At 60.8% G+C, this 121,031-nt stretch overlaps 1 protein-coding gene across 1 annotated transcript; it reads left to right on the forward strand.

Moving 5' to 3' along the window:
- The first annotated feature begins 9,671 nt into the window (after positions 1–9,671).
- SMARCA4 (SWI/SNF related BAF chromatin remodeling complex subunit ATPase 4) lies at positions 9,672–104,922 on the forward strand. Its single transcript, XM_058290303.2, is given in 38 exon segments — positions 9,672–9,808; positions 27,604–27,856; positions 29,537–29,669; positions 30,392–30,772; positions 30,860–30,958; positions 31,348–31,606; positions 33,435–33,561; positions 34,671–34,844; positions 36,032–36,205; positions 37,465–37,632; positions 37,718–37,768; positions 41,210–41,340; positions 41,449–41,506; positions 54,814–54,935; positions 56,078–56,129; positions 56,131–56,245; positions 59,740–59,795; positions 59,797–59,826; positions 59,828–59,901; positions 67,632–67,698; positions 68,508–68,618; positions 70,417–70,659; positions 72,653–72,766; positions 73,070–73,177; positions 73,810–73,896; positions 74,596–74,642; positions 76,265–76,431; positions 81,351–81,514; positions 83,041–83,268; positions 83,587–83,685; positions 83,904–83,981; positions 84,778–84,996; positions 87,699–87,952; positions 101,477–101,585; positions 101,676–101,777; positions 102,627–102,759; positions 102,848–102,990; positions 104,632–104,922. Coding segments are annotated over 37 exon segments (4,932 nt in total). The 5' UTR covers positions 9,672–9,808; positions 27,604–27,634; the 3' UTR covers positions 104,665–104,922.
- Positions 104,923–121,031: the final 16,109 nt, after the last annotated feature.

Below are 121,031 nucleotides of genomic sequence, written 5' to 3' on the forward strand. Positions count from 1 at the left end.
CTACCGCCATGACATTGCACACAGCGTTGTTTCTGATCAAGGAACCCATTTCACAGCAAATGATGTGCGGGAATGGGCACATGCCCAAGGAATTCACTGGTCTTACCATGGCCCCGTCACCCTGAAGCAGCTGGATTGATAAACGGTGGAATGGCCTTTTGAAGACTCAATTACAGCACCAACTAGCTGGCAATGCCTTGCAGGGCTGGGGCAAGCCTCCAGGAGACTGTGTGTGCTCTAAATCAGCATCCACTCTATGGAGCTGTTTCTCCCAAAACCAGAACATATGGGTCCAGGAATCAAGGGGTGGAAATGGGCGTGGCACCCCTCACTATTACCCCTAGTGACCCATTAAGAAGATTTTTGCCTCCTGTCCCTCCAATCTTAAACTCTGCTGCTCTACAGGTCTTAGTTCCAAAAGGAGGAGAGCTCTCACCAGGGAACACAACAATGATTCCACTGAACTGGAAGTTAAGACTGACACCTGCCTCTTTGGGCTCCTCTTACCTCTGAATCAACAATCAAAGAAGGGAATTACTGTACCGGCTGGTGTGACTGATCCTGACTATCAAGGGGAAATAGGACTGCAGCCACATAATGGGGGTAAAGAAGAGTTTGCCTGGAACACAGGAGATCCTCTGGGGCATCTCCTGGTACTGCCATGTTCTAGGATTAAAGTCAATGGAAAACTGTAGCAACCCAATCCAAGCTGGACTAACAATGGCCCAGAATCTTCAGGAATGAGAGTTTGGGTCACCCCACCAGGCAGAGAACCATGGCCAGCTGAGGTGCTTACTGAGGGTGATGGAAGCATGGAATGGGTAGTGGAAGAAGGCAGTGATAAATATGAACTTGGAACACGGGACCAGTTACGGAAACGAGGACTGTAACGGCCATGACTCTTTCTTCCTGGTTTTGTCATTCGTGTAATTATTTATGTACATAAAACAATGGTCTTTGTTTTCTTCCCTAACCTTTTCCCTTACCATGTGACAAGTTGTATAAGTTTCATGTCATAATATTTAAGGATGTCAAGTTTAAGCGTGACTATTATCCAAGAACTTGTACCCTATTCTGTAGGGAATTTATGCGTTTCCAGCTGTACGCAGGACAGTTGAATATTCTTAGGTGGAAATATATATGTGTGTGTCTGTTATTGTTTTTCTTGAGAGAGTAAGTCTGGTTGAAGGTGATGTGCATGGTTGCCAAGGTGACAAGGGGTGGACTGTGATGGTCATAGGCTAATGTGTCACCTTGGCCAGGTAATGGTGCCCAGTTGTTTGGTCAAGCGAGCACTGGGCTGTGATACAAGGGCATTGATGGACTTTAGTCACCAGTGAGTTTATTGCACAGACAGCTGATGACATCCACAATCAACCAAGGAGATTGCCACCAGCAATGAGTGATGTTTGATCCAGTGAGTGATGTTTGATCCAATCAGTTGACTGCCCTAAAAGGGGAAGTGATTCCAGCATTTGGAGAGAATTTCCCAGCTCGTCTTTGGATATCCAATGTCTCCTGGGAATTCACCAGGGACCTTAACCTGAACTTCACCTGAGCCCCTGGTTTGCAGCCTGCCTGCAGAATCTGGACTTGTGCATCCCCGTGGGCATGTGAGAGAATTTTATAAAATCTGTTGATTCTGTTTCCCTAGAGAACCCTGATTAACAATGGCTTAGCGGATGTGGCTCAACTGATAGAGCGTCCGTCTACCATATGGAGGGTCCAGGGTTCAAACCCCGGGCCTCCTGACCCGTGTGGAGCTGGCCCATGCGCAGTGCTGATGCGCGCAAGGAGTGCCCTGCCACGCAGGGGTGTCCCTCGCGTAGGGGAGCCCCACGTGCAAGGAGTGCGCCCCATAAGGAGAGCTGCCCAGGAATGGCGCTGCACATGGAGAGCTGACGCAGCAAGATGACGCAACCAAAAAGAGACACAGTTTCCCGGTGCCGCTGGATAATGCAAGCGGACACAGATGTACACCGAGCAAACGGACAGAGAGAGCAAACGGGGGGAAAGGGAGAGAGAGAAAAAAAGAATAGTGCCTCGCACCTCACCCCTTCTATACAAATGTCCCTATTTCTCACAACAGAGAAGGGGTCTCTAAGCCAGTCTGGAGCAGGAGGTGGAAGTTCAATTTAAACTGAGCCCTCGGCAGAAGCTACCTGCCCAAGCTTCCCTCCCCGCCAGGGAGAAAACCTTCATGTGGTGGAATCATTTGCAAATGCTGGGAGACCAGGAAAGGACAAAGGGGCCCTGCAGAGCCTTCCAGCAGGGAAAGCCAGAAACGACAGAGAAGGGCGGTGGACTTGGCCCAGTGGTTAGGGCGTCCGCCTACCACATGGGAGGTCCGCGGTTCAAACCCCAGGCCTCCTCGACCCGTGTGGAGCTGGCCCATGTGCAGTGCTGATGCACGCAAGGAGTGCCTTGCCACGCAGGGGTGTCCCCCGCGTAGGGGAGCCCCACGCGCAAGGAGTGCGCCCCGTAAGGAGAGCCGCCCAGCTTGAAAGAAAGTGCAGCCTGCCCAGGAGTGGCACCGCACACATGGAGAGCTGACACAACAAGATGACGCAGCAAAAAGAGACACAGATTCCCGTGCTGCTGACAACAACAGAAGCGGACAAAGAAGAACATACAGCAAATAGACACAGAGAACAGACAACCAGGATGGGGGGGGGGAAATAAATAAATAAATTTCAAAAGAAAAAGAAATGACAGAGAAGAGACTGGAGCAGACATCGGGGGGGGGGGATAAATAAAAAAATAAATTAGACAGCAGTACATGCATCCTACCCAAGGGGGTGTGCAAATCTCCAGGCCCCTCTGCTTCCCCCAGCCACAAGAACGGTGCTGTGCCTCGTTAGGGCCTGCTAGCCCCTAGCCGTGCGGTCAAGGACAGGGTCTAAAGCTCTGGGCTCAGTTGTCGCACCCACACACAGGACGCCATGATGACAAGAGCCTGGACCACATTGGGCTGCCGTGACGACAGCACTGCCTCATCCGGGGGTCCCGGGCGGCAGGGACGGCATCGCCCAGGAGCTGCTAGCACTGCTGATTCTCAGCCTCTGTCCCAGGTCTGCGGGATCACACGTTCTGCTGGGGGTCCCAAGCCATCTGTGCATACAAGTAGCATAAAACCAGACTCAAGTGTCCTCAACAAAGAGGCATCTATTTTTCTTGCCAACCAGAGCATCGAGGTGGGTGGTTTTTTTTTTTTTTGAAGACTTATTTACTTTATTCCCCCCACCCTGCTGTTTTTGCTGTCTGTGTCCATTTGCTGTGGGATCTTCTGTATCTATTTCTTTTTCTGGTCTTCTCATTTTTTCTCCTCTAGGATTCACCGGGATTCGATTCTGGGGACCTTGACGTGGAGAGAGGTTCCCTGTCAATTGGGCCACCTCGGTTCCTGGTCTCTGCTGCACGTCACCTTGACTCTCCCACTCGTCTCTCTTTTGTTGTGTCGTCATGTTGCTGCGTGACTCGCTTGCTTGGGCACTGGCTCACTCCGTGGTCGCTCTCGCCACGCAGGCACTCAGCTCACCAAATATGTTACACAATATATTTGTTTCGTAGTAATGTAATCATATAGTATTTGTCCTTTTGCGTCTGGCTTGCTTCGCTTGACATAATGTCCTCTAGGTTCATCCATGTCACATGCTGTAGCAGTTTGATATGAATTCCAAAAATAGATATTGGACTATGTTTGTGATCTGGTCTGTACCTGAGTGTGATTAAGTTATGATTAGGGCTTTGATTGGGCCACATCATTAGGGCGTGAGTCCCCGCCCCTGCAGAAGTTATGAGTCTCCTCAAAGGAGACTGAGAAGGAGCAGCCAGTGAGGTGGGAAGAAACCCAGTAGAGCGTGGGGTCCTGAAAGTCAAGAGAGGATATTGTTCTAAGGAGGAAATGTGTCGAGTGTTGCTAAGAGGCTGAGGAAGGTGGAGGTGACACATGACTACCACTGGGCTCAGCAACGGGAGGTCCCCGTGACCTTGACAAGAGTTATCTCAGTGGAGCAGGAAAGGTCTGAAGGGAGCACGTTTATGGGAAATTAAGGACCTAATTAAATGGAGCTGTATACCATGTTCATGGACTGGGGGGCTTAATATGGTTAAGACGGAGAGTCTCCCCAAACTGATCTCCAGATTCGATGCAATCCCAATCAAAATCCCTTCGGTTTTTTATTACTTTTTTTTAAAAGATTTATTTCTCTCCCCTTGCTCCCCACCCCTTGTCTGCTCTCTGTGTCAACTCGCTGTGTGTTCTTCTGTGCCTGCTTGCACCCTCAGTGGCACCGGGAAACTGAGTCTTTTTTTTATTACGTCATCTTGCTGCGTCAGCTCTCATGTGTGCAGCACCACTCCTGGGCGGGCTGCGCTTTCTTCATGTGGGGTGGCTCTCCTTGCGGGGCGCACTCCTTGCATGTGGAGCGCCCCTGCGTGGCAGGACACTCCTTGCACATGGCAGCACTGTGCATGGGCCAGCTCACCACACAGGCCAGGAGGCCCTGGGGATCGAACCCTGGACCCTCCCATATGGTAGGTGGATGCTCTATCAGCTGAGCCACATCTGCTTCCCTGGTTTTTTTTTTTTTTTAATAAAAATTTAAATGGGAAACGGACTTTGGCCCAGTGGTTAGGGCGTCCGCCTACCACATGGGAGGTCCGCGGTTCAAACCCCGGGCCTCCTCGACCCGTGTGGAGCTGGCCATGCGCAGTGCTGATGCGCGCAAGGAGTGCCGTGCCACGCAAGGGTGTCCCCCGCGTGGGGGAGCCCCACGCGCAAGGAGTGCGCCCATGAGGAAAGCCGCCCAGCGTGAAAAGAAAGAGCAGCCTGCCCAGGAATGGCGCCGCCCACACTTCCTGTGCCGCTGACGACAACAGAAGCGGACAAAGAAACAAAAGCAGACAAAAGAAACAAGACGCAACAAATAGACACCAAGAACAGACAACCAGGGGAGGGGGGGAAATTAAATAAATAAATAAAAATCTTAAAAAAAAAAAAAAGTAAAAAAAAAAAAAAGCTGATTCTAATATTGAGACAAAGATGCAGAGAACCCAGAGTAGCCAAAAAACAATTTTTAAGAAGAACAAAGTTGGAGGACTAACACTACCTGACTTCCAGATTTAGTATAAATCTATACAGTAATCAAGGCAGTGCGCTATTGACATAAGGGTAGATATATAGATGAATAAACAGAACAGAGAGTCCAAAATCAGGCCTACATGTAAAAGATAACTGAGCTTTGATGAAAGTGCCAAGCGCAAGGTGGGGGAAAGGGCAGGAAAAACTGGTGCCGGGACCATCTCTATGGAACACAATGCACGTCGATCCCTACCCCAGCCCATTCACAAAGGTTAACTCGAGATATATCAATGACCTAAATAGAAGAGCGAAAGGCACTAACTTTCTTTGTAGCTCCCTAGGGATTCAAATATATAGCCAAGAATCACCAGTCTACAGGATTGTTTCCCATAGGTAATTTGTCCATGAAACTCCAGCAGGACTTTTTTTTTTTTAATTATTTATTTATTTTTAAAAATTACATTAAAAAAATATGCAATCCCATTCAATCCCACCGCCCCCACCCCCACTCCCCCCACAGCAACACTCTCTCCCATCATCATGACACATCCATTGCACCTGGTAAGTTCATCTCTGAGCATCACTGCACCCCATAGTCAATGGTCCACATCATAGCCCACACTCTCCCACGTTCCATCCAGTGGGCCCTGGGGGGATCTACAATGTCCCATAACTGTCCGTGAAGCACCACCCAGGACATCTCCTCGTCCAGAAAATGCCTCCACATCTCATCTCTTCCTCCCATTCCCCAAACCCAGCAGCCACCATGGCTACCCTTCCCACACCCATTCCACATTTTCTCTGTGGACATTGGATTGGTTGTGTCCATTCCACATCTATGTCAAGTGGGGGCTTAGATTCCACATGGATACTGGATGCACTCCTCCTGCTTTCAGTTGTAGACACTCTAGGCTCCATGGTGTGGTGGTTGTCCTTCTTCACCTCCATGTTAGCTGAGTGGGGTAAGTCCAATAAATCAAAGTGTAGGAGCTGAAGTCTGTTGAGGCTCTGGGCCTGGGTGTCATATTATCAGTCCAGAGATTCAAATCCCCTAAATATATCTAAAACCCCAGCACCAACTACAATTCCAATAAAGTAGCATGCAAGTCTTGTGAAAAGAGGTCCCCTCTGAGTCCAATTCCATCACACAGAAACACCAGCTCCAAAGAAGAGCCATCTGCCATGGCAGTGAACCCCATCTGTCATGACCATAGAACCCGTGGGTCTCTTTATTCCTCAAAAGAACCAATACCTGGGGTTGTATCTACTTTATCTGTCTCTCAGACTCTCCAGCAGGACTCTTGAGCCGTCCCTTGCTCGGTTTCCACATCCCCATCACCCCAGGTGCACGGGAAGCCCATGTCTCACTCTTGACCTTCCTTCTCCCTTCTCTCTCCTGTCCAGTCCTTCCATTTTCAGCCATTCTTCCTCCAACTTCCCCCGCTCCCCGTACCTTGCCTTCTTGCTAATCCAGGCTCTCCAGCCTGGGCTGCTGCCATGGCCTAAAAGGGCTCCCCACTTCCTCTCCATCCTGCCTCCACCCGCAGCCAGAGCAGCCATGGAATTTTCCTCATTAAAGCCCTTTACCTGCTTCCCACAGAGCTCCAGGAAAAGCTAAATAATCCTCACCACAGCCCACGAGGTCTGGCCCGGCACAGCTCCTGCTGGCCTCCCCGGCACCGTCCCTTCAGTGACGCGGGCCTTTTTCTAGTCCCACTCTCTTTTCCACGTGGGGGCTTGGCCTGTCCTGTCCGCTCTCCCTCACGTCCCCCTCCTCTCTGCCCTTGCTCATCCTTCTGATCTCAGCCAAAATGCCGTGTCCTCAGAGAGGTCTCCTGGAATCCTCACTCTCTGATTGCGACGTACTCTGGACTTTTCTTGGATGGCACTCGGATTTTCCCTGATACCGTGTATTAGTGTGATCAGCATGGGAGACAGTTAACCAAATGCCCGGGCTGCACGTACCATAGGGTTTGAAACCCTGGCTCTTTGGTGGGTCACCCAAGGCCCACGGCTGGCTCAGGGCTTCGCACATTGAGGGAGCTAAAGAGACATGACTTGAATGAGACCCAGATTCAAATCCCACTTGCCACTTAAACTGGGCATTGCTTAACAATACCAGTAGATTCTAAGCGCTCACCCTCAGATTCCTTATCACCAGCCTGTGGAGGTGGGTGCCCCTACCGCTTCCAGCTTCCAGGGAAAGGTACTGGGTGTCACCACCCAGGCATTACCAGGGAACAACACTGCAAACTCAACTTTTCTACTTTGAAATAACTTCAAACTTACAGGAAAGTTGCAAAGATAATACAAAAATGGTACATAGAACTCCACCATAGCCCCTACCCCAGACATCCAGGCTTATGAACTTTTAGCATTTTGCCACACTTGTTGTATCTCCTTCCTTCCTAGCTTCTAAACATTTGAGGGTAGGTCGCATATATCATGTTCCCTCAACAACTAACACTTCCATCCACATTTCCCAAGGACACTCACTTATGTACAGTCACCAAGTTTTAAAAACGTAACACTCATGTAAAGTCTACAATCCACATTTCAATTTTTTCACTCACTTAGGTACAGTTACCAAATTCGAGAAAGTTAACAGTCGTGTAAAGTCTACAGCCCACATTTTAATTTTTTCCCATTGTCCCAATGGGCATTTTCTCCTCGGTTCCAGTCCAGGATCATGTTTTTTTTTTTTCTTTCTTTAAGTTTTTTTAAAAATTAATATTTTAGTAACATATACAACTTAAAATTTCCCCTTTTAACCATATTCAGCTATATAATTCAGTGGTGTTAATAACATTCACAATGTCATACTACCATCACCAACATCCATTACCAAAAATTTCCTTTATGCAAACAGAAATTCTGTATGAATTGAGCATTGATTCCCCATTCCTCACCCCTCTCCAGTCCCTGGAAACGTGCATTCTAGTTTCTGACTCTGAGTTGCTTATTCCAGTTATTTCATATCAATGGAGTCATACAATATTTGTCCTTTGGTGTCTGGCTTATTTCACTCAACATGATACTGAGGTTTATTCTCGTTTTTGCATGTATCAGAGCTTTGTTACTTTGCACCGTTCCATAATGTTCCATTGCATATATATATACCATGTTTTGTTTATCCATTCATTTGTTGATGGACACTTGGGTTGTGTGACAGGATCATGTTTTGCAATTAACATTCCCTGCCTCTTTGTTTCTTTCTCAAGTGTGGTGACATATACAACATAAAACTCTCCCATCCCAGCCACTCCCAGGCGGTCCATTCAGCGGCCCTAATCACAAAGTGGTGCTATGGGGGCGGGTTTTGAGCCCAGGTCTTTCTGAGTCCTGCCTGAGCTGTCACTTTCAGCTCCGCGCTGCAAATAAGCCACTTGGTCTTGGAAAGAGCCAATGAGCTGATGCAGGGAGGGTGCCCGGCTGTCCCACAACACAGCTCGAGAGGCAGCCTGTCTCTTTTCTGTTTCAACACTATTTTCTACAGTACCTATTACGAGGGACAGGGGAGCTCCACGTTAAAACTGGCAACATCTCTGCCATTTAAAGGACGGAGGCAGAAAATAAAGGGAAGACCTGAGAAATAGGTTGGAAGGGAAAAGAATGGGGGGGTGGTGGAAGGGTAGGTACAGCTAGCTGAGACCTGAAAAATGAGGAAGGGGAGGCATGGGAGAAGCAAGGAGGGCCAGTCCAGGCTGTGGGACTCGACCTTGGGGAGCGCTTGTCCCGGCCAGGGGGAAGGGACCAAATGAGGCGGCGCTGGGGATACTTTTAAAGACCAGATGCCGGGCGTAGAGGCCCAGGACCCTCGCCCCTCGCCAGCCCCCTGGCTTGCAGCGGGCTCTCTCCCTCGCTGCTCCCACATCTTGACTCACATGCCCCCCGGGAGCCCTCGACCCTCCGCGTCTCCACCTCACGCCCACTATATTCTGCTTAGAGACCCTGCTTCTGGTCTACTTCCCCCCCTGTCCGTCCCGAGCCGCAGCCCCAGGGCTCGGGACGCCACAGCAGGCCCTGAAGCTAACGAATGGCGGCCATGGTCGGCGCCCGCCCGGCCTCGCCGACCAAGCCCCCCCGTCGCCCCGGCCAGGGATGAAGGCGTTTCTCAGCCCCGGCCTGTTTCCCACCCTCACCGCCGGACCCCGGGCCTCCCGGTCCCCAAACCCACCCCCCGAAGAACCGGAGGAGGCCGCCCCATCCCCCAACCTCCCGCCGCAGTGGCGCCCGCTCCGCGCATGCGCCCGCGGCGACGCCGCGCGGCGTGCGGCGGACGACGCCGCCTCCCGCGCGCACGCGCAGACCCGTTCCGGCCCGCAGGGGGCGGTGCGTCCCGTGCGCGTGCTCCCGCCGGGCCCCGCCCACCTCCACCTCGGCTTTTCGCGCCGGCGCACGAGGGGGCGGAAGGGCGGAAGGGCGGGGGCGGGCGCGCGCGCCCGAGGCCGGGCGGGCGGCGGAAGCGGGAGGCCGGCCGCGGCGTGGGGGGCGGGGAGCCGGCGCGCGCGCGCGCGCAGCGGGGGCGCGGAAAGCGCGTGTGAGCGTGCCGGGAGGAGGGGGGGGGCCAGCCGAGGCGGGCGGGCGCGCGTGCGAGGCTTTCCCCTCGCTCGGCGGCGGCGGCCTCTTTGTTTGGCGACGAGAGGCGCGACGCCCACTCTGCCCCCGGCCCCGCGCGGAGGGGCGGGGGCGGCGCCGGGAAGGCGACGCCGCCGGCGGCTCCCGGTAAGGAACGCGGGCCGCGGGGGTGGGGTGGGGCGCAGGGCGCGCGGCGCGGGGCCGGGGAGGACGGTTTGAATGGAGCCGGGGCGCCGCGGGGGGGGGGAGGGGGCCGCCGGCGCCCGGAGCGGGCCCGGGCTACGGCGGCGCCCGAGGGTCAAGAAGCCCTGGCCCGCAGCCGCGCGCGCGGGCCGGGCCCCAGCCGCGAGGCCAGGGCCGCTGCAGCAGCCGCGGAGCCCGGGCGCCCCCGGGTGCCCCTCGGACAAAGCTCGTCGCCCCCTGGCCGGCCCCCGTTCCGGGTTCCCCCCTCTCCTGGCCGCGACTAGAGCCGGGCATCGGGGCTTTCCCGGCGGCGTTGTAACAGGTCCCACCCCAGGGTCGCCTCGTTGGCCCGGCTGCGCTCGGTCGGGGGGGAAAAACCCAGATGTGTCCGGGATCAGCATCCGCAGCCCTCTCGGTCGTCACAAAGCCGACCTAAGAGGGTACACAATTTTATTTTTTTAAAAATCACGCCATTCCAGGTTTTCCAGGAGGGGCACACGATCCTCTTCCAAAAAAAAAAAAGAAAGAAAGAAAAAATCTCCCCCCAGTCCCGTGCAGGTAGCGACTTTACAAATCTTTGCCCCCCTACTGGGGGAGCCCAGGCGACGGATGTTTGTGCTTTGAAAGCTTTGTGTTTGTTTTTGCCCCCCTTTTCCCTTCCTTTCCAATTTATTTAAAATGTCTTTAAAAAAAAAAAAGGCGGGGGGGACCTCTTCCTTTTTCTTTTCTCTATTCTTTCCTTGCCTTTTTGGAGTGAATCAATCCTTGGGGAAAGTAGAAAGGGAGTAAGCGCGAGAGCCACTTCCCAGGCGTTGGAAACAAGTTTTCAGTGTGAGATCACAGGCTGGGTTAGCGTGCTCCCCGGCGCTGGCGGTCACTTGGCTGTGTGTTCTCAGGCCAGTGGCTTAAGCTCTCTGAGCCTCTGGTCTCCTCCTCAGTGAAATGGGGCTCACTTCACAAAGGGAGTTGGTCAAAGCCTGTGAAATGGTTCCCGGCAGGGTTATTGAGTTTGGCTGGTCCAGTCTCCTCTTTCACTGTCGAGCAAATACCGGTTCAGTTCCCTCCTGGGTGCGCCCCATGGTTGGGGGTTGGGTGCCCGCAAGGCCCGGCTGGTAGGGGAAGCAGGCCTTAAATAGACGTGGGATGGGGTGGACCCAAGGGGTCCAGCATTTAATCACTTAACACCCTCCCCCACGAGAGGGCTGTGGAACCGGGCATCAGGGAGGCTGCGCGGAAGAGGCGGTCCTCACGGCTGCCCGCGGAGAGTGCCCAGGGTCGTGTTTTCACTGCCACTTGGGGAACTCCTTCCCCTGACCCTCTCGGAGGGGACGTCACTCCGCACTGCTGCAGGTCGCCTCAGTCCTTCGCTAGGTAGCAGTCACCCGTTGGCAAGTCCACCTCCACCTGCCCGGAGTGCCGAGGGAAGGCGCCACGCCTCCCCGACGGGCAGTGGCCGGCCCGGGGCCGGGCACCCAGCGGGCTCAGGAGCGCTCCAGGAGGGTGAAGCGTGTGGCGGCCTTGGGGTGGGGGTGGGGTGGGTGTGGGCGGGGAGCGCCAGGTGCGGGTTTTGGGCTTTTCACCTCCCAGGCCAGTGTTTGCTGAACCTCAGTCCCCCTGGAATTGGGGGTGTGTCCGGGGAGGCGGGCAGCTCGGAGTGGCGGTAAGGAGAGCCCGATCTGGACTCCGACTTCCTGGATCCACGTGCATCCTTCCAGCTCCTAGCTTGACCTTGAGCAAGCGCTTCGCAGTTGGCCCCCGCTGGGACGACGCCACCCCATCTGTGGTCGGGAGGGTTGAACGGGAACAGGGCAAGTCGCTTAGAAGGCCGCGGGGCCCGGCCGTAGTACGCGCTCGATTCTGGAGTCTTAATATTATTTACTTCATTTTGTGTGGGGGTGGTGAATCAGCTGTTCAGGGCACTAAAAATGTAATTTAGAGTCACCCTAAATCCCAGCAGCCTCCGCTGGCTGTCTGGTTATATAATATACGTGTGTGTTTAATGCCTTTGAAATCAGCGCACAGGTAATTATGAAGGCAGTAAATGTCCCTCCCTCTGCCACAGTCATCGTTTTGCGTCCGTCCTTTCCAGCGATGTCGCTCCTGGATTTGGGGGTTTGGGGGCAGGGGAGCGGCGGCCTCTGAACGCCGGTGTGGGGCAGTGCCGTGGTCTCCCCACTCTCCTGGCGTGCAGGGCTGATTCTTCACAAGCGATGCGCGCTCCTCGCGGGCACTGGGAGGTAGCGCGGGCGCCCCCGTGGCCCCCGTGGCCTCAGCACCTTGCCACGTACTGCCTGTGGGGAGAGTGGGAGCGACCAGGCGTTGGGGGCGAATGGCTGCCCAGAAGAACGTTCCGCCAGCGAAGAAGCTGAGCCCCGCCGGGGACCCCGAAGCCAGCCGCCGGGTCTGACCCTGGCTCCCCCACTCGGCGCCCCCACGAAAGGGGGAGGAGGTTGCCCGGCCCCGGCGAGTGAGTGCTCAGGTGGGCTGGCCTTTTGCCCCCGCCCTGGGCTGCCCCTGCACAGAGGAACTGTTCCCGGCCACCCTGACAGCAACGTGCCTGGAGGGCCCCGGGGGCATGCGTGCGGGAAGCGGCCCTCCTGCGCCTTGCCCGTTCACGGAGTGACAGGTGTCCTCTGTGGGGCAGTAATAGTAGCCCCGCATAGGGGGGTTGCTGGGACTAAATGACACGAATGGGAAGTGCTTAGAACGGTGGCCAGCGCACAGAGAGCGCATAGCAGCTGGGAGTTTTGAGCCTTTGCTCTGGTTCCTAGAACGTTCTGGTGGGGGGAGAGAGAGAGAATGACAGAACGTGTTTTTGTCCCACTGCAGTAGGCCTGTGTGCTTCCAAAGTGGTAGCACAGGAACCAGCGCCTTCATTCTGCCCTTTTTAAAAAAAAAACTTTAAAAATCTTGGGCTCTGTTACTTTACCACGAGGCCCCGGAAAGAGGTGAGCGTTGGGTGGCGTGAGTTTTTAAAAATATCCAACGTTCGTTCCCCTTGACACATATTTCCTCGTGCCGTGTAACATGGGAACATTTAAGAGGGTGGAAGTTTGACAAAAATCACAACGAAGGGGACATGTAGAACCTTCTGCTACAGAAGGGAAGTGGCACCGCTGGGGTCCCAGGGCGACGCTTGCGGAGGAACCCGTGGGAATCCAGTTCGGGGCCCAGGGAGCCGCGGGCGCTGCCGCCTTGGAGCTGTGGTCCCTGAGAAGGGGCGTGGGGGCGCGTTGACAGGATCGGCGGCCGCTGGTTGGGGTTTCCCGGGAGCCGCGAGTGGTGTATAATTGCCGCGGGTGGAGTGGTGTATAATTGCCGCGGGTGCGGACGTGACACTGTGGAATCCGGCCTTGATTTCCCTTCCTGCTGGAAAGGGCCTGGGGGAAGCAGCAGGCTGAGTTAGGCTTGTCGGGGGGTGCATTTCCCAGGGCAGCGGGAGGCACCTCATGCCCTCGGAAGAGGGGCTTTCCTGGGGAAACGGGCGACACGAGCCGGGCAGACGCTGCGCCCGGCGCCGGGCGGGCCTCGGAGCCCCGGCCCGAGAGCCTCGCTCCGGCACGTGGCCGCCTCGCACTTCCGCGCGCGGGCCCCAGCCACCCCGGGGAGCCGCCTGAGCGTTGCTGGGCGCGTGTGGGGGTCACCAGCCCGCACTGCGGCCAGGGGCGGGCCCGTTTTTTGATAGCGATGGGCTCCCCAGGGACCCCCGGGGTATTTTTAAGTTCTCTGCTTGCCAGCCGGTCGTGCCCCGCTGGCTCAGGAAGCAGGTGGCCACGCGGCCGGCGCCGCCTCACCCGTGGCAGCGGGCGCGGTGGGGGCTCCGACGGGCGCCGGCCTGACCTGCCCCGGAAGTCCCGGCTGGCGGCGGGGTGTGCCGCCTCCTTGTCCCCCCGCGAGGCTGGAGCTCCCGGGAGGTGAAGCCGCCGGCGTGCACCCCGGTGGCCGCCAAGCACGGGACCCCGCAGCGCGCGGCGCGGCCTTGCCTGCCTTTGCGCTTCCCGCCCGTCCTGCACCTTCGGGTCCTGACTCGGTCGCGCTGGCCCTGGTGTCGGACCCGAGGCGCAGCTCCGCTCTGTCCCTGCCTCGGGCAGGTGACTCCACCTCCCGACAGAACAGCTCCTTTCCGCCCGAGTGTCCCCGTATCCAGCAGCCGCCGCCGGACCAGGGGGAGGAGAGCGGGGGCCGGAAGCCAGCCCGCTTGGCACCCCAAGCCCGGCTCCCAGGCCGTTCGGCCCTTCCTGGGTGCCGTGGTGCATTTCCGGATGCCTCTCACCCCTCGGCCCTGCCTTCGTCACCCTGGAGCCCTCTCTCTTTCCCGCGCTCACATCGCCTTCCTCACGCGGTCCAGAGAAACCTTCTAAACACATCGCCAGGCCGGCCAGGGGACCGGGGCGTGCAGGGTGGCCCCGAGCCGGCAGCCGCAGTGGCCGCCCCTCTCCCGACCACTGCACAGCGGGTCCCTTGACCGAGAACGCACCGAGTCGTGCTCCCAGCGTCCGAGGCGCTCCGCAAACCACGGCACAGCAGAGCCCCCGGGACCGCGCACTCGGTCGCCGTGACCAACGCGGGAGTGCCGCATTCGCCGGTGGAGCCGCACGCGCTGGCCTGGAATGGGACACGGAGCGCGTCCCCGTTGGCCAAGTCACCCCAAAGGAAGGTGCGACTCCAGATTGTTCCAAAACCAGCCTGTCACCGCTGCCAACTGAAAGCACTGTGTACCTGTCGAAATACGGCATTATTGAAGAGATAGAGCACACCTGCAGCCTTGAAAGCATTAAAAAAAACCACCATCAGACCGCGCCACCCCCCTGCCCGGCGCAGTCCAGTGGCTTCCCGTTGCGCCTTACCAGAGCCCGACCTCCTCGGTCACCCTCAAGGCCCGTGACCTGCCCTCCACCCCCACCGATGTCACCAGCTGCCACGCTCCGCGCACACTCTCTGCTGCAGCCGCGCTGGCCGCCTCGCCGCGCCTCAGCATGCACACAGACGGGCCGCCTCAGGGCCCTCGCGGTGCTGTTCCCTCTGCCGGGACACTCTGCCCCTTGCCTGCGCTCAGGCCTCCGCACAGCCGTCCCCGTCGCCGAGGTGGCCACGGCCGCCGTGCCGGGAGGAGCGCTTGCCCTCAGCCCCCCGTCTCCCTGCTTGGTTGTGTTCTTCCAACACCCACGCCCCCTCCGTGACATCATGGCACGTTTCTTTGTCCCTGCCGCTCTCGTGCCACCTTCACCGGGCAGGGACGTTGTCGTTCTTTGTGAGCCTGGCCCCTGGCATCCTGCATGTCACAGTCGGGCACTCAGCTGGTGTCCGTGGGGCGACGGGCCACGTGGGTTCTGGTGTCTTCATCAGCATGTCCTCAGGACGGGGTGGCCCTTGGTGGCCTGGAGGGCCTGTTTCGAGGGGCCCCTCGGCAGGCAGGGGTCCCACGCGCCACTGCCTGCTCGGTGTTCCCCGTCATTTCCGCCTGTCACTCCTGGTGCTCAGTGTGGGCGTCCTGCAGGGACCGTAGACCCACGGGTGGGTCAGGGCCTCCACCGGGCGGGTCTGGACCAGCCTTTAGAAAGAGAAAGAACACAAGGTGCCCGCGTTCAGAGGAAGCGTGGGGCAGGACCCATTTGTGAACTGTGTTGGCAGTTACTTTTTTTTTTTAAGATTTATTTTATTTATTTCTCCTCCCCCCCCAGTTGTCTCTTCTCTGTGTCCTTTTGCTGCATGTTCTCCTTTGTCCGCTTCTGTTGTTGTCAGCGGCACAGGAATCTGTGTTTCTTTTTGTTGCGTCATCTTGTTGTGTCAGCTCTCTGTGTGGGCAGCGCCATTCCTGGGCAGGCTGCACTTTCTTTCACGCTGGGTGGCTCTCCTTACGGGGCGCACTCCTTGCGCGTGGGGCTCCCCTACGCGGGGGACACCCCTGCGTGGCACGGCACTCCTTGCGTGCATCAGCACTGCGCATGGGCCAGCTCCACACGGGTCAAGGAGGCCCGGGGTTCGAATCCTGGACCTCCCATGTGGTGGGCGGACGCCCTAACCGCTGGGCCAAGTCCGCTTCCCTGTGGTTACTTTTTTTTTTCCCAAAAAAAAGCTCCCTCCCCCAGTAACCTCTCATCTACCTTCCGTATCTGCGAATTTGCTGCTTGTAGTCATCTCTTGCAAGTGACATGAGACAACAGCCATCCCCCTGCGCCACGCGTGCTTGGCGGCACCCGGCGGCATGCACAGATCTCCCCGCAGCGGCGAGTCGCGGAACGTCATTCTGTCTCACGGCGGAATGATACTCCGTTGTGTGTCTGTACCACCGTTTGCTTGGCCCCAGAGCAGTCCCTTGATTTGTGTTTGTGCTGTGTCACCTTGTCACTGTGAGTCACGGTCCATATGGTCTGAAAAACCCCTGTCCAGTGCGTAGATGGTGGGAGAGCGTTCACCTTCTCGCCGTGTAGACACGACCCCCTGTCTGTCCAGAGCGCAAGCTCCTTGAGGGCAGAGGACTGTCCCGGTGGTCTTCCTAGCCCCTGGAGCATCGTCGGGAAGTGCTTTGACGAGTTTTCAGGTGAATGAAGATCTAAGAAGGGGCGGGGTGGGTTGCAACGACTAAAACGGTAGCAGTTCCCGCTGCTGCAGGTGGTACTTGGTAACAGCTGGGCTCGTCTGCCTTAGAGGTAGAGCTGAAAAGACCTCCTAGTTTATCCCCACGACACGGGTTTTGGTTGCAGAAACGTACTCCCTTCTCAACATAGGGCAAGGCCTTACCTCTTACTTAGGTCGTGAGGAAACACCGCAGGGCAGCCAGCACAGGAAGCCCCGGCGTTCTTGGGAATAAGCCATTTGCCCGTGTTCCCTGAGCCTGCAGCTCCCCGTCTCGTGTCGTTTCACCATCCACGGGCGAGCACGTCCAACGCCATCGGGTTGGGCGTGGAGAGGTTTCTCAGTAGAATATTAGAGTGGCGATCTCTTTCTGTAAATCAGATGTAATAAATGGGCCAGAGGGGAGTGGCGGTGGTTCAAACAGTTGGACACCCGCCTCCCACGTGGGAGGTCCTGGGTTCAGTTCCTGGTGCCTCCTAAAGAAGAAGAGCTGATGCAGTGAGCAGATACAACAAGCAGGGAATGGATGTGGCTCAAGCAGCTGGGCACCTGCCTCCCACGTGGGAGGTCCTGGATTCGGTCCCCCGTGCCTCCTAAAAAAAAGATGAGCGCACCCAATGAGCGGACACAGTGAGAGACAGACAAGGGCGCCGTTGGGGGGCGGGGGGATAAATGGGCCAGTTGGTTCATCCAGGGGCCCCCCCCCCACTTGGCTCCAGTGTTGGGTCTCTGCAGATGAAACGCATCCACGAAAGACTTTCTCCAAGCCCAAGAATAACGGACCTTGTCTCGGGGCCCCACTTAGCGCTGCTCGTCTTAGTTTCCTGGGCTTGCCGAAACCTGACCAGCACCGGGCGGCTTCAAGCAACAGACACTGACTCTCCCCCCGTTCTGGGGGCTGGCGGTCCGAAATCAAGGTGCGCGCAGGGCCCGGCGCCCTCTGGCGCTCCGGCCGAGGGTCCCTCCCTGCCCTCCTCCCTCCTCCTGGCCTGTCGTGGCCGGCGGCCGCCCGTGGCCTTCGGCCGTGGCACACCGCTCCCGTCGCGGCGTCCGTCCTCACGTGCGTTCCCCGCTCCGTGTCCGGGGCGCTGTGTCCGGGTTTCTCTCTCTTTGTGAGGAGCCCTGTCGTTTTGGACTTAGGGCGCCCTGTAACCCGACACAACCTCGTCTTAGCCAGCTCCCCCTGCCAGGACTCTCCTTCTGGGGTGTTGGGGTGAGGACTTGAACATGCTCTGGGGAGGATGCAGTTTAGCCCAAGCACTGGTTCTCAGGCGAGATGGAAATCCCACAGTCCCTCGGCAGACCCCGGAGGGGGTCCGGGCGCCTGTTAGCAGCCCGCCCCGGGGCTGCACGCCAGCAACGGGCGTTTCTACTTTAAACGGTCATTTCCATCAAGTCGAAAGTGGGCGGAAAACCACGCCGTTCTCAGATGCTTCAATCCTCCTGTTTCCACAACAGCATTTCACAGATCACTTCCCTGGGCCTTTATTTCATGGATGTTTTTCAGACCTAGGTTGGTTTTTTCCTTTAAAAGTGAAAAACAAAACCAAAAAACCCAATTGCAAGCATAAGCAGACGATTATTTAAAAACAAGCACCCAGACTATACCCCCAAACCCCGGAAGGCTGCGACGTGGGAAGCCCGGTCCCCCCCCAGGCCTCCTGAGGGAGCTCGGCCGCCTGCGTTCCCGGGGCTGGCTCCTGCGCGCAGACGCACGCGCATCACTCCCAGCACAGCTGGCCCCGGCTCGGCCTGCCTCATGTCCAAGCCCTTCTCTTCCCTGCCGTCTCTTCAAGCCATCCTCACGTCAGTGCGTAAGAAGGTACCTCGTTCTCTCTCCCATTGCTGCAAAATAGCCATAACCTAAAATTCACCATTTTAGCCATATCTTTAAAAAATCACGTGAAACCTGGAACAGTTTTTTTTTTTTTTTAAAGGACCAGCTTCAGAATACATCTGTCCTTTAAACATTCTTATGTGTACTGTTCAGGGCATTTATTTCCAGAACTTTGTCATCATCCCACACAGGAACTCATTAAGCGATAGTTTGCCATTCTCCCCTCCCTCCACCCCATTCCAACCCCAGCCTTTTATTTATTTATTTATTTAACCCCCCCCCCCCCCCGTGTCTGCTCTCTGTGTCCATTCGCTGTGTGTTCTTCTGTGTCGGCTTGTATTCTTCTTGGTGGCACCAGGAATCTGTGTCTCTTTTTGTTGCGTCATCTTGCTGCGTCAGCTTTCTTTGTGTGGCGCCACTCCTGAGTGGGCTATAATTTTTTTTGTGTGCTGGGCGGCTCTCCTTACGGGGTGCACTCCTTGCACGTGGGGCTCCCCTATGCGGGGGACACCCCTGCGTGGCAGGGCACTCCTTGTGCGCATCAGCACTGCGCATGGGCCAGCTCCACACAGGTCAGGAGGCCCGGGGTTTGAACCCTGGACCTCCCATGTGGTGGACACATGCTCTATCAGTTGAGCCAAATCTGCTTCTGAAACCCCAGCCTTTTAAAACGGCACCCCGACTTTGCGTGGCAGGGACTGGGGCGGGGGGGCTTCTGGCCGCTGGACGATTGGGGTGCTTGCCAGAGCAGTGCAGGTGACGGGGCCAGGTCACCTTCAGACCTTTGGGCCCTGGGTACCCGGGGCCCCGTTCTCAGCTCGCGGCCTCCTGGACGTTGGTCGAGATGCCTTACCTTTCAGCTTTTAGACTCTCGCCCCCGAGCGGGAGTCTTCTTGCTGTCGTCATGTTTCTTCCGCCGCCCGCCTGGGCTCCCAGCCTCTTTCCTCCTTGTGGAGGGCCTGGGCGACCCAGCCCGGGGGCCGCGCCCAGGCCGCCAGCTCCCACCCCGTCCACAAGTCCTGCTGGCTCTTGCCGTTTCAGCCCCTGGGTCCCCACCGCCTGCGCTCCCCCCACCTGCTCCCGCGTGACCTTCAGGTTTGTGATGGACCTCAGGGTTGTGGGTTCCGTCGCCGCCGCTGGCCGGACTTGTAGCTGAGGGACTCGTCCCAGGAGTCGAGGCGGCAGCGTGGAGGCCACCAAAGGCCCCAGACGCCTCTCAGGACCTGGCTGGCAACGCCAGCTCTTCAGTGCCTGTGTGGAAAGGGCCGGGTGGCTTGGTGATGGAAGGAGAGGTGGGAGAGGGGCTGTCTGCCCTCAGAGCCCCCCTCTCTTAGAGTCTCTGCTCGTGAGACGCGCTGGATCCAAGGGGAGGAGGGGGCGTCGCAGCCGCGCAGGGCTGAGCCCCTCGATTGCCAGGGCCGCGTCCCTCGGCAGCTGGCCCTCCTCGGCGCCCCGGGCCTGTGGCGTGCGGCCTCTGCTCTCCGAGGGGAAGCAGGCTGCAGGCAGGAGCGGGTTTGTCCCGGGGGAGGCAGCAGGCTCTGCGGGCGGTGCCTTCGCGCCTTGTGGGGGAAGAGCCCCTCGGTGGGCTTGCTGGGGCTGGAGGGCCGGCTCGGCGGGGGGCCGCACGCACAGGGCTGACAAGCGGCAGGCGGCCGTGCTCGGGCCACGTGGGGGCCTTGCTGCCCCAAGGCGCTTGGCGCACGGTGGCCCACGTGGTTGCCAGCATGGGGGGAACGGGGGCACGGGGGGCCCGAGCTGCTGGCTCCAGGTCCGCCCTTGGCCAGGGCTGCGCTGCGGCAAGCTCCACGTGGCCTGGGCCCTGGCCCCAGCTGTGTGACCTGAGCCTCGGAGAACCCCCTGTCAGCTGGGACCAAAGATGGTCCCTCCACGTAGCATGGCACCGAGGGGTGAGAGTCTGTGCTGTGGCTGCCACGGGGGTCCACGCCCACGCCGCCCCTCCCCGGCCACGCCCTCCTCCCCCACGGCTTCCTTGGGACCAACTCCCTCCCGCAGTTGAAAATCACTGGCCCGTGAACCACGCCGCCACCCCCCTGATTCCATAGCAGCCCATTCCCCCCTGTGTCCTCCTGTCCTCAGAGTAGACACCGAGCTCTTAAAAAGGACCCCGAAAGCATCGGTTGATAAAGAAAATGTCTGCTAAATTGGACTTCCTAGAAATGAGAACGTCTCATCACAAGACATGGTTAAGAGCACGCAGAGGCAAGTGGCAGGCAGGGAGAAGGTCGTGGCCTCCACGTGTCCCCCAAGAACGGCCGTGGGGTGGCCTGTGAGCAGGTGGGAAGGTCCTCGGCTCATCAGTCGGGCGGGCCAGGCCATTCAAGCCCTCAGGAGGTCCTTATGCTGGAACGGGTGGGGTGAGAAAGACCACAGCCCCCAGCGCAGGCGCCAACCCCGACGCTGTGCAGCCGGACGCACCCGGCTGGCGGGTGGGGTGTCGACCTGCACCTGCGGAAAACGGGCGCCAACCCCCCTCCAGATGAAGCGCTTAGGGCCAGGAGCTCGAGGAAAAGGAGGGCCTGTGTCCAGCAAACGGCGTTGTCCGTCACAGCTCTTCACGACGGCCAAACACCAGCAGCCCGGTGCCCACCCAAAGAAGACGATCAAGAGAAAAAGGACCCGGTTTGATTCGGCGTTTACGTGAAGTTCAGTCACAGGCCAAGTGGGCCCGTGGTGAGAAGGTCAAAACAGCAGGGCTCTCGGAGGACGTCCTGGGAAGTGCTGTGTGTGACGGAGGATGCACCACGCTGTGCTCCTGTGGTGGGGACACTGTCTGTACGCTACGTCGCACTCCGAAGCAAACAGCAGAGTGCGTGTCACTCGGGGGTTGAGCGCCTGCCTCATGTATGAGGTCCTGAGTTCGGTCCCTGGTGCCTCTTTTCTTTTTTTTTAAGTTTTTTTTTCTCTCCCCTACCCCCTCTGTTCTCCCCAGTTGTCTACTCTCTGTGTCCATTCGCTGCGTGTCCTCCTGTGACCGCTTCTGTCCTTATCAGCGGCACAGGTATCTGTGTTTCTTTTTGTTGCGTCATCTTGTTGTGTCAGCTCTCCATGTGTGCGGCACCACTCCTGGGCAGGCTGCACTTTCTTTCGCGCTGGGCGGCTCTCCTTACGGGGCACACTCCTTGCACGTGGGGCTCCCCTACACGGGGGACACCCCTGCGTGGCAGGGCACTCCTTGTGCACATCAGCACTGCGCATGGGCCAGCTCCACACGGGTCAAGGAGGCCCGGGGTTTGAACCACGGACTTCCCATGTGGTAGGCAGATGCCCTAACCACTGGGCCAAGTCCACTTTCCCCTGGTGCCTCTTAGGTGCTAGGCTGAAGAGCAGAGCACCGCTCCCCCATCTCAGTTTCCTTTCCTCTCTCGTGATGCCAGCTGCTGGCCTGTGCTCGGTCCCCTGCGGGCACCAGCAGCCTGGCGCGGTGCTCAGGGGTTTGCCAGCGCCCTCCCCGCCACACTGCCTGGCACGGGTCTGCCATTGCGTCTCTGCTCTTTGAGCGCCTGCTCCTATCCCACGTGCTTCCACACATCCCATCAAGAAATGAGTCTGCTGGCGGTGGCCGCTTGCCTTTGCCCACCTCATTGGAGCTTGACGCTTAAGAGGTGGCAGCTTCGGAAGTAAATGCCATTTTGAAATGCCCCCTATGGAACCCGTTACGGCTCAGAAACGGACCCCGTGGCCACCTTGAGGCTCAGGGATCTCTGCACCCGCCTCTCCTGTGAGCTGCTGTGCCTGGCTGTAACGAAGCTGGCGCTGCCCCGAGGGAAGCAGGTACTACCTACTGGTGGTGACGGCACCGGGTGTTTTCTGTGGGAAGAGGGAAGTAGGTCAAATGCAGAGTGTAAAGCTACCCTTGGAGGAGCTGTGGTTTCAGAATCACCTCTTAGTGGATGCTCGTCGCCACGGCTACCCTAGGACAGGAAGAGATCCGCGTCTTTGACGGTGAGCCTTTCCTTGGGTGGTGGGTTGCAGCTGGCTTGTTGACTTAGAATAAAGATCTTGGGAAGCAGACATGGCTCAAGGGATAGGGCTTCTGCCTACCATATGGGAGGACCCGGGTTTGATCCCTGGGGCCTCCTGGTGAAAGAGAAGAGAAAGTGTGTGTCTGCTGTGAGCCAGTGCCCGCGTGGCAAGGAGAGTGCCTGTGCAAGTGAGTCACGCAGCAAGATGATGATGCAACAAAAGAGAGACAAGGGGAGAGTCAAGGTGAAGTGCAGCAGAGACCAGGAACTGAGGTGGCGCAATTGACAGGGAACCTCTCTCCACATCAGAGGTCCTCAGGATCGAATCCCGGTGAATCCTAGAGGAGAGAAAATGAGAAGAGAAGACAAAAAGAGAGAGATAGATACAGAAGATCACACAGCGAATGGATACAGACAGCAAAAATAGCAGGGGAGGGCGAGGGGGAAATAAAATAAATCTTTCTATGAAAGAAAAGCTCTCCGAGTGAGAAGGAAACCATAAGCCGCCCAATGCTGCGGGACTCGTTTGGGATCTCCTCCCCTCCCTGCAGGGCTCTGGGGGCCGGAGGGGCGGTGGAGAGGACGGGCGGAGGGAAGCAGGACGGGCGGAGGGAAGCACTGAGGAACCGAGCACCCACCACCTGCCCTGGCAGGCCCGCTCCGCTCAGCTCGTCCACCGGTGAGGGACTGCTGCGGGTCTCCATGGGCCTGCGTCCCAGCAAGGGGCGCCTGTACCCCAGCCGGAGACCAGCGTGGCATCGCCTCGTCAAACGCCGGCGCCGTTCCTGAGGCAAAATGCATGAAAGTCACGGGCAGACGAGGCGGCTCGGGGTTTGCTTCCCCATGAGATTTGTCTCACCTTTTTTTTTTTTAGATTTATTTATTTCTCTCCCCTCCCCCCCCCCGTTGTCTGTTCTCTGTGTCTATTTGCTGCGTCGTTGTCTTTGTACGCTTCTGTTGTCAGTCGCACAGGAATCTGTGTCTCTTTTTGTTGCGTCATCTTGTTGTGTCAACTCTCCGTGTGTGCGGCGCCATTCCTGGGCAGGCTGCACTTTCTTTCGCGCTGGGCGGCTCTCCTTACGGGGCGCACTCCTTGTGTGTGGGGCTTCCCTACATGGGGACACCCCTGCGTGGCAGGGCACTCCTTGCGTGCATCAGCACTGCGCATGGGCCAGCTCCACATGGGTCAAGGAGGCCCGGGGTTTGAACTGTGGCCCTCCCATGTGGTAGACGGACGCCCTATCAGTTGAGCCAAATACACTTCCTGTCTCACCTTCATTAAAAAGCGTTTTGTTTCTTGCCAAGCTCAAGCGTTTTGTTTCTTGCCAAGCTCCCTGGATTTTGGCTTGGGGGTGAGGGATCGTGCGGGGAGCTGCCAGTTCTCCAGCGCTCTGGAGGGTCCATCAAGGAAGAACTCCGAGGTCCCTGGAGCCGGGCGGGAGGCCAGGGAAGGGTGTGGTGGTTTGGAGCTGCAGGTACCCCAGAAAGCCACGTTCCTGAAGCCAAGCCGCAGCCACATGTGTCAGCCCGTCGTCAGCAGGACTGCTGGGTGAGGAGGCTTCCCTGAGGATGGGGCTTAGCCCTCTTACCGGAGGCCTTTCCAAATGGAACGAGTGCAGAGAAGTGTTTCCTCTCAATAGCACGCCGTTTGGGTTTGTTCCTGGACAGGCCTCCTTGAATTTAAAAACTTCATATACTCCAGAATTTACTGGCCTTAGGAAGTAACAAGTGCCCAGTAAAGTTGAGGGACAAAGACAGCCACTCCAAAAAAACAAAAGGCAGTAGAAACACAGAGCAGATCTGTGCCCCTCCTGCCTGAGAGCGGAATAACACGGAGTGTGTCAGGACCAGAAAGCGCACTGAGGCTGGCAGGCTTCACGTCTAGAGGATTATTTAACGATAAAAGTTGTCAGACGTCACGTTGCCTGATGAAAAGCTTATCTAGGATCTCTGTTGCTAGAATAGGAGTGAGCAAAACCACGGAAGCCATGAACCCTGATGTCAGCTGTGGACTCCAGTTCATGGTGCAGCTGTAACCCTGTTTGTCTTCAGTTGTAACAGAGTCACAACGCTCGTGCACAGTGTTAAAATCAGAGGCCAGCGTGAGGGAACTCCTTTCAAGGGGAGACCTCCCACAAGGTCCTTCTGTAAGCCTGTAACTTCTCCAAGCCAACAAAAAGCAAAGAACAGCTTCCCTAGGCCGCGCCGGGCACTTGCAGCGAGCGAGGAGCTGCGAGTGGAGCCGCCGGGAGGGCGGGCACGGCCCCTCCACCTCCCCGCACTGCCACCCCGTCCCACCAGGCCAGGGCCCTGAGCAGCCGGGGAGCGGCGGGCACACCAGCGCCGGGCACTTGCCCTGAGCGAGGAGCTGCGAGTGGAGCCGCCGGGAGGGCGGGCACGGCCCCTCCACCTCCCCGCACTGCCACCCCGTCCCACCAGGCCAGGGCCCTGAGCAGCCGGGGAGCGGCGGGCACACCAGCGCCGGGCACTTGCAGCGAGCGAGGAGCTGCGAGCGGAGCCGCCGGGAGGGCGGGCACGGCCCCTCCACCTCCCCGCACTGCCACCCCGTCCCACCAGGCCAGGGCCCTGAGCAGCCGGGGAGCGGCGGGCACACCAGCGCCGGGCACTTGCCCTGAGCGAGGAGCTGCGAGTGGAGCCGCCGGGAGGGCGGGCACGGCCCCTCCACCTCCCCGCACTGCCACCCCGTCCCACCAAGCCAGGGCCCTGAGCAGCCGGGGAGCGGCGGGCACACCAGCGCCGGGCACTTGCAGCGAGCGAGGAGCTGCAAGTGGAGCCGCCGGGAGGGCGGGCACGGCCCCTCCGCCTCCTCCCCGCACTGCCACCCCGTCCCACCAGGCCAGGGCCCTGAGCAGCCGGGGAGCGGCGGGCACACCAGCGCCGGGCACTTGCCCCGAGCGAGGAGCTGCGAGTGGAGCCGCCGGGAGGGCGGGCACGGCCCCTCCACCTCCCCGCACTGCCACCCCGTCCCACCAAGCCAGGGCCCTGAGCAGCCGGGGAGCGGCGGGCACACCAGCGCCGGGCACTTGCCCCGAGCGAGGAGCTGCGAGTGGAGCCGCCGGGAGGGCGGGCACGGCCCCTCCACCTCCCCGCACTGCCACCCCGTCCCACCAAGCCAGGGCCCTGAGCAGCCGGGGAGCGGCGGGCACGCCAGCGCCGGGCACTTGCAGTGAGCGAGGAGCTGCGAGCGGAGCCGCCGGGAGGGCGGGCACGGCCCCTCCGCCTCCTCCCCGCACTGCCACCCTGTCCCACCAAGCCAGGGCCCTGAGCAGCCGGGGAGCGGCGGGCACGCCAGCGCCGGGCACTTGCAGTGAGCGAGGAGCTGCGAGCGGAGCCGCCGGGAGGGCGGGCACGGCCCCTCCACCTCCCCGCACTGCCACCCCGTCCCACCAAGCCAGGGCCCTGAGCAGCCGGGGAGCGGCGGGCACGCCAGCGCCGGGCACTTGCAGTGAGCGAGGAGCTGCGAGCGGAGCCGCCGGGAGGGCGGGCACGGCCCCTCCACCTCCCCGCACTGCCACCCCGTCCCACCAGGCCAGGGCCCTGAGCAGCCGCTGGGAGAGAGCGGCGGGCACACCAGCGCTGGGCACTTGCAGCGAGCGAGGAGCTGCGTGTGGAACCGCCGGGAGGGCGGGCACGGCCCCTCCACCTCCCCACACTGCCACCCCGTCCCACCAAGCCAGGGCCCTGAGCAGCCGCTGGGAGAGAGCGGCGGGCACGCCGGGGTTTCCTTCTGGCCTCTGCCGGGGCCGTGGGTGCTCTTAAGTTCCGGTGTCCTTCTTGTGTCTTCCCAGATTTCATCAGTGAGAATGTCGGGCTTTATTTTTTCTTGAAGACTAAAGACAATTTTTAGTTTAAGGTCATCTAACTACATAGTGGGTCCCGGGTCACCTGAAAACGGAACCCTTCTTAGAGCACATTTATAACGTTTACCAACCACTCTCTGGTTACACCAAGCAGGACTTCCCAGCATCCCTGCATTTTTAAAAGCTGAGTTTTGGATTTTTTCGTAGACACTCAGGGTCCTGTAGTTCTGGGTATTAGTTTTTAGTTTTGTACCACAACAGTAGTCAGACTTCAGACATTCAACTGTCACTCATACACGTTTGTGATATCATAGTACCATTGTTTAATACAGTGTTTTTCTCTTTAAGTGAGTTGGCTTTTTAAACTCCAGTTCCTTTGTTTTAAAGGAAACCTGTTTTCACTTCCTTAAATGGAAAAACCTGCATCAGTTGCGATAAAATGTGTATTTTTGTGGACTCTAAGAAGGTGCAGTCAGATGGTGTTGCCACCAAGGCTTTGAGCCTTAGTCTGTCTGCTCTCTCTTAAATAAGCAGTTTAGCCTGTCCGCCCCGCCTCGAGCACTTTCTCTTTGGTGTGACCAGAAACATAGGAAGAGAAGGATGGCCAGGTGAGCCCCAGGTGAACCCCAGCCAGGGCTGGAGTCCCTGGGCTCTCTGATTGGATTCTTTAAGTTTTGGTAACATAGAAAAGGTAGAGTTTGCCATTTTAGCCGTCGTGTCACCCACAGCAGAAGCTTTGTGTCTTTTAAGCAGTAGCGCCCTGTCCCCCTGCCCACTTACCCTCGTAACCTCTGATCTCTCTGTCTCTCTGAATTTGCGTGTTCTAGCTATTTCATACAAGTGGACTCACGGACACTGTCTTTTTGCGTGTGGCTTATTTCACTCAACTTCCTGTCTTCGGGGTTCGTCCGCGTTGTGGCGGTTTTCAGGACTTGGTTCTTTTTAGGGCGGGATGAGATTGCGTTCTATGGCCACACCTCCTTGTGTTTATCCGTCGTCTGGGCGGGTGCTGGGGTTGCTTGCTTCTCGGCTGTTGTGAAGAACGCCGCAGTGAGCGGGGATGTAAAGTCTTCTGTTCTTTGGGTGTATACCTAGGCGTGCAGTTGCCAGGTCGCAGCAGTGATTCTGCGTTGAACCTTTTGAGGACCCACAAGCCGATTTCCGGCAGTGTGTGCGGCTCCATTCTGCCTGCGTCCTCACCGACACTGTGCTTTCCCGTGTCGGGTAACCGCCAGCCGGGGGTGTGACGCGGTACCTCGCACGTTTCCGTTTCCCCGATTCCCTCATGGCCGGCCCTGTCGCGCATCTTTCCGCGAGCTCACTGGCCACTTCCCTGGAGAAACGTCCGCCCGAGCCCTCGGCCTGTGGGCTGCCTGGGCTGCCTGGGCGTCGCTGGGCGCATCCGGTCTGATTCTGTACCCCTGAGATGACTTCCCCCCCAGAAGCATGGAGGAGAAGGGGTTGGGGCGGCGGTGGGGTCTCTGTCGGGGGGGTGATCCTAGCCTCCCCGCGCGCCCCACACTGACGGCGGCTTCTCTCCAGCAGGAGGCCTCTGTGCGCGGCTGCCGTGAGGATGTCCACCTCGGACCCACCCCTGGGCGGGACGCCTCGGCCGGGGCCCTCCCCGGGCCCAGGCCCCTCCCCGGGAGCCATGCTGGGCCCCAGCCCGGGCCCCTCCCCGGGCTCCGCCCACAGCATGATGGGGCCCAGCCCGGGGCCCCCGTCCTCCGGACACCCGCTCCCGACCCAGGGCCCCGGCGGGTACCCCCAGGACGGCATGCACCAGATGCACAAGGTAGGGCGCCCCGCCCCCCACACGCGCCCCCGCCGGCCCGGCCCACCTGCTCCCCCGTCCTCCCTGCCCCCAGCACGTCTGGGCTGGCCCCTCCCAGGAGGGCTGGTGGAGAGGCTTTCACGCTGTGGGACCCCCACCCAACGGCACAAGGTCCACGTGCCGGGCACTGGAGGGGCAACCTGCCACGTGGCACGGCCCCCACGGGCCAGCGGCCCCCCATCCTGGGTCTCCACACCCATCTCCCGCCTCGGAAACGCAGCGACATCGGTCTTTCCACGAGAAGGAGGAAAAGCGGGTCCCAAAAAGGAGGCCCATCTGGCTGCTCTGCCGGGCCCCGGCGCCCCGTGCAGCTCCCTGCGCCTCGAGCGCGGGCCCTGCTGGCCTGACGGGAGCTTTGGGCCAGCGAGGTGTGAAAGTCTCTTCTAACCCGCGTGCTCCAGGGTGATGGCTGGAGGAAATATCCCCTGATGCACGGGCGTCCAGCAAGAAGACGCCGCTTCGGGGACCCCAGAGGCCCTGCGCCAGCCTCTCTGAGTCCTCAGCCCCCCCAGAGCGGTCCATGTGCCCCTTGTTCCTTCCAGTTGCCTGCCCCCAGCCCGTTAGATGGAGCTGGCTTTTGTGATCCTTTCACACGAGGAAGCTGAGCCGCGGGGAGGTGTCCCTCGGAGTGGGCGATGCAGCTGCCAGGGCGTCCCTGGCCCATCCCCCTGCACCCAGGCATCTGCCTCTGTGGCCTCTGGCACAGCGCGCCCCCCACCCCCTGTGCATTTCCATGCGGTCCCTCCTGGGAAGCTGGGGGACAGCCCCCACTCTCTGGCTCCCAGGCTGCCCCCTCAGCACTACGCCGCCCTCTTCCCCTGCTCGCCCGCTCCTTCCTCTCGCTCACACACCTCTACGCACACGTGGCGAGTGTCTCTCCGGGCGCCCACCCAGGACCCTCGCGCAGTGGGGGGCAAACCTGCCGAGTGGCACTTACGGCCCGCCGGGCATCCCAGGCCCACCCCTCCCCTGCGGGGGATGCCATCCTTCCTGCCCAGCAGGTGGTGCGTGGTGCCCGGGCCCGTTAGGCTGGGTCCTGGGGAGCGGGACGGGCGCCAGCCAGGGCCCAGCCCGTGTCCCCACCTCGGGAGCGGCCCTCTCAGCAGCCGTTCCTGGGAGGAAGCAGTCCACCCTGAGCTCGGGGAGGAGGCAATGCCGGGGACAGCCGCCTTCCCGGTTCCCAGTCGGGGAGCCAGGACCCCGCTCCGTGAGCACGCTGGGAAGCGGCCGTGGTCCCCGTGGGCACAGGTGCGGCCCGTCTGCGACATGCCGCCTCCCTGGGAAGAGGGTCCTGGCCTCCCCGGCTGATGGGCGGCGTCCCCGTGAGGACGAGCCAGGAGCGTGGGGCCCGGCCGGGGCTGCTCTTGGGCGGGCACTGCTGCTCACGTTCTTTCTTGCCAGCGTGGCTGTCCCCTGAGCCCCCCGAGCACCTCACCACCCACTCGGGTAGTCGCCCACCCTCGACGGCGCCCACTCTGGGCCTGTCCTGCCACCTCCACGGGTGTCGAGGCCCCCACGACCCAGGGAACGCCCCGGCGGCCGCCGTGCACGCAGTTCCGACGGCAGCGGCCTGCCCTGGGCGGGGCTGCGCGGGCGCCCTCCCGTCCACCCGCTGACTTGCCTCGTGGCCTGTCGCCGCAGCCGCTGGAGTCCATGCACGAGAAGGGCATGTCGGATGACCCCCGCTATGGCCAGATGAAGGGCCTGGGCATGCGGCCAGGGGCCCACGCCGGGATGGGACCCCCACCCAGCCCCCTGGACCAGCACTCCCAAGGTACTGCCCGGCCCTCCTCTGGGGGGGCTCTAGCAGGGCGGCTCCAGCACGGGGGCTCTAGCGGGGAGGGGAGGGGCTCTAGCGGGGGGGAGCTCTAGCTGGGGGGCTCTAACTGGGGGGCTGTACCTGGGGGGCTCTAGCTGGGGGGTCTTTAGCTAGGGGTCTCTAGCTGGGGGGGCTCTAGCAGGGGAGGCTCTAGGACAGTGCCCGAGGAGGGAGCCGCTGCCCCGGGGAAGGAGCACGGGTGGGGGAACGTGCCGGGGGTTGGGTGGGATGTCAGCGCGGCCCCTGGCCCAAGCCGGTCCCCGGGGTGGGGCCCAGGCTCCGCTCCGGCCAGCCCTCCTGGTAGCTTGGACGCCCACGAAGCTGGGAAGGCGCCGGAGCAGGTGCCTCACCAGCCTTCCCGGCATCGGGGTCCCCGGGGGCGCCGCAGGCAGTGGAGGCGGGAGGGAGGGAAGTCAGGAACAGGCCGGGCCCTGGCGCCTCGCTCAGCCACAGCCACGGGCCCCGAGACGCGGCCCCAGCAGATGTGCTGTGCTGCCGCTGCCCGCGGGCGTCAGGGCAGCCTGTGGGACCCCCGGGAGTGGCGGGCGGGCGGGCGGCGGCTCGCGGTCTTGGGGTCAGTGCGTGGGAGCGTGGCGGGCAAGTGATGGGTGCTGCATCTTCCCAGAGGTCCCGGGGGTGGCGAGCAGCCCCCTGACCGGGGTGGCATTTCCCCGCAGGCTACCCCTCGCCCCTGGGCGGCTCGGAGCACGCCTCCAGCCCGGTCCCGGCCAGCGGCCCGTCGTCCGGCCCCCAGCTGTCGTCGGGCCCCGGCGGGGCGCCCCTGGACGGCGCCGACCCGCAGGCGCTGGGCCAGCAGAGCCGGGGCGCCACGCCCTTCAACCAGAACCAGCTGCACCAGCTGCGCGCGCAGATCATGGCCTACAAGATGCTGGCGCGCGGGCAGCCGCTCCCCGACCACCTGCAGATGGCCGTGCAGGGCAAGCGGCCCGTGCCCGGCATGCAGCAGCAGGTGCCCGCGCTGCCCCCGCCCTCCGCGCCTGCCGCGGGCCCCGGCCCCGGTGCGGGCCCGGCCCCTCCCAACTACAGCCGCCCTCACGGTAAGCCTGCCGGGGCGGCCTCGCGCGGCGCGGGCATCCATGCTGAGCGCGGCTCATGCTCGCCTGCCCTTTCCCTCCTGCTCGCAGGTATGGGGGGGCCCAACATGCCGCCCCCGGGACCCTCAGGTGTGCCCCCTGGGATGCCAGGCCAGCCCCCCGGAGGGCCCCCCAAGCCCTGGCCTGAAGGTAAGTCCCCGCCCTTGGCGGGACGGCCGAGCGCCTTTGCTGCCCTCGGATGCTCCGCGGGGCTGGTTGGGGGTAGCTGGCGGTCTTCTGCCTCTGGGGTCCCTCTCGGGGCCCGAGGCCCAGTGAGCGGCCTCACGGCGAGCAGCTCTTCTCAGGGGCCCGTCAGATCCGCAGCAGGCGCAGGGCGGGAAAAGGCTGGTGCAGCGAGGCCACAGCCCCGAAGCACCAGGCGCAGGCGGGCGCTCGGCCCAGCGGGCACGCGTGCAGGACGGCTGCTCGGGGTGGGCGGGGGCGGTTAAGGCTGAGACCCGGGTGAGGGGGGCTGGAGGCGGGAGGACCGGGGCCCGGCGCAGCGCCAGAGCTCAGCCCTGCTGCCCGGTTCCGCCCAGGACCCCTGGCGAATGCTGCCGCCCCCACGAGCACGCCTCAGAAGCTGATCCCGCCGCAGCCGACGGGCCGCCCTTCTCCCGCGCCCCCCGCCGTCCCGCCCGCCGCCTCCCCCGTGATGCCGCCCCAGACGCAGTCCCCCGGGCAGCCGGCGCAGCCCGCCCCCATGGTGCCGCTGCACCAGAAGCAGAGCCGCATCACGCCCATCCAGAAGCCGCGGGGTCTCGACCCCGTGGAGATCCTGCAGGAGCGGGAGCACAGGTGAGCGCCCGCCTCCCACCCCGGCCCCCCACGCATCTGGCCGACAGCCACAGAGCCCGGGCTCTCCGCCCCCCTCGTGTCCCCGAGTTTTGTTAGGACAAGTTCCCAGAACTCAGGAAAGCACTGTACGCGGGATCGGGTTTTGTCCTAGCCAAGGGAATACCGACAAGGAGGAGCCAGGAGCAGAGCCGCAGAGCCTGGCGGAAGGTCTCGGCAGGCTGCCGGGGCCCCTGCCTGTGGCGGCAGCTCGTGGCGGCGGCAGCCGGGCAGGCCCTGAGCCTGGGCGCCTCTCGTTGATACTGGGGTTTCGTGGGTAGCCGGTCGCCCGGCTGGAAGGCAGTCCAGGGGCTTCTGGTTTCTGCTAACAAGAACGCTGCCTCAGCACCCTCACCTGGTCTCGTCTCCACCTGCTCCCGCGTCGAGTTTGGTGCGTGGTGGGGCCCTGGGGCACGTGCACCTGGAAGTCACGTGGCTTCTGTCGCAGCGCGGCCCAGAGAGCGCAGGATGTGCGAGCAGGCGACAGCCTCTGCTGCTCCCCGCCCCCGCGTCTGCCCAGCTTTGGGGTCATCGACGTCTGAAATCCAGCTGCAGGCTGCGAGCAGACCCTCCTCCCACACGGGGCCCCCGGCTCCTGCGGTGCAGGGCCACCGGGCACGGGAACGGGCGCACAGTGGGCCTGCGACACTCCCCCACGCTGTCGGGCCCCAACTGCCCCCCCAAGCACCTGTCTTCCCCTTTCCCTCCCCACGTTACAGGGACTTGCTCGCTCCAGGTCGGCCCCTGTGGTCTGGCCGAGCTCCCCGGGGAGCCAGCTGGGCCTCGCCCCTGGGGACGGCCCTGGCGTGGCCGTAAGTCCTCCCCAGGTGTGAGGCCTGCGGCGGCGATGCACCTAGCCGCTTCCTGCCAGCTCCGCTCGGTGGCACGCCTCCCCTCCTGTCCCTGTGCCCCGGCACCCCCCGAGCCCTGCTTTCCTTCCCCCGTCCCTCCCCCCCCAGCTGCACCTCCTCCTGGCTGCCTGTCCCCCACCCTCGTCCGTCTAGCCAGTTACTCGCGCAGCAGCTTCAAGAGGTCTCTATAAAATTCACTTGCGTCACGTCTCTTCCCGGGTTCAGCCCTCTGGTTAGCTGCCCCTTACCTGTCCAGTAAACCCCTTTCTCTTAACCCCTGCCTGGCATTCTGTCCCTGCCTGTCGCATTCTCCCAAGTCGCCAAGCCTAGCGAGCGAGACTCACTCCTGCCCCAGGGCTTTGTGCAGGCTGCTTCCAGCCGTCCAGGCCTCCGCCGGGGCCGTCTCCTCGCAGAGGCCCTGCCGCCCTGCAGCCCCCCGCCTGCCGAGCACTTGGCCCTCTCTGGAGTCACCACAGGCCTTTGGTTTCTGAACGCCTTCCTGACTGGCCTCCTTGACCAGCCTGCGAGGCTCCGCGGGAGCCTGGCAGGCCTGGCGGGTGCTGAGGCCCCACGCCTGGTCCGGTCCTCGGCACCCAGTAGGTGCTTGTTAAATATGCTTTGGAAGCTTGAGTAAGCAGAGTCAGCCTGTGGGGTGCTCTTGGGAGTCTCCCCCGATGCCAGGTGAGGACCCTGAGGCTCAGCAGGCCGCGTGGATTCCCACGGCCCCTTGTGTCATCCGGGACGGCGCCCTGCGCTGCCAGACTTCCAGGGCCGGCCTCGGGGCCCCCGTGGCCATCGTCCTTGCGCACCGTGGCTCGTGCCCTTCTCCAGCCAGCGCCCGCCTCCCTTGGGGTCGGGGCTTCCTCGGGGGACCAGGAGGGCTCCTCGAGGACCAGGCATGCCCCTCACCTCCTGGGCTTCTCTCTCTCTCTCCGCCGCAGGCTGCAGGCTCGCATCGCGCACCGCATTCAGGAACTTGAAAACCTTCCCGGGTCCCTGGCCGGGGATTTGCGAACCAAAGCAACCATCGAGCTCAAGGCCCTCCGGCTGCTCAACTTCCAGAGGCAGGTGGGGCTCGGGCGCGGCCGGCCTGAGGAAGGGGCCTCGCCACCAGCCTGAAGCCTCCTGGGCAGCTGCCCACCGTCCCCCGCTAGGGGCTCGCCGTCCTGCCGCTCTTCCCCGCGTCCTGCGCCCTGGCGGGGTGCTGGATGAGCGCGTCCGTCCCTTCCGGGGACGACAGTTGCCAGCTCGAGGCAGGCGCCTCGAACGGGCCACTGCTGAGGGCATTGTGCTCTCCCATGACCCCCGAGCAGTGTCCGTGGTCGAGGGTGGGCGCTGCCACCCGCAGTTACAAGGGGCCCTCCTCAGGCTCCCAGGTGGGCTCGTCCCTCCACGGGGCTTGCTCTGCCCTGCTCGCTGCCAGGCTGCCGCTGGCCTCGCCATCGATGTGGCACTGGCGGCATTTGAAAAGCGTTCTTTTGGAAGCAGCAGCATTCCGATTTCAGTATTCCTCAAACTTTTTGCTTTAGTGGAACGAGTTGCAAAAATAACACAAAAACACATACTTTTAGTATACGCCTCTCCCCCCGGCTACCCAGATCTCCCACCTTTCACATTTTGTCACATTTGCTGTGTCTTTCTATTCATCCATCCGTCCTTCAGCCATCGACCTGCATACCCATCCGTCCTTCCATCCGTCCTTTTTCTGAGCATTGGAGGGAAGGTTGCACACGCTGTGTTCCTCGAGCGCACGGTAGTTCTGTGTGCATCCCCTGAGAACCAGGGCCCTTGCTTAAGTAACCACCTCAAACACGGTGACACGGTTGGCACATTCAAGAAACTCAGCGCTGACATAAGTTCACGCTCTCTAGTTAAGTTTTTTTCATGTGTTCCCATAACGTCCTTTTGAGCCTCTTCTCCCCCATCACTCGCTCCAGCCCAGGGCCGTGCGTCGCACTTGTCGTCCCCTCAGTGCCCGCTCTCTTCCTCCGTTGCGTGAACGCGCGCACAGCACACCCTCCCTGGGGCAGCCCCTCCCGGCCCACGTGCCGCCGCCCCGCCTCACGCCAGGTGGGCGCAGCCGCAGCCTGGCCGAGGGCCGCCACCTCGCCGCGTGTCGTCGCCGGGGTGCAGCGCTGGCGGCCGCAGCCGGTTCCCCCTCCTCCTCCTCCCCGCAGCTGCGCCAGGAGGTGGTGGTGTGCATGCGGCGGGACACGGCCCTCGAGACTGCCCTCAACGCCAAGGCCTACAAGCGCAGCAAGCGGCAGTCCCTGCGCGAGGCGCGCATCACGGAGAAGCTGGAGAAGCAGCAGAAGATCGAGCAGGAGCGCAAGCGCCGGCAGAAGCACCAGGTGCGTCCCGCGGGCCCCGCGCCCACCAGGCTCCGTCGGTGCTGTGCATAGACGCGCCCGCTCGTTTCTCTTCGTGTCCGTTATGTGAGAGGGCCAGGCTCGAGGGAGTGGGCAGGGCCACCTCTGGGCTGTCGTGGTGGGAGCGCTGGGCCATGGTCACATCCACACGTCACGTGCCGGGATGATGGCGCTAAACGGAATGAAGTAGGGGATGGCGAGCAACGGCGGCGCCGGTTCAGGCGGGCTGGTCTGGGGAGCCCTGTCTGAGGAGGTGGGAGCCAAGCACAGGCTCCGGGAGGGAGACGCACTTTCCAGACCGAGCGAGGGTGCCAAGGCCCTGAGGCCAGAAGGCGCGGCTGGGTGCTGGGAAAAGCGAGGATCCCAGTGTCCGCAGAGTGAAGGAGCCAGGGGGAGAGGACAGGCCGGGGACGGCGTGGGCCCAGGGAGGACGTGGCTTCTGCCGGGCTCGCGTGGGAGCCGTGGAGCGTGCTGAGTGCAGGAGGGCTGTGCTGTGGCCCAGTCTTTACAAGGTCGCTCAAGGACACTCAAGTCCCTCATCGAGTGGGACTTGGTTTTTGTTCATTTTTTTGTTCATTTAGATTTCCTAAAGATTCTTTATAGTCAGCGCATATTACTGATAAAGCTTAAAGTAACAGGAAAAGAAATCCAACACTGCTCTTTGTGTCCTTCCCACTTTTTTCCTGTTTACATAATCAAAACCGGCATTTAAAATCATTGAACACAACACATAGTTGTCTTTTTTTTTTTTTCTTTTAATTTAGCACGTATTTTCTTGTTTTTAGAGATTACCAAAACGTGATTTTTAGTGTCTCGGTACCTCCGGTGTCCAGGACAGGATGGGGCCGCTTCCCCGTCGGGGGACGTGCAGCCTAACGCCGGGATGGGCCTTGTGGCTCTGGACCTTCCTTAAAATCCACACCCAGGGGTGGAACAGCCTGGGGACGCGAGGCCCGGCTGCCTCCGGCCACGGGGCGCGTTTGCTTCCGCCAGCCCCGAGCCTCCCCGTCGCGCAGGGAGAACGAGCCCAGTGGGCAGGCGCGCCCCTTCGCGGCGGTGTTCTCGTCTCCAGACAGTCCACCTCTGAGGCGGCGGCTCTCTCGCTGGGGGGAACCCTGCTGCGGTTCCTGTGGAAACTCAGCCCCCCGCCCCCACGCGTGCCCCCGCAGGAGTACCTCAACAGCATCCTGCAGCACGCCAAGGACTTCAAAGAGTACCACCGGTCGGTCACCGGCAAAATCCAGAAACTCACCAAAGCGGTGGCCACCTACCACGCCAACACGGAGCGCGAGCAGAAGAAGGAGAACGAGCGCATCGAGAAGGAGCGCATGCGCCGCCTCATGGTGAGCCTCGGGCCCGGGCCCCGCGCCCCCACCTCACCTGGCGCTGCCCGAGCCGTTGCGTGGCTCCAGGCCAGGGGGTGGCAGGGGGCTCGGCAGGGCTCGGGCCCGGAGGTCGGTGAGCTGCGCCGGGGCCTCTGCCCGGTCGCTGTGCCCGTGTCGTGACGCCCCGGCCCCTGGGCCCGTTGGGCGCCCGTCCGTGTTTTCCTGTGGACACAGCGCCCTGCTCCCCACCCACCCTTTACACCTGGCCGCTGAATCCTAAATGTTCACTGGCCGGCTGCTAACGAGAGTCCGCTCCTCTGGGTACGTGTGTGGAGAGAGGCACAAAAGCGAGCAGGACGGGCCCTGTTCCCGGGCGCGTGTTTACAAGGCAGAAATAGGTGCACCAGTGGAACAGGAGAGGGGGTCGTGCAGCAGAGAGTGGAGCAGGGCCGGGTGGGAGCTCGGCCGTGGCTCAGGAAGCTCAGATCAGGGGCCTCGGGCGGCGTGACCCACGGACGCGGGATCCCGGGGGAGAGGGAGGCAGGGCAGGGGCCATGCCCCAGGCCAGCCTGGTGGACGGGCAGGCGGCGGGGTCCGCGAGTTGGCCCTGGGCGGCTGTGGCTTTCCCTTGAGGGGTGGCGGGGTCTGCAGGGGCTCATGGGAGTGACAGCAGCGCAGCCCAGGTGGAGAGGAGGGTGTGCTGTGGCGAGGACGGGCCTTGCCGGCCGTGCTCCAAGGGCTGGACAGGACCTGGCCCGCGAGCAGGTCCCCGCAGGGTCAGCCCTCCGTGGGCGGTGAGGAAGGACGACCTGGAGGCGGGTCGGTGGTTAGAGGGGGCGCCCAGAGCCCCCTAAACGTGTGCCTGGGCGCTGCTTAACCCCCAGGCAGCAGGCAGCCTTTTTTTTTTTTTTTTAATGTTTCCTTTATGCTAACGTAAGATTGCCCAGTTTAACCATTTTTAAGTGTACAGCTCGGTGGCTTCACTTACTTTTGCAACACCGTACAACCATCACAACCTTGCACTGCTAAGACTTTTTCATCACCTCCAACAAACTGTCTACCCATCCACCCAGGGCCTCCTTCCTTTTATTCTCGTTCCACAAGCCCCTCTGCCAGTCAGGTGAAAGCCACGGGCCCCTCTCCAAGTCCACGCTGCACTGCGTGTTATGTGATAAATACTCACGCCCACACCCCCGCGTCCCGCGAGAACCGTGTCTTCTTGCGTTTCAGCCCCAGCTCCCCTGCCTTACCCCGTCAGCTCTCCACCCCCTTCGCAGGCCGAGGACGAGGAGGGCTACCGCAAGCTCATCGACCAGAAGAAGGACAAGCGCCTGGCCTACCTGCTGCAGCAGACGGACGAGTACGTGGCGAACCTCACCGAGCTGGTGCGGCAGCACAAGGCCGCCCAGGTGGCCAAGGAGAAGAAGAAGAAGAAGAAGAAGAAGGTGCGCGGGCCCGGGCGGGGGCTGCCCCCACCGCCGTGCCGCCGCCTCCCGGGCTGGGGGCTGACGCGCCCCTCTCTCCTTGCAGAAGGCCGAGAACGCGGAGGGACAGACGCCTGCCATCGGGCCAGACGGCGAGGTGAGGAGGCAGGGGCTCTCCTCGCGGCGCGCCCGCCCAGCCGGGGCCCGGGCCTGTCTCGGCCTTCAAAAACGGGTTTTTCTTTTTAAAAATTACGAAAGCCGAGCAGGACAAAGGTGAGAACGCACGGCGTCCCCTTGTCGCCCGCGTCAGCCCCCCTCGGTGTCAGCCCCAGGGACACACCGCTGCTGAGCACGCTTCCTTCCAGACTTGTCTCCGTGTGTGCCACGTCCTTTATTCCTAACTCTTCCCTTTGCCGTGATGTCAGGCTACTGGGAGAGTCACAGGAACGGCACAGAAAATTCTGGGAACTCTTCACCCAGATCCCCCGTTTTCACGTACATATTTTTTCCTAAACTCTTGGCTAGCACGTTGCAGGCGTGCGGTCCCTCTACCTTCACGTAGCCGAGTGTTTATTTCCTCAAAACGAAGTCGCCCTTCCATCACCTGACCACAGCCGTCCAGGTCTGCACCCACATCCCGGTGCGACCCCCCACGAGGGCCCCGCCACCCGCCCCTCGATTGCCCCTCCGAGCCAGAGCAGACCCCCGGGGCCCACGTCGCCCGCAGCGTTCCTCTCCTCAGCCTCCTCCGATCTCGAGTGGTCCCTCCCTCCCTTTTGCTGGCCTCTCCTGGCCTTGACCGTTCTGAAGGGCTCGGTCGAGTCTGGGGGCCCACGCCCGTCCCTTTGGGCTTGACCGCTGCTTTCTCGGGAGTCGTCGTCCCAGGGGACGTGCCTCTGGCAGGGAGACCCGGAAGCGTGTGCCCTGCTCGGCGCTTCCTGCCCCTGCTCCCTTGGCTACGGCGGCGTCTGCCAGGTTTCTCTGCCGTGAAGTCCCCGTCTTCCCCTTGGGGCTGAGCAGCTCGGCGAGGGGGGGACCTTCAGGCCTTGCAGAGGTGCTGTGTCTCCTCAGAGCCCCCCCCCCATTGTCGCAGCTCTCACCAGGATCAGTGCTCGCCGTGATGGGTGCTGTCGGTAGAGAGCTGCACCCTCTCTGCTGTTTGTTTCTTTATACTGCTGGAGACCAGGGGTCAGCAGACTTTTCTGGAAAGGGCCAGATGGAAAACTGTTTTAGGTTACATGGGCCACTGGTGGACCCTGTGGCGTGCACGTGGTTTATGACAACCTTTTGAGACTGTCAAGACCGTTGTTGGCTCGCCAGCCGTTTGGAAACAGGCCGTGGGGCCAGATTTGTCCCTTGGGTCCTGCTTTGGGGACCCCGGGTAGGCTCCTGCATTCTTCTGTAATTTCATCGATCGGAACGCTTGACTGTCGTTACCTTTTCTCATGTTCACACTGATCCAGCTTCGGCCTTTAGGAGCCCTTCACGCTGGCTCCTGCATCCGCGGACACGCCCCGCCACCCTTCCAGCACTTTCTTCCTTGCTGGCGCCAGGTGTTTTAGGTGCACCTGTACTTCCGCTGCCCCAGCCATTTCTCCAAGCAACCCCGGTTCCTTTTTTCAGAGAAAACTGTTTAGAAACCACGCTCAGAGCCGGGAGATGGATGTCTACACGCATGCACCTCTGTATTTCTGTTTCAGTTTTTAACCCAAAATTTCATCTCTAAGCCAACGCACAGGGCTACTTCCGGCCTTATCCGTAACAGTGAGAAACCTGGCTCTGCAGTGTATTTACATATTTGCCCAGGCCAAGGATTTGCGGGAGGTAGCTTTGGAATTCCTAACCCGTCCCTCAGTGCAGCGAAGCCACCTAGTGAGAATTGGGTGTTTGTGTGGAGTTCTGCGGCTGGAGGACGCGCGCTGAGCCCTGGGTGCCAGTGACGTGGCCCTCCCCCAGCCCCAGGCCCCAGCGGGCGTGGCTTGTCCTGGGTCCTCGCTGCCGTTGTGTGTTTACTCCTCCATGTGTTTATCCAGTATGTGACACACAAGCCCAGACCACACAGTGGCACCCTCAGCCAAGGGACCTCGTCCCTGCTCAGCCCCTCCCCTCCACGCCAGCGCTCCTCTCGTCACACGCACCTGAGCATGTCCTCACTCCATACACGCACAGGGCTGGCAGACAGACGGGAGCGGTTAGGAGGTTCAAAACCGGAAGCGCTTTCCTTCCCCGCCCTTACCGCCCCTCCCGGTCTCGCCTCCCCCAGGGACTCCAGGGCTCCCCGGGCTCCCCGGGGAGTTTGCGCGAGCACCTTTCTCCACGCACCTGTCACAGGTGTTTTCATTCGTCTTTCCAAGTCCCACACGTGGGTTTTCCTTGTTCTTCCTGATGTCGCCGTAGTACGGAGATGGCCGTTTGCGCCTTTGAGATATAACGCACCCGTGAAAAGGAAGAGTGCCCTGGCACCTGGTCTCCCCACGCATGCCCATCGGCAGTGGTTCCTGTTTTCTCCGGGCCCTTTGAAAAATCTCTGTACACGTAGCATCTTTGTTTTGGGGCCATTTGGGTCCATCTAGTCATAGCTAGACTTTTTTTTTTTACTCTGCAGGGTATTTTGGACAGCGTTCCAATGCAGGCCATTTTCCTTTTATCATTCAAATTGATGGTTGTTTAGGGCACATCCAGTTTTTAGCTGGAACAGAGAATATCGCTCTGAGCCGCTTGCCCAGAGCTGCTCTGGGTACCACGATTTAACTTGCCCCTCTTCAAAGATAGTTCAGCTCTTTCCCTCTTTTCCTGTTGCAACGCTGCACCTCACCTTCGCATGATTCCTAGAGCCGAATGGCCGGAGCGATTAACCCAAACACATATTCATTCCTAGGGATTTTAGTCAGAACGTCCTCCTGAGTTCTTAAGACGGTGCAGAGCCTTCCTGGGGTCACTCGGGAGACTCGAGGACAGAGTGCAGCCCCGGGAATTCCTCGGGGCCCTGCCTGTGGCTGTTCTTGCCTTGCAGCCGGCAAACGTCGCCTGCTGGCAGGGGTGGGCTTTCCTTTTCCTCAGCCTTTGCTGCCCGCCCAGGTCACCTGGGGGGCTTTTCTACAAACTTGGGGGCATGCCAGAGTCCTCTTTTTGGGTTTTGTTTTATCTCTGTCACTACCCTGGAAGTTCAGGATCATTTCAAAATAGTCTTTGTAACAAGTAGGAAAAAAAAATAGAGAAACGCGAGCCTTACTCTAGAGCAGGTGCATCAGAATTTGGCTGGGGCAAGCGGGGGGTTTCAGGGCTCACGTATGAGCATCTTAACCGCCGCCCCCTCCCCGGGCAGTGCCAGGGAGTCGTGGGACCAGCTCAGAATTAAAACGTCTGCATCGATTCAGTGATCTCAGAAATGCCCGTTACACGCCGGGACCGGCGGGTTCTAAGGCTTTACTGAACCGTCACCGCGCAGGTAACGATTCACCGTCTCGCCACCACCAGCCACGTTGGGTGCCACCTTCCAGGCGGGGAGCCGGGCAGGCCCTCAGCGGGTCGGCCGCAGTCGGCCCCGCCCTCTGCCGGCCGCGCTCCTCCTCCAGTCGCCCCTGTGGCTCTCTTTCAGCCGCTGGACGAGACCAGCCAGATGAGCGACCTGCCCGTGAAGGTGATCCACGTGGAGAGCGGGAAGATCCTCACGGGCACCGACGCGCCCAAAGCGGGGCAGCTGGAGGCCTGGCTCGAGATGAACCCAGGGTGAGTCGGGCCCGCCGCCCGCCGCCGCGGGGTCCGGAGTCCCCTAGGGAAAGAGCATCCCGCTGGGTCTGGGAGATGCGGATGGAAACACGGGTACTGTCTTTCTAGGTACGAAGTAGCACCAAGATCTGACAGCGAAGAAAGCGGCTCGGAAGAAGAGGAGGAGGTAAGAGGCCGGCTCCTGTCTTCTGAGGCCCCGGGTGCTGTCCTGGTGATTTCTGCCCATGTGGCCGGTACCCCGGAGGGCGCTGGCCGAGCCTCGTACCTGGCAGGGGCTGAGGGGGGGTGTGGCCGAGGCCCTCGTCCTGGCCTGAGCTACTTCTCCAGCGCAGCGTCTAAAATGGAGCCCGTCGGCCGTGCCTGACGGCTGACGTTTTACAGCAGGGTAAATGAAACACTCAGCCCTTCGGTGGTACCAGCCGGATTTCAACTGCACAATAGCCCTGCCTCCGGGGAAAGTCAGCATCACGCTGGGCCTTGAGTTCTTTGCAGCTGACCTTGTATCGTGTACCTGCCTGCCCGTTATAGCTCCTTCCTTGAGAACGTGTAAACGGCTGCGTGTAGTTGAAGTCATTGGCTCCGCCCACGGGAAGGTGACAGAGGCCGCGTGCAGGGCCCTGTCTGCGTCTCCCTCCTGGAGGGGGTGAAGGGGGCTGAACAGGGGCCTGGGGGCGTTGCTGCAGCCCTCGTTCATCCTGCCCGCCGGCCTCCAGAGGGGCGCCTGTGTGCCCCCCTCAGCTGACGTCACATTGTCCCCAAAGTCTCCGCCACTTCTGACTTCTCTGATGGGATTGTCATGTGCACGTCTTGATTCCTGTTAGGTCGGGACGTTTTTTTTCAGGTGTTACTGAACACTGCAATTTCCCTCTCATGAATCGTCTGCTTCATTTATTTCCCCCTTTCTGATGAGTTGTGTTTTTCAGCGATGGATTGTTAAGTGCTCCTTACAGATTTAGCTGGAGCGTGAAGCCAGCTTAGCGTGCACCTGTACCTTTCTTTTGGTGTATCTTGCTTTCACCCTCTCCTTACTTAGATGCTGCATGTACCTCTTAAGGTTATCTGGAATGTATCTGGCGAGCACTTGAGGTGGAACGCTGGCTTTTTTTATCCCCTCCCAGTACTAAGCCCATTTGTATGCCATTTAATCCACCCCTTTTCCGTTGACTTGTGGTGTTTTAAAAAGATAATATATTTAATATTTATATTCTCTAGAGTCTTTTAACAATCTAATGATTCCACTTCGTTGTCATGTTTCCACAGCTTTATGGAGGTATAATTCACATAGCACAAAATGCACCCACTGAAATGGACAATTAGTGGAGCGAGTGGAGCTCAGTGGTCGAGTGTGCATTTCATGAGCTTCAATCCCTGGTACCTCCTTAATAAAAAAAAAAAAGGAAGGAAGAAAGTGTACCGTTCAGTGATTTGTATTGAGCTCATCGTGTCACGCGGTCATGACCACTCATTCCTGTCACCCAAAAAGCTCCCTTCTGCCCACTGCCCATCGGACCCCATTCCCCCCTCCCGCCCAGGAAGCCTCTGCTCTGTTTCCTGTCCTCACGGTTTCCTTTTCTGGTCATTTTTTCTAAAATACCTGGAGCCACGCTGTGTGTAGCCTTTTTGTACCTGGCTGCTTCCCTTGGCGCGAGGTGTGTGAGGCCCGCCCGTGTCGGCGTGTGCACAGGCTTTGCTCCTTTTCCTGGCCGAGTCTCCTCCGTACGGTGTGCCACGTTTTGTTTATCCATTCACCCGTCGTTGGACATCTGCACCATTTCCATTTTTTGACTCTTAGGAATAATATTGCTGCGAACCTTTGCTTGCACTTCTTCGTGTGGACCTACGTTTTCGATTCTCTTGGGTAGTGGAATTCCAGATTGGAATTGCTGATGGCTGCGTTGATGATAAGTTTATATTTAGCTTTTTTTTTTTCCCTCTCTTTAGGAGGTTTGAACCTGGAACCTTGTGCATGGGAAGCTGGTGCTCAGCGACTTGAGCGACACCTGCTCCCATGTTTAGCGTTTTAAGAAAGAGTCTCCAAAGCGGCTGTACCTCTTCATGGAATCTAGTTTTCCCACATTCCCACCAACACTTGTCTGTCTTGCTTGTAGCCCTTCTAGTGCATGTGTAGTGGTATCTCATTGTGATTTTAATTTGCATTTTCCTAGTGGCTAATGACAGTGGGCACCTTTTCATGTGCTTCTGTGCCATTCGTTCATCTTAAGAGGAAGTCTTTTGCCCAGTTTTTCGTTGACTTTTTGTCATCTCAGTTCTAAGTTGTAGGAGTTCTTTCTGTGTTTTAGATACAGGTGTCTGGTCAGATATGTGATTTGTAAATCATTCTCGTCCTCCTCCCTCTTCGTTTTCCTAATGGCATCTCTTGAACACAGATGTTTTTAATTTTGGTGAAGTCCATTTAATTAGTTATTCCTTTCATGGGTTGTGCTTTTGGAGATGTATCTAAGAACTATTTGCCTAGCCAAACGATGTGACGATTTTCTCCTGTTTTTCCTTGTAGAAGTTTCACAGTCTAAGCTCTTACGTTTGTTTATTTTTAAAGATTTATTGATTTATTTTATTTATTCCTCGCCCCTTCTCCCCTGTTGTCTGCTCTCTGTGTCTGTTCACTATGTGTACTTCTGCGTCCAGTTGCAGTATCTGGTGGCACCGGGAAACTGCGTCTTTTGTTGTTGTTGTTGTGTCATCTTGCTGCATCAGCTCTCCACATGTGTGGCACCACTCCTGGGTGGGCTGTGCTCTTCTCATGCGGGGCGGCTCTTCTTGCGCGTGGGGCACCCCTGTGTGGCACGGCACTCTTGTGCGTGGCAGCACTGCACATGGACCAGCTCACCACAGGTCAGGAAGCCCCGGGGATCAAACCCTGGACGCTCTATCAGTTGAGCCACGCCGGCTTCCCAGCTCTTATGTGTAGAACTATGGTCCATGTTGCGGTGATTTTTGTATATAGTCGGAAGAAAAGGTTCAAATTTATTTTTTGACCTATGGATATACAATTTACCCAGCACTATTTGATGAAAAGATTATTTTCCCTCATTGAATAGTCTTGGCACCTTTATGTTAAATCAATTGACCATAAATATAAGGGTTTGTATTTCATTTTTTATTCTGTTCCATTATCTGTATGTCTCCTTGTGCCAGTACCACACTCTCTTGATAATCTAGCTTTGTAATGTCTTGAAATCAAGTAATGTTAGTCCTCCAACTGTTTTGTTCATTTGTTCGTTTGTTTTTCCTCCTGAATTGTTTTGACTATTCAAGGTCCTTTACATTTTCATATAAATTTTTTTTTTAAGATTTATTTATTTACTAAATTCCGCCCCCCCAGTTGTCTGTTCTCTGTGTCTGTTTGCTGCGTCTTGTTTCTTTTGTTCGCTTCTTTTGTCATCAGCGGCATGGGAAGTGTGGGCGGCACCATTCCTGGGCAGGCTGCACTTTCTTTCGCGCTGGGCGGCTCTCCTTACGGGTGCACTCCTTGCACGTGGGGCTCCCCTATGGGGGGGACACCCCTGCGTGGCAGGGCACTCCTTGCGCGCATCAGCACTGCGCATGGGCCAGCTCCACACAGGTCAAGGAGGCCCGGGGTTTGAACCGCGGACCTTCCATGTGGTAGACGGACGCCCTAACCACTGGGCCAAGTCCATTTTCCCTTCATATAAATTTTAGGGTCACTTATTCAATTACTACAAAAATGACTTGGTGGGATTTTCTTTCTTTTCTTTTTTTTTACATCTGCTGGTTCCTTTATTTAATTTTTGCACTTTAAAATCAAAACCAGAGGAACCGATGTAGCTCAGTGCTTGAGCACTGGCTTCCCATATACAAGGTCCCGGGTTTAGTCTCCAGCCCCGGCACCTCAAAAAAAATAAATAAAATTTAAAAAATAAAAGTAAAATGAGACCAAAATCAAAACCCCTGAACTTAAGAGTTTTCAACCTAAAAGAATGAAAGAATGGTTGTAATGGAAAATAGTATCAATAAAGCAAATATTCTTATGAGTATTAATACTGAAACAGGATAAAATAGGAACATTTTAGGGAAGCGGATTTGGCTCAACTGATAGAGCGTCTGCCTACCACATGGGAGGTCCAGAGTTCAAACCCCGGGTCTCCTTGACCCGTGTGGTGAGCTGGCCCATGGTCAGTGCTGATGCATGCAAGGAGAGCCCTGCAACACAGGGGTATCCCCCGCGTAGGGGAGCCCCACACGCAAGGAGTGTGCCCTGTGAGGAGAGCGGTCCCGTGTGAAAAAAACGCAGCCTGCCCAGGAGTGGCGCCGCACGCACAGAGAGCTGATGCAGCAAGATGATGCAACAAAAAGAGGTACAGATATCCTGTGCTGTTGACAAGAATGCAGGTGGACACAGAAGAACACACAGCGAATGGACATAGAGAGCAGACAACTGGAGGGGAGAAAGGGGAGAGAAATTAAAAAAAAAAACTTAAAAAATAAATAAACATTTTAGTTCTTAATTTGAAGTAGCCAGGGAAAGCAATTCCAAATATTTATTCTGAAAAATGCTATTCTGAAGGCTAAACACTCAAATATTGATAAATTCCAAATTAACTTTATGGAGTACCTAGAAAATGGTTTAATTGGAACCAGCAGGTTGTTTTCTAATTGTCATTAGCAGTGGTTTTTTTAAAGACTCAGAAGGCCACTGTTTTAACATCAGTTAGTTTTAAATGACCTCCCTTCAGTGTTTTCAATTGTCACATGGCTCTAATTCAAGGAACCAAATAACGTCAAATGATCATTGATACTGTTTAGGCAAAAATTCTCATGTGCCAGTACTTTTAATGTTATGTACATCAAATTATAGTGAGTAAAACACCTGTAACCCCAATGCAGTCCCTATTTCCATGAATGGCAAAGCTGTGTTACAGTAAGCCAGGTTCATAGCCAGCCAGCCAGTGTGGATCTCCCCTTGCTTCACGTTGTGGTGGCTCATTTAGAATATCTTCAAGTCCAGCCGCCTCCTCATTCCCTCAAAAATCCAGTGACAGGTCTGAGCCCAGAAGGAATGGAAACTGCTGAGCCTGCGGCACTGCCTTGAATTCCATCGTGTAATTTTAGTGGACCAGGCAGGCCCTGGATGTTTCTCAGTGTGGAAAAAAGACGCTTATCTCGGTGGAACTGGAAATTCTCTCATGATCATTCAAGAGCATGACTGGGCAAACGTTCATTTCTCACACAAGGAAAACTTTTCCCAAGGAGACATTGACTTTCAGAAGGGCCACTTGCTGCAAGTTCAGAAGCTGAACTAGTGTCCTTGAGCAGCAAATCAAGTCCTCTCGCATTCTGCAAACGTGCAAAAAACCCCGCTTCAGTACATCGTCTTCACGGCCTCTCAGCCCTGTTACCGTCAGCCAGCCTGCTGTGCGCTTGGTGGGGTTTTGATTGCTATTAGGTTGTTTCTAGAGCCCAGTTTGAGAATTGCCATTTAACAATATTGAGTATTCCAATCCGTGAACATGGAATGTCTTTCCATTTATGTAAATCATCTTTAATTTCGTCTATCAATGTCTTTGCATTTCTGTTGTTCAGTTTTTGTACACACTTTAGGTTTATCCTTAAATATTTTAATTTTTTTGACGGTATTGTGAACAGACTTGTTTCCTTAATTTGATTTTTGGACTTTTTTTTATTACATAGAAATATAACTAATTTTAGTATGTTCTTGCAGCCTGTGAACCTGCTAAACTCATTTTTTAGTTTTGATAATTTTTTTGTTGTAGATTCTTCAGGATTTTTAGCATACCATTTTAATTTTTTTTTTTAACTATACTTTTTTGCTTCTTCATAGTTGCTCTGGGGATTATAATATGCATCTTTTTTTTTTTTTTTAAAAGATTTATTTATTTATTTAATTTCCCCCCCCTCCCCTGGTTGTCTGTTCTTGGTGTCTATTTGCTGCGTCTTGTTTCTTTGTCTGCTTTTGTTTCTTTGTCCGCTTCCGTTGCCGTCAGCGGCACGGGAAGTGTGGGCGGCGCCATTCCTGGGCAGGCTGCTCTTTCTTTTCACGCTGGGCGGCTTTCCTCACGGGCGCACTCCTTGCGCGTGGGGCTCCCTCACGCGGGGGACACCCTTGCGTGGCACAGCACTCCTTGCGCGCATCAGCACTGCGCATGGCCAGCTCCACACGGGTCAAGGAGGCCCGGGGTTTGAACTGCGGACCTCCCATGTGGTAGACGGACGCCCTAACCACTGGGCCAAAGTCCGTTTCCCTATAATATGCATCTTAATTTATCACAGTCTACTTCAGATTAGTACTAACTTAATTTCAGTAAAATATGGAAACTTCCTAGAGGCCGCGGTCCGCCCGGGGCTTCTCCGGAGGCACCCAGTGCAGCCGCGAAGAGTTAGGCTCTGTCAGCCGCGGATCCCGCGGGGGCCAAGGGTGAGGCTTAGGCCGCGGGCCGCAGGAAGAAAAACCGAGCGAGTTCTCACGCGCGGTGCGCTTCCCTGAGCTGTGGGTCGTGCACCTGGGACTCGGCTCAGACACGTGAAAAAAAAAAAAATATATGGAAACTTCACCCTAATGTAGAACCAGCTCTTCCTTCCTTCGTGCTGAATTGTCACATGTATTTCAGCTATATATGACACAAACCCACCAACAACACAGTCTTATAATGAATGCTTTACACAGTCTCCTGACTTTTGTAAGAATTTATAAAGGTGATGTAGTTAGCAGTCATTTGTACTGGCCCATGTGTTTATCGTTTCTGGTGCTCTTTATTCCTGTGGATATGAGTTACTGTCAGGTATCATTTACTTTTAGCATAAAGGACGTCTCTTGGTACTTCTTGTTAGGAATGGCTGCTAGGAATAATTTCGCTCCGTCCCTGTTTATCTGGGAATGCATTTATATAGCCTTCCTTTTTGGACGGATAGTTTAGCTGGACATAGAATTCTTGGTTCAGCTTTTATTTTTTCTTTGAATATGTCCTAATGCCTTCTGGCCTCTTGTTCAATGGGAATTCATTGAACTAGCTGGATCGATGCCCCTCTGTTCTAGAGGATTTGATTGTCTCTTTCTGCTGTCATGGTTTTCTGTTTGTCTTTGACTTTCTGTTTGACGGTGAACGGCCTTTTTGAGTTTATTCTCCTTGGTGTGTGTTCAACTCCTTGAGTGGGTACGTTTGTTTATGTTTTTCCTCAGCTTGGGCACGTTTATCATTTCTCTTCTTATTGATACGCTGTGTTTGCTGAATCACTGTGGCATCCTACTGTGTGCACACGGGGTTTTGTTAGTCCTTTGAGCATATGTAAAATCATGGCTGCTTTTCAGCCTTAGGGTGGCAGGTCCAGTGTCTGGAAACAGACAGGTTCGACTGACTGCCCCTTCCCCTGAGCGTGGATCACACACTTAGGTTTCTTGCAGCCTGCGGCAGCCACTCTGGGTTCTGATTTCCACCCCCGGGTTGGGTTGTTGGGTGGTGGTTTGTCTGTTCAGTTCTTTCCCCCGGTGGAAATCTGTGAAATCTGTTCCAGAGCGTGTGTGCTGCTTCAGGCATGTCCGTCCGGCCTTGCGTTTGTTTTACCTTGTTCTTATTTTAGCTCTGGCTTTCCAGGAGTGGGCCACGTGGCTTTGTAAGCTAGTGGTCATTCCACGATTGAACAGGGACTGTGCTGAAACACACCGGGCCAGGAAGGCTTCCAGCTCCTGCTGGCGGGCCCCTGTGTGCGTGGAGGCGCGCCCTCTTCACATCCGCCCTGGCCGGTGCTTTCTGCTGTGCCCTTTCTCGTTGCTTCTGCGTGTGTGTGCAGCCGCAGCCAGTAGCACGGTGATGTGAGCATCCCCCACCGACGGAGGACGAGGGAGCCCCCAGCAGCCACGGCTGCCCGGCCGCGTGGCCTGCCCACCCTCCAGAACCTTCCTGCTGGTGGACATCAGGTGGGAGGGCGTTGGAAGCAGCCCCAAGTAAGGGTGCTGCTAGCTCCCACTCTCTTTTGCCCACAGCGGAGCAGTTTTTCAAGACTTACACATACGCACACACCCCAATATTTATACGCCCCAGTTTTTATATTCCCTACGGTTTGGCCAAGTAGTAAATGTGCTTTGACAGTTTTGGTGCTCATGTGCTCAGGGGGACAAAAGTAAAACGAATCTGTCATTGAAACAGAAAGTTTGTTTAAAACTCACAGATCCAATGCACCTTAATGATTTTTTGCATTCAGACTTAAAAATTAATACAATTGACATTTTAGTATATGTCATTAAAGTCCTGCTTTTCGTAAAAAAAAAAAAAAAAAAAAAGTTATAGCATTCATTGTCACATACTTTTGGTCGCTTTCCAGATCCCTGAAATGGTGGCTTCTGCCCGTTTCGTCCAGCTTTAAAGTTGCTTTTTGGGGGAGAGAATTTGCTGTCCTCCTCATTCAGACACAGCTGGAAGTCCCACCCCCTCTGCAGCGTCACCCCTGTTTTAACCCAGGCATGTGTCGTGAGGTAGGATAAGTCCGTACAGTCTTATCCTGTATAGACTTAAGTCTGTACCAGTTAGGATTTTTCCCTCAAATGTTATCCCTTGTTTGTTTTCCCCAATGCTTTCTAAAAATCATTTTGCTTGTTCTAAGGGGTGTACCACTGAATTTTGACAGACGTTATGTAACAGATGAGTTACAGATCATTTTTTCTTATCTTTGTAGCAGTTCCGTTATATATGAAGTAAATAGTTTGCTGTGGCTTTGTATAATTTATATAGGAGTAGAAGGATGGTTTACCTTTGGGAAAGATAGTCATGTGTATATTTTATCACAAAACCCTAGTAGCATCTGCTCAGGAGATCCTGAAAAGCCCTTTGATGACACTCAACACTTGTGATTAGTTTGCAGATTGATGGAATGCCTCTTCGTAATTCGGGGTGCCTATATTTTACCAATTTGATGTGACACAGATAGTGTAGTCATGGCAATAAAACTAGAAAAATTAAGAGCAGTAAATATTGAAGGTTGTCTATAAAAATTGGGTGATGCATAAGAAACGCAGAATCGACAGAAAAACTGTTCGAGTAGGTTGGGCCCGCGAGTGTGTAATGTCTTCTCTGCAGTGGGGTATGGGCAAAAGGAGTCTCCTTTAAAATAAAAATAGCAGCAAAGGTACAGAATAGCCAATCCAAGATGGCCTTAAAAAGAAGTGTTTGAATCTGTGCCAGGAAAACGAATTTACTGAGCAGTAAAAAGAACGTGCACATACGAGGCATGTCATGTTCAGTATGGGCCAAGGGAGTAAGGGTGTAAAAACAGCGCATGCTTCCAAAGTTCTCTCCTCCCCCAGGGAGCCCTGGGACCCTGTCTCTGTGGACCGGGCCAAGGTAACCCGGGCTGAGTAAACTCAGGCCAAAGTGACTTGGGCCAAGGTAACCAGGCTGAGGTAGCGTGGGCTGAAGTAACCTGGGCCGAGGTAACTGGGCTGAAGTAGCATGGGCTCAAGTAACCTGGGCTGTGGAAACCCAGGCCGAGGTAACTCGGGCTGAATTAACTGGGCTGAGGTAACCCGAGCTGAGGTAACCTGGGCTGAAACAACATGGGCCAGGGTAACGTGGGCTGAGGTAACCTGGGCTGTGGTAACCTGGGCTGAGGTAACATGGGCCGAGGTAACCCAGGCTGAGGTAACCTGGGCTGTGGTAACCTGGGCTGTGGTAACGTGGGCTGAGGTAACCGGGGCTGTGGTAACGTGGGCTGAGGTAACGTGGGCTGAGGTAACGTGGGCTGAGGTAACCTGGGCTGAGGTAACGTGGGCTGAGGTAACCTGGGCTGAGGTAACGTGGGCTGAGGTAACGTGGGCTGTGGTAACGTGGGCTGTGGTAACCTGGGCTGAGGTAACGTGGGCTGTGGTAACGTGGGCTGAGGTAACCTGGGCTGAGGTAACGTGGGCTGAGGTAACCTGGGCTGAGGTAACGTGGGCTGAGGTAACCTGGGCTGAGGTAACCTGGGCTGTGGTAACGTGAGCTGAGGTAACCTGGGCTGAGGTAACGTGGGCTGAGGTAACGTGGGCTGAGGTAACGTGGGCTGAGGTAACGTGGGCTGTGGTAACGTGAGCTGAGGTAACGTGGGCTGAGGTAACGTGGGCTGTGGTAACGTGGGCTGAGGTAACCTGGGCTGAAACAACATGGGCCGAGGTAACGTGGGCTGAGGTAACGTGGGCTGAGGTAACGTGGGCTGAGGTAACGTGGGCTGAGGTAACGTGGGCTGTGGTAACGTGGGCTGTGGTAACGTGGGCTGAGGTAACGTGGGCTGAGGTAACGTGGGCTGTGGTAACGTGAGCTGAGGTAACGTGGGCTGAGGTAACGTGGGCTGAGGTAACGTGGGCTGAGGTAACGTGGGCTGTGGTAACGTGAGCTGAGGTAACGTGGGCTGAGGTAACGTGGGCTGTGGTAACGTGGGCTGAGGTAACCTGGGAAACAACATGGGCCGAGGTAACGTGGGCCGAGGTAACGTGGGCTGAGGTAACGTGGGCTGTGGTAACGTGAGCTGAGGTAACGTGGGCTGAGGTAACGTGGGCTGTGGTAACGTGAGCTGAGGTAACCTGGGCTGAGGTAACGTGGGCTGAGGTAACCTGGGCTGAGGTAACCTGGGCTGAGGTAACGTGGGCTGAGGTAACCTGGGCTGAGGTAACCTGGGCTGAGGTAACCTGGGCTGTGGTAACCTGGGCTGAGGTAACGTGGGCTGAGGTAACCTGGGCTGAGGTAACGTGGGCTGAGGTAACGTGGGCTGAGGTAACCTGGGCTGAGGTAACCTGGGCTGAGGTAACCTGGGCTGTGGTAACGTGGGCTGAGGTAACGTGGGCTGAGGTAACGTGGGCTGTGGTAACGTGGGCTGAGGTAACCTGGGCTGAGGTAACGTGGGCTGAGGTAACGTGGGCTGTGGTAACCTGGGCTGAGGTAACGTGGGCTGTGGTAACGTGGGCTGAGGTAACCTGGGCTGAGGTAACCTGGGCTGAGGTAACCTGGGCTGTGGTAACGTGGGCTGAGGTAACCTGGGCTGAGGTAACGTGGGCTGAGGTAACCTGGGCTGAGGTAACGTGGGCTGAGGTAACGTGGGCTGAGGTAACCTGGGCTGAGGTAACGTGGGCTGAGGTAACCTGGGCTGTGGTAACCTGGGCTGAGGTAACGTGGGCTGAGGTAACCTGGGCTGAGGTAACGTGGGCTGTGGTAACGTGGGCTGAGGTAACCTGGGCTGTGGTAACGTGGGCTGTGGTAACGTGGGCTGAGGTAACGTGGGCTGAGGTAACCTGGGCTGAGGTAACGTGGGCTGAGGTAACCTGGGCTGAGGTAACCTGGGCTGAGGTAACCTGGGCTGAGGTAACCTGGGCTGAGGTAACCTGGGCTGTGGTAACGTGGGCTGTGGTAACGTGGGCTGAGGTAACGTGGGCTGAGGTAACCTGGGCTGAGGTAACGTGGGCTGAGGTAACCTGGGCTGAGGTAACGTGGGCTGAGGTAACCTGGGCTGAGGTAACGTGGGCTGAGGTAACCTGGGCTGAGGTAACCTGGGCTGAGGTAACGTGGGCTGTGGTAACGTGGGCTGAGGTAACCGGGGCTGTGGTAACGTGGGCTGAGGTAACGTGGGCTGAGGTAACCTGGGCTGAGGTAACGTGGGCTGAGGTAACGTGGGCTGAGGTAACGTGGGCTGTGGTAACGTGGGCTGAGGTAACCTGGGCTGAAACAACATGGGCCGAGGTAACGTGGGCTGAGGTAACGTGGGCTGAGGTAACGTGGGCTGAGGTAACGTGGGCTGTGGTAACGTGGGCTGTGGTAACGTGGGCTGAGGTAACGTGGGCTGAGGTAACGTGGGCTGTGGTAACGTGAGCTGAGGTAACGTGGGCTGAGGTAACGTGGGCTGAGGTAACGTGGGCTGAGGTAACGTGGGCTGTGGTAACGTGAGCTGAGGTAACGTGGGCTGAGGTAACGTGGGCTGTGGTAACGTGGGCTGAGGTAACCTGGGAAACAACATGGGCCGAGGTAACGTGGGCCGAGGTAACGTGGGCTGAGGTAACGTGGGCTGTGGTAACGTGAGCTGAGGTAACGTGGGCTGAGGTAACGTGGGCTGTGGTAACGTGAGCTGAGGTAACCTGGGCTGAGGTAACGTGGGCTGAGGTAACCTGGGCTGAGGTAACCTGGGCTGAGGTAACGTGGGCTGAGGTAACCTGGGCTGAGGTAACCTGGGCTGAGGTAACCTGGGCTGTGGTAACCTGGGCTGAGGTAACGTGGGCTGAGGTAACCTGGGCTGAGGTAACGTGGGCTGAGGTAACGTGGGCTGAGGTAACCTGGGCTGAGGTAACCTGGGCTGAGGTAACCTGGGCTGTGGTAACGTGGGCTGAGGTAACGTGGGCTGAGGTAACGTGGGCTGTGGTAACGTGGGCTGAGGTAACCTGGGCTGAGGTAACGTGGGCTGAGGTAACGTGGGCTGTGGTAACCTGGGCTGAGGTAACGTGGGCTGTGGTAACGTGGGCTGAGGTAACCTGGGCTGAGGTAACCTGGGCTGAGGTAACCTGGGCTGTGGTAACGTGGGCTGAGGTAACCTGGGCTGAGGTAACGTGGGCTGAGGTAACCTGGGCTGAGGTAACGTGGGCTGAGGTAACGTGGGCTGAGGTAACCTGGGCTGAGGTAACGTGGGCTGAGGTAACCTGGGCTGTGGTAACCTGGGCTGAGGTAACGTGGGCTGAGGTAACCTGGGCTGAGGTAACGTGGGCTGTGGTAACGTGGGCTGAGGTAACCTGGGCTGTGGTAACGTGGGCTGTGGTAACGTGGGCTGAGGTAACCTGGGCTGAGGTAACGTGGGCTGAGGTAACCTGGGCTGAGGTAACCTGGGCTGAGGTAACCTGGGCTGAGGTAACCTGGGCTGAGGTAACCTGGGCTGTGGTAACGTGGGCTGTGGTAACGTGGGCTGAGGTAACGTGGGCTGAGGTAACCTGGGCTGAGGTAACGTGGGCTGAGGTAACCTGGGCTGAGGTAACGTGGGCTGAGGTAACCTGGGCTGAGGTAACGTGGGCTGAGGTAACCTGGGCTGAGGTAACCTGGGCTGAGGTAACGTGGGCTGTGGTAACGTGGGCTGAGGTAACCGGGGCTGTGGTAACGTGGGCTGAGGTAACGTGGGCTGAGGTAACCTGGGCTGAGGTAACGTGGGCTGAGGTAACGTGGGCTGAGGTAACCTGGGCTGAGGTAACGTGGGCTGAGGTAACGTGGGCTGAGGTAACCTGGGCTGAGGTAACCTGGGCTGAGGTAACGTGGGCTGAGGTAACCTGGGCTGAGGTAACGTGGGCTGAGGTAACGTGGGCTGAGGTAACGTGGGCTGAGGTAACCTGGGCTGAGGTAACGTGGGCTGAGGTAACCTGGGCTGAGGTAACCTGGGCTGAGGTAACGTGGGCTGAGGTAACGTGGGCTGAGGTAACGTGGGCTGAGGTAACGTGGGCTGAGGTAACGTGGGCTGAGGTAACCCGGGTCTTTCTCCTGGTAGGAGGAGGAGGAGGAGCAGCCGCAGCCAGCACAGCCTCCTGCCCTGCCCATGGAGGAGAAGAAGAAGATCCCGGATCCAGACAGCGACGACGTCTCCGAGGTGGATGCGCGGCACATCATAGAGTAAGACCCCTTCGTCAGCCGGCCTCCTGGCGGGTGGCACTGGCGGGGGCAGTGAGGGCCCCAGCCCCCTGGTTCAGACCCTGTCCCTATAGCCATTGTGGAACATGAACAGACAAAAGTTGTGTGCTCTGAATTCCCCGGCTCATCTAGGAAGGTGACACAGGAAATCATTCGTGTGGCCCACCATGTGTTTAAAAAAGAGGCCCCGCTCCCCCGTCCCCTCCCGTTCCCTGGGGCAGCGTGTGACCAGCATGGCGCGTCTCCTTCCAGAGGCACCTTGGCGTCCTCAAGGACAGCGTGGCTCTGTCTCCTTCGCGTTTGCACTCGCGTCCCTGGGCATGTTCTCCTTTTTCCCCCACGCGGTCCGTCCTTGGCTCGCTCCTGTCTGTGCAGAGAGCCCCCTCGCGCTCCTTCCCAGCAGGGCACCGTTAGTGGCGCTCTCAGAGCGGGGCCGTGCCCCGGGAGGCGTGTGGGCGATCCCCGGTGCCCTGCCAGCGTGAGCACAGTTAGAGTGAACGTGCTGATTTCATCCTCGTGGAGGGTAAGCAGTGAATGGAGAAGGTTAGAAAAGCAGGGGGTGTGAGGGCGAGAAGTCCTACCAGTTATTTCAGGGCCCTGAAACAATCAGAAGAAACCCGCAGGGGAAAAGCCCACAGAGCTAAGAAAACAGAGCGCACGGGGGAGGATTTGTAAAACACTGCGAGAGCAGAAAGCCTGCCATAGGACAGACCGGCCCAGGCCCGAGCACGCCTGTCTCACGTTAGCAGACGGAGCTCATGTCAAGTTGTGCCTTAAAAGGCAAAGCATTCCCGGCTCGACCCCCAAACCACCACACTCGAAGCGGTCCTGTTGGTGTGTGGCGCTTGGCAGCGCACATTTTCCATTTGGGCTCCTATGATAAGCTTCCGGCTGGCGACACGGGCCTGCCCATGAAGCGCCAAGGGCCTGCATTCCAGATCTGTGAAGGCGGGTGGGCACGCGGATCTGGGGCAGGAGCCCGTGGCGCCCTGACTCGTCCTCAGGCCTCCCGGCTCCATTTCCGAGTCGGGCCACAGGAAGTGGACGCAAAGACCTACTCCCCAGAGCACGTCATCCCAAGCTGGACCGCGTGTCCTCAGGCGCGTTCTCCGTCCCGCTCCCAGGAACGCTAAGCAGGACGTTGACGACGAGTACGGCGTGTCCCAGGCCCTGGCCCCGGGGCCTGCAGTCCTATTACGCCGTGGCCCACGCCGTCACCGAGCGAGTGGACAAGCAGTCGGCCCTGATGGTCAACGGCGTCCTCAAGCAGTACCAGGTGAGAGGGCCGAGCCGTCTCAGCTGAGCGGGTCCCGGGCCGCGGGCACGCTGGGAACCCACGCTCCTCCTTGTCCTGGGGCACCCTCTCTCCCCTCTCAGTGTCCTCGCCTGTAAGGCAGAGGCAGGAGCCGCCAGGGCAGCCACGAGGGTGAGATGAGGCTGAGCCGCACATCGGTACTTGCCGGCTGCCCGGTGGGCGCGGGCAGATTGGGACAGCTCCACGCTCTTATCTCCAGAGCCCTCCAGCATCCCTGCGCGGGCGGTGCCCAGGCAGGGCCAGGGAAACCGAGGCGCAGAGAGATGCAAGGCGAGACCTGAACCAGGCCTGGGCGCAATCTGTGCTCGGGCGCTCGGGTGTGGGGACTGGGCCCTGCCCTCCCATTTGTAGGAGTCGCAGCCCCTACAGGGGCTGAGCGGCGACGGGCCCGCAGTGCCTGGACGGAGCCTGCCCGAGAGGGGTCGGGGAACGGCTGCTCTCCGCGGGAGTCCCTTTCCTGTGGCCGACCCATCCCAGCTCGTCAGCGAGCTCCTGGCGGGCCCTGGTGTAACTCCAGCCAGCCAGCACGTCTCCCCTGATCCTCTGTGGGGTTGCAACCCATCTGCCGCTTCCTGTTCCCTGACTTTCCTTAAGAGAAGCCCCAGACCCTCCCATTCCATTATGAAGCTCCAGAGAGGAGAAGCTGGTGACCAGCGGAAATTTCCCGAGGCCAGTGCTGTCCCGAGAATCAGAACCTGGACAGAGCCTCCTTCCTTAGTCTTTTTTTTTTTTTTAGTTTATATTTTGCATCTTCCTCACTCTGTTATGGAAACTTCCAAGTCTTTTTTTTTTTTTTTTTTTTAAGATTTTTATGTATTTATTTACTTCTCTCCCCTTCCCCATCCACCCCCATTGTCTGCTCTGTGTCCATTCGCTGTGTGTTCTTCTGTGTCCACTTGTATTCCTGTCAGCGGCACCAGGAATCTGTTTCTTTTTGTTGTGTCATCTTGCTGCATCAGCTCTCTGTGTGTGCAGCTCCACTCCTGGGCAGGCTGCGCTTTTTCTTTTCACAGAGGGCAGCTCTTCTTACAGGGTGCACTCTTTGCGTGTGGGGCTCCCCTACGTGGGGATACCCCTGCTGGCGTGGTACTCCTTGTGCGCATCAGCACTGCTCATGGTCCAGCTCCACACGGGTCAGGAGGCCCTGGGTTTGAGTTCTGGACCCCCCATGTGGTAGGCAGACACTCTATCCATTGAGCCACGTCCGCTTCTCCCAAGTCTTTCTTACAAGGTCGTGTTCAATTTCAAAACGTCTCTCTATTACCTGCCTTCCCAGAAGCTCACAAAGCCTCCCCTAATCTTTGAACCCACGTTCGGGGCAGTTGCCCATTGTGTGGTGGATTCATCTCCACCGTCTCCTGAGTTGAAGGGTCACCCTGTGTGGGTACGTTTCTCCAGGTGGGCTGCCCTGGAGGCTGTTAGGTTAGAAACCCGCTGTGACGGGGCCCCAAAAGAGACGTTCCATGGGCCTCAGTTATCGGCGCAGCACGCCTGTCGGGGTGAGCAGTTGGGGTGAGGCCAGGTCCCCAAGGAGCAGCTTGACCAGGCAGCAGATGCCCAGTGACAGTGGCCCTTCAGGCGTGCGTGCATCTCCGGGGGCGGCCAGTGCCCCCACATGGCTCTCAGCTCCAGCCCCGGTCGGTGTGCGTCCCCGGGGCAGCTCTCACCTCCAGCCCGGGCGGGTGTGCGTCCCCGGGGGCAGCTCTCACCTCCAGCCCGGGCGGGTGTGCATCCCGGGGGCAGCTCTCACCTCCAGCCCGGGCGGGTGTGCGTCCCCGGGGGCAGCTCTCACCTCCAGCCCCGGTGGGTGTGCGTCCCGGGGGCAGCTCTCACCTCCAGCCCGGGCGGGTGGTGCGTCCCCGGGGGCAGCTCTCAGCTCCAGCCCGGGCGGGTGTGCGTCCCCGGGGGCAGCTCTCACCTCCAGCCCGGGCGGGTGTGCGTCCCCGGGGCAGCTCTCACCTCCAGCCCGGGCGGGTGTGCGTCCCCGGGGGCAGCTCTCACCTCCAGCCCCGGTGGGTGTGCGTCCCCGGGGGCAGCTCTCACCTCCAGCCCGGGCGGGTGTGCGTCCCCGGGGGGCAGCTCTCAGCTCCAGCCCCGGTGGGTGTGCGTCCCCGGGGGCAGCTCTCACCTCCAGCCCCGGTGGGTGTGCGTCCCCGGGGGGCAGCTCTCACCTCCAGCCCCGGTGGGTGTTGCGTCCCCGGGGGCAGCTCTCACCTCCAGCCCCGGTGGGTGTGCGTCCCCGGGGGCAGCTCTCACCTCCAGCCCGGGCGGGTGTGCGTCCCCGGGGGGCAGCTCTCAGCTCCAGCCCGGGCGGGTGTGCGTCCCCGGGGGCAGCTGTCGGCTCAGCCCGGGCGGGTGTGCGTCCCCGGGGGCAGCTCTCACCTCCAGCCCGGGCGGGTGTGCGTCCCCGGGGGCAGCTGTCGGCTCAGCCCGGGCGGGGTGTGCGTGCCCGGGGGCGGCTCTCACCTCCAGCCCGGGCGGGTGTGCGTCCCCGGGGGCAGCTCTCACCTCCAGCCAGGGCGGGTTGTGCGTCCCCGGGGGCAGCTCTCACCTCCAGCCCCGGTGGGTGTGCGTCCCCGGGGGCAGCTCTCACCTCCAGCCCCGGTGGGTGTGCGTCCCCGGGGGCAGCTCTCACCTCCCAGCCCCGGTGGGTGTGCGTCCCCCGGGGGCAGCTCTCACCTCCAGCCCGGTGGGGTGTGCGTCCCGGGGGCAGCTCTCGGCTCAGCCTGGGCGGGTGTGCGTCCCCGGGGGCAGCTCTCACCTCCAGCCCGGGCGGGTGTGCGTCCCCGGGGGCAGCTCTCAGCTCCAGCCCCGGTGGGTGTGCGTCCCCGGGGGCAGCTCTCACCTCCAGCCCGCCGGTGGGTGTGCGTCCCCGGGGGCAGCTCTCACCTCCAGCCCCGGTGGGTGTGCGTCCCGGGGGGCAGCTCTCACCTCCAGCCCCGGTGGGTGTGCGTCCCCGGGGGCAGCTCTCACCTCCAGCCCCGGTGGGTGTGCGTCCCGGGGGCAGCTGTCGGCTCAGCCTGGGGCGGGTGTGGGTCCCGGGGGGCAGCTCTCACCTCCAGCCCTGGGCGGGTGTGCGTCCCCGGGGGCAGCTCTCACCTCCAGCCCGGGCGGGTGTGCATCCCGGGGGCAGCTCTCACCTCCAGCCCCCGGTGGGTGTGCGTCCCCGGGGGCAGCTCTCACCTCCAGCCCCGGGCGGGGTGTGCGTCCCCGGGGGCAGCTCTCACCTCCAGCCCGGGCGGGTGTGCGTCCCGGGGGCAGCTGTCGGCTCAGCCTGGGCGGGGTGTGCGTCCCCGGGGGCAGCTCTCGGCTCAGCCTGGGCAGGCGTGTGTCTCCAGGGGCGGCTGGCGCCCCTGTGGCTCTCAGCTCCAGCCCGGGTGGGTGTGTGTCCCCCGGGGGCGTCTGGCGCCCCCGTGGCTCTCGGGCTCAGCCCGGCTCGGCCGCCCCCGTCCCCTGTGCCGGCAGATCAAGGGCCCTGGGAGTGGCTGGTGTCGCTGTACAACAACAACCTGAACGGCATCCTGGCCCGACGAGATGGGCCTGGGCAAGACGATCCAGGACCATCGCGCTCATCACCTACCTCATGGAGCACAAGCGCATCAACGGGCCCTTCCTCATCATCGTGCCGCTCTCGTGAGTGCTCGGTGCCGGGGGCAGCTGGGGGTGGCGCGGTCCATCCCCGACCCCTGCGGAAGGCCCCTGGCGTCCTCAAGCCCCGCAGCCCGCGGGTGCCACACCCTGGGAGTGGCGGGAGCCGGGACCCCTCACCCAGCCCGGGCCGCACAGCGCAGCAGGCGGCGTGCGTGCGTCTGGTCCACGCGGGGGCCCCAGGACGCGCTCCCTCACTGGCTCGGCTCTGCCGGCCCGTCCTCCCAGCAGGCCTCGCTCCTCCCAGCTCAGGCCCACGCACACACCAAGGACTCACCAGCCCCGGCGCTGGTACAGAGAAATCCCAGGGCTGGCTCTCATGGCCCAGCTCGGCTCCCACGTCCAGCCCCAAACCCATCCCTGGGCTCGTGCGTGGACCCTGGCTGTCCTCTTCCTGGAGCACAGGCCCCTCGCCTCTGCCAGCCGCTCGGCTGGGGCCGCTTCAGTGGAGGGAGAGGCTGGGAAGCTGAGTTCCTGGGCCCTGGCCACACAGGAAAGTGTCCTCCTGCCTTTAAAACATCCAGGCACCCACAGTTTGGGGGCTCAGGGACTCCAGAACTCTGAGTTTTCTTGGAGAAAGTTCTTTCTTCTGCCTTGCCTTGTTGACAGTGTAAAGTAGGAAGGCTTGGCCGGGGCAGTCTTCACCGAGGAGATAGCTCCTTTCATTGTCTGGCAGGCGGCCTCGTCTCCTCCCTCATGGCCTCATGCTCACACACAAGCTGCTGCTGCGCCTGCCTGTGCTCTTTGTCCCAGCCCCTCTAGCTGCTGAAGCCCATTTTCTTCTAAGTGCCCCAGTCCCTCTGGTCTCTGCCTCCCCCGGGGCTCCCCTTGACCACCTTCCCTCGCCTTTCCTTCGCCAGCCTGGCCACACCCCCAGTCGTTACCTTTCCCTCCTTTCGCTCTGCACCTCTCAGACTTCCTTCGGCTCCTCTTGGCACCGAGGTGTGGGACGCCCATCTCCACTGAAGCGCCTCTCTCCAGGGTGCTGCTGTGCAGCCTTTTTCTAATTTCTTAACTTTCTCCTTTGGCGATGAATTTGGATGGATTTCAAAATATTGTAAAAAAAAAAAAGCAAGCATAAACGTTCCCGTGCACCCTGGACTCTTTTCCCTGAACCTTACGTAACGCCAGGAGCGCGGTGGAAACTGTGCCGTTGCCGCTGACGCCACCCAGTGCTGGCAGGCTTCCCACAGCCGGCCTTTTGCTCGTCCGGGTGCGCCGGGGCCCTGTGTGCCCCTGGCCGGTGGGGCTCCCGGCCTCTCCCCATCTCTGACGGCCCCCGTCCGCCCCTGACTGTCACGTCTCGGCCCTCGGGACCGCCAGCCGACTTCCGGTCCCGTGTCCTCCATTCAGGTTTGCTTGGCGTGTCCGTTAGGAGACTCGGCTGACGGGGGTCGGGCCAGGGCGGCCCCCCGAGAGAGAGGCTGTGTCCTCTGGGCACAGCGCGGGGGATGCCGGGAGGCTCCGTCACCGGGCAGGTGGGCCGCGGGTCGCCTGGATGCCTGTGCCAGCCGGTGTCCCCACCGTCAACCTCGGAGTGCCCCCTTGCAATGGGCAGGACTTAGAAACCGTAAACAGTCCTGCCAGAGGAGATGGTTGCTGTGGGGACTGCCCCCCAGCGCGTTTCTCTTCCAGCATTCTCTGCACGCGCTCATGGGAAGTCTTCCAAAAGGAGGAGCTGCCCCTCTATCCCGTTGATTTACTTGTTCATTTGTTTTCATGGGAACGGGCCCCTGGGTGCCCCCCGGGCTTATTTTTTTTTAAGATTTATTATTTTATTTATTCCCCACCCACCCCGAGAGTTGTCTGCTCTCTGTGTCCATTCGCTGTGTGTTCTTCTGTGTCTGCTTGCATTCTTGTCAGCGGCACAGGAATCTGAGTCTCTTTTTGTTGCGTCATCTTGCTGCGTCAGCTCTCCACATGTGCGGCACCACTCCTGGGCGGGCTGCACTTTTTTGCACGGGGCGGCTCTCCTTACCGGGCGCACTCCTTGCGCGTGGGGCTCCCCTACGCGGGGGACACCCCTGCGTGGCACGGCACTCCTTGCGTGCATCAGCACTGCGCATGGACCAGCTCCACACGGGTCAAGGAGGCCTGGGGTTTGAACCCTGGACCCTCCATATCGTAGGCAGACGCCCTCTCCATTGAGCCAAATCCACTTCCCACGGGCTTATTCTGTTTCACACATCGCCCGAGATTCGGCCTGGGGAAGCCCCTCAGGTTGTTTCTGGGCCCTTTCCACACGTTACTGTCACTCGGCGGTGGTTCTTCTCGTGGAAGAGTTTTGGGCAGGAACGCTCTAAAGAGGCACGGAGCCCCCACCCAGCCCGTCCTGGTTTCCCTTGGTTTTAACAGCTTCCACGACCCGGGCACTGCTGGTCACCACCAAGGGACCGGCGTCGGCAGCTGACCGCGCTGGACACCACGGTCGCCCGGGCCCGCGCCAGCCCTTCCGCATCTTCTGTTTTGGGTCCCTCCAGGCCCCTCGGGGTGTCAGGCTGTTGAGTGTCTGCAGCCTTCGCTGGTCTCGGGCCATTCATTGGGCGGCTCGTATTTTTATTTACCCCCTCAGGTAGGGCAGACTTGATTTTTTAGAGCAATTGAGGTTTACAGAAGAAGTCAGCAGAAAGTATAGTCTTCCCTAGTGACTGCAGCCCCCCTCTGCCCCCCCAGTTTTCCCTATTGCTATTCTGCATTAGCGAGGCGCGTTTGTTGCCCTCGATGAACCCAGTGTTAGAATTCTATCACCTCAGGCCCACGGCCTACAGCGAGGTCCAACTCTGTGCCACACAGCCCTGTTTTTAAAAAGTTTGTTGTAGTAACACACGGCACACAGCTGAAGCCTCCCGCTGCAACCGTTTTCAAGCGCACGACTCACCGGCCCCGGTCACGCCCTCAGTGCCGCGCCCCTTGCCGCTGTCCACTCCCAGAGGCAGCGCCGACCCCTGCCGCGTGCTGGGCCGCGGCCTCAGTCCGTCTGGTGTCTTCCTCCAGATGAGCCGGAGGTAGGGGCCGTGGGCAGGAAGTCCACAGAGCCGTGACCTCCTCACGCCAGGGCCCCGTCCCGTCAGCGTGGCTTGCGCTGGCCCCGTTGACGCTGCCCACCCAGCCGAGGGGCGCTAGCCAGGTGTCCCTGCTGTTACGGAGCCTTGCTCTCCCCCCTCTCCCCGCTGTCCCCTCTGGAAGAAAAGCCACCTTAGCTCGGCCCCCGCACAAGCCTCCTTGAGCTGGGAGCATCTCCAGAAGTGACACGGCCGACAAAAGGGTCTCCTCCCCCTCCGCCTGCTGACCCGTCCAGTCTGTCGGTGTGGGCTCAGGCCGTGGCCTTTATGCTTGGGATTGTATATGCCGCTGCTGGCTTTATTTATGTATTTTTGTTTGAAGATATTTTTATTTATTTCGCTTCCCTTCCCTCCCCCCCACCCCCATTTTCTCCTCTCTGTGTCCATTCGCTGTGTGTTCTTCTGTGTCCGCTTGCACCCTCAGCGGCACCGGGAAACTGCATTTCTTTTTTGTCACGTCATCTTGCTGCGTCAACTCTCCATGTGTGCGGCGCCACTCCTGGGCAGGCTGTGCTTTTTTTTGCACAGGGCGGCTCTCCTTACGGGGCGCACTCCTTGCACGTGGGGCTCCCCTACGCGGGGACACCCCTGCATGGCACAGCACTCCTTGTGCGCATCAGCACTGCGCATGGGCCAGCTCCACACGGGTCAGGAGGCCTGGGGTTTGAACCCTGGACCTCTCATGTGGTAGGCGGACACCCTATCCATTGAGCCACATTTGCTTCCCACTGCTGGCTTTAAATGAACATTTCGTGGCTCACACCGCTCCGGCTCTGGCCCGGGGAGAGCTTTCTTTCGGCTGCTCTGCCCCCTTGCCATCCCCCCCTCCTTGTGGAGGATGCTGAGCACGTCCTTGCTTTCTGGCCGGACACGATGTTCCCCACTCACCTTGTACGTTCCCCGCACCAGCCCTAGAATCCACCTCTCGCCAAGGGGCCCTGGGCTCTCTCCACTGGAAACCAAGATGGGGGCACTGGGTGCTCGCCGCTGCTGGCTTCCGGTTTCCAGATTCACTCAGCAAACTGCTGGGAAATGCTGACCCACACACGCACACGTTCTGAAATTATTCTCCAGCCGGGTCGCCTGTGTCCGTGAGGCAACACCGCCGGCTCCAGGCCGTGTGGCTGCAGGCGCCACCCCCGCACCGCTCCCTTCCCGGTGGGTGGCCTCCCTCTCCAGCAGTGCGCAGCCTGGCTCCCCCCGTCGGCCGTATCTGTCCGATCTGTGTCCACACACAGCGGTCTCAGAGCTGTTGATCCCCACCCTGAGAGAAACACCTTGACCAGTCAGAGCCCGGCGCTTCCATGCCCGCCCTTGCGTCCTTCATCTCACATCTCAGTGGCCGGTCAAAGCTGCATTTTCTGTGGTGACTGAGGTCAGCTCCTTTTTTCCCTTCCCTCAAGGTTGTGCCGTACCTTGGCGTATTAGTCAAAGGGGTGCTGATGCAAAATGCCAGAAATGGTTGGTTTTTATAAAGGGTGTTTAGTTGGGGTAGGAGCTTACAGATACCAGGCCATAAAGCATCAGTCACTTCCCTCCCCAAGTCTATTTGGGGCAAGATGGCTGCCGATGTCTGCGAGGGCTCAGGCTTCCTGGGCTCCTCCCTTCCAGGGTCTTGCTTCTCTCTGGGCCCAGGGTTCCTCTCTTCCTGGGCTGGCTTCTCTTTCCTCTGTGAGCTTCCTTCCCAGAGCTCCAGCTTAAGGCTTCAGCATCAAACTCCAACATCAGAACTCCACCATCAGAAACCCTAACTCTGTCCCTTGCCATGCCTTTTACCTGGGAGTCCCCACCCACCAAGGGGGGGCGCTCAACGCCCTAATCATAACTCAGTCCTGCCCAGGTACTGATCAGATGACAAGCGTAATCCAGTATTTCTTTCTGGAATTCATCAGTTCTATCAAGCTGTTCCACTTGGTCTCGGGCCGCAGGCATCCAGCAGGCCCGTCCTGCCTGCGGGACTTGCAGCCCCTGCCGTGAGCCTGCGTGGCCTGCCTCTCGGGCCCCTGTCCCCCCGGCCCCCTCGTGGCTCTCGCCGTGAGCCCGCGTGGCCTGCCTCTCGGGCCCCTGTGCCCCGGCCCCTCGTGGCTCTCGCCGTGAGCCCGCGTGGCCTGCCTCTCGGGCCCCTGTGCCCCCGGCCCCCTCGTGGCTCTCGCCGTGAGCCCGCGTGGCCTGCCTCTCGGGCCCCTGTGCCCCCGGCCCCCTCGTGGCTCTCGCCGTGAGCCCGCGTGGCCTGCCTCTCGGGCCCCTGTGCCCCCGGCCCCCTCGTGGCTCTCGCCGTGAGCCCGCGTGGCCTGCCTCTCGGGCCCCTGTGCCCCGGCCCCCTCGTGGCTCTCGCCGGGAGCCCGCGTGGCCTGCCTCTCGGGCCCCTGTGCCCCCGGCCCCCTCGTGGCTCTCGCCGTGAGCCCGCGTGGCCTGCCTCTCGGGCCCCTGTCCCCCCGGCCCCCCTCGTGGCTCTCGCCGTGAGCCCGCGTGGCCTGCCTCTCGGGCCCCTGTGCCCCGGCCCCCTCGTGGCTCTCGCCGTGAGCCCACGTGGCCTGCCCTCTCGGGCCCCTGTGCCCCCGGCCCCTCGTGGCTCTCGCCGTGAGCCCGCGTGGCCTGCCTCTCGGGCCCCTGTGCCCTGGCCCCTCGTGGCTCTCGCCGTGAGCCCGCGTGGCCTGCCTCTCGGGCCCCTGTGCCCCCGTCCCCTCGTGGCTGTCGCCGGGCTCTTCCCCCTCCAGCTCGGGCGGCATCTCCCTGTGCAGGTGGCGCCCGCCCTTGGCTTCGGCCCTTGGCCATCGGCCCCCGCTCCCTCGCTCCCTTGCAGGGGGTTTCCGAGTCCTTATCTCTAGGGGTGCGCTTGGCTGGGGTGGTGACCGAGCCAGGGAGGTCTCACTGATCGCACGTAAGCAGCCCAGACCCTGGCCGTCTGGGGCAGGCCTGGCAGCCCCCATGGCGCCATCAGGGACCCAGGCTCCTGCCATTCCCTCCTCCGTCATCCTGAGTGTGTGGTTGCCTTCGGGCTTTTTGTCTCGTGGTTGCAACATGGCTGCACTGCCCCCAGCACCCCACTGGGTTCCCAGGATGACGGGCAGGGCAAAGGCAGCAGGTGTAAATGGCAGCTGATTCTGCTGTCCCCCACCAGCTCTTTTTGTGTGTGGGGGAGTCTACTGGGGATTGAACAGGAAGCAGGTGTTCAACTGAACTACATCTGCTCCCCATCCCACCTACTCTTTTTTTTTTAAGATTTATGTTTTATTTTTTCTCTCCTCTTCCCCCCTACCCCTTGTCTGTTCTCTGTATCCGCCTGCTGTGTGTTCTTCTGTGTCCGCTTGCATTCTTGTCAGCAGCATGGGAATCTGTGTTTCTCTTTGTTGCGTCATCTCGTTGTGTCAGCTCTCCGTGTGTGTGCAGCGCCATTCCTGGGCAGGCTGCACTTTCTTTCGCACTGGGCAGCTCTCCTTACGGGGGCACTCCTTGCGCGTGGGGCTCCCCTACGTGGGGGACACCCCTGTGTGGCAGGGCACTCCTTGCACGCATCAGCACTGCGGGTGGGCCAACTCATCACATGGTCAGGAGGCCCGGGGTTGAACCTTGGACCCTCCATGTGGTAGACGGAGGCTCTATCAAGTGAGCCACATCCACTCCCCATCCCACCTACTCTTAAAAGAGCTGCGCTTCCCTTTCTCCCCAGCAGCTTGAGCTGCCATCTTGTTGGCTGCAGCGGTGCCCGCCTGGCCGGCCCTGGCTGCAGGGAGCCTGGCGGGTGTTGGCTTTAGGCGGGCGCAGTCCCACCTGCCGTGGAGCTGCCTGGAGGGTGGGGGTGGGTGAGCCACCAGCAGTCTCCGCCACTTGGGCCTCGAGCCGTTTCTACAAGCCACGCGCGGTAGACGTTTTTTAAGGAGGTGCCAGGAATTGAACCCGGGACCTTGTCCCTGGGAAGCAGGCGCTCAGCCGCCATACTGCCGCCCTGTCCAGCCGTCCTGCGCGAGCCCCCGCTCCCCCACGAAAGCGTGTGTCCCGACAGGAATGTGTTTTCTCCAGAACCTGCCCCCTTCCAGCTCGGCCCTCTCGCCCCTGCCGTCCTCTGAGGCTCCGTCTCCCGGTCGTGGTGGGCTCGGCCCTCCTCTTCCTCACAGTCCACCGTCTCTGTGCCTCGGTCCCAGCGGCGGTCGGCCACGAAAGAGCAGCGCGCTCTTGCCCCCGCCGCCGCGTCCGGCTCGGCCTCTCCTGCTGGTCACTGCCGTTACGCCCCCTACCTGGCAGGAGCCCTCAGCGGCTGCCGTCTCCCTTTCGAGGGTGACGGCCCCGTCCTCCCAGCCTCGGCTCTACCCTGTAACAGCGTGGCGTGCGCTGTTTCCGCCGGCAGGGCCACGCCTCGCGCCGCTGTCCCCCAGCAGATGGCGGCTCCCCACGGGGGCCAGGACGGGTCTCGAGAGGCCAGGGCGGCGCAGGCGCCCGCCCTTCCCAGGGGCGGCTGTCGCCGGGCCTCCCACCCCTCCCGGGTGGGCTCCACAGCCCCCCGCCCCACTCTCCCGCTGCTGCCTCTGGAGTCAGCCACCCCCACCCCGGCAGCTCCGCGGGCCCTGGCAGCGGACCCCGGGGATGTGGGCGACGCGCTGCGGGGGCGAGGCGGCCCCTGACGGCCCCTGACGGCCCCTTCCTTGTTCCCGACAGAACGCTGTCCAACTGGGCCTACGAGTTCGACAAGTGGGCCCCTTCCGTGGTGAAGGTGTCCTACAAGGTATGGAGCAGAGTGCCGGCGCGGGGCGGGAGCGCGGGCGGGAGGAGCAGGGGGGGCCGGGAACTCGCAGAGCGTCCCGCCGCGCGTCGCGCTCTCCCGCGCACGCGCTCGTGGGGTTGATGCGAGGTTGGGGCCCTTTTTCGGCTGTGCCTTGTCATGTTTCTGAAGGGAGTGTTTATTTCGTAAATGGTTAGGGACGCGGTTTGTGGAATGCACGGCCCGGTGCTCTCCCTGGAAGGTTCCGCTACGGGGACTCGAGCTTGGCTGAGCGCGGGCGCTGGGTTAGCGCACCCCCGGGCGGCCGGCAGGGCCAGACCTGCCGCGCTGCACCCCAGGGGGCTCACCGAGGTTCTCGGGTCCCGGCCCTTCCCCTGCGCTGTGACCGGATCAGCATGTCCAGGCAGGGGGAACAGCCGTGCGCGGGGCCCAGAGGGGCGAGCGGCTCCGCGAGAGTGTGCAGCCAGAGGTGGTTAAGGCCGGCGCGGCTCAGTGTCGGCGACGTGAGCCGGGGGACCGTTCCGGAACAGGCCGGGGCCCCCGACTCGGGTGGTCACCTTCCCCGTTGCCAACTGGGGAGGGGCGGGAGAGCCGGGGGGAGACCGAGCTTTCACCTCCAGGGGTCCCGGCCTGCTCCCCCCGTGCCGGTTGCCCGGGGACCTCAGAGGAAGGCCCTGGTTTCCAGCAGGGGTTGAGGCGGGGACCGGAGGTGGGCGGCGGCGGGGGCAGCCCAGCTTCCCCATCGGTGCTGGGCGTCGGGGCGCCGGGGCAGGGGCTGGCCAGAGGGGCTGAGCGCCGGCCTCTCCCCCCAGGGCTCCCCCGCAGCGAGACGCGCGTTCGTGCCGCAGCTGCGCAGCGGGAAGTTCAACGTGCTGCTGACGACGTACGAGTACATCATCAAGGACAAGCACATCCTCGCCAAGGTGAGGCGCCTGCGCGGCCATGCCCTCTGCCCCGGCCATGCCCGCCACCCCTGCCGCTCCTCAGTCCTTCCCGCCCTCACTCAGCGCATTGGCGGGCAGTCAGGCCGACCCGCAGCTGGAGGGCTGAGGTCAAGGCCGCCGTCCCTCCGGGCTCGGCCGGCCCCTCACACGCGGCCAGCTCCTCTGGGGCCTGCCTCGGCCGCCTCATCCCACGGGTGCCCCACGGCACCCCGACCGGGGCTCACCCCAGGGGCCGGGCTCGTCTCCATCTGTCTCTGTGGCCTCGGCCCGCCCTTCCCAGGGTCAGGACCTCAGGGACCAGCTCGCGGGGCGGCTGCGAGTGGGGAGCGGCTGAGGGCCTGGGCCTGGGGGCCCGTGTGGCCCATCGAGCTGGACCGCCTGCGAGCCCGAGCCGCTGTTGCTGTGCAGGCGGCCCTGAGGCCTTCGCCTCGGCCCCCACCGCCTCCCTGAGCGCGCGCCACAGCCCGGAGGTGAGGCCCGGGGTGGCCTGGTCCCCCGAGGCTCGCATCCCAGCTTGGGGTCTCAGGGCCGAGGCAACGCTGCTTCCCCACCTCTCCCCGTCCAGGGTGGTGAACGCCAAGAGGGCAGGGGTGGCCAGGCATGGGGGAGGTCTCAGCGAGCTCCCCCCTGCTGCGCCTGGCCGCGGTGGGACCCGGGGTGCTCTGAGGGTGGCCCTGTGCCTCTGAGGAAGGGCTCAGGAGGAAACGCAGGCTGTCGCCTCGGCCAGGGCTACGGGGCCTCATCACGGGCCCCCCCGTGAGGCACTGGACCCTGTGAGCGCCGAGCCCGTGGGGTGGCCAGCCCGCGCTCGTGTCCCAGCTGCTGCTGGGTGCCTGGGCCCTCGTGGTGACCCCTTGCTGAGAGCAGGGAGCCGGGCAGTCGGGGCTGGGAGCCCAGAGCCGTCTCCAGCTCCAGGCAGAGCCCACGGCCGCGGGGCGAGCGCGCTGCCCCCGTGTCTGCTGGTTGGGTTTGGGTGGCTTTCTGGTAGCGTGGATGATTTTTTTGGAAAGCCAAAATCCACTCGAGCCTTGTTCACAGGGTCTGTACCTGTCAGCTCACCTGTGTGCTGACACTTACCTGTGACCCCCAGATGGGTACTCGCGGCACTCTCGTGGTCCTTCGCAGCCACGTGCGGGAGGGCAGAGCATCGCGTCCCCGACACGCGCTCCCGGTCGAGGCCGCATGCGCGGCCGGGCTCTCTGCCTTCCTGTCTGGGCGCTCACGCTGTGACCACGGGCCCTTGCCGGGGGCCATTCAGTGCCGCACTTGACACGTTTCTCCGCTGGCTGGAACGGCCCCGTGTGCAGTGCCGAGCTGCTGGCTAGTGCACCCAAGCCCACCAGGCCGGGGCGGGCCTCCATGGGGTCAGGGGCGCTCCCAGTGCCATCGGCCGGCAGCGGGACGAGTCCCTGATAGGTGTGTAAGGACGTCTCGGAGGGAAATGCACGTGCAACGAGGGCACACCCCAGCTCCGTCGGGGGCCTCGCTTCCATTTCCTGGCTCAGGGCACGTGGCGGCTTCACGGGAACTCACTGCCGTCAGTGGTGGGGACCGACCACTTTTCTGCGCCCTTCTGGCCCCAGGGACGCCCCGTGGATGTTTTCCCGAGTCTGCGTATCCGTGTCTGCCCTGGGGGTCTCGTGCCCGTGTCCTCGGCCTCCGCGCGGTCTTGTGCTCGGCGCCCGCCTGGCTCATGACCGGGCCGCGCCGCGCTGTCCCTCGCCGCTGCGGCCGCGGCTCCCGCCCGGCCCCCCTGACGCCCCCGCCCGGCCCGCAGATCCGCTGGAAGTACATGATCGTGGACGAGGGCCACCGCATGAAGAACCACCACTGCAAGCTGACGCAGGTCCTCAACACGCACTACGTGGCCCCGCGCCGCCTGCTGCTGACGGGCACGCCGCTGCAGAACAAGCTGCCCGAGCTCTGGGCGCTGCTCAACTTCCTGCTGCCCACCATCTTCAAGAGCTGCAGCACCTTCGAGCAGTGGTTCAACGCGCCCTTCGCCATGACCGGCGAGAAGGTGCGCGGCCGCGCCCCGCCAGCGACACGGCGCGGGGCCCCCGGGGACGAGGGCGGGGGGAGTCGGGGCTCGGCAGGCACAGGGAGGGCCACAGGGCAGGGGCCCGCAGGGCAGGGGGGAGTCGGGGGGCTCGGCAGGCACGGGGAGGGCTGGGGGGCAGGGGCCGCAGGGCAGGAGGGAGTCGGGGGAGTCGGCAGGCACGGGGAGGGCCGGGGGGCAGGGGCCGCAGGGCAGGAGGGAGTCGGGGGGCTCGGCAGGCACGGGGAGGGCCGGGGGGCAGGGGCCCACAGGGCAGGAGGGAGTCGGGGGGCTCGGCAGGCACGGGGAGGGCCGGGGGGCAGGGGCCCGCAGGGCAGGAGGGAGTCGGGGGGCTCGGCAGGCACGGGGAGGGCCGGGGGGCAGGGGCCCGCAGGGCAGGGGGGAGTCGGGGCTCGGCAGGCAGGGGGAGGGCCGGGGGGCAGGGCCCGCAGGGCAGGGGGGAGTCGGGGCTCGGCAGGCACAGGGAGGGCCGCAGGGCAGGGGCCCACAGGACAGGCTCGCCCAGCAGAAGCCGGGGAGTGGGGCCCCCGGGGATGAGGGCAGGGGGGGTCGGGGCTCGGCAGGCACAGGGAGGGCCACAGGGCAGGGGCCCGCAGGGCAGGAGGGAGTCGGGGGGCTCGGCAGGCACGGGGAGGGCTAGGGGGCAGGGCCTGCGGGGCAGGGGGGAGTCGGGGGGCTCGGCAGGCACAGGGAGGGCCACAGGGCAGGGGCCCGCAGGGCAGGAGGGAGTCGGGGGGCTCGGCAGGCACAGGGAGGGCCAGGGGGCAGGGGCCCCTCAGGGCAGGAGGGAGTTGGGGGGCTCGGCAGGCACAGGGAGGGCCGCGGGGAGTTGGGGCTCGGCAGGCACGGGGAGGGCCGCGGGGGCAGGGGCCCGCGGGGCAGGGGGGAGTCGGGGGGCTCGGCAGGCACGGGGAGGGCCGGGGGGCCGGGGGGCAGGGCCGCGGGGGCTGCAGGAGCCGGGCAGCTGGCCCTTCTGGGGAGCTGTGCTGTCATCCCAGCGTAACGGGAGCTTTGACGGCCTCGGGTGTTTTGCCCTGAAGGGGGCTGTGGCCGGGACCATCGGTGTCTGGAAAACCAAACCCCAGCCCCAGGCCCGATCAGGCCAGGCCCCCCAGAGCGTCGCAGCTCTGTTTTGAGTGCGTTCCCATGAGCAGCGCGAGGTGGACGCCCCACCTCCTTCCTCTGCAGGCGCAGGGCCCAGCCGCCCCGCCTCGAGGACGCCCAGAGTGGCGGAGCCCCCAGCCCCGGTGCTGCCGGGCCCGAGGCGGGTCGGGGCCGTGCCTGCTCCCAGCCTGGGGCCCCCGGAAGCGGGCAGGCACCGGCGTTGGCTCGGGCTGCTGGAAGCCGGCTCTGCCTCCAGACCAGCTTCTGGGGGAGAGCTGGGGCAGCCGCGTGGGTGCGCCCGGGGTCTCTGCCCGCGTCCCCAGAGCCCCCTGCACTTCGCGGAAGCTCCTCACGAAGGAGCCCGGCTTGGGGCTCCAGCTCCCCGGCCTGCGCTCTGAGAGCGGGGGCTGCCGTCTCGTTTGTTTTTGAGTTGAACAAAGGCTTTGTCAGGAGACCCTTAGGGGAGCAGGAGAAAGAAGCATTCAGCGGGGTTTTATTGTCCTTCCCTTTTTTCCTATCCCATTTTAAAACATGTGGCTTTGTAGCAAAGGTCTAGACCCCGGGCTGCAGTGTCTCCTTCACCACGTAGCCCCCAGGCTGGAAGGAGAGGGGCTGGGGCTCCCGGGGACGGCGCCCCCGGCCAGCCATTCCGCCTGTGCTCCCGCGGTGCTGGGTGGGCTCGCGCACGAGCAGACCCGTTCCTGTCCCTCCGGGGGGCACGGCGCCACGCGCGCACTTCTTCCTGGCAAGGTGGCTGGGTGCCTGGGGCCCCGGGCTGCCACATCCTTGGGTTCTTCCCTCCCCGCGCCGCACCGTGGTGCTGACGGGTGGCCTTGGTGTCCGGGGGCAGGTGGACCTGAACGAGGAGGAGACCATCCTGATCATCCGGCGCCTGCACAAGGTGCTGCGGCCTTTCCTGCTCCGGCGCCTCAAGAAAGAGGTCGAGGCCCAGCTGCCCGAGAAGGTACGGCCAGAGCCGCATGCGCGGGAGGCGGCCGCGCCGCGCTGGGGGGTCTCCCCAGGGGAGGCGCTGGCGGGTGTCCGTGTCCACAGCCCGGCCTGCTCTTGCCGCGGCGTCGTGGCCCAGCCGGCTCGTTGAGCCGGGGGCAGGCTCGTGCGTCCCCGCACAGTACCCTGGTCTCCTGGCAGTCCTGGGAGAGCTGCTACAGCGCTGCCCGTGCATCGGCCGTCGCCCAGGGCTCCTCGCAGCCCCCTTGGGGTGGCGCCCCCCGCGGTGCCAGCCCCTGAGTGGCGCTCCCGCCCGCAGGTGGAGTACGTCATCAAGTGCGACATGTCGGCGCTGCAGCGGGTGTTGTACCGGCACATGCAGGCCAAGGGTGTGCTCCTGACCGACGGCTCCGAGAAGGACAAGAAGGTGGGTGGCCCTGGTTCCGGGGGGCTCGAGGGCGCCCGGGTCCCCTCACCTGGGCCTGGTCGAGCTGCCTGGCGGCGGCCCGGGCACATTTGAGTAGCCGTACCCGAGTGCAGAGCTGGCGTGAGCCTGTCCAGCCGCGTGAGCGGGAGCCGCTGCCCCCGCCCCCGGGGCCAGGCCGACTGGGGACCCTCGTGCCTTCCCTGAGGCTCCCCGCCCCCGGGGCCAGGCCCACTGGGGACCCTCCTCGTGCCTCCCCTGAGGCTCCCCGTGCCCTCCCCCCCACCCCCGTGCCCGCGGCCAGGCCGACTGGGGACCCTCCTCGTGCCTCCCCTGAGGCTCCCCGTGCCCTCCCCCCCGCCCCCACCCCCGGGGCCAGGCCCACTGGGGACCCTCCTCGTGCCTCCCCTGAGGCTCCCCGTGCCCTCCCCCGGCCCCCGCCCCCGGGACCAGGCCGACTGGGGACCCTCCTCGTGCCTCCCCTGAGGCTCCCCGTGCCCTCCCCCGGCCCCCGCCCCCGGGACCAGGCCGACTGGGGACCCTCCTCGTGCCTCCCCTGAGGCTCCCCGTGCCCTCCCCCCCCGCCCCCGCCCCCGCGGCCAGGCCGACTGGGGACCCTCCTCGTGCCTCCGCAGGGCAAGGGCGGCACCAAGACGCTGATGAACACCATCATGCAGCTGCGCAAGATCTGCAACCACCCCTACATGTTCCAGCACATCGAGGTGAGCCCGTGCCCTCGGCGCCCCGCCCAGGCCCTCCTTCCCCCCCAGCCGGGCCGAGGAGAGCTGGCTGCTCCTCCCTCCTGAGTGTTCCCACCAGGCCCTGCCTGTCTCCCCGTTTCTCTACTGATGACCATTACAGAGGTTTCCCGGGAGGGACCTAGGCTCTAGGGGGAGGTGTGCAGTGGAAAAGAAAGTCCCGGAAGCCTCACCCTCCGAGGTGGCCACAGAAGCACCCGGAGGCTGCAGTCGGGGCATGCGCCCGCGTGGGGCGAGGCTGCTCTGCCCCTGAGAGCCCGCGCCGTCCCCTCAGGAGGTGGGGGTGCCCCGGGTGGGCGCTTCCCGAGTGGCCCCACTCCTCAGCGCAGCCCCTCCGGGGCCACGGGGCCCTTCCCGCATCTGGGCTCTCGCTTCTGGAAAGCGGGCACACTCCCGTGTCTCACCGCAGGCCCCCCTCCCCGGTGCCCGTCCAGCGTCCGCGCTCCCAGGCCGGCCTCCAGCCCTCGCCGCCCTTGCGGGCTCTGCCCGCTCGCTGGGTGGTCACGGCTGTCACGTGGTAGCTTCCCCCCCCCCCCGTCGGAGGACGTGGGGGCGCATCGGGGAAGAGAAGCCGGCCTCGGCGCCCTGTGTGGGGAGGCGCCGTCCTCTCCGCAGGGTCAGGGGCCCCCCACCCGGCGCTGACCCCCCTCTTGTTGCTTGCAGGAGTCCTTCTCGGAGCACCTGGGGTTCACCGGCGGCATCGTGCAGGGGTGAGGCTCGTGGGCGGCAGGCGTGCCTCCTGCGCTCAGTTTCACTGCCGTCGCCTCACGGGTCTGGGTGCCGGGGCGCGCTGTGAGACAGGAAACCCAGAAGAGCCCGAGAAGAGCTAACGGCCCTCCTGCCCCACACCCCTCGAGGGCCGCCGCCGTCAGCCCCGAGGCAGGGTCCTGGGCGCAGGGACCCTCGACAGCCCCCAGCCTTAGGCTCCACGCCTTGGCCAAGAAGTACTCGTTTTTGGGGTTTTTCCCTGTGTTTTTTTTTTTTTTTTCCTTAAACTCCAGAGAGATTAAGCTGAAGTACACTAAATACCATTTTAACACGCTGTCCATGTGAACACAGTGAGACGTCTGACCTGCTCGTTCAGCCCGACGTCTCTGGAATCTAGCGGGCGTTTCTTCGGCTCCCACGTCGCAGGGTCGAGTGGCCGCAGGTGCTGGCCACGGCCTCAGCCAGGGCGCCCGGCCGCGCAGCTGCTGCTCCGCAGCCTCCCCCGTGAAGGGCAGCCGGGCAGCCGCTGCCTGTCGGTGTATCTGCCTCAAAGCGCCTTTATTTCTCAGCTTGGTCGTAGGCTTCCGGGCAAACCCCCAGGAGGCCTGCAGATCCCGTGTCCGCACGCAGCGCCCCCTCCGTTCTCCTTGTTCACGTTGCGCGTTAGTACCCCTGCCGTTACAATCACGCTCTTAATTCTAGTCCTAGTCGACAACAGCCTTCGCCCCTGGCGCTGTTCAGCTCTGTGGGTTGGTTTTCTGGTGTGTGTGTGTGTTTTCCATCTTGCCATGGCGCATGTATTACAGCATAACATTTCCCATTTTGACCCCGTCGAGCCTCCAGCTCAGCGGCGTCCGTCGCATTCCCAGTGTTGTGCCATCGCCCACCCTCCCTCCACCCCAGCAGGCCGCCTCCCTAGTGCTCCTGTCGCCAGGCCCGGCTGCTGTCTAGATGTCACCAGTGCCAGCAGCGCTGCGGCCCAAGCCGCTGGCAGCCCCTGGCCGAGGGCAGAAAGGCCTGAACAGACCAGCAGAAAGTCCTTTTTTTTTTTTTTTCAGGCGGGACCAGGTTTCAAACCCAGGCCCTCGTACACATGAAGCAGGCGCTCAACCCCTGAGCTTCACCTGCTGCCCAAGCATCTGTTTTCAATACCAGCAGTCCCACACACCTGGGTCGAGGCTCCTCGCCCAGCCTCAGTCCCCCCATCTGAGTGCGGGGTGGCCCTTGGCTCGGCCCCCGGCCCCCGTGTGGGCGCCCTCCAGCGTGGCAAGCCTTTGCTCCCGGAAGGTCCGCAGTGACGGGGTCAGAGGCGGCCTCCCGCTCACCCCGCTGTCCCCGCGTCATTGCCAGCAGCACCTCCTGCCGCCCCCGTAGGCACCCAGGCTGGACGACCACCCCCTGGGCAGCCTTCCCGCACGCCCTTGGCCACGGGCAGCCCGAGCCACTTTCCACCGGGCCAAGCGCGTTCACGCCGCGTGCAGGGCGTCTGGGCCCTTGGGCCCGGTGCCCCGCGCCCCCCACCCCTCACGGCAGCCCCAGGCGCGGAGGCGTGCACCCTCGTCTGCCTGCCCGGGAGCTGCCGCCGTCCCCTGACTCTACGCCCCCTGCCTCCCTCCGCCCACAGCCTGGACCTGTACCGGGCCTCGGGGAAGTTTGAGCTGCTCGACAGGATCCTGCCCAAGCTCCGCGCCACCAACCACAAAGTGCTGCTCTTCTGCCAGATGACCTCGCTCATGACCATCATGGAAGACTATTTTGCGTATCGTGGCTTTAAATACCTCAGGCTCGACGGTGAGTACGGGCGAGAGAAGGAGACTCAGTAGGGGGCCTCTCTGTCCACCGCGGCCGAAGCCTCCTGCCGCGCGTCCTCTCCAGGGCGTGGGCGAGGCAGGCGGACCAGGGTCCGGCAGCAGGAGGGGGCGGGCAGGCCCTGCAGGTGTCGTGGCGGGAGGAGGGGCCCACAGCGGGCGGCGAGGGGTGCTGAAAGTCCTGTCCACCTGCAGGCGGCAGAAACCACTGTCCTCTGGCCACACTGACAAGATTCGTAATGACAGAGTCCAGGGGTCCTTCCTGCCGCAGGCAGGGCTGGGTCCAGGCACAGCCCGAGGGCTTCCCGCTCCCCCTGCTCGGTGTCCCGGCTGGCTTCCTTCAGCCTGCGCCGCCTCCCCACACAGGCCCGCGAGCGGGCTCTCCTCGGGGCCCGCGGGCTGTCACCAGCCTGGCTGTGTGCGCCGAGGGCGGCGGGAACAGGCAGGGAAGCAGGGGCAGCCGGCTCCAGAGAAGCCCAGTCCCCCGTGTGGCCCGGGAACCGCTGGGGCCCGAGGCGGCGAGGGCTTTGCGTGGTGGCCTTTTGCGTGGGTCCCCTCTCGGCACCGTCTCCTGTGAGCTGGGCGCACCTCTGTGGGTCGGGCCACGCCTGGAACAGCAGCAGGGACTGAAACAAGGGAGCGCCACCCCGCCGGGGGAGCCGTGCCAGCCTGTCCCCGGCCGCTCCGTGGCCTTCGTCCTCTCAGGCCGAGCCTGGCTCCCACACTCCTGCGTTCTCACCAGCAGCACGGCGGGGGCGGGTTGCTTCTTTCCGCTTTTCCTTTATTTCCTGTTAACTCAGTTTTCAAAATTGAGATATAGTTCCACTTAAACCATTTTCGAGTCACTTCAACAGCATTTAGTACGTTTGCAAGGTCGGGCAACCACCGTCGCTGTAAGTCTTGGCAGCCATCCTCATCGCCCCAGAAGGAGAGCCCGGCCCCACGGCAGTCCCCCCGGCCCCCCGCCCCTGCCCCTGGCGGCCACCCGTCGTGTCTCGGAGTTGAACTGTGCCGGACATTCCAGTGAAGAAGTCCTATAACCGTGGCCTTTTGCGTCTGGCTCCTCTGGCTCAGCCTAATGGGCCCAAGGTTCAGGCTCGTTGTAGCCTGAATTGAATTAGTGTTTCATTCTTTCCTTTTTTTTTTTTAAGTTGACTATTTTTTTAGCACAGATTTAGGTTTACAGATAGCCGCTCCCTTTCTGAACAGTTTCTCCTTTTACCAACACCCTCTGTTAGCGTGGCCCACGTTACAGCCGATGAGCCAGCGTTGCTGCGTTTTTCTTATTTGACGAATGCGTGATGTCACGTATCCCCCGTTATTCATATCAGACGGAGTAATTTCTCTACCGTAAAAACATCCCGAGTTCTGCCTCTTCATCACTGCCCTCTGCCCCCGGTGCCCTGGCTTCTTTTTTATTTTCAAGGGATTGAAAGTTTGTTTTCCGTTTTCCGTTTGAATCACACAATATGTTGTGTAGTATCTTTGGTTCCTAGTAACAGCCGTCCAGTGCTCGCCCCTTCGCGTCTGCCCTGCTTCCCTCAGCACAGTGCCCCCCAGGTGCATCCACGTTGTCCTGTGCCCCACGGCTTCGTTTCTTCTCTCCGCTGCGTAATAGTCACGCGGCGGGCGATTACCTTGCGCTGAGCGTCAGGTGTCCAAGCTGCGCCGCGCCGCGGCCCTGGTTGTGACGGCCGAATGACACGCCCTGGCACGTCTAGCCCACGCCTTGCCGCTCCCTGCACCTGCCGGGGGCACCCGGTGGCTGGGAACAGTGCTGTGGTGGACGCGCCTGTCCTGGCACTTGTTTGACGCCCTGTTCTCAGTTCTCTCCAGCACATGCGTAGGCGTGGAATGGCCGGGTCGCACGGCAACAGTGCGTTGTAGCCTTCTGGGGAAGCGCCACGCTCGCCCACAGCGCCTGCACCGATTGCACCTGTCCACTGGCAGTGTGCAGGTGCTCCAGTCTCTCCACAGCCCCCCCAGCACCTGTCATTTCCTGTTTCCATTCGAGCCATTCTAGTGGGTACGGTAGCTCATAGTGTAATTTTTGTTTTTTGCGGTTTAATTCTTTATTTTTCAAAACTTTCTTTTTTTTTAAGATACATAGATCACAAAAAATGTTACATTAAGTAAAAGTAAGAGGTTCCCAGATGCCTCACCCCCCTCCTCCCACATCAACAACCTCTTTCATCATCGTGGCACATTCACTGCATTTGGTGAATACATTTTGGAGCACTGCTGCACCGCATGGGTAATGGTTTACCTTGTAGTTGACACTCTCCCCCAGGCCACCCAGTGGGCCATGGCAGGATATATAATTTTGATTTGCATTTCTCTAACCCAGTGATGCTTAGCATGTTTTCATGTGCTTATTGGCTCCTTGTATACCCTTTTTGGAGAAAGATCTGTTGAGGTCCTTTGCCCATTTTTTAAACATTGGGCTGTTGTTTTTTCTCTGTACGCATCTTTTTAGAGTCTTTTTTTTTTTTTTTTTTTTTTAAGATTTATTTTTATTTATTTAATTCCTCTCCCCTCCCCCGGTTGTCTGTTTTCTGTGTCTTTTTGCTGCGTCTTGTTTCTTTGTCCGCTTCTGTTGTCGTCAGTGGCACGGGAAGTGTGGGCGGCGCCATTCCTCGGCAGGCTGCTCCCTCCTTCGCGCTGGGCGGCTCTCCTTATGGGTGCACTCCTTGCGCGTGGGGCTCCCCTACGCGGGGGACACCCCTGTGTAGCACAGCACTCCTTGCGCGCATCAGCACTGCGCGTGGGCCAGCTCCACACGGGTCAAGGAGGCCCGGGGTTTGAACCACGGACCTCCCATGTGGTAGACGGACGCCCTAACCACTGGGCCAAAGTCCGTTTCCCTCTTTTTAGAGTCTTTATCTAAGTGCACGTGCAAAGGTGTGTCTCCGTGGCAGGGCTGCCCCAAACCTCTGGCCCCACCTGTCTCATTTTATTCTTTTTATTTTTTTTAGATTCATTTATTTTTCTTTCCTTCCCCCCTCGTTTCCCTTGCCATGTCTGTTACGTTGTCTTTGTTTCTTTAAGGAGGCACAGGGAACTGAACCCAGGGCCCCCGATGTGGGAGGGAGGCGCCCGGTCACTTGAGCTGCCTCCATCCACCTTGGCTCGTTCTATTCCGGGTCTCGTGAAGCTGATTCCACGGACCCCGGGCCTGTGGCTGCTGGGCTGACAGTCCATCATCCCCCGCCCCCTCCCCCCCCAGCACCTGCCCCCCGTGTCCCCTCTTCCCCAGCACCTGCCCCCACACACACACGCCCTTGCAGCCCTCCTCCCGCCTGCTCTTGGGACCCGCCCGGGCTGTCTGCACAGCCCCCCTCTGCCCAGGGGTCTCCCTCCCGCTCGCCGCCTCCCTCGGGGGCCCCACTGTTTCGGGATTGAGTCAGGCTCCACAGCCAGGCCCACGGGGCCTCTGCTCGCCCCCCCTCGGGGCTCTCCAGAGAGCAGCACCCACAGGAGGGAGAGAGGAACGGGGAGCAGTAAGACGCTCCCTCGAGGAGCCGCCTCGCGCGGCGGCACAGTGGCAGGTTTGGGGAGGGCTGGGGACTCAGGCAGGGACCGACGCCAGTCTGTCGTTGACGAGTCGTGTTGAAACATCCTCGTCCACTGTCCAGGCCATCGGAGGCACCCCGTCAGCGGCTGTGGTGCGGTCACGGGGCCGTGATGATGCTAAAGCATTTTCATAACTCCAGAAAGAACCCCGGCCCACAGCCGTCACTTCTCCATCCCCATCCATGCCCTGCCCGACAGCCACTACCCTAATCCTGTCCCTGTAAGTTTATCCGCGTTTACTTTCGTAGAGATGGAGTGAGACACACGCAGAACTCTGCGTCTCGCTTCTTGGGCTTAGCATGTTTTTTTCCCCCTGAACCACTGACAGAAGAATATTAATGGGTTACTCCGCCCACAGTCGGGGCAGGTTGTACTTTTAACCAGGGTTTCCTGTCCAGGAGGCCGAGGCCGGCACCAGCGGTCAAGGATTGCCTCCTTGACGTACGAGGGAGCTGGCCGTGGCCACCGACCCCGTCCGCGGAGCCCCTCCTCGGCCACACCTGGCTTGGTGTTGGCCTGGCGACCCGTGCACTCGGGCGTGCTGAGTTGGCGCAGAGGTTGGACGCAGCCACCTCGCCTCCCCAAGGGCCCACACCTTGGAACCGCTGCTCTCTCTGTCCCAGCCACCGTCCCCAGTCTCCTGTGCGCCCCAGTGTTTTCGCTGTCCTCCCTCCCAAGCTGACCCTCCGTGAGGACATGGCCTCCAGGCTCCTTGACCCCTGCCTCCCCACAGCCCCGTGCAGGTCCCTGCGCCAAGGGCAGGGAGTCTGTAGAGAGAGCAGCTGGAGGGCCCGAGCTGGGGTGGCATGGGCGCATCCAGGGCCTGGCGGGTGGGCGGGCGTGGCAAGGAGGGCCCAGGAGCCCACGGTGCCTGCCTGTCTCACGGTCCAGGTTTGGCATAGGTGGGCAGGAAACGCTGAATTTTCAGCTGGTCCCTGAGGGCGACCCCTGAGTGTGCCAGAGGCAGCAGCCCAGGGGCGCAGGTGCCCCGTGGCTCTCAGGATGCCGAGGACCCACGTCCCGGCCCTTGGTTCCCACCCAGGTCAGCACCGTGGTAAACTGAGGCACGCGGCTGGCCCACCAGCAGTAGCCTCCGTCCCGCCGGCTGCGTGGGGGCGAGCCGGGCGGGCAGGGGTGTCTCCAGGAGCCGCGCTGCGAAGGACGGTCCTGTGCCCCCGCCGCGGGGTGCTGCGTGCCGGCCGCCGCGCCCCCACCACCACGCTCTGCTTCCCGCGGCGGCTCGCCCGGGAGGAGGGGCCGCACACCCCCAAATCCTCTCTGAGGCCCTCGTGGCCCGCGGGCCCACTGATCCCCTCCCCTGCGCCGCAGGCACCACGAAGGCGGAGGACCGGGGCATGCTGCTGAAGACGTTCAACGAGCCCGGCTCCGAGTACTTCATCTTCCTGCTGAGCACGCGCGCTGGGGGCCTCGGCCTCAACCTGCAGTCGGCCGACACCGTCATCATCTTCGACAGCGACTGGAACCCCCACCAGGTAACAGCGCGCGCCGCAGCCCGGGACGGCGGGCACGTGCACGCACGCACGCACACGCACCCTGCAGGGCCCGCCCGCCTCCGCGCTGCGCACGTCCGTCCCCGCCGCTGGAAGGAGCAGCCCTCGTGTCCCCTGAGATCGCTGGGGAGGAGACCGGAGAGCATCAGGGCGCTTCAGTTTTCAGAATAAAAACAGCTTTCTCTACTCAAATCAGGACAGCCGCATCTCCCATCGTCTTAGGAAAAGGCCGTGGTGGGGCACAGGCACGGCAAGGAAGCGGGGCCCACCCCTCGTGGGCAGCTGGCGCGCGCCCTTCAGGCTGCGCACACCCGCCCCAGTGACGTGACCGCCCCTGCCACTTGGCAGTTTTCCCCCGGCGTGCGCTCTTACAGGCGTAAGGGCTTTAGCCGGGGGTCCGCCCACACGCTGTTCTGCCGAACGGGGAGCTGGTTCCCTTGTGTTGGCACAAACACCAGTGCCCACGCCTGCTGCCGGGAGCCCCCTCCCCCGCCCGCGGTCCTGCCCTCGCCCGAGCGTGTGCCAGCGCCTGCCCGGGCTTGACCCGCCGCAGCATGCGCGGCCCCTCGCCTCTCCGGGAGAACACACAGGCCACCCCGACACTCCATCAGCCGCAGGGCGCTCCAGCCGGCGGAGGCCCGAGCCTCACATAACCAGACCCGGCCGGGCAACGCCGGCCCCCGCCAGCCAGGTCGCCCGAGAGCAGGAGCCGCCCCCAGCCCCGCACACGTGGGCCTCAGCAGTGCGTGGAGTCCAGCTCGCCCCCGGGCCAGGGGCAGGGGTGGAGGCTCAGGGTGCCTCCCGATAATTGCACTGAGGGAGAGGGCCCGCCTGGACGGCAGCGACAGCCGCAGGCGGGGGACAGGCGCCCGCGCGGAGCCCCTCCTCCTCGCCCTGCTCTCTGTCTCGGGGTGGGCGGGGGGCGCACGCGCCGCCACGCAGCAGGAGGCCTTGGAGCCCGCATCCTCACTGCGGGGCAGGGGGCCCGTCCTGGAGGGTCTGCACTTGCTGAGCAGGGAGGCCCGCGGGGACGCAGGCACGCTTGTCGCGGGGCCTGCCGTTGCCGCCCGTGGGGTGCGATCTCGAGTGTAGCGCCCTTGCCAGTCCTGGCCGCCGTGCGGCTTCTGCACCCAGAGGCGGGGTCCACGGCGTTCTGCTGGGGCCTCCCAGGTCTGTTGGCTCCGTAGCCACGGCTGCCTCTGGGCAGAGGGGTGCCTCCGCCTGAGCACCCGCTGCCTGTCGCCCCCTCAGCCCACCCAGGGGCCCTGAGAGCTCCCTGTGTCGGCAGAGGGAGGCTGAGGCTCAGAGAGGGCAAGGACCCCCGAAACACGGCCCTCCCACTCGGGGACGTGGCGCTTCCGAGGGCCCCCCGGACCCCGCGACACGCGGCAGGCACAGGCCCCGGGCCGCGTCCCCAGTTCACGGTCGCATCCCGGGCGCTGGGCCCGGGGCGGGCTGGCCGGCGAGAGGCCGCAGGCGCACGGTGCTGACCGGCCGCCTCCCCTCAGGACCTGCAGGCGCAGGACCGCGCGCACCGCATCGGGCAGCAGAACGAGGTGCGCGTGCTGCGCCTCTGCACCGTCAACAGCGTGGAAGAGAAGATCCTGGCCGCCGCCAAGTACAAGCTCAACGTCGACCAGAAGGTCATCCAGGCCGGCATGTTCGACCAGAAGTCCTCGAGCCACGAGCGCCGCGCCTTCCTGCAGGCCATCCTCGAGCACGAGGAGCAGGACGAGGTGAGCGCGCGCCGGCCCCGGCCCCCTGGCGTGAGTGGTGGACGCGTGAGCGGCTTCCTTTCATTTTTGTTTTTGTACCTTTTTTGCGCTTTTTTTCCTTTTTTCTTTTTTTTTTTCTTTTTTTATTTTTTGCATCCCTTTTGAGTAAAGGGAGTGTGGGCTGAAAGGAAAGAGGATGAGTACTTGCTTTTCCTTTGAAGTGGTTTTTTTCCCCCCTTTTTTTTTTCTTTTTTTTTTCTTTTTTTTTTTTTCCTCGACTGCTGGTGCGAGATGCTGGATTGACGGCTCTGGAGACTGAAGTCCTCTATTTATCCACAGAGCAGACACTGCAGCACGGGCAGCGGCAGTGCCAGCTTCGCCCCCACTGCCCCTCCGCCAGCGGGCGGCCACCCCGACTTGGAGGAGCCGCCTCTGAAGGTGAGAGGGGTAGTTCAGTCTCCACCCCCCGCAGCCCTCGGCGTCCCGCCGAGCCGCCAGCCAGGGGCCTGCCCCCCGGAGCGTGCGTGTGCGTGTGCGTGTGTGCCCCCCGCCGCCCTCCGGGCCCCCGCCCGCCGCCGCCAGCTCGGCGCCCGGGGAGCGCCGCCGCTCGCCGCCCGGCGCCCCCGCCGCCCCGCTAACCGCTTGCCATCTCCCAGGAGGAAGACGAGGTGCCCGACGACGAGACCGTCAACCAGATGATCGCACGGCACGAGGAGGAGTTCGACCTGTTCATGGTGAGCGCCCGGGGCCCGGCCGCCGCGGGGCGCAGGGCAGCGCTGCCCTGGGACACACGTGCCTTTCTCTGGGGGTGCCCACCGGGCGCCCGTCTCCCACGTCCCAGGAGCTGGGGGCTCATTTTTGGGGGAGCCAACGCTGCCCGAGGCCAAGGGGCTGCCCAGGGCCACACCCCTGGGGCTAGGAGCACACGAGGGCAGGGTGGGGGGCAGGGTGGGGGGCACGGCCGCCCCCCAGGGCCCAGTCCCGAGGCTGCCGCCCTCACCTCTTCCCCAGCTCCCCGCCTCCGGGGTCGAGCTCCTTGTGGGCAGTCGGCCCCCGCCAGCCGCGGGCGTCCCCGCCTCCGGGGTCGAGCTCCTTGTGGGCAGTCGGCCCCTGCCAGCCGCGGGCGTCCCCGCCTCCGGGGTCGAGCTCCTTGTGGGCAGTCGGCCCCTGCCAGCCACGGGCGTCCCCGCCTCCGGGGTCGAGCTCCTTGTGGGCAGTCGGCCCCCGCCGGCCGCGGGCGTCCCCGCCTCCGGGGTCGAGCTCCTTGCGGGCAGTCGGCCCCCCGCCGGCCCCGGGTGTCCCCGCCTCCGGGGTCGAGCTCCTTGCGGGCAGTCGGCCCCCGCCAGCCCCGGGTGTCCCCGCCTCCGGGGTCGAGCTCCTTGCGGGCAGTCGGCCCCCGCCAGCCCCGGGTGTCCCCGCCTCCGGGGTCGAGCTCCTTGTGGGCAGTCGGCCCCTGCCGGCCGCGGGCGTCCCCACCGTGTCCTGGCCCCCTGCTCCCCACGCTCACGCCTCTCCCCACCCCCCCGCCAGCGCATGGACCTGGACCGCAGGCGCGAGGAGGCCCGCAACCCCAAGCGGAAGCCGCGCCTGATGGAGGAGGACGAGCTGCCCTCGTGGATCATCAAGGACGACGCCGAGGTGGAGCGGCTGACCTGCGAGGAGGAGGAGGAGAAGATGTTCGGCCGCGGCTCCCGCCACCGCAAGGAGGTGGACTACAGCGACTCGCTGACCGAGAAGCAGTGGCTCAAGGTACTTGCCGGAGAGCGCCGGCCGCCCGTGCCGACTCGGGCTGGGGAGGGTCTGCGCCGCCGCGCCGCCGGGGGCCCGTCCAAAGGCTCGGCCCTCCCCGTCAGCCGCGGCCCTGGGCTTGTGCACGCCGAGCCTGCTGGTGGGTATCGCCGGCCTTCCGGGCGTGAGGCCTCCCCGCTTTGTCAGGGTGACTCCTGCGGATCTCGTGGAGGACACCCCAGTGCCGTGTGACCCAGTCATGTCGCACGGGTACGGGTGGGCCGGCTCTGCCCGGCCTCCCTCCCACCTAGCCCGGGCACGCTGTGCCCCGCGCTCATGCTGGGACGTCTGCTGCCCGTAGATGCCTGCGTGGGCTCAGTTTCCCAGGGCCGCTGTAACCAGGTGCCACAGGCCACGTGCCTGAAAGCAGCAGGCACTTGTTCCCAGGCGTGGGGGCCAGACGGCGGGCACGCAGGTGTCAGCAGGGCTGCTCCCGAGGGGCTCGGCAGGCTCCTTCCCGGCATCCGGCGGCCTCTGGCAGTGCAGGCACAGTGGGTGTGGCCGCCTCCCTCCTGCCGGCCCCTCCGTCTTCCCCCACGCAACTCTTCTCTCCTTAAAAGGACCCCAGGCTTACTGCGTCGCGCCCACCCGCCCCACTTTGGCCTCATCTGTGTCAGGCGTGTCGTGTCGACGAGTTTCTCGTTCCTTTTCATTGCCGAGTAGTACTCCACTGCACGGGTAGAGCGCCTCTTGCTTACCCTTCCCCACGCCGCGCGCCTTTGGGTGGTTCCCGCCTCTCGGCTGTTAGGATCTCTGCTCAGGACCTTCATGAACAAGTGCCTCCTCGAGTCCCCGCGTTCAGGACTCCGCGTCTGGCCGTGGGGTCGCCCGGGCTCCTGCTCATTCTCTGTTCAGCCTGCTCAGGAAAGGTCGGCCCGCCTTCCCAAAGGCTGCACCCGCTTCCGCTAGCCGTGTTCGCGGGGTCTGCTTTCCGCTGACCTTCCCCACAGTCGCCATCCCCGAGGCTGAGGCGCTGCCTTGTGGTTCTCGAGCCCTTGGCCCTGGTGGCTGGCAGAGTCGGGCATCTTGTCATGTGCTTACCGTCCATCTGTCCGTCTCCCTTCCAAAACCGTCTGGACACATCCTAGTCGTTTCTTAGAATGGATCCTTGTCTTTTTAGCGTTGGGAGGGTTCCCTCCCAGATAGAGGGTTTGCAGATACCTCCTCCCGTTCGTGGGTTTCCTTTCCACCTCACTGACCGAGTCCCCTCGGGTACGGAAGGTGTCACTTCTCATAGGCCCCGAATGAGCTGTTTGTCTCCCGCTGCCTGCGCTCTCGGCGTCCTGGGAGAGCCACCGTCAAATCCGAGGTGGTGACGCCGGAGCCCGCGTCCTCTCCCGGGAGCCCCGTGGCTTTCGCTTGCACACGCAGACCTCCGGGCTGTCTCGAGTTGGGTTCTGTCCGTGCTGTGAGATGGGGGCCGCCCTGATCCTCTGGCAGGGGCTCCAGTCGTCCTGGTGTCGTCTGTGGGGAAAAGCACACCCCGCTGAGCACGTCTTTTTTTAAGTCATACCTAACAAAGCGTCTGCTTTTTAAAATGTGCGCTCATCCCGAGGAGGCACTCTGTGACGCTGCTGGCGGGCGTGGAACTGGTACCATTTTTCCGGCAGCCGCTCGGGTGTGGAAGGTACCGGAAGCCTTCACAGCCCTCCTGGCTGTGGCGCTGCCGGGCTCACTGGCCCGTCCCGGCCATGGGGCCAGAGACCCTCCCTCCCGTGCCTGGGGGACCCCCGCCCTCCTTCCCGCTCAGCTGGAGGGGCTTCACCAGCCCTGCTGGGCACTGCCCCCCTCAGCTAGCACCAGCAGGCGTGCAGCCATCCACCAGCGCGGCCCTTCCACTCCCGGGCCCCGCGGAGACCCGACGTCCCGTGACTGCTCTCAAGATGAGACGGGGAGTTCAGCAAAGCCCACCACGCTGGGATCACCCTTTTCCTAATACTGTCAGTGTTTGCGTCCTTTGACTCAGCAGTTCCACATCTGGGACCCTGTCCTAAAGCAAGCCAGGTGTTGGTCAGGCCTTACCTTAGACTAGCTCAGGAGACGAGAAGGAGACCACCCAAGGGCCCAGGGCCAGGGGACAGGCACATCCCGCGGGAACGCTCACCCGCCACCGCCACGACACTGTTGAAAGATGCTAGACACGTGTCCGTGGTGTAGTTAAGCCAGAAAGGAAAAGAGAAACGCCACATCCCAGTATCTAGATGACAATTCCAGATTTGCTTTAAATGGTGCACCTGAGGTTAGAAAGCTGGGAAAGGGCAAAGCAGGTGCTGCTCAGGGCTTGAGCTCCGGCTTCACACGTATGAGGGCCCCGGGTTCCATCCCCGGTACCTAAAAAAAAAAAACATAGGAAAGGTCTAGAGCAAAAAGCGAAAGCGTCCCCGTGTCCCCTCCAGGTGGGGGCGGGGCGGGGAGCCCCGTTCTTCCCAGACTGGGCAGTGACAGCAGGACCGGCTCCTGAAGGAGCCGCCGGTTCACTGGTCTACACACAGCCCGGGGGGCAGCCTGGGGGGGCCCGGGCGCGGGCGGCCCCGCAAGCCGAGCCGGACGGCGCCAGGGGCGGCGCAGCCCCGCCCCAGCCGGGGTCCCCGCGGTGGGCGCCGCGCCCTCCGCTCGCCCCGCCCGGTGCTGGCCGCCCTATTTTCCCACTGTTGACCCTGAAGGCTATCGAGGAGGGCACGCTGGAGGAGATCGAAGAGGAGGTCCGGCAGAAGAAGTCGTCGCGCAAGCGCAAGCGGGACAGCGACGCCGGCCCCTCCACGCCGACCGCCAGCACCCGCAGCCGGGACAAGGAGGACGAGAGCAAGAAGCAGAAGAAGCGCGGGCGGCCGCCCGCCGAGAAGCTCTCGCCCAACCCGCCCAACCTCACCAAGAAGATGAAGAAGATCGTGGACGCCGTCATCAAGTACAAGGACAGGTAGGCCGAGGGGGCGGGCGGCCGGGGGGGACCTGCACGCCGGCCGGCCTCGCGTGCTCGGCACGGTCAGCCGGTCGTTGGTTCACCCGCGCAGCGGTCTGGATCTCTGGGTCACAGGGCCCATGTCGCCTGGTCGTGACGTTGTGGGAGAGGCTCGAGCGAACATGGTCACCGAGAGGAGAGGGAAACTGAGGCGTGGTAGGGCAGTGGAGGCAGGTCACCTCGGGGACAGGCCCGAGGACGGAGCACGGGCTGGGGAAAGCACCTTCCGGCAGAGGCAGCGGCAGGCACGGAGCCCCCGGCGAGTCCAGGCCAGCGGGGAGGGTGGCCAGCGCTACCCCACCCCCGCCCTCGGCAAGGCTGGCCCGGGGCCAGCAAGGCCCCCTCGGCCGTCGCGGTCCCCCCCTGCCATGAGGTCACGGGCTAAGTGCCGCTCCCTTCGGGCCTGCGCTGGGTGTTGGGGCCTCCACCCTCAGACACGACAGGTCCGACAGTGCAGCCTGCTCGGCCGGGCCCCAGTCGGGGGGTGGAGTCACGAGGACGTCCTCTCCCAGGGCGACAGGCCCTCCCCTGGCACAGGGTGGGTTGAGCGGAGCTGGGGGGCGGCCGGGGGCAGCACCCACACTTCACCTGGGACACGGTTCCGTCTCCTCCCCTGGTCTCAGCTCCTTTCCTGGTCTTCCGTGGTCAGCAGGACCCTCCCGTGAGGGAGGCACAGGGCCAGGGAGGCGGGAGCAGAGCAGGGGGCAGCGTGTTGCTGCGGGACAGGGTCCAGGGAGCCCCGCGCCTGGCTGAAAGCCCCTCTCTGCCGTGGCCCCAGGACCCTCCCGTGAGGGAGGCACAGGGCCAGGGAGGCGGGAGCAGAGCAGGGGGCAGCGTGTCGCTGCGGGACAGGGTCCAGGCAGCCCTGCGCCTGGCTGAAAGCCCTTCGGCTGGCGGGAAGCAACCGAGCCAGGGAGGCAGATTGCCTTTCGCATCCAAGGAGGCAGATTGCCTTTCGGAATGAATCTTTTGTTATCAGCAGGGAAACAAATGCTGAATGGGGAAAGAGTTACATTCAAGTTCAATTCTGCTAGCTCTGAAAACGTTAATTAGCATTCGGTGTGAAGGAAACATGTCGAGACTCTGATTTGCAAACTTCAGCACAGATGCAAATTCCATGAAGAAAAAAAAGCAAACGGAAGCCTGACAATTACTTAAAACGAAAACAGTGGGCCCTAGTGTTTTCTCTCTAATGATATTTTGTTCAGAAGACTTAAAATTTTCAAAAGGCAAAGGACTCTTCAAAAAGTCACGCTGAGGGAAGGGGCTGTGGCTTATCAGTTGGGCTCCTGTCTACCACATGGGAGGCCCTGGGTTCGAGTCCCGGGGCCTCCTTGTGAAGGCAGGCTCACCCACACGCTACAGAGTGCCGCCCTGCCCATAGACACTGTCGAGAGCCGGCGCAGCAAGGCGGCGCAACAAAAAGGGAGACAAGTGAAAAAACACAGAGGAGCACACAGCGAATGGACACAGAGAGCAGACAGCAAGCAAGCCGCAAGGGGCGGGGGGAATAAATAAAACAGAGACAGAAGAACGCACAGTGAATGGACAGAGAGCAGACAGCACACAAAAAGCCGCAAGGGGGGCAATTTAAAAAAAAAGTCCTGCTGACCAGTGGGCTGGGAATCCACGTGGAAGGGAGAAGGCGAGCCCCAAGCCTCCCTCACAGCACACGCAGACGTTGATGTGACCTGGGCCGCAGGCGCCAGTGTGACGGGCGTGACGAGGCCCCAGAAGAAACCCCCGGAGAGAACCTCCCTGGCCTTGGAAGAGACGGCGACGTCTTCCACGGGCCACAAGGCCTCCTGACGACAGAAGACGGCCATTTCGGGGTCCTCGAAAATCAAGAGCGCTGTGAAGACAGTGGACACGCCTGCCCCCGCCTGGGAGGCGGCAGCCCAGCGTCAACACGGCCAGAAGGGGTGAGCAGACGCCTCTCGGAAGAGGCCGCCCAGCTCGGCTGCATGCTCGGAGCCCTCCCGTCACCTCCGAGCGCAAGGGGACGCACCTCCCCGACCAGAGATGGCAAGCCGCCAGCCCTTACTTGCGCCTTACGGGCGTGCGCACCTCTTGGCGGGGCCTCCTGGAGCAGAACACACAGGCCCCCCACCCCGGCAGCTCTGCTCCTAGTACATGCCCCGGAGAGCCGAGTGGCTCCATCCCCCCAGAGGACACGCACGGGAACGTCCTCCACAGCCGTGGTCACGACAGCCCCAAGCGGAAACACCCTGGCTGTCCACCTGCAGAGGAGCGGGTCAGCGGGGGCACCGCCACACGCGGGATTCCAGCGGCCACGGCCACACTGCTGCGGCGTGGAAGAATCTGCCACGTTCTGTGGGATGGAAGAAGGCAGAGCCTAATGCTTCCTAGTCGTGATTCCAGTTACGTGAGGTTCAAAAACGGATCCCAGGGGAGCAGGTGCAGCTCAAGTGCTCGAGCGCCTGCCTCCCGCGTGCGAGGTCCCAGGTTCAATCCCCGGACCTCCGTAAAACAAAAACAAAACCATCTCTCATTGGGGAGTGAGTGTAGCTTGGTGGTTGAGTGCCTGCTTCCCACGGATGAGGTCCTGGGTTTGGGGCGGGGGTGGCACTTAAAAGGTTGGAGCCAGAGGGAACCTGCCGGAATGTCAGGCAGATTCTATTTGTAGATCTGGGGGGGGGTGCTCAAGTGTTTAGAAACAAACACCCATCAAGGTACACCTTCCTGTATTACGTTGTACTTTAAAAGAAAAAAAGGCACACTTGGAAACCACATGCCGAACTCGTTGATGAGATCTTGAATACTTCCACCAAAAAAAAAAAAATCATCAGTCTGTCTTCCACTTTTTTTGTAAGCCTTTGTTCTGTGACTTACCAGAAAAGCCTTATTAGCACCACATTTAGCTGCATAACACTCCAAAAGAAAAAATGCCTCAGCCAACTGCCGGGAAAAAAAAAATCCTTCTCCCAGCTCCAGGGCGATTTAGTGATGAATCAGCCAGTAAATTAAAACGAACTCTCCAGAGTTAGGAAACCGCCTCGTGCAGAAGGCCAGGCTCGCGCAGAAGGCCAGGCTCGCGGTTGGGGTTCCGAGGTCCCGCTGGAGGGCACGGCGATCTCGCAGGCACACAGCGGTGCTCTGGCTTAGGTCAGGCCGCGTGGCGAGACGCCGCGGTGGAGGCTGGGCGGTGGCTCTGTGGCTTCACGCAAACCTCCCGTGCTCCTGGTAGACGGCCTCGCGGAACCCGAGGTCGTTCCTGGCCTGGAGGAGCCCATGGGGGACTCCAAGTGGCAGGACGCCTCCCGAGTGCAACCGCGCCCTCCGCACTGACCTTTGCGCCTAGTGGAGGTGGGGCGTCCAGCCTCGTTCTTCCATGTGGATGGTCCGGTTTCCCAGCACCCTTCCTTGACACTCTTCTGCCCACGGAGTGGACTCGGCTGGCACTTTGGTCGAAAACCAGCTGGCCTTAGGTGCGTCTCCCGTGCGACTTTGAGAAATGTCTTGCTTGCGCTTGGCACGGGCGCATCCTCTCACGGTGGCAGGCTCGGGGTCGCTGGTGACCCCGCAGGAGAAGTTCAAGCAGGACCCGTAACCTCACGAAGGAGAGGCACAGCTTTCTGGGTGAAAAGCTACCTCATGGGCAAAGATTCTCAGATATATTTGGGTCCAGAATTGACGTGCTTAACTGCTACTGTTTGACATCTTTCGCGGTCTGACTTTGAAACTCTGGGGGAAAAAGAAGTGTGGTCCAACCTGTCGTGAGGTCAGGGCGCAGACCCCAAGACCCCCCTCCCTCCCACCTTCACTTGCGAGCTCGGGGGTCCCCAGATGACTCTCAGGCTCGATAGCTTTCTAAAAGGACTCACCAGACTCCGTGAAAGCCTTCTGCTCACCGTCAGGGTTTACTGCAGTGAACAGGGAGAGAGGAAAATCAGCCAAAGGAAGGGACGCAAAAGGCAGGGCCGGGCGTGGGCAGTGCCGACGCGCTCAGCAGCGACGTGGGACGTCCAGCATCAGGCTCGCCTGGGCCGCCGGCCTCACCTCCAGCCGAGCCCGTACCCCAGGGCTTCGAGCCCCGTCCTCCAGCACCTCGGCAGACTCCCCCGCTGGCCCGCGACCCCCAGGGCAACAGGCACCCCGTCAGGCAGGACGGCCCAGGGCTCAGAGGTGCCTCCCAGGAGCTGAGACGCGGCCAGCCCTCCTGGGGCAAGCGTCACGCCTTCCCTGCGCGCCCGTCACACGCGTGTGTGTTAGTCAGCCAAAGGGGTGCTGATGCGAAAGACAGAAATGGGTTGGTTTTTATAAAGGGTATGTATTTGGGGTAGGGGCTTACAGATACCAGGCCATAAAGCATCAGCTGCTTCCCTCCCCAAAGTCTATGTGGAGCAGGATGGCTGCCGACGTCTGCGAGGGCTCAGGCTTCCTGGGCTCCTACGCTCCTGGGGCTGGCTTCTCTCTGGGTTCAGGGTTCCTTCCTTCCTGGGGCTGGCTCCTCTTTCCTCTGGATGCTGGCTTCCTGGGCTGCAGCGTAAGTCTTCAGCATCAAACTCCAACTTTAAAAGCCCTCCACTCTGTCCCTCGCCCTGCCTTTACCTGTGAGTCCCCTCCGTCTGGGGGGGGGCGGGCGGGGCTCAGCGCCCTAATCCTAACTCAGTCACGCCCAGAGGTACAGATGAGATTACACACATAATCCAGTATTTTTTTGGAATTCTTCAGTTCTATCAAACTGCTACAACACGGAAGGGTTCTGAGAACGCAGCTGTCGCGGCAGAAGCACGGGAGTCCTTGCCAGCCCCTCCCTGGCCCGGTCCACCTGCGCCACCCTGAGCACTCGTGTGCAGTAAAAGGCGAGACAGCGTCTTGTGTCACCTCCCTGACTCAGTCAGTCCTTTTGGGAAGAGAAAATGACACATTAAAGAAAAACTTTGGGGTTAAACAAAGGAAAATCCCCTCGCTCTGCAGACCGCCATCATGAGGTCAGCCCTGGAACTGTGGTGACGCTGGAGCTGGAAGGGGAGTGAATCATTGCAGCTCCGTTCTTCCGGAACGCCAGGGAACGCTGGCAGGACTCTGGCCTCCAGTGGGCTGCATGCCAGGAGGCCCCCCTGCTGAGGAGACGGGCGCATTACGGGGCCCTGCTGGTGGCTCAGGCCGGCCCGTCACCTTGTCGGAGGGGCCTCCTGCGTCCGAGCCCGGCAGCCTCGGGGAGAGGCGGGCACGTCGTCCCCGCCAAGCGGGCACGCTCTGGCTGTTGCTCCCCACGGTTTATTTGGAGGCTCCCCGCCCAGGTTACACTGAGCTGACAGTGGAATTGCATTCATCTTCGTTCTGTTTCCTTCACGCGTGCACAGCTCTTGCCTTGCGGTGGGAACTTTTGCTCTATTCCGGCATGTTCCAACACGGGCTGCCGCAGTCAGCAGAGCCCACAGAGCTCCGCAGTGCCTGCAGGTGGGGGGTCCCGTGAGATGAGTGGGACCCCCGGCGAGGGGCCTGGAAGTGCCGCGCGGCCCGGAGGGCACTGCGGGAGCCTGCGGCTCGGGCGGCCGGCAGGGGTGTCGGGGGGCCTGCCACCTCACGCCAGCTGGCCTCAGCCACCGGGAGGAACCAAAATCAAGAGCCAGCCTGCAGTGGGGCCCTTGTCCCTCGGTCCTTTAGCGGCAGCGGCACCTGGTGGCCACGCTACTCCGGGCGTGTTGCAGGGGCTCCGCTCCCAGCGCAGGGCCGAGTGGTGGCCGCCACGAGGACCATGCGGGGTGAGGGCATGGGGCAGCTGAGCCCCTGAACTTGATGTTCATTCCGAGGTGCCGCTGAGAACTCTCTTGTTCTCTGGAGACACCCGCTGACGTCTTCAAGGCTAGAGACCTTCGTGGGGAGCCCGTGTGGCTCAGTGGTTGAGCGCCAGCTTCCCACATACAAGGTCCTGGGTTCAATCTCCAGTCCTGGTTCCTCAAAAAAAGAAAAAGGCTGAGGTCCGCAGTTTATGCTCAGTAAGGCTCTGGAAGTGTCGCCCTGTAGCCCCCACCCCGCAGCCAGAAGGCCGCAGCCACGCGTGGCTTTAGAGCTTAAGTGGCCTGAGGGTCTGCCTCCCCGTCTCCTCCTCACCACGTGGCCCTGGGCCCGCTGCTCGTCCTCTCTGGGCCTCGGTTTCCGAGTCTGGCACACAGGAGTGAAGATGCTCGAGGGTTGTGGAGAAGCCTGCGTGAGGCCAGGCGGGCCGGGGAGTTAGCTCAGGGCCCAGCGGGAGCGCGATGGCAGTGCATGGAGCCGTGCGGGGGCACAGGGGGGTGGCAGCTTTGGCCTTGGCACTACCCGGGGCCCGGCCACACGTGCTCTGCCTCCCTCGAGCCTGCCGCCTGCACATCCAGAAGCGGGCAGCAGGTGGCTCTGCTGGGCGGAAGGATGGTGCCCTGCGTGCCAGAGAAATCAGGGCGACGCGTCTCAGCAGAGCCCGGCCCAGCAGGCGCCAGCGCGGGGGGCCTACCTAGCGGGGGCAGCCGGCAGCCGGGTCCGAGAGCTGCTCCTCGGGGCGCAGGGACACTCGGGGTCTCCAGTGCTCAGTCTTCGTGTCCTGGAGGAAGGGGTGGCTACCCTGCAGGTCCAGGCCGTGGTCGGGGCGTCGCTCAGGGCCCAGCCCTGAAGCAGACGCCCGAGGCCTTGGCAGGGGCAGGGCCCTGCTGGCGCTGGGCCGAGGCAGGCGGGCATCTCGAGGAGAGGGGCCCGGCCCTGCCCACTGAGCTCAGAGGCCGCGGGGATCCACGGGAGCCCTGGCGAGGCCGACCCCCCCCCTAGGCTTCACCCGGCTGCCAGGTGGACACACCCGCTGGTGTCTCAAGGCTAGAGACCTTCGTGGGCAGCCCGCATGGCTCACTGGTTGAGCGCCAGGTGTCTTCACTTGGCAGCCGGTGGGTGCCAGAAGACAGGCGCACGTGGAGAGAGCAGGGCAGCGGGTCGGAGGTCTAGGATGGTCCTAAAACTGGAATTCCACGTGCACCACGGAGCTTGAGGCAGCACAGGCCCAGGTGTAGATGTCTGCCTTTTTTTAACATTTAACTATTTCCCCCTCACCCCACCCCTGTTGTCTACTCTCTGTCCATTTGCTGTGCATTCTTTTGTGTCCGCTTATTTTCTCATTAGGCGGCTCCTGGAACTGATCCTGGGACCTTCTGGAGTGGGAGAGAGACGATCACTCTCTTGCCCCACCTCAGCTCCTGGTCTGCGCCATCTCTTATTGTCTCTCCCTTGTACCTCTTTTCGTTGCGTCATCTTGCTGCACCAGCTCTCCGCATGGGCCAGCACTCTGCGTGGGCCAGCTCGCCCTCACCAGGAGGCCCTGGGCATTGAACCCTGGACCTCCTCTATGGTAGGCAGGAGCCCAGTCGCTTGAAGCCACTTCCCTCACAGGTTGCTTTTATGAGTAGGAAAAACCAATGTTTATGAAAGTAGAAGAAGACCACAAACTGGGAAGACAGGAAATGTGAAACGGAAGGTTCAGCACAACTGAAAACACGGGGGAAGGATAGAAGTAAGAACGGCAGAAGACAAGGCCAAGTAAATTAAAAATCTCTTACAGCAGGTACAAGAGTAAAGCTGAAAAGCAGCTGAATGAAAGAACTGAGATAAATGATTTGAGCGTCGCTAAATCTCGTGGCTGAAACTGCTCGAGACAGTCCGGTTACCCGAGGCTGCGAGTGGGCTGTGAGGGTGCCTGGGGAGTGGGAGGCGGGGCCGCTGTCCCCGTTCTTCTCCCAGCCTGGCCGCTGCCCCCTAGCCCCACACCGCGTGGCCGCCCCCTCAGAAGGGCCTCGAGGCCCGGTGGAGCTGCTGAGCAGGGGGGGCGCCGTCGTCGCCACGGCAGGACGCGGGCAAGGAGGCGCCTGTCAGAGGCCGCATTCGCCCGGCCCCGCTTAGAGCGCCCGGGGCCTCCCTGTCCTCAGCGGCTCCCGGGCCGCGCGACCTTCTGTTCCACATCCTCCCTCGTCCTAGAAACGCCCTTCGCCGTGGCCCGTGCTCTCGCCCTCAGAACCACAGCCGACGCCTGCGCACCTGCCCTGTGAGCCCCGGCGCAGGCCCAGGCGGTGGGAGCGGAGCCGTGCAGGGGAGCCGGCCCCAGCCGCCGTCCGTCCCCTGGTGCTGGCCCTGAGGTACCGGGCCCCGCATCGCACCTCTCCAGAGGGCAGGGCTCGCCTCCAAAACCAGGGCGCGGAGCTCAGCGGATTTCCAACCTGGGTTATGCCACCGGATGTCAAGCCGGTCCCTTAAAAACGCGGCTAACCCTGCCTGCTTCACCAAGTCAAGCCTGTGTGGCCTGCGCCCCCAGCCGTGCTGTGCCCAAACGATGCCCCCTTACGAACCGTCAGGCTGGGCAGCCGGACCCCAGACCAGAGCCGCTCACACGCGCTCTGCTGCAAGCGCGTGCCGAGGTCCTGGCTCCCTGGCAGCTCCTGGCTTGCGTCAGAGTTTTCCCAATGCCGAGCGCTCGGGCTGGGCGCCTGCCAGGTCAGGGCGCTTGGTCATGTCTGCAAGTAAGTGGACTGGCCCCAGGGTTTTTCATTTTCTACCCCTGGCTTTATTATAACAATGTATCCAGAAGTCGAACCTAGAAAATAATCCCGGACTGACAAAGTGCCTCTCTCATCTGCTTCATTTGGGGGGTACCCGATGAGATTCTGTTTCAGACGGACGTTCAGCTGCCAAATCAGGTTTGAAGACCTGGGCGAGCCCGTTCCTCCCTGAGGAGCTCACCTGCTCGGATGCGCGGACTTCGAGTCAAAAGAGAACAGCCCGGAGTGAGCTGGGAAGTGGAGAGGAGTGGCCACGGGGCGGCAGCTTGAACGGGGCAGCAGGCAGGCAGCTCCTTCCGTGCTGAGATGGCCAGGCCAAGCAGGACCGAAGCTAGCGAGCTCTGCCACGCAGCAGCGAGGGGCTGGGCCGGCCGGCGTGGGACCCGCCTCCACGCGACTGCTCCCGGCTGCCCGAAGGAGCGCGGCGATCCACTGGCGATGCCTGCCCCGGCCCCAGGGAGGCGGCGGGGGCGCCTGGCAGCGGGTGTCCATTCCCCTGCAGACATGCTCCGTTGCCCGCGGGACTCCAACCCCAGGGGTCAGCAGACTGGCGCCCCCAGGGCCAGGTCCCGGGCGCGGCCACACGCGGCCTATGGGTGAAGGATGGCCTGTGTGTTTTCAAACGGCCACGTCAACAAGTTCAAAGGGAGACGCTCTCGTGGTGTGAGAGTCACGCGCCCTTCACACTCCAGGGCTGGTGACGCTGTCCTGGCGCACAGCCGAAGCTCGCCCACGTCCGCGTGTGCTGAGCTGTGGCGACAGCCCATGCGGCACACAGAGCTGAAAACACTGCACTGGCTCTTTCCAGAAACAGTTTGTCGAGCCCTGGTTTTAGAGCAGCTCACAAGCAAGGGAGGTTGAGCCTCAGCCTGGGACCCTGTGCCCGTGACTGCAGCCGCCCGCGGCCGTGCCCCTCTCCCAGCTCCCCTCCTCTGTGGCTTCTCCCTCGGTCGGGAACGAGGTGTGGTTCTCAGGGCCCCGGGGGCTTTTGGTGTCCTCTGATGCGTGTGGTTCCTCCTCACGTGCTGGTTTTGTTCCCAGCACAAACCCGATAAGGAACCCAGGCAGGCCGGGGGCTCAAGGGCGGCTGGGAGCCCCCAGAGGAATTGTTCCTTTCCTTTGTGAGACCGACCCCCGGGACCAAGGGCCCCCCGCCAGCCCCCTGCCCGCTGCAGCCTGTGGCTCTGGTCTCCAGCGCCCAGGCCTGACACCCCGAGGAGGACGGGAATGCCTCCGCCAGCTCCTGGGGGGACCCCGGGGCAGGTTCTGGGCGGCCGGCCTGGTCCTCCTGACCGCAGGCCTGTCCCCGGTGGCAGTGTGGCGACGGGTGCCACCCAGGAAGCTCAAGGGTCACCCCAGGTTCAGGGCTCCGGGGAGGAGGGTTCGTACGGCTCGCCCAGCCTGCGCACCCACGCCGGGGGCCTGTGGCCACGAGGCCGTCTGTGGGGTGGCCGCCGGGCCAGACACCTCGGGAGCAAGAGCAGCTCCACCACGGCCAGGAGTGTCACGCCTCATTCCATCGATGGTCAGGGGACGTGGGGAGGGAAATCCCTGCCCTGGGCCTTGGCACCCGGGAGGTGGGAGGCTCGTCTCCCCCCCGTCGCCACCTTCCTTGCTGCCAGGCCCGGCGAGTTGATCCAGGGCGGCCCGAGGGCCATGGCAGGGCCCCTTCTGTCTGTCTGTCCGTGCCCATGTGGGGCCACGGGGCCTGGTGCTGCTCGCCTCGGGCTGCAGGCCCCTCCGGGCAGCCAGGCACGGGCAGGGCTCCGGAAACGGACTTCCAGACAGTCCTCAGCCGCAGGAGCTTTCCTCCCGAGCCGGTGGCACGCGCACGATGCTGCTCAGGGACACGCCGCCTGCTGCCCCTACCGTGAGGCTCTGGGCGTCGCCTCTGCGCATCTCTTCTAGAACAGTGTGGTGGGCGGGTGCTCACTGGAAGTGGGGGACCAGGCAGGCCCCCTGGTTCGAGAGGGACGTCGGTGGGACGCTCGGAGACCTGAGGCCATCACCTGAGCCTCCCGCCTTCGGGCAGCACCTGTCGACTGAGCGTCCACTGGGCTCCACGCTCTGTTCGTGGGGCCAAGGGGGAGGCGTGACTGCCACGGGCTCGGGAGCTGCCCTCCAAGGCCCATGCTCCGGCTGGGGAGCCCCAGCACCTGAGGAGGAAGGGAAAAGGCGAAACGACGGCGCTTCCGGAAGGAGGCAGAATCCCCGTGACCTCGGGCCGGGCAGAGGTTGCCTCCGTGGGCGGGAAAGCCCCGTGTGGAGCAGGAAGCCGATGGCTTGGACCTCACCCCGGGCGAGACTCACTCGCCAGAAGGCAGCGTGAGGGTGGAAGGAGGCCCTGGACGGGAGACGGTGTCTGCAATAAACGTGTCCAACGGAGGACGCCCGGGGGGACATGGGGAGACACCCCTGGATGGACACGCAGCTCTGTAATAATTCGAGGCGTCCCAACAGGAAGCGCAGGGCGCTGTCCCTCCCGCCACCGAGCAGGGAGGCTTCAAGAGAAGCGCAAACCCGAGATCTGTGCGTGGACATCCGCAGCCAGAGCCCCCGCTGCCGCCCCCTGGCAACCCTGCAGGCCTCCCAGGGGGGCAAAGCCCCTCGGAAGCCACGGGACCGCCCCGAGCCTGGGGCGCTGCGTGGAGCGGTGCGCCGCAGGTCTGCGGCCTTGGTACTTGGTAATTCTGATTTATGAGGAGGTGTGAGTGGGTGGCGCTCAGGGGCTGGGGCTACCTGGGGGGCAGCAGCCACCCGGGGCTCCGGAAGAGGTAAAGAGCACACAGCGGAGTGGGTGCTGACGCCGGAAGGGCAGGCGGTCCCGGAGGCCGTGCGGCCGGCATCAGGCGCCCCCAGCTGTCAGCAGCAGCCGGAGCCCGCAGTGGGCTGTCCCCACCCACGGCGCAGGCCCTCGTCGACAGTGGCAGCACCTGAGGGCCCCGTCGGGCCGGGTGCCTGATTCCCGCTCTTTCCTTGTGGGGGAAGACGGGCTGGCAAGGACCTGCCTCAGTGCTGGGGAGACGCGTGTGAAGAGGGTCCGGCTCGGTACCCGGCCCAGGGCGAGGCTCGGGCGGCCAAGAGCCAGGAGGGCGCGGGGAGAATCGGACGCCATCGTGTGCGTCTCAGCCAGCTCCGTGTGTGAGCAGAGGATCTGGACTCTACAACATGGACGCGCCAGCGTGAGGGCAGGTGGGCATCGGCAAAGCTCCTCAGTGACCCAGCGGCCACACCCAAAAGGCAGCCACGTCATTGCCATGTCTTCCGGAATAGTAAACAAAGATGAGAACTGGGCGCGCCCACCACGCCCAGCAGACGGTGGAGACGGCGGTGGAGGTCTCCTGGCCACCCTGTCGTCCGGCGGTTCTCTGGGAAAGTAAAGGGAAGAAGCCAGGCTCAGCAGATCGGCAGCAGAGCTGGGCTGACGAGAACCCCCGGTTTCCGTTTCTGCACGTGAGCGTGGAGGAATGTGCACGAGGAGCCCTCCGAGCAGCGGGGAGGAGGCTGCGGCCGGCCGGCCTGCGCTGCCATCTGTCCCGGGGTCTGGACGTGTTTGGGAGCTGCACTGTGCAGCGTGACCCAAGTCACAGAATGCCCGAAGGGGCCAGGCAGCCCGTCGGGCGATGGGGCAGCAGGACCCAGGCGAAAGCACGGCCGGAGCGCTGGGCCCCAGGGGGAGCGGGGTGCCCACTGGCCCAGGACAGAAGCCCAGTTCTCAAGGATGACAGGGAGCAGCTTGATACGGCTAGGAATTGCAAAAGTAGACACGGGTTATGTCTGTAATCTGGTCTGTACCTGGGCATGATTGAGTTTCGATTAGGGCTTTGATTGGGCCATTCCATTAGGCTGTTGAGTCCCTGCCCCTTGGTGGGTGGGGACTCCCAGATAAAAGGCCTGGCAAGGGACAAAGCAGAGGGCTTCTGATGGTGGAGTTTGGATGATGGGGTTTGATGCTGAAGTCTTAAGCTGGAGCCCCAGGAAGTAAGCGCACAGAGGAAAGAGAAGCCAGCCCAGGAAGAGAGGACCTGAGCCCAGAGAGAAGCAAGACCCAGGAAGGGAGGAACCCAGGAAGCCTGAACCCGCGCAGACGTCGGCAGCCATCCTGTTCCAACACGTGGAAATAGCCTTTGGGGAGGGAAGTAACATGCTTGTGGCCTGGTATCTGTAAGCTCCTACCCCAAATAAACGCCCTTTATAAAAACCAACCCATTTCTGGTGTTTTGCAGCAGCCCTCGGGCTGACTAACACAGCATGGCGGGAAAAGCCTGGGGCTTCCCCAGCCGGCCATGGTGGCCGGTCCTCGGCTCCAGAGCCGCCCGCTCGCCCCCGCTGGGGGCCCTGCCTCGCCATGCCTCTCCGCTGTGGCCCGGGCAACGGGGCTCCCCCCAGCCGGGCCCGGGAGACCAGCACCCAGGGCACGGGTGAGGCTCACGAGCCCCGGCCCGTCTCTGCCCCTTCGCAGAAACAAGCGCCTTCCCCGTGGCAAGGCCTGGAGGACAGCCTTTGTCTCGTCTTTCCTCCCCGGGTCTCTGCCAGATTCTCTCAGGATCACTGACCCCTTACGCCACGTGCTTGTGGGACGGGAATTGCGATCTTGGAAACGGTTCTTTTCCACGTTCCCGACACACGTACCCTAACGTTGACAGCAGGTGCCAACAGCCAGGGCGCTGGCTTGTGCACAGGAGTGGGTGCTGTGCTGAGCGCGAGGCGTGCGGGCTGCCCGCTCTCCAGAACGTGGGTCGGGGCCCCGGCCTGAGCCGCCGCACGCGGCAGCCCCTCCGGAATGTTCTGGAGGCGGCGAGACAGCCCCACCCCAGAGAAGACTGCTGTGTCTGCCGTGAATTCCTCCCCGTCTGTCTCTGCCCCCAAACCCCGGGGGGGCCCGCGGGGGCCGCGGGGCGGGCACAGGCCCCCGGTGACGCCGCTGCGCCCTGCCTTGCAGCAGCAGTGGACGCCAGCTCAGCGAGGTCTTCATCCAGCTGCCGTCGCGCAAGGAGCTGCCCGAGTACTACGAGCTCATCCGCAAGCCCGTGGACTTCAAGAAGATCAAGGTGACGGCGCGGGGAGGGGCCCGGCCGGCCGCGGGGGCGGGGAGGGGCTCCCTGGGCTCCCCCGCGCTCAGGCCCGCCCGTCCCCTGCAGGAGCGCATCCGCAACCACAAGTACCGCAGCCTGGGCGACCTGGAGAAGGACGTCATGCTGCTGTGCCAGAACGCCCAGACCTTCAACCTGGAGGGCTCCCTGGTGAGGAGGCGCCCGGGGCGCGGGGGACCCGCTGCCGGCCTCGGCCCGGGCCCCAGCCAGTGTGCCCTGGGCCCCCGGCGCGGGGCAGGCGGCCAGAATCGTGTTCCCACCATCCCAAAGGCAGGAGGCCGTCCTCACCCAAACGAGCGGAGAGCGAGGATCGCGCGGCCGAAGGAACCGACGCCCTCCCGGTGGCGCGGGCCGGGCGGGGAGCAGCGGCGGGTGGGGGTGTCCTCGTAGTTGGCCAGGAGGCAGCCTGCGGGGGAGGCCGCTGGCCACACGCCGGCCTGTCCTCGGCGTTCGGAAAGGGGACTTGGCGGTCAGGCGCAAGCGCAGGGCTTAAAAGACCAACCTCGGGCGGCCCCAGGGCCTTGGGACGGGATGCTGGCCGGGGCGCTTCTGGAGGGGCCGTCCCCCAGCGCGCGCTCGACCCTGAGCCCCCCGCCCGGGAGCAGGCCCCGTGCTGGGGGAGGCCCCGCGCCCCTTCGCCCTGTCCAGTTCAGGCCATTCAGACTACCCCACGTCTCCCCGGCCCCCGGGAGCAGGCCCCGTGCTGGGGATCACTCAGGCTCCCCGCGACTCCCCGGCCCCCGGGAGCAGGCCCCGTGCTGGGGGCCGCTCAGGCTCCCCGCGTCTCCCTGGCCCCTGGGAGCAGGCCCCGTGCTGGGGGCCGCTCAGGCTCCCCGCGTCTCCCCGGCCCCCGGGAGCAGGCCCCCTGCTGGGGGCCGCTCAGGCTCCCCGCGTCTCCCCGGCCCCCGGGAGCAGGCCCCATGCTGGGGGAGGCCCCGCGCCCCTTCACCCTGCCCAGCTCGGGCCGCTCAGGCTCCCCGCGTCTCCCCGGCCCCCCAGATCTACGAGGACTCCATCGTCCTGCAGTCGGTCTTCACCAGCGTGCGGCAGAAGATCGAGAAGGAGGACGACAGCGAGGGCGAGGAGAGCGAGGAGGAGGAGGAGGGCGAGGAGGAGGGCTCCGAGTCCGAGAGTGAGTGGCGGCGCGCGTGCGGGTGCGCGGGGGGCCGGGGCGCGCTCCCCGGGCCGCCGCCTGACCTGTCCCCCGCGCGCCCTCCCAGCCCGCTCGGTCAAGGTGAAGATCAAGCTGGGCCGCAAGGAGAAGGCGCAGGACCGGCTGAAGGGGGGCCGGCGGCGGCCGAGCCGGGGCTCCCGGGCCAAGCCGGTGGTGAGCGACGACGACAGCGAGGAGGAGCAGGAGGAGGTGCGGCCCCGCGCGCGGCGGGGGCGGGGGGGGGGGGTGCTGCGCGGCCGGGGCGGTCCCCCCCGCTGCCAGAGAAACCGAGCTCGCCCCAGGCCCCCGCCCAGGGGCCCTCGCCGGGGTCCGGAGCGGGGTCCTCACTGTCCCGGGGCTGCCGAGGGGGCAGGGCGGAGTCGGGCTTCTGGAAAGGTCCAGGTAGAGGCCACCACGGCCCCCGACGGCCCCCTCCCCAGGTCACTCCTCCCTCCGCTCCCGGCCCGGCTCGTGCAGGGGGCTTTTGTCCCCAAGCAAGGTCAGCGCCCACCACCCTCGGTCCCCGAAGGCGGGCGCACGCCAGCGTCGGGCCCGCGGGGGTCACGCCTGCCCAGGACCTTCGCCCCCGCCTCTGGCCCTGTGCCCTTCCCGGGCAGGTCCCGTGCTCCGTGGGCCCCGGTCTCCTCTCCGCAGAGTGGGGAGGTGCGGGCGTGGCGGGAGACCCGCAGGCCTGGCTCGGGCAAGTCCGCCCACCTCCTCGTCCTCACGGGGACGGGGCCTCCCTGGGCGCAGGGGCTCCTGGCCGCGGGGAGGGGCAGCCCACCCATGTGGGGAGGAGGGTCTGGGCTGCGGCGCCGTCCTCCCTGCCCTGCGCGGCTCTGGACTGGCTCTTCGTGGTCCTGGACGCCCCGTTGGCAGCCCTTACACGGGGCAGTAGAGACGCGCGCTGGGAAGAGCCGGGATGGGCCGGAGGCGGGGCCCGAGCTCCCGGCCAGGCTGGGACGTGGCTGGGCCCCGGGTCAAGGGCACAGAGGAAGGCAAACAGCAGGGGACGGAGCAGGAGGGGCCAGGCACAGATCCCGAGAGGGACCTGGTGGGCACAGAGACCGTCCCCAGAGAAGAGTGCAGCTGGGCCACGGGCGGGACAGGCTGAGCCCAAGGACCCCCCGGGCCCCTCAGCCCCCTACTTCTGAGCTCGCGCCTGGGAAAGAGGTGGTCCTGCTTACAAACCACGTCCACCGCCGCCTCGCCAACACTTGTGGGTCTCGTCCAGCTCCCCGGCCCCGCACCGCCTCCCCCGGGCGACTCCTGCAGCTGCTTTCCCGCAGCCAGGGCCCGGGAGGAGCCTGTGCCTTCCGTTTCCCCCAGTGCCGGCCTGGAGGGCCGCAGGGAAGGGCTCGGCTTTCCAGTGCTCCTCCAGGGGCAGCACAGCTCCCATTCCCGCAGAACCCCTGAAGTACCCGAGCTGTTCGAAGTTGGGGGCCAGGGGGCTGCGAGAAGGACAGAAGGGCCCTAACGGAATCACGCACCTCCTCACGAACACGCAACCCGACGGCCGCGTAGAGCTTGAGCCAGAGCTGCAGGCTTGAGAGGGCGGCAATTTCATTTATTCCCTTCTCTTGGGGGTTTCTAGAGAGACTGTCCACCTAGAGTAGCGCGAGTCAGACACCCTCAGAGCCTTTCACCCCAGAAACCTAAATGCCAAGTCAAACAGAAAAACCTACTTGCCTGCCTCGCCAAGGCGGTATGGGCATGATGACTTCTCAGGCCCCTGTGGAAGCCGGAAGGAAAGTGTAGGAGACGTGTCAGAGCGAAGACGCGACGGTGCGCGCGGCCGGGAGCCTTGCCGGGCCCCGTCCCCTCACCCCTCTCTCCTCCCGTCCCCTCTAGGACCGCTCAGGAAGTGGCAGCGAGGAGGACTGACCCCAACATTCCACAGCCTCGACCACGCGCCCCGTCCCCGCGCCGAGGCGGCGCAGCCCTTAGCAGTAACGGGTAGCAGCAGACGTAGTTTCAGCCGTGGGGTAAACCTGTATAAACCGAAATCTTCCATATTTATACGGCAGAGAAGACGTAGGACTGTTTGTGTCTGGCCCTGTCCCGGCCTCAGTAGCGTTTGTAACAGCATTAACCGTTTAAAGAGAAAAAAGGAAAAAAAAAAAGAAGGAAAAAAAAGAAAAATGACGAATTGGGGCACACGCGGTACCGGTCTCTCTTTCCCTCTCCCGGCAGTCCCGTGGCAGCCGCAGTTTGGAATCACTGTAGTTTTCAGCCGTGGATGCATGTATGTAGCTGTCCACTCCTCGTACTGTATTTTCTCGGACAGGTCAGCCGCACCGGGGCCCGGGGCGCAGGCCCAGCGGGGGGGTATGTCAGTGTCACTGGATGTCAAACAGTAATAAATTAAACCAACAGAACGCACGGCCTGGCCTCCTGCTGGACTCATTCGGGCTCCCGGGGCAGGGGCGGCCGCCCGCCAGCAGCGCGGGAAGGGGCGCGGCCGTTGCCAGAGGAGGCCGAACGCTGGATCCTGGCCCTGGGGGCCGCCGTGGCCGACAGCCGGGCCTGGGGCTGCATGGTGCCAGCGGCTCCGTTCCTCCCCCCGGCAGCCGGCGGCCGAGGCAGGGCCGGGGAGAGCGCCACCCGACCAGGCAGCACGCGGCAGGCGGCCCGGCGGCCGGGGAGGGCCTGCAAGTCCAGAGCTTTGGGTTCGCTGTTAGAAGTCGGTGGAGACCATCTGAGGAGCCATTGTTGTCACGCTTGCCTTTAACTCTTCAGCCCACCCGGCTCCTTTGGGTTCTGCGAACGCATTTTTCTAAGAGCTGAATCAAAGTCTTTATCTAAACACAACGCCTGGATCCCATCAGAGAGAGATCCTTTGGCTGCCGTTTCGGCCTGAGTACAGGTGGCACTTGGCTGTGCCTTTGCCTAACTTGCACATTTAACTCTGAATTCTGGTTGTCTCCCCGGGGGCCAGCTGCAGCGGTGTTTTGCTTTGGTTTGGTTTGTTACGTGATCGCCTGGCCCGACTGCAGGGTCATTACGTAGCTGCAGTACGTACCTACGGGTGTCTCCACCCAGTTTTTCTCTTGTTTTGTTTGTTACTGTGGTGGTAGCACAGGTACAACATAACATTTCCCATTTTAATTGCTCGCAAATGTGCGATTTGGTGGCGTTCAATTGCGTTCAAAATATTGTCCAGCCAGCGCCACTCTCTGTAACCCGAACGAGTCATTCGTAACGTGCAGAATTCCCATACGTCCCCCTCCGCCGATGCCTTCCGTTATCGTGGAACATGTTAAGACCCCAGAACAGCCTCATGCCGTTACCACTAACCGTGGTGCACGGCGGCCACCTGGCGTATTTCCCCTGCACCCCCATTAGCAACACCGCGCGCTTGTGCTCAGTGTGGTCCATTTGCTGCTGTTGGTGCAAGAACCCCCTCACGTCTGTGCCGGTGGCCACGCTCCCTCTTCGGCCGCGTCTTGCTCTCCTTTTAAAGCCCGACCTCCTCCAGGGCCCCCCCCCAGGTCAGCCCAGCTTAGCGGGCAGCCGGGGGCTGGTCAGGGACCACAGTGACACTGGGTGAGCCAGCAAGGCTTCCGGCAAGTTCCTCGCCTGCCCCGCGCTCGCCCTCCGCTCGTTTCCCCGGCACGCGGACCACGGAGCAGGCGCGGGCGCCGATGGGGGTCCCGCCAGGTTCTCCCAGGGAGCTCGCGGCCCCGCGCCTGCTTGCAGCTCTGCAGCCCCCCCGGGAGACGTGCAGCCGACCGCGCTGCGTCGTTCTCGGGGCCGCCTTGTCCCTCCCCAGTGACTCCACGCGAAGTCGGCCCTGTGCTCCAGGCCCAGGCACCTGGGGCTCCCCACGCTCTGCTCCAAACCATGCGGGCCCCCAGCAGCCGGGCCGTGGTGTCCCTGGACCGGGATGGGAGCCGCCCCAGGCAAAGCGGAGGCCACCACTTCCCACCACCTCACCTGCCCTTCAGTCGTGCTGCTCGAGTGATTCGCTGAACGCCTTTCAGCAGGTCCCGGAGTCTGGAATGGTCGTTCTGGACGAGTGTGTCGGGCTTTATTGTTTATAGGGAGAAGACTTGGCTGATGATCTTCACCTTGTCATTTTTGAAAGTTTCCTTTTTTTAAAAAATAGATTTGAATCTATCTCTGTTTACAGAAAACCAGCTCACAAAATCCACGATGTCATGGTGCTGAGGAAAAGACCGATCTTAAATGAGCTCGTTAAGGGAGAAAAAAAGTACATGTAGAGGAAGCGGGTGAAGCTCAAGCTGTTGAGCGCCTGCCTCCCACACGGGAGGTCCTGGGTTCGGTTCCCACTGCCTCCTGAATAAATAACAAACAAGAGGTGGGTGTGGCTCGATCAGTTGGGCTCCTGCCTACCATACGGGAGGCCCTGGGTTTGTGTCCCGGGGCCTCCTTGTGAAGGCAGTGTCACGCTCACACTGCGGAGAGCTGGCGCAGTAAGATGACGCAACAAAGGGAGACCAGCAGACACAGAAGAAGACACAGCGGATGGACACAGAGCAGACAGCAAGCAAGCCGCAAGGGGGGGGGTAAATAAATAAGTAAATAAGTAAATAAAAACAAGTAAAACAAATGAAAAAACCAACTCAGGGAAGCCAGTATAGCTCACTGGTTGAGTGCCAGCTTCCCACATATGTGGTCCCAGGTTCAATTCCCAGCCCCCAGTACCTCAAAAAAAAATACACGTGGAACTTGAATTTGGCAGAAGTGCGTACATAAAGGAATAGTTTGTTCATGAATGGTAGCAAAATTCAAAATTATATTTGCCTGGGCACAAGTTGATAGCTGTCTCGTGTCAAAGCCTGGAGCTGGTATTTCGCAGTGCCAAGGACCTGTCTTGTTGCTTCAGTAGGTACCACTACTAGTTCTTCCACGATCACCTCATGGCCCAAGATGGCTGCTGGGCTCCATCTATCCTATCCACATTCCAGCTGACGGCAGACAATGGAGAGGAGGGGGCACAAACCCCACCCCCACCCCCACACACACACCCTTTGACCTTTAGAGTCCCTCCCTGGAAGCTGACGCAGCACCTTCTCTTTTGTGCCTGTTGTCCAGAACTTACGGCCCAACCTCAGCACCCAGGAAAGCTGGGAAAACAGCTTTCACTCTGGGGGCCCGGCTAGTCCTCGATTCTGGGGCCACGAAAGGAAGAGGAACAGACGCTGGAGGCCAGGAAGCCTGGCGATGCCGGAAATGGCCCTGAACGCCCCGCCTTTCCCACAGGTGTTCTGCCCAGCATTGAGATGAGAAAATGAGGCTCAGAGGAGCAGAGCATTCGCCCAAGGCCACACAGCCAGTCACGGGACTGGGGCCGCCCCGGGCCTGCCCGCCTTCCTCCTGTGTTGGGTGGGCCACGGCTTCCAATCCTGTCACCGCACGTCCAGGCTGTGCGACCTCGGGGAGATTTCTACTTCCTTCTCCGGGCATTTTTCTATTTCCCCCCATGACAAAAGAGAATAATTTCTCAGAGCCAAAAAGGAAGAGATGGGACATGAGAAGCTAGTCTGGTCGAGTGTCCCCTGGTGCAGAGTCGGGGACACCGAGCCATGGGGCAGGGGTGAGAAACCAGGGCCTGCGCCCCCGGGCCCGACTCTCCCACGGCAGCCTTGGCCCCAGGTCCTGGAAGTGCTCGGTCCCAGCCTGCCAGCCCGGTGAGGGCTGCTGGGGGCGCCCACCCCCTGATCTTAAAATGGGCACGTGTCCAGGGCCTCACCAGCTCGGAGGAGCTCCCCACTCTGTCCTCCCCCGGCTCCCAGGGATAGCAGCTGTCCCAGACGTAGTATGTTTGGCGCGTGTCCTGACAAGCCTTTCTCTGTATGGATGTGGCAGAGCCACGGCCCAGCGCAGGCATCTGGGCCTGCCATCTGTGTGCGCCAAAAACAGTGGCATCTTCCCGGATATTTCATACGCACTTCCTACCCTCCACCTCTGCCCCATCGGCCAGTGTCTTTCTCCCCAACCCCTCCTAACCCCCCTGAGGTGCCCATTTCACAGAGGTCCCGGGTGGGGCCCAGAGAGGTCGAGGCACCTGCCCAAGGCTGCACAGGTCGGGAGTCCTCGGGGGCTGGACCCACTCTGGAGTCTGGGGAGGGTAAGTGGCCACCCTGCAGTGGGCGTTGGGCGAACAGGAGGGGGGGCAGCAGGTCTCTGGGCTCCCAGGGAGACAGGGCTGAGCAAAGCCTGAGTGGGCAGGCCCCGGGGTGAAAGGCGTGTGGCCAGGGCCGTGCTGTCCCCGGCTGCGGCCTGGGTTGGACGGGGGCCACCAGGAAGAGTCTGGAAAGTCCTAAATAGCTGGTGGCCCCAACGCCATCTCTAATCACCTCTAGTCCTGTCCCATGAGTTTCGTTTTGTTTTTTTTAAGATTTATTCATTTACTTTCCACCCTTCCCCTCCTCCTGCCCTGCCGTTTTGCTGTGTGTGTTGTCTTCTCATTTTCTCTCCTCTACGGTTCACTGGGATTCGATCCTGGGGACCTCTGATGGGGAGAGAGGTTCCCTGCCAATTGCGCCACCTCAGTTCCTGGTCTCTGCTGCGCTTCGCCTTGACTCTCCCCTTGTCTCTCTTTTGTTGCGTCATCATCTTGCTGCGTGGCTCACTTGCGTGGGCACCAGCTTGCTGTGCGGACACGCTTTTCTTTTTCGCCAGGAGGCCCCAGGGATTGAACCTGGGTCCTCCCGTTTGGTAGGCGGAAGCCCTATCCCTTGAGCCACCTCCGCTTCCCCCCGTCCCTTGAGTTTGAGCGGGCTGGTTACTCCTCGGTCGCGGGAGAAGTAGCGCTCGGTCTGCACCTTCCGCCTTGCTTCCTGGAAGACTCTGGAATCCACCAGCTGCCCTGTGGCCTCCTCCATGCACACGGACGTCCACGCCGAGAAGCCCCCAAGGCCACACGCAGACAAGAGGCGGCCGGGCAGTCCCCGGCTGCCCCGGCGCCCGCCGTCCAGCTCTAGCCGACCTCTCCCTGCGACTGTGGGAGATGCCCCGAGCCAGCACCCCCTTCCCAGATTCCCGACCCACGGAAAATGTGAGCCGTGATAACAGGATGGCCATGGTTCTGAGCCACCGAGCCGCGGGGCCATTTGTTAAGCAGCAATGGTACCTGCAACGCCGTAAGACAGTTTTTGAAATGACACGGATCTAATTAAACTAAAATGAAAAGGAATGAGAACATGGTTGAGGGGAGGGAAGTGGGTTGTGGTATAAAATATCCAGCAAGATGCCACTGTTTTGGCAAAAACAGATGGCCGTCCCAGATGCCTGTGCTGGGCCGTGGCTCTGCCACATCCACATAGAGAAAGGCTTGTCAGGACACGCACCAAACATACTACGTCTGGAACAGCTGCTATCCCGGGAGCCGGGGGAGGACAGAGTGGGGAGCTCCTCCGAGCTGGTGAGGCCCTGGACGCGTGCCCATTTTAAGAGCCACTTCCCAATTCCTCGCCACTGTTTAATTTGGTGAAACTGTTGGTTTGAAGTTCATGCTGTGGTCTTCGATGTTTCTGTCACCGTAAGACAAAGGATTTTTTTAAAAGATTTATTTTTATTTATTTCTTTCACCTTCCCCCCATTGTCTGCTCTCTCTGTCCATTCACTGTGTGTTCTGCATCCACTTGCATTCTTGTCAGCAGTACCTGGAATCTGTGTTTCTTTTTGTTGCATCACCTTGTTGTGTCAGCTCTCCATGTGGGTGGCACCATTCCTGGGCGGGCTGCACTTTGTTTCGCGCTGGGCAGCTCTCCTTACGGGGCGCACTCCTTGTGTGTGGGGCTCCCCAGTGCGGACACACCCCTGCGTGGCAGGGCATTCCTTGCGCACATCAGCACTGCGCGTGGGCCAGCTCCACACGGGTCAAGGAGGCCCGGGGTTTGAACCTTGGACCTCCCATGGGGTAGGCAGACGCCCTAACCACTGGGCCGAGTCCGCCACCATCTCCCCCTTCCTTGACACCCCAGGGGTTGTCAGCCTTCCCTGGGGGAGTCCTAAAAAAGGCTGTCATCGAAAGCCTCTTTCCGCGACACCCGTGAAGCAGCTTGATGAGTCACCAGCAGGAAGGGGGAAGTGGTGGAAACTGAAAGGGAACTGGGAACTGGTTCGCTGAACGTATAAATGCTCTGAAGAAGCCACAGCAGATGGGTTCCTCTCACTCGCTCCTGATCTGGAGAGGCCCTGCGGAGGAAGTGCCAAGAAGAAGTACCAGTGCGGGGCGAACCCTGGTAAAAAGCGTCGATACAAATTCAGGCAGGGATGGAATCGTTGTGTCTAGTATTTGCCTTGTCGAATCGAGAAAGCTCCATTAAATGACGGTGCACCAAGTTGCAAGGGCTGAGGGAGTCTCATCCTCAGGACTCGACGTGGATGGCTCTTTCTAGAACTGGAGAAAAGGCCTTAAAAATGTGTGTGCCTCTTGGGAATTTTCTCTTCAGGAAATCATTAGAGATACAAAGATAGGTGAAAAAGAGGTGCATTTCTGGGTTCTTGGTGAGAATGAAGGTGCCCAAAGGGAGTGGACACTCCTGCTAAGTTTCGGCCATAAGATGCCAAATAGCCTTGAAACATACGGCGTGCACCCGAGAAGGGGTTTTATGTACCCAACAGGGGGAAGACGAGCTACAGAATGGCATGAGTCAGTGAAATCTGAGGTAGGTCTTCCGTCTACGCCAAGGTCAATTTCCTGATTTAAAAAAAAAAAAGTACTACAGTTATGTGAGATGTTACCATGGGAAGAACTGGGGGAAGGGTACCTGGGACCCTGCTACCCTTTTTGCAACTTCATGGGCGTTATAACTATTTCCAAAAAAAAATAAAGAGAAAGTGTATCAGTCAGGACAGGCTGGCTATGTGCTGCTGTAACAAACATCCCCATCCTCGGAGGAGATTTAAACAACAGGTTGAGATTTTTTTGTTCACACATGACCATCTATGTAATTGGAGTCACCCAGGGACCCAGAAACATAGAGACCGTATCTTGACTCATTCCTCTGTGATGGCCAAAGCAGAAAAATGGAACTGGAGCTGCAGGGGCTTCTCCCTGGAACGGATTCTTCTGCCTAATATCTTGGCTTAAGCAAGGCATGTGGCACAGCTGACTTCAGCTGGGGACAAGGAAGTGCAATCCTTTTCCTGCCCAGAAGAACAAGTTTCCCGACTCCCACACTGTGCATAGACAATAAAATGTGTATTTCATTATAGAAACATAAAAGCCTGGAGGAAATAAACTATGAACAGGGATTATCTTAAAGTGATTGTGGGTGTCTTTGGCTTTCTATGTTTTCTACTTTCTAAGCTTTTTACGTTTATATACGCGCTATATATCCAGCAAATGTAGCCATGAAAATTAATAAAGTTTAGATCGCTCTCAGAGGAATGTTCCAGATAGGAGATCATGAGACCCAAAATCCTCAAGAGTTAGCACCATGGCTTTGCCTAGCCCAGGCATGGATTATCGGCCACCTCAGTGCAGTTTAATTTCCTAGATGTTTTATCAAACAGGATTCTTATTTGCAAACAACAAAACCCAGCTGGGGTGATTCTGTAATCAAAAGGACAGCAGGGGAGCGGATGTGGCTCAAATGGTTGAGCACCTGCCACCCACATGGGAGGTTTGGTTTCCGGTGCCTCCTAAAGAAGACAACAAGCAGACAAAGAGAAAAAATGAGCAAAAACAACCAGCAGACAATGAACAAAAAAAAAAAAAAAAAAATGAGCAAAACAACAAGCAAAAACCATCAGGGGGAAGTGGATGTGGCTCAACTGATAGAGCATCTGCCTACCATCTGCAGGGTATGAAACCCAGGCCAGGGTGCAAACCCCGGGCCTCCTGACCCGTGTGGAGCTGGCCCATGCGCAGTGCTGATGTGCACAAGGAGTGCCGTGCCACGCAGGGGGGTCCCCCGCGTAGGGGAGCCCCACATGAAAAGCGCAGCCTGCCCAGGAGTGGTGCCCCATACACAGAGAGCTGACGTGGCAAGATGATGCTACAAAAAGAGATACAGTTTCCCCATGCCACTGAAAATGCAAGCAGACACAGAAGAACACACAACAAATGGGCACAAGAGCAGACAACCGGGACGGGGTGGGAAGGGGAAAGAAATAAAACAAATCCTTAAAAAAAGAAAACCATCAGGGAACAGAGGTGACTCCCGCAGTTGAGCACCCGCCTCCCACATTGGGAGTCCCAGGTTCGGTTCCCAAAGAAAAAACAGACAACAAGCAAAAAAATAATAAGCAAACAGACAAGGGCGCCATCTTGGAGTGGGGGGAGTAATGCAAGGGAAGCGGATACAGCTCAATGGTTGAGCACCTGCTTCCCACGTATAAGGTCCTGGGTTCAATCTCCAGTAGCTCCTAAAAAAAAAAAAATTGGTGAGGTGGGGTGAGAATCATAACTTGAGAAAGAGACCAGCTCTGCCATCAACTTGCTGTGTGACCTTGGGCAAACCCCTTCCCTTCTCTGGGCCCCAGAGGCTTCATTTGTTAAAAGAGGGAGATAAGTGATTTCTGCCCTAGATAGACATTTGATATCTTAGAGAATGTTATTTAAAAAACCAAAGTTCATTGAGACCATATTTAAACTCTTTGTTTTATGTAGGACAGACACGGTTAAATTCGGACTGAGCCTCCCTCTGGGCCACCGCCTCTGGGATAGATTTTTCATAAAGCCTCGTCAACTCCTAATTCCTTGAGACACTCAGGAAATCTAGGGACCCTCTCCCCAGAGGAAGGCACAAAAATTTTCATGTGGTTTTAGGGGATCTGACATGAATAAAAATACCATTTTTCAGTTTTCAAATGCTCCCTGCATAGGTTTGATGGAAACTTTCACTGCCAGAGACGTTTTTGCAAAGAAGTAGTGTGTCCGCCATTCATTCACTCATTCACGGTTTACCCAGTGCCTTCTCAGGAAACTGAACGAGACCCACCCCTGCCCTCAACCAGTTTCCAGTCTTGCGATGGGAAAAGTCTCCGGAAATACCCCGATCCCATGTCAACGCACAGAGAGATGATGGGAGCACAGAGGAGACACGCGCGAGGCAGCAGCGAGGGAGGAGTGGCCGGTGGGGTTTGGGAACAGGGCCATACCCGAGCCGAGCCTTAAATAATTCAAATTTTCATTACTGCATAGCTAGGAGAACTGTTTCAATAGAGTGGGGCAGAAATCTCACCCAAACTGGTGTAAGCAAAAAAAGGGAATCTCTTGATGCCTGGAAATGAAAAAAAAAAATCCCAGGGAACGCCTTCAGGCATGGCTGTTTCTAGGTGCTCCGCTCTAGCTTTGAAGTCGAGGCTCACTTCCTAGCTCTGCTCTTGTCTCTTGGGGCTTCCCTCGTCCTCCCCCGGTGTTGACAGAGGGGGCGCTCATCCCCGCACCCCGTTCCCTCCGTCCTCCCCAACTCAGCTGCCCCAGCAGGAAAAGAGCCCCTGTTTCCTGGAGTTTCCTGGACATTGGCAGGCCAGGAGGGAGCCTCACCCAAAGCTGGGCAGGCAAGAGGAGCTCATCCCATTTCCTCGCTGTTCCCCGGAGAAGGCGGAATGGCTGCGACAGGCAAAAATCCCCAAAAACCCCTTGAAGGAAGAAACGCATTCCCGGCTGAGGGCTCTGCTCGAGCGAGCGAGGGTCCGGCGGGGCAGCATAGCCTTGGGGTTCAGCCTCAGAGACGGGCCCTGGAGGATCTGAATGTTCTCATGTGGTGTCTGGTCTCCCCCGGGGACAGTCTGGCACCCCCAAAACCACACGCTAATGAGGAAGCAGCCGCGGATGGCAAGTGCTTTTTTCCGTACGGGAACTCGGGTCAGCCAGACTGAGAACCCCAAGCGGCAGGCGCACACCTCACCCCGCCCCGGGCACAGAAAGACAAAGTAAGTGGCTCAGAGTCACCCAGCAAGCGGTTCTGCGCCCAGGCGTGTGGCCCTTGGCCATGAAATCAAGGCCCCCGAGACGCAGAGGACGCCGTTACCGCGCCCCTTACAGATCGGTTAGGAGTGCACTCGGCTGCACGTAACAGACCCCTGGTTTGAAGCGCTCGGCGTCGCTTATTTGCAGGAAGCACGGCAGGCCAGGCCTTGGAGCTCGACCCCAGGCCCCGGCTTCTCCCAACGTTCTCCGCCATCCTGCGCACGGCTCCCGCCTTCGCTAGCGGGCACCCCGGAAACATCTAAACAGTCAGAGGCCCCGAAAGCCAAAGGCTTGGTTTGCATTTTTCACCAAGGAAGAATTCTCCACCGCCCACTCCCGCGACCAGGTTGGGGATGCAACGACAAGCGGCAGAGACACGTGCTTTCGTGGCCAGACAGCGAGCAGGCTCTAGCACGGCCCTGGGGACGGAGCCTGGACTCCAGGCGCGGCAATCCCGGGCCCCGTGGGTCCTGAGGCGCAGAGGTGACCAGAGAGCCCCCGCGGGCACCGCTGGAAGGCTCCTTCTTGCCGGGGGTCCTGCGCGCTCCCGGCAGCCTTGGCACCAGGCCCCGGGCGCGCTCGCCATCGCTGACGCACATGCGGCTCCCTGGAAGCCGAGGTCGTGCCTGCAGCCCAGAGGGGCTCAGAAACGCACTTGGGGTTTCCGTGTTCTTGCAGTCCTGCCTGAATCTATAAGGCGGACGTGGCAGGGGGACACGGGGGCACGCGCACCCTTCCCACCCCCTCCTCTGCCGGCACCACCCGGGGGGGGCCACTTCCTGCCAAGCGTTGACATCTAGTGTTCTTTCTTTCTTTACAGATTTATTTATTTCCACCCCCCCAGTTGTCTGCTCTCTGTGTCCATTTGCTGTGTGTTCTTCTGTGTCCGCTCGCGTTCTCGGTGGCACCGGGAATCTGTGTCTCTTTGTTGCGTCATCTCGTTGTGTCAGCTCTCCGTGTGTGCGGCACCATTCCTGGGCAGGCTGCGCTTTCTTTCGCGCTGGACGGCTCTCCTTAGGGGCGCACTCCTTGCGCGTGGGGCTCCCCTATGCAGGGGACACCCCTGCATGGCAGGGCACTCCTTGTGCGCATCAGCACTGCGCATGGGCCAGCTGCACACGGGTCAGGAGGCCCGGGGTTTGAATCCTGGACCTCCCATGTGGTAGGCGGGCGCTCTATCTGTTGAGCCACGTCCACTTCCCTTGACATCTGGCCTTACCTTGGTGGAATCAGGGGGCTGGCCCAGCTCCATCTTTGCCCGCGTCAGCCTTGCAGCCTTGGCTCCTCAAGGATCACGCTTACGCAGATTCAGAACCGGTTCCTGGCAGCTGCGTCTGCTGCCTCCCCCCAGGCTCTGTCTCAGCCCAGATAGAAGCAGAATCTGACCATTTGTCATCACTCCAGGGCCACGCCTGGGCCCAGCCCCCATCGTCTCCCACCTGGACCCCCGGCTCCCACCCTCGCCCTCAATAGTCTGTGCCCTCCGTGGTGGCCAGAGGGCGCCCCGAGCACCTGAGGCGGGGCACGTCCCTCCTCTGCCCAGAACCTTCCGTGGCTCCCACCTCACTCAGGTGAAAGCCCACATCCTCCCCGCGGACCCCAAGTTCTGGCCTGCTCTTCCTGGTCCTTCTCTGCCCTCCGTTTCTAATCTCCCTCCACACACTTACTTCATCCCAGCCACACTGGTCTCCCTTCATGGGCTGGAATCTTCTAGCCTCATTCCTACCTCAGGTATCTGCCATTCCCTCTGCACAGAATGCCCTTCCCTCAGCCAGTCTTTTGTTTTTTAAAGATTTATTTTATTTCTCTCACCCCCCCGCCCCCAGTTGTCTGCTCTCTCCATCTGCTGTGTGTTTTTCTGCGTCCACTTGCATTCTTGTCAGCGGCACCAGGAATCTGCATCTCTTTTTGTTGCATCGTTTTGCTGCGTCAGCTCTCCGTGTGGGCGGCGCCATTCCTGGGCAGGCTGCACTTTCTTTCGCGCTGGGCGGCTCTCCTTATGGGGCGCACTCCTTGCGCATGGGGCTCCCCTACGCGGGGGACACCCCTGCGTGGCAGGGCACTCCTTGCGCACATCAGCACTGCGCATGGGCCAGCTCCACACGGGTCAAGGAGGCCCGGGGTTTGAACCCTGGACCTCCCATGTGGTAGGCGGATGCTCTATCCATTGAGCCACATCCGCTCAGTCAGTTCCTTAAATGTCTCCTTCCTCAGACAGACCTCCTTTCCCTTCCATATCTAAGGACAGCCCAGTGACACAAGAAGGCTCCTCAGATTCTCTTACACCGGGCAGCGAAACAGGCCTAGGATGCCAAATGCTGAGGGCTGTGCACCTTATTCTATGCCACGTATATGTCAATAAGCAAAATTTCAAAACTAGGCCCGTCTCCCACTCATCCCTCTTGTTTATTGTGAATCTGCATAGCTGAAATTTTTCTGTTCGGATTGTTGCTTTCCACTAGAATTTCTGTTCCCCGGGGGGATGGAGTTTTTGTCTTCTTCGCACCTGTGCTCCCAGCTCCTAGGATGGTGCCTGGTATATGGTGAAACGTCAAGAAAAAAGTGTGTTGGATGACAAATAACTACGAGGACACGGAGACCCAGGACAGAGAAGGGACTTGGCACTGGTCGCCCAGCCATGGAGAGGAGGCCTTGGCGTCGGGACGGAAGTCTGGCTCCTGGCTTCTGAGCCACCTCCAGCCAGACTTTCCATTCCTCCAAACCTTTCCAGACTCTTCCGGAATGTTCCAGATATTTCTAGACCATTAGTGAAACCCTCCAATGAGGAGCAGTCTGCAAACAACGCACTCCACACTGATACCTGTCATCAATCATGGCAATGAAAGGATGGTTCTACTGTCTAATTTTTAAGGATTTATTTATTTCTCCCCAGCCCCTCATTATTCATCTTCCTTGCTTCTTTTTTTGTTTTAAAGATTTATTGATTTATTTCCCCTCTTCCCCTCCTCCCGTCCTGCTGTTTTTGCTGTCTGTGTTGCCTTCTCTTCTCATCTTTCTCCTCTAGGATTCACCGGGATTTGATCCTGGGGACCTCTGATGGGGAGAGAGGTTCTCTGTCAATTGCGCCACCTCAGTTCCTGGTCTCTGCTGCGCTTCACCTTGACTCTCCCTTGTCTCTCTTTTTGATGCTTCATCATCTTGCTGCGTGACTCATTTGCACAGGGCACTGGCTCATCATGGGGGCACTGGCTGGCTGCACAGGCACGCTTTCTCTTCTTCTTTTTAGGCTCCAGAGATCGAACCCAGGTCCTACCATATGGTAGGTGGAAGCTCTAGCACTTGAGCCGCATCCTCTTCCCATTCCTTGTTTCCTTAGGAGGCACCAGGAACCAAACCCGGGACTCCACTGTGGGAGGGAGGCGCCTAATTGCTTGAGCCACCTCTGTTCCCTGCTTTGTTGTGTCTCTCATTATGTTTTGCTTCTTGCGTCTCTTCTTGCATCATCTCGTTGTGTCAGCTTGTTGTGCCTGCCCATTGTCTTCTTTAGGAGGCACCCGGAATTGAACCAGGGACCTCCCATGTGGTAGGCAGGAGCTCAAGCGCTTGAGCCATACCCGTTTCCCTCTAATGTCTTCTAATTTCAGGATTCACGTAGGTGACGTGCCAGTCAAACAAAAGGGATAACCCACGAGGTGTAAACTCACCACTCTCCCCCTTCCCCACCCTTGTCCAGGCCTCCTGTCACTCTGCCATCTTTGCTTCCTGCTTGTCCTTAGCATAACCGAGGAGGAGTCATCCATCCAAATGAAAACACTGATCCTGCCACTCCCAGCCCCGAAGGCCTCGAAGCTTTCTCTCTGCCCAGGAAAGAGCTTCCTTCCTGCAAAGGGCATTGCAAAGTCCAGTCTCAACTTGATTTTGACCTCCCACCCTTCCACACTCACCTTCGGCCCACTTTCTGCTGACTGAAATCCTGCCCACCCACAGCCTGCTTTGAAAGCCACCTTCTGTGGACCCAGAATATTTTGTAGGATTCATCGTTAGCGAAAGCCAGGTGGGCAGCCTGGCATGAAAGGACGCTGTGCTTGGGGAAAGCAACATACTTCCTTGTACGGTCAAACCGCGTGCTTCGTGGAGTCTACGCTTGTGAATTCACCCGCTCGCTAAGTTTAATTCAAACCCCAGTGTCGATACTCAGGGTGCTTTGCAGTTGTCCATGGACCTGTGCTGAGCAGTGAAAATTTTACTCTGCCCAGCACTCACACTCAGCTGAGGGCGAACAAGGCTACTCTGCCTTCTTATTTTGGCTCTCAGACTATCAGCACGTGTCCCTCTTTATGGTCTATTTAGTGCCCTGCTTTTTTTTCACATATTTGTGCTTTTAGGGGTGATTTCGCTGTTTATAAATGGCCCCAAGGTTAGCTCTAAAGTGCTGTCTAGTGCACGTAAGTGCAAGAAGGATGGAGAAAATATGAAGGCTAGATACTCTGTGTTCAGAGTGAGCGACAGTGTCTTTAGGCATGAGTTCAATGCCACAGAATGAAAAATACGTATTAAATAAGTTGCCTTTAAACAGAAACACATGTAAGACAAGGTAATGTGCTGATCGGTTGGTGAAAAGGTTGTGAGCAGAGGCTGGCAGCAACCTAGCCTTGATGTCCCCCAGGAGCCGTGGGTCAGCGTTTGCTAATCCAGGATCTGCAATCACTTTATAGAACATTACCGCGAATAACAGGACTCACTCGGCCCATCGGCTGTACCTACTTTCTTGTATATGCATTAAAAGTTTCTGGAAGGACACACTTGAAACGGTAGCAGTCTTAATTGTTGGAGGGAAGAGGAACTGGGCGGTTGGGGAGCCTTTTCTCTATAATCGACTTTTGGACCTTTCTCCTTTGGAAGCACTTGACTGTTTTACCTATTCAAAATAAATGAAAATATACTTGTTCTCTGGTCGCCTCCTGTTTCTTATATTCGTAGTAGCCTCTGCCTTCTCTGACACTGCACATCCTTGTTTACAGACACAGACTTTCTCGTTCTCTCTCCTGTATTTCAAGCTCCTGGAGGCAAAGATTTGGTCAATTTTGAGTCTTCCTGGGGCCTCCTTGAGGCTTTCTCAATACAGTTTCTCAAACAGGTTTGCTTGCACGTCTGGTGTTCTGCTGAAAAGGAAGGACTGATGAAAGCCCAGGACAAATTTTGAGTTCCCAGTGATCAAAATCCAAATCAAAAGAGGAATTCAGAAACAGCTTTTTTTTTTTTTTAAAAAAAAAAAAAAGCAGTTTTATTACAATATATTCACATATCATACAATCCATCCCAAGGGCACAATCACTGGCTTTTCATATTTTTCACAGAGTTGCGCAATCTTCACCACAATCAACTTTAGAACATTTTCCTTGTTCCGAAAAGAAAAACCCTCTACCCCTTAGCAGTCACCTCTCAATTCCTCTCTCCTTCCCCAGCGCTACGTGACATCTAATCTAATTCTGAACCTATAGATTTGTTTATCTTTGCATTTCATACAAATGGAATCATACCGTATGAATGATCAGAGCCAGCGATCATTTCTCTTATTTCCACTTACTTATTCAATCTTGGGCTGGCTCTAGACATCAGTCCCAGGAGGCTGAGGCCCCACGTGGGGGATAACCGAGAAGGGGCGGGTCCCTAATCTCACCTTCCGGAAGGGACCAAAGCCTCATAGGTTACAGCCCATTTTAGAAGTTAGAGACCCCTTCTGGTCCCAGCCGGCTGGCAACTGTAGAGCCGAAAGGTGGCCCACGTGGGCTGTCATCAGAACGCGGAAGCAGGCCGCCGCTGGCTTGTACCAGTGAGTGGGCGAGCCCAGGGAACTTTCACACGAAGTGGGTCCCACGGAAGGCTTCTGTGCCCGGTGCCACCCAGGGAGAAGGCAGGGGCACGGCGATCAAAAAGAGGCCGTGGAAATTCAAAGGTGGGCGAAACCAAACCCAGCCGGTTGGCTCGCTCGTTTCGTCTGCGTGGGTTTCCCGCTGCTCAGCACCTTCATCGCATAAAAGAGCGCCCTGAGGCACTACGAGGTTGGCAGTGGAGAACTTAAGATGACTCAGGCCCTGGGGGCACTAGGTGACATCTCCGAGCTGGCAGGCGCAGAAGGGGGTCTTCCAGGGCCCTGGGGAAGACATTCCAGGAAACTCAGACCTCGGCATCTCAGGAATGCGCTTTCCAGGGCTCCGGTGGCCGTTTTGTCCCAGACCTGCCCTAACCTTGGGTAGAACCAGCTCTGCAAATTCCTTCCTAGGGACAAAGGGGAAAGCTGGGTTCACGCAGAAAGGGACTTGTTGTGTCTTGTAATTGTTCAGAAGGGAAACCAACCTCGTGTTCCTGATTTTAAAAATCTACCTCTTACAAGAAT

This window comes from Dasypus novemcinctus, chromosome 30 (genome assembly GCF_030445035.2).
Source record: "Dasypus novemcinctus isolate mDasNov1 chromosome 30, mDasNov1.1.hap2, whole genome shotgun sequence".
In the NCBI taxonomy this organism is placed as follows: domain Eukaryota; kingdom Metazoa; phylum Chordata; class Mammalia; order Cingulata; family Dasypodidae; genus Dasypus; species Dasypus novemcinctus.